This window comes from Hippopotamus amphibius, chromosome 3 (assembly GCF_030028045.1).
Source record: "Hippopotamus amphibius kiboko isolate mHipAmp2 chromosome 3, mHipAmp2.hap2, whole genome shotgun sequence".
In the NCBI taxonomy this organism is placed as follows: domain Eukaryota; kingdom Metazoa; phylum Chordata; class Mammalia; order Artiodactyla; family Hippopotamidae; genus Hippopotamus; species Hippopotamus amphibius.
Genome location: NC_080188.1, coordinates 177,066,180 through 177,210,358, shown reverse-complemented (window position 1 = coordinate 177,210,358; position 144,179 = coordinate 177,066,180). Strand labels below are relative to the sequence as shown.

General features: G+C 37.0%; 1 protein-coding gene and 1 non-coding gene across 4 annotated transcripts; one reads left to right on the top strand and one right to left on the bottom strand.

The window, feature by feature from the left end:
* The first annotated feature begins 38,629 nt into the window (after positions 1-38,629).
* SUCO (SUN domain containing ossification factor) lies at positions 38,630-117,189 on the top strand. Of its 3 annotated transcripts, none has more exons than XM_057727338.1 (24): positions 38,630-38,841; positions 59,464-59,572; positions 61,294-61,404; positions 63,901-64,055; positions 66,122-66,259; positions 66,493-66,643; positions 69,370-69,493; positions 70,204-70,328; positions 71,381-71,448; positions 81,162-81,269; positions 82,815-82,920; positions 85,414-85,434; positions 85,640-85,695; positions 86,173-86,264; positions 87,083-87,148; positions 92,373-92,441; positions 93,396-93,486; positions 96,329-97,489; positions 100,228-100,315; positions 103,085-103,189; positions 104,715-104,869; positions 105,322-105,413; positions 114,065-114,117; positions 115,146-117,189. In XM_057727338.1, exons 1-24 carry the CDS (start codon positions 38,780-38,782, stop codon positions 115,587-115,589), a joined length of 3,750 nt encoding a protein of 1,249 aa, XP_057583321.1. In that variant the 5' UTR covers positions 38,630-38,779; the 3' UTR covers positions 115,590-117,189. The 3 variants fall into 3 exon arrangements, with proteins under 3 accessions (XP_057583321.1, XP_057583322.1, XP_057583323.1); XM_057727339.1 differs by having other exon boundaries at positions 114,062-114,116; positions 115,144-115,319; XM_057727340.1 differs by lacking the exons at positions 38,630-38,841; positions 59,464-59,572 and having other exon boundaries at positions 61,390-61,404; positions 63,953-64,055; positions 114,062-114,117.
* Positions 117,190-118,582: 1,393 nt separating this feature from the next.
* Positions 118,583-118,686, bottom strand: LOC130850586 (U6 spliceosomal RNA). Its single transcript, XR_009052953.1, has one exon. It is a non-coding gene; the product is annotated as a U6 spliceosomal RNA (small nuclear RNA).
* Positions 118,687-144,179: the final 25,493 nt, after the last annotated feature.

The window sequence follows — 144,179 nt, the reverse complement described above, 5'->3', positions numbered from 1 at the left end:
GTGAGCCTGGGAAAGTGACTTGACGTCTTTAAGCCTCAGCTTCCTCATCTGCAAAACCAGGTCACTACACATCCCTACTTTATGAGTGTTGTGAGGCGAAAATGAGGACATACGTGCCAAATTCCCCGCAAGTATCTCGGTGGTAGACACTTAAATATGTTAGCTCTTTTGACATTGCTTCTTCCCTTGTTATCATTGGTGTCCTCAGTAGAAGTGAGGTTACCATGACACAGCTGCCCCAAGTGCCTGAGGGGATGCCCACACTCCATCCCCCAGCCTGCCTTTACCTCCAGAGGTTCCCATGGCCAAGGTCCCTGCGCGAAGTCTTCTTAATGTGAAGAGATGCTTGTGGAACTGATGCCAAACCTACCTTGCAGGGCATGTCCCTTGACATGCCCTGCAAGTTTGTCGTGGATAAGGAAATCCTTAATGACTTTTTGATTTTGCTTGCCATGTGCTTTGTTATTGATGACACAAAGAGTTTAAAAAATATATAAAACAAACAAACAAACAAAACTATGTCTAGGAAACATACGTCTTTTTTAAAAATTTAATTTGACAAACACTGGCTTCTTAGCCTTTAAAATGAATAATGACCATTGTAACAATGTCAGGAATGAAATGGTTTTATTGGTTTTCCCTCTCTAAGAAGCTGAACCAGGGATGGGCAAGATGGCCTCTTACACCTCCTATAATTAAAGATCAGTCTGGAGTCCCGCTTGAAAACCCCACCTTTTTTCACTTCCCTCCATTTATTCTGGGGAAAGAGCCAAGCTCCTGAAATAGGACAGATGCTGCCTGGATTTGTCAGGTCTGGGTGCCCTTGAAACTGCAGCTGAACTCATCCGTCAGGATCAGAGGTTTGAGCTTACCTTCAAGGTCAAAAGTGCCTTTGAATTTTCCAAGATACATGAAAAGAGACTCCATGTGTACAGTCATGTGCTGCCCTGTATGTCAGGGAATGAAACCGTGCTTTCTAGGCACCCTGACAACAGACTTTACAAGCATTTGAGAACTCTGGAGAAGGCAGGAGATGGCCGGGAATAAAGGCAAATGGGAGAACCCGGGGGGCGGGGGTTCCAATGGGCAGGAAAGGTCACTCCTCAGCGTCAGCAGTGTCAGGACGCCCAGCATTTCCTGACGGCACCAAGGCCATTGCATTCCACTCTCCCCAAGGCCTATCTCCACCCTCCTCCCCAACCCCCTTCCTGTGCCTCCTGGCCGCCTCCCCGCCAGCGTGCAGTCCTGCTCTAATCCTCAGCTTCAAAATGGTGGGGGTGGGGGGTACTGCATCTGACAAAAAGTTTCCTGCACGCTTTGCACAGGGGTCTACGTTCCATTTCCCTCAGACAGTGTTTTTGTCACGTACGGGAACCTGGCTGCCGCCATAAGGGCTGCCAGAGCTCATCCGGTACTCCCGCTGTCACGTCGTAAGTCCTCAGCTCTGTCCCTGAGCAGTGAATTTGTGTTTTACAAATTCAAATTCAATTTTCTGAAGAACCTTGAGAATTATGACCTGCAAATCCAAGAGATGGAAGATTGTCAGAGGTCATCTTGCCCAATGCCAGAGGCCACGGCCCATTTACAGTGTTCCTTACAGAGTTGTCTGGCCTTTGATTAAACGCCAGATGACAGAGGTTGCCTCTTCAGAAGGAAAAGGAATGTCTGAGAAGCAGGGGTGGGAAGGGGACTAACTTTTCAAAATGTATTTTTTTGTTCCTTTTAAATTTCATCCTGCTGCATTGATTGCCTATTCAAAAACAGTAAACTGGATATTTTGAAAATGCCTTTAGTGTGAGGAAACCCATTACACCACAAAGCAAATAGATCATTCCATTTCCAATGGTTGGAATTGGTAGACAGTTGTTTCTCCCGCTGAGCTGAAATCAGTCTTTGTGCGGCTTCTGCTTTTCTACCCATCCTTCATAGAACCAGCCAACCCCTTTTCAGCATCAAAGACAAGAAAGTCAAATGTTTGAAGACAATCATTCTACTTTCTTTTAGTCATTTCTTCTTAAAGGACAGAAAGGTCACCCACTTTGCTACATCAGGTCTCTCAGCTAGAAGGACTGGAGGAAAAGAAAACTAATTTTAGTATTTATGGAAAAAAAAAAAAAGAAAGAAAGAAACTGGTCCAGGGATGAGTTTCTCTCCTGCTGTCTTGTTGAATGTGGCCTCCACTGCTCACTGAAGGGTGAGACTTGGTAGAGACAAACTTTACTCCAAAATAAAAAGATAGCTCTGGCCTCAACTTTACAGCCCGAGGGGAGAGAAAGAGAGGCTCCCTTTGACAGTGGACTCTTCCTAGCAGCCTCAGAAAAGTTTCATGAGCTTCTGTAACAGATTACAAAGCATTTGGGGGTGGGGGAATGCCCATTTCCATATCACAGAAGTTTTGCATAGGCTTTCATCCAGAAGTTTATAAAGCCAATAAAATCAGGGGACTAAATTTAAGGGCGCTGTTCTTAGATTGGAAAGACAATGGATAGGCCTGTAGCTTTGTGTCCACTGCCTTTCTTGATTTTTATTATCATTTCCTCTCCTCCCTCCTCCACCCCAAGTCCCCAGAACTGTGCTAAAATACAAAGGAAGCAGCAGGATATGTACCCTGTCCTCCAAGAGCATATATTCATCCTAAGAAGGCTGTATGCACACAAAAGCAATTAAGAATAAGAGACCGATTAGACTTGGCCAGAGAGTAACCAGTCACCAGGGGTAGCATTCAGCCCATGCAGTCCTTCCGCTGCAGGTGCACACAGAGGAACCCTGGGAAGATTATATGCCTTTCCAAACCTGAATGTTGTCTTCATTTCCTCTCTCCTACAGAAAAAGGACCCTACTGACCTATTAGGAAATGGCCTTCTAGGTATCTGTCCAGTTGCAAAAGAGGTACCCCCCTCACTCACCCAAATACCTTTTCATCCTGGTTTCCCTGGTGGCCAAGGGTATGTGTTGGGGACCTACTGACTGGAGTAGAAGAAAAAGTCTGAAATTATGAGGCTTGAGAAGTAGTCACAGAGAGATGTGTCTGCCAGAGGGATATTTAAGGCTCAGATTCAGGCCAGAATAATGCTCACCCCGATGAGATGGCAAATCCCATAGTGCCTTGCTTAGCCCACCTGTGGCACTCCTGGCCCCTCATCAGCACAGCAAGGCCTCTCAGGAAAGCCTCTCCAGAGCCCCGGCTTACCTTATCAGAATCGTAACCACAGGAGGAACTAGGTGTCCAGAAAGGCATGAAAGTGGACAGTGAGTCCTTCTGTTTAAGCCCGTGTCCTTTTGTCTCAGTGCAGGCACACCTCTCATTCATCTGTCTACTCTGGACTGGTTCACACGCTGGCAGGCATCTCTTGTTTGCCCAACTCAATCCGTTCACCCTCGATTTAAGCTGGAGCACATCATGTTCTCACCCCAGTGTTTACCACTAACCAAGCTGTACGACTCAGTGAGGATTTCCTGCCTTTTATTGTTCTCTTTGAGGCCTTCCACTTGTGGAGGGCCCAGGGCACTGAGCCTGGAGAGGAGAAGGTGGGCAACCACAAAACACCACTCAGTAAATATTCAATATTTACCTCCTGTCAGCCTGGTACTGTGCTTGGCACTGGGAGATCAAGGATGAATGAGACGCTTGTGCTTTCACGTTGAGGGAGGGAGGCAGACAAGTCAGCAAGCCGTGGTGCAAAATCATGATAAGAACTGGGGCTGGGAGGGCACTGCCATGGGCACCTAGTCCAGGCTTGGTGAGGGGTGGGGCTGGGAAAGGGACTCAAGGAACCGTCAAGGGGAGTGACATCCCACCGACTGAGTAGACATTAGCTGATCCAAAGACAGGGCCGGGTGTGGGGACAGAGAAGAAGTCCCACAGCCAGTGGAGCCACTGGGAGGTGAGAGAGAGCATGGGTTAGAACTGAATGATGAGTCCTTGTAACTCAGAATAGTTTCTTATAGCTGGAAAGTTCTGAAGGTTTAATCATCAGCTTTTCACTCAGTTTAGTGATGGTGATTGGTGCTAATTTGTATTCCTATTCCACATAGGTTTAACGAAAGCCCTCTGTCCTGATCTGTGAAAAGACAGCTTAAAATGTGTGGAGGTCAGGAAAAGCAAAGGCCTGGTCTCTATCCTCTCCCTCCAGCTCTGGTAGAAAAACAAAGGCCACTAGCAAGTATCTGTCATGCTGGAATGTGCTGGCTCAGCTCAGGGTTTGGGGAGCTCTTTCTCCTCTCTCTTTCTCTCCTCTTTTGGTCTGGTGAGCTTGCACACAGTCTGCATTCTCAGAGCTGCCCCTGTCAGGTCTCATACAGGACTCCCTGTTTAACAGGCATCCTCTTGCGGCCCTCCCACACCCACCTCCCCAACGTGCGTGCCCTAGGGCCCCCAGAACCGTGACAGCTCTCTGGAGACAGAATGTCTGCAAGAGGGGAGACTAATCTCCTCTGGGAGGATCTAAACGTGGGAGAAGATGCGGGACGTGATTTGTAGGTCTTTTCCTTAGGACCCAGGAGGAAGCAGGATGGTTCATCCTCTTAGGCAAATCCTTATAAATCTCAAAAGAAAGGAAAGGAACTTCAGATCTTTGTTTCCACATTAAAAGTAACTAACATTCTTAGATGTTCAAATGAAAGTGTAACATGGATTATCTCACACCGTCCAAATGATAATCTTGCTATTATTATCTCTGTGTGTGCCTCCGTGTCTTCATTAAGGATATACTGGCACCTACCTCATAGTCTTGGAAGGATTTAGCAAACAAATAAATACATTAGAACTGTGCCTTGCACATAGTAAGCTCTCAGAAAATGTATTTATTATTGTGAGGAGTCTGGGACACAGAGGTCAGGATCACGCAGCTGAGGCCAAGATTCAAATTGAGCCAGTCTGATCCCCAAGCCTGACCTCCTAATGGCAGCACTCTCCACCCAGCGGCTCTGCTCCAAAGAAGGATTGAAGATGACAAGGAATGGGTGACTTTGGGTTGCTAGAGAGAAGCTGGAAAACGCCTCTGGGTAAATCAATGGTTCTCAGAACCTGCTCCCCAGGCAGCATCCTCAGCATTTCCTAGGGACCTGTTAGAGATGCATGTTCTCAGGCCCCATCCCAGCTACTGAATCGGAAGCTCTGGGTAAGGCCAGCATGCTCTGTTTTTAGGAGCCCTCCTGGTGATTCTGAGACATGCTAGAACCCCAGAAGCACCAGTAGGGACTCTAAACTCTGTTATCTCCTACATACCATACTCCAGGCTCCACAGATGGACGTGGCTCTCAACCATATTATGATGAACTGTCTCTCACCCAACTCCAGGCAGAGGTTTAGAAAAGGCTTAGCTGAGGACTGGCCACAGAGGGCTTATGGAAGCCTCAACTGCCTTCAGTCTTTTGTCAGAGAGCAGATGGCAGTGGGAATTTCTCACCTTCTCTGATATTCCCTCCAGTAGTTAAAGAAACAGTCCTCTGAAGAAACAGACCTCTAAAAATGTGGATTAATCTGGCCTCATGGTCACAGCATGTGGAGGCCTCAGTTTTGGGAAACGCTAGGTTGCAGTGGAGAAAACAGATTTGGTACCCGGGTTTTGCTAGTGGTCATTGATTTCTCCTCCAAATTAACTGAACACTTTCAGGGCCAGAAAAGCTAAAAAGTGACCAAATGAATTCTGCCCCTTAGGGAGTGTGTCTATAGGGTGTGGGGGTGGGCAGAGGTATAACGGAGGCTCTATAGCTTAAAATCTGGGAGAGATTTCATAAAATTTACCAAAGCAGCATGATTTCCCCAAGGATCAGGGCAGGAGAAGGGTTGGCCCGTGGGAGGGCGTGGGGATCGGGTTCCATCATGTGCTTTAGCAACTTCATAATCTTGAATGCCTTCTACGTGGCTTAGTCTGCAGCAGCAAGTTCTAGAGGGCTGTAGGGAGCATTACTGTGATTACTTAACACTGCACTTTTTGAGCACGTACTCTGTGGCAGGCACTATTCATTTTGTACGCGTTAACTTTTTTTAAAAAATAAATTTATTTATTTATTTATTTTTGACTGTGTTGGATCTTTGTTGCTGCTCAGGCTTTCTCTAGTTGTGGCGAGCAGGGGCTACTCTTCATTGCGGTGTGCAGGCTTCGCATTGCGGTGGCTTCTCTTGTTGTGGAGCAGGGGCTCTAGAGTGCAGCCTCAGTAGTTGTGGTGCACAGGTTTAGTTGCTCCACAACATGTGGGATCTTCCCAGACCAGGGCTCAAACCCATGTCCCCTGCATTGGCAGGTGGATTCTTTTATTTTTTTTCTTTCTAAGAACACTTTATTCAGATATAATTGACATACAATGAACTGCATATATTTAAGGTGTACAATTTGGTATTTCTTATTAGTAATGTATATATGGCAATCCCAATCTCCCAATTCATTTCATCCCAACCCACCCCCCCAGCCCTGCTTTCCCCACTTGGTGTCCATATGTTTGTTCTCTACATCTGTGTCTCTATTTCTGCCTTGTGAACCAGTTGATCTGTACCATCTTTCTATATTCTGCATATATACATTAATATACGATATTTGTTTTTCTCTTTCTGACTTACTTCACTCTGTATGACAGTCTCTAAGTCCATCTATGTCTCTACAAATGTCCCAATTTCGTTCCTTTTTACAGCTGAGTAATATTCCATTGTATATATGTACCACATCTTCTTTATCCATTCATCTGTTGATGGACATGTGGATTGCTTCCACGTTCTGGCTATTGTAAATAGTGCTGAAATGAACATTGGAGTGCATGTGTCTTTCTGAATTATGGTTTTCTCTGGGTATATGCCCAGTAGTGAGGTTGCTGGGTCCTATGGTAATTCTGTTTTTAGTTTTTCAAGGAACCTCCGTACTGTTCTCCATAATGGCTGTATCAATTTACATTCCCACCAACAGTGCAAGAGGGTTCCCTTTTCTCCACACCCTCTCCAGCATTTACTGTTTGTAGATTTTCTGATGATGCCCATTCTCACCGGTGTGAGGTGATACCTCATTGTAGTTTTGACTTGCATTTCTCTAATAATTAGTGATATTGAGCATCTTTTCATGTGTTTGTTGACCATCTGTATGCCTTCTTTGGAGAAATGCCTATTTAGGTCTTCTGGCAGGTGGATTCTTAACCGCTGTGCCACCAGGGAATTCCTGTGTTAACTCTTTTAATTCTCATAAATCTTGAAGTAGGTATCATTTTTTATAGATGGATTTAAAATATTGAAGCTCAGAGATATTAAGATGCTTCATAGTACAGATGGATTTAAAATACTGAAGCACAGAGATATTAAGTAGTTTACCTAGAGACAAACAGCTACCCAGTGGTGGAGCTCGGATTAGAACCCAGGCGTTGTTGGAACAGAGCAGGCCCCATGATATGATTCCTCCTCTTCAGGAGAGTTTGTGGTCATGCCAGGGGAGAAGGAAAAGGGAGAGGGGGAGGAGAGCAGATGGAGAACACAAGGCCCTCTGCAGATTCTGGAGCCAGATTCACTCCCTGACACTGCCTCAGCCACATCAGTCCTCAGGCCACATCAGTCCTCAGGCCACATCAGTCCTCTGGACACATCAGTCCTCAGGCCACATCAGTCCTCAGGCCACATCAGTCCTTTGGACTGGAGTTTGACACCCACAGCCTGTTCATCAGAGTCAGGTGGCAATGACACATGCAGTCCTTTGCCAGGGAGCATCCTGAGAAAGGTATCAAAGTCCAACCTCCACTGTGCTACACCTACCCCGACCAGAGCTCAGGAGGGTGCCCGGCAGAGCTTCCCCGGCCCTGGGGAATTTTGCTCAGGCCCCGCCTGCCTCTCTGCTCAATAGGGAATGGGCTGGCGCAGGACATGCTGGTCCAAGGGCGGGGCCTGTCATTCCATGATGGCTATTTCAGCTGAGGAGGCCGGGTTGACAGGTGTAACCAGGTGTTCTCCAACCTGTCCACCCTTCCTAGCAGACAATTAGAGGTTTCTCACTGGGAGTCTTTCTTCCTGGGCATTTTCATAGGGAGGGAGGACTGCCTTAAGGTTTTCTCTGGGGGAAAGGAATTCAAAGGCAACAGGCCTCTCCCTGGGAGACTGCAGACCCACACTAAGGTTCCCAGAAAATGGCCAGTTCACCCTGTCTGACTAGTGACCTCTCCTGACAAGTGGCCAGTCGAGTTTCTTAACAGCAGTGCCACTGAGTAACAGCAAATTGCCTCTTTTTAAGGAACACAAGGTGTTTCATAGGTGGGAACAGATCTCCTTCGCTCTTCAGATGCAGGAGTACGGGGGGCTCTCGCACCCATTTTACGGAACAGGATAATTGGATCACCCCCTCACAGAGTGGCTAACACATGTATATGACTCTGCTGACACTTGAGGGAATCAGTAGCCTGAGGCAGACGCAGGACCCGGGTACCAATGATGCTCCTGGAACATGGGAATGCCTACCAGGGATCCCCTCCATCACTGGGCGATGACTGCTCAGACCTGTAACTCCTGGCCTCTCAACAGTGTGTGTTTTGTTTCCTTCTTTGAAGCCAATTTTAAACTTAAAGGTATGTAGGCAAAAAAATCATGTTTTTGCTACTGGACAGTCTAAAGAAACTGGCAAGGATATAAGCTACCCTTGTTACCTGGACCAGGATCTGAGGAAACGCTCCTTACCCAGAAGAGGACTCTGGAATAAACTGTTCCTTTCACCAGGGCTGGCACAGCCCCCAGTGAGAACTGAGGGAACAGATGAATAAAACCTGAGGGCCGGAAGAGCCAATGGGGCCTCCCAACATCGTCAAGCCCCACCAGGGCCCTCATCCTCCTATACCTAAACCATTCTGGATCAATTAGCCTAAAATCCATCAGTCCTTAAACATCTTCTCCCACCTCCTCAGGGAAGATGTCTTCCTCAGTCCCCAGTTCCCAGAAGGGTCTGCCTTTCGTTTTTAAGAGCTTGCTTTTCACCTGGTGTTAAAGATCGTCCATTCGAGAAGCAGGCTGGCAGGCTTCCCTCCACAGTCTGGCTGTGATCCCAGGGATCCCTGAGCCTACATTGGAAGCACCCCACGTTAACCCTGAAACTGCTGGTGGACTCACTCACTGAGCAAATCTTTATGGAGCACCTTCTACACACCAGGCTTTATCTAGGCCCTAGAGGTACACCAATGAACCAGACCGTTACCCCTGCTTTCACAGAGCCTACGTTCTAGTAAATATAAATAAGTAAAATACAAATTCTAAATATGGTATGTTAGGAAGTGATGATTGCTATGGAAAAAAGTGCAACAGGGGTGGGAAATAACCAAGGAGACTGATAGAGACACGAGGACCCCAGGGGACCCAAGTCAGGAGTAAGTCACTGGGTGGGGGTGTCTTTTGGCCTGAATGCCACCACTCCCCTCACCCCACCTCCTGCACTTTTACCAAGAGCTCCTTTGAATGCCTGCCTCTCTTCTTTTGATCATTCTATTCCTATCCTTTCCTCTACCACCAAATACTGTGCTTCTTCCTCCATCTTTCAAATTCTCCTGGTTTTCAAGGTCCAGCTCAAGCCCAGCCTTTTCGCAGCTCCTCGAAAGTATACAGCTCTGTCCCTTCTCCAAGCTCCATAAAAACAGTAAGCCATGCAAATGCTACTTGACCTTATCTTGTCTTCTGTTGTTCTGTAAGTGTCTCTTCAATAGTAGTCTCAACTTGTGCAAAGCTGTAAAAGAAGGAGGCTGAGCTCTCAGCATATGGCCTTAAATATAGGATGCTTTTAGTGTCCTATATTTAAGGCCATACTAAGTGTCTTCAGTGCAATTTGCTAGGAAAGGACACCTTACTCCTTTCCGGGAAACTGCAGCTCTTTCTACTTAAGCCCTAACCCCTCCCCCTAGGTCTCGCAGTAGAATCTCCATCTGATATGAACTTTCCCAGTTTTCCCTCTCCTCAAAACGTAATCTGCGGCTTCCTTGGTGGTGCAGTGGTTAAGAATCTGCCTGCCAATGCGGGGGACATGGGTTCAAGCCCTGCTCCAGGAAGATCCCACATGCCGTGGAGCAACTAAGCCCGTGCGCCACAACTACTGAGCCCATGCACCGCAACTACTGAAGCTCACATGCCTAGAGCCTATGCTCTGCAACAAGAGAAGCCACTGCAATAAGAAGCCCAAGCACAGCAATGAAGAGTAGCCCTCACTCTCCACAACTGCAGAAAGCCCACGTGCAGCAACAAAGACCCAATGCAGCCAATAAATAAAAAATAAAAATAAATAAAAACTAATTTCTTAAAAAAAAATGTAATCTGTATTTTCATCATCCCCTTCCTGTTTAAGAAGAATTAGTGCTGACTTTGTCCAAGACTAGCTGCTTCAGCTACACTTCCCGTCTGTGGCTGCTCATGACTCTGGCATCTTGCTTCTTTCATTATCCAGAAATTCTTGTTAATTCTCTTAAATTACTGGCTCCCTCTTCTTAGAATCTCACTGAGTTGATGTCTTTCCCATTGAAAATAAGAAAAAAATCTTGATACTTCTTCTACTACCAAATCATTCCAGAGGGAAAAGTGAGTTAGAACATGGACTCTTGAAGCAGATTGCCTGCAGTTTAAATACCAGTTGTGTTGTTGCTAACTGTGGGTTTGGGCAGCTTACTTAAGCATTCTGTGCCTCAGTCTCCTCATCTGTAAGAATGGGGATTATCCCAGTAACAATTATCTCATCATGTGGAGCTGAGAATGAAATAAATTGCTTGTAAACCGCTTAGAACAGTGTCTGACACATTATAAATGCTGTGTAAGTGCTGGTTAGTTAAAATAAATAACTGTTAAGCATTAGCTAATATTATTTCTTTCACTTCTTTGGTCTTAAATCTTCTTAAAGCTGCTGTCCAATCTCTCTATTGTGTTTCATCACCAAATTTCTCCAAAGGATAGCTTACATTGCAGATTCTCCATTAATTGCCTCCAATTCCTCATGTCTTTCATTCCTTGACCGACAGTAATATTGAAACCACCCTCTTCAGAGATGCCAGTGGCCTCCTAAGCTGTGAATCCAAAATCTCTTTTCCTTTCATTTGCCTCTAGTATCTGACTTAGAATCTCTTACTCCCTTTGGAGAAGCCAATCCAGCCTCCCCTCAGCCATCACCTCTCCATATACTCCATCCCTTAACGCAGGCCTTCCCAAAGGTTCTCCTTAGCCTCTTATGCTCTCCCCTCTCCCGGGTGATGTAATCCCCGCTCCTGTCTTCAGTTACTGCCTACATGCCATTGACTCTCACACATGCCAGGCCTGACATTTTTCCCCTGAGCACCAGCCCAAAAGCCTGATTGGCCAGACAGAGAGATAGCCTATCAAATATTCAATTACAACACATGAGTCTTCTCCCTCTCCTGTGTTGCTGCAAGTCTCTGTTTTGGCATTTAGCCTCAAAAGCTTGAAATCTTAGTCTTTGTTGTTCTCTACCAGTACATGCCTTTGCATTTTACAAATCAGTTGTCACCTCCCTTAGCTCAGTTAGCTCAGTTGCTCCCCAGGAGGACCTTAAGAGCATTATTTGATTAGTGACTTAATGTCTTAATTTAGATGAGGCTTCTTTTCCCAGACTGATAAAATAAGAATATTTGCCAATTCTTTTAAGAAAAGCTGGTATAACTCCTTTTTACAAAGGAAGAAAATGGAGCTCATGAAGGTGAGATAGCTTGTTCAAGGTCTTGGAAGGGTCAAATACAATAGTGTGTCTAATGGAAGCTTCATGGACCATAAAACATCATGTAAATACAAGAGTTTCATAATTACTAATAAAATATTAAATTGTTGCTGGTACAACAAACTTGGTAAATGTCATAAGAGAAGTACGAAGTGTACAGAAATACTGAGGGGAGGGAAATCCATGTAGTTAGGGATGATAAGCAGCTTGGGAAAAGATCTGTCGAAATCCAGGGAAGAACGTATAGGTTAGATTTCAGTGTGATGATCTTATAAATGACTAGAGGCAAAGCCTAGCAGTTGCCAACCTAATTAGGCCTGGATGGGATGTACTCAGAGGCTTTGTCCCTGCCTCCCCAATTTTCCAAGTGCTGCACTGTCACTAATGATATCCTGCCATTATTTGATTAAGTGATTGAGATAGTCTTAATTTGCAATTCTCCTTTCCCCAGACAGGCAAAGTGGACGTATTGCCAATTCTTTTAAAGGACTGTTGTGAGGATTAGTGAGATCATGCTTGTACAGGGCTTGAGTTCCTACTAAGTAGAATGCTGAACAAATACTGAACATAGTCATAATGTAATCCAACTGACATTTCTCTTAATAGTTACTTGTGAATAGTGATATCTTGAGAACTAGGGCTGAAACTGGAACAGCTATGAGCTGTCCAGCCACAAAAATCAGTGGATGCACTTTTACCTAAAAATGTAGTTACAGGATGAGATATTGCCAGTCTGCTCTGACAGTTGTAAATAAGTTATGCCACATTTATGTCCAAATCACTAAGAGGTCCTGCTCCTGGTGAGCTGGGGAGAGGCCACTTTCTCTGCCCGCTTGGTCATCAGATGGTGTTCAGGCAGTGCCCCAGCCTAGGCCGCTTTGTTCCAAGATGAGGGACAAAAAACTAGACAGAATAGAGCCAATCCCAGCTGCCCAGTAACTGAAGATGTAAGAAAGCTCTGTTTCACAAACTGCAGTGTCTGAATTAAAAAGTGAGGAGAGGCCTCTCCTAGGTCCCAAAGTCTGCTCTGTGGGTTGCAGTGGAACTGAGTCACTAACCAGGGAATAATTCATTTAAGTCTCTGGGTTTGGGGCTGTGAAGATCCATCCTCTTTGTGTAGGACTCACTGGTACCAGCAGCTTTTCTCAGGTGTCTCCTGTTATGTCTCCTGTTACCTACTTCCTTGAGCACCCCACCCCTAAGGAATACTAACCTGGAACAACAGGATCAGAAGAAACTCCTGAAGCTTAGTCCATAGCGGGACAGCTAGATGGTGGGAGGGCCAGCTGAAGAGGGCATCATCTCTACAGCCAAAGGGGCTGTGGGGAAAGAATCTACAACAAGGTACAGCTGGAAAGTGACATGCTTACCTAGAATTTTTTACCACTTGCTTCCACTTGAAAAGGAAAACCTAGCCTACGGTATCAAAACTATTGTCACTCACATGATTACGCAGGCAGCATAACTGACTGACAACTTCCCTGCTCCTCTGGATCCCCGCCTCCGCGGTCCTGCTGAGGCCACAGTTCCTACAGGCTGCACCCAGCCACCCACAAAGCACACAAGGCAAAATGAGGCAGGCCCGTTCCTGCAAGACTTGGGACTCTACCAATAGGTGACATTGGCTCAAGGACATCCTATCAGCTTGGCCAAACCTTTCTTGGAACTCTGCTGCAGTCCAAGACTCTTCCTACCCATTTCTCCCGCCTTCCTCCTCTCCTTCGCAGCTGTCAGAGCTATATCACGGTCTGAAAGCTCTTCCCAGCTACTGTTCCCTTCTCCTCTGTCTTTCGCAGGCACCAACCCCGTGAATCTCCTTCCCATCTAATCCTCTTTTGGATCTACTAAGACGACCTGAACTAACACAATCATTAACAGTAATGTATCTATTTCATTCTCTGTGCAGGGTACTATACCAAGACTGAAGGATGGAGGAAGCATACAAAGAGATATAGGCCACAGTCCCTACTCTCAGGGAGCCTTTCACTAAATAGGTAACATGAATCCCATAGATACAATGGTGGACAATGAAAAGAAGTTATGCTCCCAACACAATACTGTAATCACCTGTTTACATGACCATTTCCCTTTCTATGTCTCAGTGAGACCAGTATTTTTTAAACTGTAAGTCAAGACTCATTAGGGGGCTGTAAATCATAACAGTGGGTCACAACCAGCATCATTTATTTATTTATTTTTTATTAATTTATTTTTTTATTTTTGGCTGCGTTGGGTCTTTGTTGCTGCACATGGACTTTCTCTAGTTGTGGTGAACAGGGGCTTCTCTTGTTGCGGAGCATGGGCTCTAGGGGCGCAGGCTTCACTAGTTGTGGCACATGGGCTCAGTAGTTGTGGCTCTCAGGCTCTAGAGCGCAGGCTCAGTAGTTGGGGCCCATGGGTTTAGTTGCTCCGTGGCATGTAGGAGCTTCCCAGAACAGGGATCGAACCCTGTTCTGTGTGTCCCCTGTGTTGGCAGGCAGATTCTTAACCACTGAACCACCAGGGAAGCCCACAACCAGCATCATTTAAAACAAAACAGAAGATATCAGAAGGCAACATACATAATAAATACATTGTGAAACTCTTCTGGCTATACATATATACACACAAATATATGCGTGTAATGGAATGTGATGTAAAATATATTTCTTACTGGAACATCATTAAGAGATTTTGAAAGTGAATAAACTAGATTATAAGCTTCCTGAGGATAAAGACAGTGTCCTTCCTCAGGGCTACAGTCGCAGGGTCCAGGCACTCAATATTATACGTAGACACTCAATAAATGTTTGTTGACTGTGTATGCTCTTGATGGTTAACTTTAGCAGTCACCTTGACTGGCTTAGTGATCCCAGGATAGCTGGTAAAACATTATCTCTGGATGTGTCTGTGAGGGTGTTTCTGGAAGAGATTAGCATTTGAATTGGTAAAGCTGAGTAAAGAAGATCACACTCACCAATGCAAGTGGGCATCATCCCATCCCTTAAGGGTTTGAATGGAACAAAAAGGTAGAGGATGGAGGAATCTGATTTCCCCTAGAGCTAGGATATCCATTTTCTCCTGCCTTCAGACTTCGGTGCTTCTGGTTCTCGGGCCTTTGAACTGGACTTGGAATTATACCACTGGCTCCCCTGGTTCACAGGCCTTTGGTTGTGACTCCACCACTTGCCTTCCTGGGCCTCCTACTGGTAGATGATAGATTGTGGGACTTCGCAGGCTCTATAATTGCATGAGCCAATCCCTTGTAATAAATCACTTTTAAAATATCTATATATTTCCTATTAGTTCTGTTTCTCTGGAGAAGCCTGCCTAACACAGCGCTGAATAAGAAAAAGAGAGTCACTTCACAGAGGAGAGGAAACCTGAGTTAGACCTTGAAAAAAAGGACTGGATTTAGAAAAATGGAGAAGAAAAGGGAGAATAGGCAGGGGGCATGATATGAGCAGAGAATGAAAGGTCAAGATGCTCGTGATATATTAGGGAGACTGAGTAGACCAGTTATTTTGGCTTAATGCCCATCAGTGCGGAAAGAAATAAGGGAGGAAGAAGAAGCTGGCCAGAAATTTCGGTCAAAATGATCGACACACTTCGCTGAGCCTGGTTTTTTGCAATGATAAGGTGATCATGTAATCATGATAATGACAAAATCATACCCAGAACTTACACAAGGCATCTTTCTAAGGTCTTGAAGCATGTTACTATGCTGCATCATTCATCTTGATAATTCTGTGAGACAGGTTCAGGGAAGTGATCAGTCATCTCTATTATACAGGTAGGAAAACCCGGATAGAGGCAGTGAGTGTGTCTTAATTCCACATCCCTATAGTCAGCCGACTGGAGTTCTTTGTCTGAAATGCAGTCGCTCCATTTCAGCTACCTTTTCTGGGGCCAATCTCCATTGTTAATGTGTGTCCCAATTCCCATCTGTATAAGTCTGTAGGTGTTCATCTCTTCCAGGCAACGAACTGGCTTTAAAGCCACTTCTCTACCCTGTCCCTTGGAAAGGTGGACTGGTTACATCTTCTCTTTTAGTGATATGCAGATATTTCTCGCTGACACCTAAAATGAAACCTTTGAGTCCAAATCTAATAGAGCCAAATGACACATGGGTTTTAAAGTGAATTTCCAGTCTAATATACACTCATTCTGTTAGTCTACTGGAGTCTTCTGCATTTGAATTCCATCAATTTCTCTCTCTTTAGGCTGTTCCTTTGCCTCTCTCCTCTCTTTCACCACCAATAAGACATGATACATATCCCCAGATAATGATTACTAAATCTAGTGAAAAAATCGAATGGTCCACAAACCTCCTCCACCTCCAATTACTGCCTTTTATTCTTCACGGCACTCTGTAGCAGATTGGCTCTTCAACCGAAGAGCTCCTTGGAGACTATTTGAGTTACCCTAGAGCAGGTGCAAGAGTCAACTATGGCTTCCACTGGTTTTCCCAGAGCTCAGTTGAATAGCAGCCTACCTTTGACCTCTTCAGGGACACCTGAGCTTGCCAAGAGTTTCCCAGTCATGTTTTACCTTTTCATGCTTTACAAAGCCCATCATTATTCCTCCCATTGATTGAATGTAGACCTCTATTGTGTCAGGCTCATTCAGGTTAAGTCAACAAGATGTGCAACAATATGATCTGCCATGGCTTGTACTTTATTTCCTAGCTGTCCCCAAGCTAAATTGGCCATGCTTAATGCCAAAAGAGCAGCAGAATGTGTCAGGAAGAGCATGAACTCTGGAGTGCTGCTGGGTTTCTAGTTCTGCTGCACATACTGGCTTGTAACCATGAACCTGGCCTTTAGATAACCCTTTGGAGTCTCAGTACACTGCTTTAGTCTTTCTCTTCAGTGCATAGCAGAGTCCTATACACAAAGTAAATACATCCTCCTTTGATTTCTGTTGACTTGATGTAACTGACCTGCCTATAGGACATTGTAGCAAGTTTAAACCTTCTCCTTCTCCCAGGCTGTAGCTAGGTCAAAGGCCTGAAGGAGCGAAAGAGACACTGGCCATAGGAATGGCTTCTGCAGCAGCTGAACACTAGTTGATACTTTCTGTGCTCTTCCAGTTCTCCCAGGACTTCTTGTTACCTAATAGAGCACTTTCTGGTCTGATATTAGAGGGTGGGTCATACTCTCAGGGAAACTCCTGAAGATTATACCAGAGCCCTGCTCCTCCCTTATGACATGAACAGTGATTGGAATAGGAAGAAATGGAAAACTGAAAGAAACACTCCTATCTGTAAAGCTAAGGCCAAGTGAGAAGGCACCTAAGGGACATGGGACCATCTGGTACTTACATGGGGACAGTGATGGAAGAACAGCAAGGATGCTGCAGGATGCTGGCATGGCCCTTCCCTTCCTCACTAGCTTCCCCACATATGTGCCAACATCCAGACATACTGGACTACTTGCAATCTCCTGAAAGTCCTGGTTTTTGTTTTTTTGCCTCTAGGCTTTTTCTTTATGCTATTGTTCTGTCTTCCTAGATGCCCTTCCCATGCCTGACTTCCTGCTATTTATCCTTCTGGGCGCAGCTTGGTATCAATTCTCCTCCTTCTATTAGCCTTCTTCCTCATTACCATCCCAGACTATGCTCTTATAAGACCTTCTCCCTGTCTTCATACCTCACAAGCGATATTGTAATTGTTAATTTACAGCCAGATTGGCCGTTCTCAGAATGATAATGACAGTGAAATCATAGATGCCATCTATTGAACACAGGTACTATATTTTATTCCATTAATTCTCACACCAGCCTTGTGAAGTAGGACTGTTATTCCCACTTTAGAGATGGGGAAAATGGAGTTTAGAAAGGCTTTGTCTGCATTTATACAGTTAGTAAGAGGCAGCGTCTGATGAGAGCACAGGTCTGGTTTTCATCCATTGGACTGTGCACAACCTCAAGGTGGGGCCACATATTTTATCTCTGTATCCTCAGCATCTAGCATAGTGCCTGCAATGAAACAGCTGCTGATAGGTGCCCAATAATGTGTTTGAGAAATCAGTGAATGAAAAGCGATGAATTGTCATCACAGTCAGCCCTGGCTCAGACCTGATAATCGCAATACATATTTCCTGGCCCTGGATATCTGTTTTAGAGAAACAGTGAAGTCTGAAGTAAAAAGATACTTCAAGGACAGCAGCAAGAGAGTATTTTGTAACTTGGCTCTGAGTACATTAGACATGATTGGACTGGGCTGAGTTACTGGGCTAGATTGCTATATAAAGCAGGTCAAGTATCCAATGAGGAAATTGATATACATAAATTATACTTACTCCCAGGAACTCCTACAAAGGGTTTAAGGGAGTCTAACATTCTGCTGAGGCAGGGCTTTGGACAAATAGCTTGGCTTTATTTGCACAATAAACAAGTGGTCCCCTGTATGAACTAAATTTCTCAGCCAGGAAGCCTACTTGGAAAGCAGATCTGGGCTCAGAACAAATTTGAAGCAATTTCTCTTTTGTAGGAAAATGAAAGAACAGGTCATTTTTGGTGGAAATAATAAACCTAACGTGAAGAGGCTTAGAAAGGCTTTGTCCACATTTATATATTCAATAAGAGGCAGGGTCTGATGAGAACACAGGTCTGTCTGACTCCAAGTCCGAGTTTCACCACTATGTCATTCAGTATCCCTGGTTAACCCATCACTGGCCACCAGCTGATTAGTGGCAGAGTGCGGACTAGAATCTGCCAACTCCTCAGAGTCCTTACCTCTCACGTTCTCCTCTGTAGAGAGCAGACCTCAAGGAACCAGTATCTTCTTTAAGCTTCCTTGTGGAGCAGTCAAATACGAGAATGTTTCTTCTTGTTCCTTGGGAAAATTCCTCCTATAAAAAGAAATATACCTTTGGCGATTTTTCCTGGAATTTGAATTTCCCATCGTGGCTGGGTCCCAAGATTCTTTTTTAGCACTGACTCCCATCAAAATGGGTCCTAATACAACTAATGAAAGTGCACTTTTCCCCTCTTGGGCAAAATAAGAGGTGATATACCAACTAAAACTGCCCATTCTTGTCAAGCAGAAAATAAATAGCAATCTCAGAGCATACCAGTTGCCATAATGCTTGTCTTTCCTTTCCAGTCTTCTCTATGGGCAGGCCACCTCTTCTTGATGTTCTGTGGCTTTACAGAAATTACATGTTTTCTAGTCCAAGCTGGGCCCAAGTGTATTTGTGACTATGATCTTTGTTAGAGATTAAACCTTTCTTGGGGTTCTAATCTATTGCCCCCTGAGTTTGCTATTGCAGCTCTTTTTGATTTCCCTTATTGAATTATAATGACCTTGCATTTGGGCTCCACAGTTATAGGCAATCATAAAACCCCAAGCATGGAAATTGTTTAGGTAGTTCATTAGGGGAGTTCATGAGAGTGAACTTCTATGAAAGATGACTAAAATCATTCAGTTATTCATTCAGTGTTTATGGAATATGTAGTGTATGCTAGGCAGAGTGCTAGGCGCTAAGGATATAAATAAGACAGTTTTCTACCCTCAAGGGGTTATAGTCTGTTGGAGACTTCAATGGAATTCCTATTTTGTGATTTACTTTAAAAGTCATTTGGTGGTTACCAGGGGCTGGGGGGTAAGGGAATTTGGAGGATGTTGCTAAAGGGTACAAACTTGTAATTAGTAGATAATTCCTGGAGATTGAATGCACAGCATAGTCATAGACAATACTGCATTTTAAATTTCAAAGTTGCTAAAAGACTAGATCTCAATTGTTCCCACCTCAGAAGAAGTGATAATTATGTGACACACTAGAAGTGTTAACTAATGCTAAGGTGGTGATCATATTGTCGTATATAACTGTATCAAATCAGCACATTGTACACCTTAAATGCTTACAATGTTATATGTCAATCAACAATATGTCAATGTTATATTTCAATTTAAAAAAATCTTTTGGTCTCACTTCAAATTAGAATACAGTCAACCACTGAGTTTGCCTACTTAGAGGATCAAATTGCAGCTATGGGGTTTAGATTCAAATACATTTATTTTAATTTTAAAAATCACCTAAAATTTTAGGAAAATTATAAAGCAATTCCTGAGATGCAGAATGAATACATCAGGCAAGCATGTCTACCTCCTATAAAAATCTATTCCTGACAGGTAGAGCTGGTGGCAAGGAATCTTGATAATTTATTCCAGTATTGACAGCAATAATATATATGAAAGTACCTTTGCATTTGTACAGGGAAAACATAGCTTTTGTTATTGTTACACAGTACTTTAAAAATCTGTGACAGTGGAAATTTCATGTGATTGTTATGAGTCTGGAGACCTGGCCAATCAGCCACCAAGAATAATAATTTGGAATTTTCTTGGCCCTTTTAAGCTTTAGACTTTTTTGCTTATGAAATATGGTCATAGCTAATCTAACCTAGCTCACTGGGTGGAACTGATGAACAAATGAGACCATGAGGATTGAAGATGTAGACGCCACCTTTTCCCCTAATCAACATCTCAAGTCCACTTCCAAGGGAGGGAAGTGAAGTAAAGGGGACTGCTTTCTCCTGGTGAATCCCTATGAAGAGAGGGAGAAGAGGTAGATAATGTGGTTTCTTGGCTCACCAGCCCCCTGAGTATGAGTCTCAGTGAATCACCAGCCTTTGATACAACAGAAGCAGGTTTTTTTGGAAACTCTGTAGCATATTTCCCTGCTTCTTCCTAGAACATCAACCATTTATTGTGTCTACCTCATGAAAGACAATGGGCTTCAAAGATGAAAAAGGCACAGCCCCTGCTCACCAGTAAAATTGCACAGGGGAGGTGACCCCTAGTAGAAATTTCAGAGAGGAATGGTGGGAAGGGAGGTCTTTATGATTTAATTGCATCAGGGTCAAGATTAATTCAGAAACTTTAGAAGACGTGTTTGTTTAAAGCTGAATAATTATTCTTATCATTGGACAAGATGCATCAGACCTCATTTCCTATAGAGAGAAACAACAGGTCACCCAGAATAATGGAGCTTCTTGCTTGCTTTGGAGGTACCTTGAATTTCATTCCCAAATTTTCTCAGATGTGAAGTTTCGAAAATAATCAAGGTTGCATTGAAAAGCAACAAAATGATAGAGAAAACACTGGAAAATAATGGTAGGCAACTTCAGGAGAATTTGTAATGAAAGAGGGGTGGCAGGTCATGGCATGAACTCAACAAATAAACTATGTATTCACTTTGCAGCAATTATGTTACTAATTAGTGTGAAGGTAATCTAAATGAAAGATTTTAATATCTAGATCCATTTCAAGTTTTTGATTGTGTTACTAAGTTTGTTTAAATCTTTTATAGTGTGTAATTATAACCTGGGCCAAGACTAAGTCTGGTAATATTGAATATTGAATGGATGAAGACTTGTCCTTGATCTTCTGAAATCCCTTTAGTCCTTTACTCCCCTGCATCTTTGGGCACCAGACAAAACCTGCCTACCTTGGTGAGAACCCTGTGGTCCAAACCTCTCCCTGCCCTACACACACCATCAGCACCTGGGTTCTGGATCTAATTTCAACATAACCCTGCTCTCCACTGAGGGAGAGAACCAGTGAATCAACAGCAGTAGAGCCTTCACTAAAGGAGAAAATGGAGCTTGTCAAGAGACAGAGATGGATTTAGAGAGCTAGGAAGAGAACCAGGGATGCCATAGGAGGAAAAAAATTAAGAAAGGAGATGGCGAACCTAGGTCAGATGCTGAAGAGAGGTCTTGGACAACTGAGAAGAGTTGGATTTGGTGATTAGAACTGATAAGCTAAGTAGAATGAGAGGAGAAAAGACAGAATGCAATATGTTAAGGAAAAAAAATCAGCCCATGAAGAAATGGAGACAGGGTTTTAAAAATAACGATGATAACCAGTGTTTATGGGGGAGCTTAGCTGGGTGTCTAGTATTCCACTGAACACTTGGCACTGTTATCTCCTTCCAGTAACCCTATTAAGTAGGTACTATTATTATCCCCATTTTATTTTTTTTTTTTATAAATTTATTTATTTTATTGGCTGTGTTGGGTCTTTTTTGCCATGTGCGGGCTTTCTTTTAGTTGCGGTGAGTGGGGGCTACTCTTCATTGTGGTGCGTGCGCTCTTCATTGCCGTGGCTTCTCTTGGTGCAGAATAAGGGCTCTAGGCATGTGGGCTTCGATAGTTGCAGCACATGGGCTCAACAGTTGTGGTGCATGGGCTTTGTTGCTCCGCAGCATGTGGGATCTTCCTGGACCAGGGATTGAACCCATGTCCCCTGCATTGGCAGGCGGATTCTTAACCACTGCGCCACCTAGGAAACCCCTCATTATCCCCATTTTAGATGAGCAAATTGCAACACAGACTGGACAGTAATTCATGCAAGTTAATTTACTACACTACATTACTGATGATCCGGAACTGATGAAGCTCAGATTCAAACTCAGAACTGTTCAACTCTTGACTTGCCAGGGTTAGTGTGCCTTTCAGTCTAGGTTTGTTTGATTCAGAAGGAAGAAATGGTTTTATCTGTAGCTCATGAAGAGAATGTGGTTTGGGGGATCTTTTTGTTAAGACAGGGAAGATGTAAGGACATATGTAAGCAGATGGGAAAGGAACAGTGGAGATGGCGGTTAAAGATACAAAAAGATGAGTCTACTAAATGGAAACTTGCAATTGATACGATAAAATTTCCCAAGGATAGAAAGGGCTCTGATACAAGCACAGCTGGACGAGTTAGCTTAAGACAGGAAAAGGGAGAAAATGCTTACTGGGTTTGGTGATTAGGAAATAATTTTGTTTGAAATAGGTTTAAAACTTAGATTTCACAGAGGAAGTCAGTTGTTAAATATTCAGTTATTTCTCAGATGAGTTATGCACCCTGTCAAGTAGGGTCAACAACAGCATTGCCTGTTATTTCTAATTATTTTCTAGACACTGATTATAATGATGGAAAACAATTTATCAGTACTCGATCATGTAAAATAATTACATTGCTCTGTTCAACTGAGAATTATATTCTTCAGGCAGTCTCTGGATAGGTAGGGCACATCAATTGGAATTCTTTTGATTTCAAGGGTCAAAAACCCAACTCGAACTAGCTTAGGTAAAAGAGGGTTGCCTCGTTTCACACAGCCAGACCCCAGGAAGAACACAGATGTAGCCAGGCTTGGGAGAACTGGAGCACGGGGCTTGAATATCAGCAGGATTCTCTGTTTCTCTGTGCTGCTGACTTCATTCACTCCTACTCCAGGATACAAGCTGTCCCTGGGTTCAATCTCCATCCCTTCCCTACCAGAAAGACAGAAAGTCACTTCTCCCAAACTCCAGTGTGAAGATCCCAGGGAAGGACTCAGAGTGTGCTAACCTGGGTCGTGTGCCCACCCGTGGGGCCAATCACTGACCAGAGGAGTGAGGTCTGCTCCCATCCAGACCACTTGGGGCCAGGTGCAAGGTGGGAAAGTTCAGTTCTTCTAAAATAAGGAAGTGCTGCTTCTAGGAGAAAGAAAGGGTGATGGTCAGAAACAAATAATAAAAATCTACTGCCTAAGTGTACTCAGTTCTTTTACTGACGCGGAAAGTGAAGCACAGAGGCGTTAGAAAATCAATTCAGAGTCTTCTTGAGTCAGAACTGACCATAGATACAGTTCTTTTCACTCATCTTGCTGCTAAATTATTCTAGCTATCATGTTAAAAGTTGGATTTGGTTTTGGTTGTAATGATTGCTGTTCTCCAGTTGTATTCTTTGTAAGCAAAGAGAAGTATGTGACTAGGAGTACGTATTTCTGGATATATCCTCAAGAGTCAGCTTCTCTCTTCTCCACAGAAAGTAGCAGGAAAATATTCATAACAAATTCGCCTTGGGCCAGCAAGACGCTGCTTGTTTTAGGCCTGTCTTCACCTGGGTTATTCATGGTGATCTCAGAGAGAGCCCCACCTGCAGAGTCACAGTGAGTGAGCTAAGAAATGAGAAACCGGCTCCACCTGCTCTGCTGACACAAGCCTTTGAGCTATCATTTCATCTTTCACAGTTCATTTAAAGTGAGGACTTGCTTCCTCCCCGGCCCTGAGATTACAGATCTTTAGGTACTCGAGAATACGGACGTCATGTGTCCAATTTGTATCCCTTAACTTTAAATTCTGTAAAGGAATTGGCATATTGCACACAGCTTAAGGATATTTTTCTCTTTATTAATGAAAGCAATTTGCAAAAGTAATTATTGAATACTTAGAAGTAAAGCAGAATGTAAGGATTATCACTGTAGTCAGAGCTCTTGAAAATATATGTACATGAAAGGACGACAGTGTGGACTTAAAGAATTATGCTTGTGTCTAATTTATTGCATATGGATCTTAGACTAGAATGCTAAAAAGATTCATTGAGAAAAACTCAATTCACTGTTTCATTGTTGAGAAGATAAAAGGGACTTTTCTATTAACCTCCAGATTCCTAAGTACAACACACAAAACATGTTTCTTAACTAGCAGAATGACTTTTAGGACTAAACATAGTCCTAATGGATATTTTTCAAGTATTTTGTGTTCTCTGCCGCCCACTGACTCAGATTCAGATTCAGCTAATGTTCACGACTGACTGCTCTGTTCTGGCATTTTGCTGCATGTTCCTATTACCTCATCTGAGTCTCAGTTCAACTTCAGAGGAGTCTCAGCACTCTCATTTTACAGAGACTTCAGGAAATTAAGAGCCTTAAGTAAGGGCTCATCAGTGTTGAGTGAGGAGCTGGGGTTCTGGCATCAGAATCTGGGTCTTTCCTGATACTATGACCTGTGCTCCTTCCTCCTGCCTTTGTCTCCATTTTATCATAATCAGTAAGTTGCCTCAACATTTAGATCTCAAACAGTAATGAGTGAGAGTGAAAAGAAAAATATCCTTGCTTTGCTAATGTTAATTTTATGAACAAAAAAAAATTAAGCCATTTGTAGAGAAATAACAAAGAATAGAGCAACCATAACTTGAGTAGTCATGAGGCATAATCTAAAACCATCTGTTCTTTCCCATGTCTTTGTGTGTGTGTGTTTGATTTCTGTAGAGTCAACAAGTTCTCTGTGCGGCGGAAAGACGTGAAAGATGAAACACAGCAGGTTTGAATTACAGGGTTGCATGGGTAGGGCTATCCCCCCATTCGTGGAATTTTATTTACTCATTGAAAGGCTTGTGTAGCATGTGTTCAAAGACAGCTGGGTCTTGGAATAAGCGATATCCCACTGGTGATATCAGAGGGTCACGTAGCCATGTGGGACCTTAAGATAAACACTCCTGCACAGTCCGTCCCGATCAATACACAAGTTGCCAACTTCGCATGAAATGTCCTTCAGCAAATAAAAAGGTTCTCTTAGGGAAACATAGGATGGATACATGCTGGTATTTTTACCGAAAATTAAAATAGAGTTATCAACTGGATTATTAAGGAATGAAAACTAATTATTCCTAAACACATTACCCTAATAATAAAACTAATTTCACTTTTTTATACTCTCTTCCTGGGGACATCAGTGTCTTTAGGATGCATCACTTTGGCTCCTGTGATCTCTTTTGAAGAATGACAGTTTGCAAGAGTTGGAGTGCCTGACCTTGTGTTTGATTTTGCAAGAATGTGGCCCTCAGCAGCATGGTTGCATGGTGTTTGTTTGTCCTTTTATGCATTCCCTGGTGGTGTCTAGATGTTCAAATCAACATACTAAGAGCAAAGTAAGTATGCTAAGAAAGAACCATTTCTCTGTAGCCTGGCTCTCCCCAGTCATTTCTGGTATGAGAGGCGGACCCCGGGGAGTGCTTCCTGATCACGCATTTTCAGTTTCTTAAACACCCGCAACAGGAAGGCATGAGACTAGGCTTTACTTCCTGAGATGCATTATTTTTGTCAGCTCATTGCTCTTAGCCCTATTCAGCAGGATTCCTAGAGGAGGAAGAGCTTCAACTGGGTAGAAAAGAGAATCACAGGACAATTCTGATTGTCTAAACTAAACTAAGCAATGGATTAAAAGACTGTGACATGAAAATGTTGTATTGCTAATGTGAGCTCGATGATGTTTTAAAAACCAGATGCTTAGAAAAAGGAAAGGCAAGAAATATGAAAAAATACTAACTGTGGTTGGCTTTGAGCAGTGGGACTATTGTTTGCGTGGTATTTGTCTGTATTTTCCAAATTACCTATCATGAACCTAAAAAAAATCATGTAATAAAACCTTAAAAAAATCATGCATCAGTTTCTGTTAACCTTTTGTTCACAAATCTTCTAGTGACAATACAGGGTTATCTCTCCTAGCTCATGTTTATAACAGGGCATTCAATTATTTTTCTCTCAGAAATGTAGAGGCAATTTCCATGATTAATGTTTTGTTCAAAGTGTTAGGTAACTTTTGTGTTCTCTTCCTTTCAGCGTATTAGCCATTGTTCCAGTTATCTTCTATAATAAAATCATCCCAAAACTTAGTGGAGTAAAACAATGCTTTATTGTGCTTACGGATTCCGTGAATCAGGTATAAGGACAGGGGACACAGGGAGGATTTGTCTTTGCTGCATTATTTCTGGGCTCTTGGCTGGAATAGTAAAAGGTTTGGGGTGACGACAGCTGCAGGCTGGAATTATCTGAAGGCTCGTTCACTCAGACATTTGACAGGGGATGCTGGCTGTGGACTGGAATATAAGCTGAGGCTGTTGGCCAGAACACCTGCATGTGGCCTCTCTGTGTCATCTGGGCTTCCTTATAATGTGGAGGTTGTTTTCTGATAGTGTGTCCAAGTAAGAGAGAGAGCCAGGCAGAATCCATGTCTCCTCTCACGATCTTCTATGACATAGCCTTGGAAATCACATGGCCTCACTTTCGCCATAGTCTATTGGTCGAGGCAGTCACAAAGCCCACCTCCCCGTCTCGTTTCAAGGAGAAGAGAGATAGTCTCTGCCTCTTGATGGAGAAGTAACAAGGTTCCAGGAGAACATGAGGAACTCGACAAATTTCTGTGACAATTTTTAGAAAACATAACCTACGACAGCCATTGTCATGCTTTCTCTTGCAGTTAAGTCAGCTGTACCCAATTATTGCTGAAAAAGCCAGAGGAGCCACAGATTTTCAGGCCCAGAGCTATTTTCAGTGGCAGTGATACCGAGTACCTGCTGCAAGTTGCTTTCCCATTGGAGAAAGAAAGTTCCTGCCTTCATCACTGAGATGGTTGGGTTTATAGTCTGGGAACTGCTGTTTATGTTATTAATATGCTGACCAAGACCAGGAAGTTCTGCTGAAAGAGTTCCTGTCTCATTGAAGTTTACATTCTCTGTCATATTTATAAATACGGATATAAAGTCATTACTTGAGCGTGAAAGGACAAAGCAGACTCAACAGAGGGAGCTTGGAAAAAGAGCAGGGGAAGAAGGAAAGTGAGTACATGAGAGAGAGAAAATTGGTGGAAGGAGCTTCTTTGATAGCTTCCATTCATCGTCAAGTGGGAAATCTTGGTTGATAGCAGTTGGGTCTTGGTGGGCAGAAGATTAGCAGAATGATCTGCATATCATTCTGCTGAGGTCTGTGAGAAGCATAGGCAAAATAAAAAATGAGACTCTAGCCTTAGGAAGTTTATTTATCAGGGTGGGGGTGGGGGTCAGAGGAAAATCATATACATATATATTTCACTTTTTCACTCTACAATAAGAATGTGAGTTGTCAATTAATCAGAGTGGTGGTGCAACCTAAAAACTGAATGAAATTAGAATAGAAATAAAGTTTATCAAGTTTCCCTGCAGCCCACTCTTAGTCCAACACAACGGAGATGTTTTATTTAGTCCTATAAAGATAATGGCTCAAGGAGCCAAGGGAAGAATGTCTCAGAACAGTGTTTCCAAACTTATTTGACAACAAAAGCCACCTATTAGATACAGATTTCAGGGCCAGCCTCCTGGAGATTCTGATTCTTAGGAAACTGTATTTTTTACAGGGTATTGCCTTATAAGGAAAATTTGGAAAATTGAGATCTAGGAGAAGTTGCTACTGAAACAAAAAGGAGTGAAAACCCAAAGAACTGCTTGTGCAAATAAAAAAACAGAAGCACAGTTAATTAAATGTTTTGTGCTGGGATTGCCATATATACATTACTAATAAAAAAAAATCAAATTGTGCACTTTAAATATATGCAGTTTATTGTATGTCAATTGTATCTCAATAAAAGTTCTTAAAGAAAAAAATAAATAAATGCTTTGTGCACCTTTCACAAGTTGACTGAATCTACATCAGCAACATTGTAGGTAAATACAATAAAAATAAATTAAAAATACATCTGTCAAGGTATTTCCAGCAAACAGGAGTCACTGACGAAAAAGTAGATATAGTTACTCACAATTGTGCAAACAAATGCATCAGATTAATTTTTTTAGCCTATAAGTAGGTTCTGAGAAAAGGAAAACTTAAAAACGTAATGTTTAAAATTAATCATTTTAAAGGATTCAAAATTTAAATTCCCCTCATAATGATCAAAAATCCCTTTTGTCTTCATAACTATTCTTCAGTAATAAGCTTTTTTTTCTTTTCAAACGTCTTAGAGTGTAATTTTTCTTTTCAATTGTATCTTGGAAGATGGGATTTTAACTACTGACAGTCCTACTAAAGTCCATTAAAGGCTGAAAAAAAAAAGCCAGACTTGAATGTTCCATCTCACAAGTAATATAATGAGGATTGTATTGCTTGATTGTAGGTTTGGGTTTTATTTTTTAAAAATTGTAGTTGCAGTTTTAAATGAAAGAATGCACATAAAAGCTCTAATTCTGAATATAAAAGATGCCCAATAAATTTAAATATCCCACTTTACAAATCATCACCATCACCACCAGTATCATCCTCACAGACTTGATTGAATGGCTCCTTTGTACAAGAATAATGCTAAGTGCAGTGGGGGATACAGAGGTGAAATAAGATACTTCCCATTTGTCCAGTGAAGGACACACTAACTATAGTGCAAGTCAAAATGTAGTCATCTGTACTATGAAGTTCACAAAGTGGAGGGATTCTGCCAGACTTTTTGGAGAAACTGGCTTTGGAGTCAGCCTGAAAAAAGTTTCTATAAAAATGCAATAGTCTCAACAGTTTCTCAACCTTCCCTAGAAGCATCCTTGGTACTCTTCATTAATTATTTGGTGATGTGAAATGATTAATATTTAATGCTTTCCTATGGAACAGACTTTCCCAATGAGTTCAATTAAACGGTTTGAATTGTTTCAGTGTAACAAATTGAAAGTTGCTTTGTGGAGGGAAACTGCAAAGGCTCTTCAATAGCCCATTATCTCCCTGTGCAAAATAAAGAGGAGAAATTATCTGATCTATATAATGATCTTCACAATTCAGGCCTCAAAGCAGGATAATGACTGAATAACTGAGGCAAAGTAAGCCTGCCTCAATTATCCAGGCAGTTGCTTCACTTAATAGAACCATAAGAAAGATGGTTTAAAAATATAGATAACAGAGGGAAGGAGAAATTTTCAGGCCTGGAAAAAATTACATTTAAAACACTAAATGGTCGTTCTGGAAACAGGGGTAGCAGGGAGAGTTCTAGTAATGCTTTCCTATTCTAAAAGAAAAACATAATCAATAGGAAAATGTTCATTTGCCTCACATCTCCACTTTTTATTATCTTGCATTCGTTTCAGATTTTCAAGTCTAGGGACTGAATAGAACAATTGTGAAATCTATACATCATAGCAAACAGTTTACTTTGTTCCACAGATTCAGTATAGACAAATGGAAAAGGAAAAAACAGTACAACATGAAAAATATGAACTTATTTTGCCACAAATCACAAATATTGTGATAAAATATCTTAATTTTTAAAATTCAAAGTTATACATGCACATAAGAATCAAATAGTTCTAACAAAGTTATGAAGAAAAGCAGTTCCCTACTGCCCTCCTTCTGTTTCTCCCTGTTCGAAAATCAACTGCTTTTACTGCTTATAATCAGTTATTTTGACATTTACCTCCACGTCCTAGATAGCATGGGTTGTTAATACTTTGTTTTTGTTTTTCCAAGTTTTAGGCATTATTGCTTGACTTTCTGCTATGGAAGCTGTGGATTTTGCTTGTTTTCCTTTTTCCTAACCAATCACTCTTACCAGAGACCTGTAATGCTTCCAAACTTCCCATCCTCCTGAAGCAGTTATATCATACTTTTGCTTAGATTTAATTTCATTGTTTGTTATTAAGATCATGTAAATGCTATTCACAGATGAAACTTTCCTGCAGAGCTCTTTTCTAAATTGTTTTATTTCAGTTTTCTAAAAGTGCTTTTCACTAATTCAGCTATCTTTTCACAAGTGTCTAAGTTTCCCCCCAAATGACTCAGAGCAGTAGATGTTCTATGGCTGTCATCTTCTTGAAGAGGTCTCTCTCAGTGCCTTCTGTCCAGCTCCAGACAGCCTGGTACTCAGGTGGTCCTGCTGGGTTTTTCCTTCACTATCATCCTGGGGATCCCCTTCACCTCTTTCCTCTGCACTGGATTTCCTGTTTCCTGTATCAAGTGTCTTCTTCTTTTTTGGTTTCCTACCTTGTTTTGGTAGAGCAAAATCCTTTTCATGAGGAATGCACAGCAGGTAAATTTATCGAGATCTTGCCTGTCTCAAAATGTCTTTATTGCCCCTGACACTTGGGGATTGACTGATGGTTTGGATGAGCACAGAATTCTTGGTTGGAAATAACCTTCCTTCAGTATTTTGAAGATGCTACTCCACTGCCTTTTAGCTTTCCATGTAAATGTAGAGACATCTGAAACTTCTGATTCCCAATTCTGTATGCGTGGTCTATTTTTCTCTCCTATCTTGAAAACTTCTTGATCTTCTCTTTGCCTCCAGTGTCCTCAAATTTCACAACGATGCATCTTAGTGTTGGTCATTTTTATCCAGTGTGCTGGGCACTTAGGCTAGGGAACTTTCAATATGGGAACTCTCAAAAATTGTTTATTACCTCATCTCTGTCTTCTCTCTTTCTCTATTATGGGTATACTGGACCTCCTGGATTGGTCCTTTATCTTTTTGTCTACTTTCTAGATGACTTCTGCAACTTTATCTTCCAATTTTTCTATTGAGTTTTTTATTTCATAGCTTTGCTTTATAAGAGATATTGTTGTTGTTCTTGACAGGTTCCTTTTTTATAATACCCTGCTCCTATTTTATAGTGGTAATATCTGGCAATACTACAATTTTTTAAAAAAATATTTCTACTCACTGCATAGTCTTTTTCTTCTACTCCCAGTTGTTTATTTTTCCCTTTTTGTTTTAGTCTCTATCCATCATGTTAGAGTATTTTTTTTCATGCCTGGTAGTCATTAGTTATCTACTCCTTTGAAAGAATGGGGCACTAAAAAGCTGTTTGGATACTCTGAGCACGTGGTTGGGACTCGACTGCAACCTTTGCCATAGGGCGAACTCGTTGGGAAAACTCAGGTCTCAGTATCTTTTAGGTCTTTCCTCTTTGGATAATCAAATTCCCCAGAGAAGACTCTTCCAGTCTCCCACCTGGAGAATGAGAGACTGCCTGCCAGTGCAGGAAGATGGCTGGGGTCTCAGCATCAAGTATGTGTTCCTACTCCCTCCAAATTGCAATTATAAAATTTTTGAACATAGAACAGTTGAAGGAATAGTACAGTGGCCACCTGAATACCCTCTATCTAAATTTAACAGCAGTTCACAGCTGCCCCTGTTTGTTCCTGCTCTTGCTCTCTCTCTCTCTCTGAATCTTTGAAAGTAAGGTGCTGTCACTATGACATTTTCCTCTTCAGTACTTCAGCATGCATCTCCTTCATGTGAGGACATTTCCTATATAACTACAATGGCATTATCATATCTAAGAAAAAATTATTTATTATTTAATGATCTGTCCTTATTCAAGTTTTCCCAACTGATTGTCACAACAATATTTTTTTTTTTTGCATGATACTTCTGTTTTAAACTATGCTAGGTGTTCCCAAGTCCAAGCTTTACTTTTTTCCTCCCCTGACAATATAGTTTTTTGCTGGAGACTGGGGAAGGGCAGTCGTCTAGCCATGTAGAGTGGTAGAGGATCTCTAACTATTTCTTAATTTGCAACCCCCTCCCACTACCACCACCACCAAACCCATGTACCGTTAACCTCACTTTCTGTGGTACTTTGTGCTGGCATTTCCTGAATGAGCTCTCTGGGGATTTCGTGTCACAAATTGGGTCAGTTTTTGCCGCTTCCTATTGCCAAATTAGGGTTCAGTTTTTCCACGCCTGCTATGTTGAGGATTATTATATTATTTATTGTTCAAACCAGAACATGTTTGAAAGTAAAAGTTGACACTATTATTAATTATGCCAGGACTATTAGTAAGGGTAAACCAGAATTGTCCTTAGAAGACCAGCATATGGTCACTTTAAGAAGTCATTTCCTTACAATATGCTCTCCAGCTGCAAGGTTTTGTTCTTCTGTTTCTCTCACCTGGTCTCCCCATCCTTGTGACTTTATGTACAAACAACAAACAAAACTTTCCTGTTGTTTTATGGGGTTTTGTGAGTAAAGGTAATTGCGTGTCTTCAGCTGCATTATCTTTACCCAGTTGAATGATCTTGAACTCCCTGTGATCACTTCGTACTTGGCACCACATTTTGTTATTTTAATGTCCTTGAATGCCTTGGTTCAAAGAAGATAGCATCTCTAATGCTTAGTCTTTAAAGTCATCATATGACCTAAAGCGAAGTATTTTATGTAAATAAATATTTATTTCTGTTTGATGTTTTGTTTAGAGCTCACCATCACTGTTTATGTCAAACACAGAATACCAAATAAGTGTCAGGCAAACCAAAATTAGAAGGCACATGATAAAAATTTTTAAGGTGGTTTTTAATTAGATTATAGGTTTTACTGTTGCCTATACCTGAATTAGTTTCTCCTCACATCTCTATCTATGAAAATGCTACTCATCTTTCAAAGCTCACCTCAAATCTGCCTCCAATTTTAGGCCTTCCCTGATAATTTTCTCAAAAGAAAAATGGTAATTTCTTTTTCCTCTAAAATCTTGTGACACACATGATTTGTATTATTTGTGGCATTTATTCCATGTCTTATGTATATTTCCCCTAGTGCAATGGCTTTCACTTTATTTTTACTGCAACCCATATTAAAACATCTGTTTTACATTGCAACTCAGTATATGTATACATATATAATAAACACATGCACACGTGCACATACATAACACATATATTGCTAAAATTAGAGAAACTGAGATAATACTACGCCTTACTGAGACACTGATATTTTATATATTATTATCTTTTACTTCTTCAAAAGTGCTGCTAGAGTCCCTGAAAATTGATTTCTTGACTCTCTAATGAATTGTGACTCACAATTTAAAAAATAATGACCTAGTGCAGGGCTTCTTAACTTGGAATCCATATATACAGCTCACTGGTCCATGAACTTGGACAGAAAAGTAATTTTGTCTTTATTTTCATTAACCTTTTACTGAAATTTAGAATTCTCTCTTATTATGAATGTAGGTAACTAAATTTAGTAGTAGAGATGATATCTATAAATTTGTTATTAATAGAAATCTTCATATCATATGATGCATATTGTAGGTATCTTGAAATATCTTTTAAACTCATCACTCTTGGAATTACTGAAGTTACTAGACCTGCTGTTAAGTCTTATTATTTAATGTGTTAATAAAAAAGCACATGTATTGCTAATCATAAATTTGCTTTGTATTATTTTCACAACTGTATTTCAGTTTAATTGGTTTCCTTTGCTATCTATTATTTTATTTTCTACCCTTATAAAGACTCTGAGGGGTCCATGTGTATCACCAGACTGCCAAAGGGGTGCAGCCTGGAAGAAGGTTAAGAAACCTGCTAGGACATTATGAGTTTCCTGAAGGCAAATATCTGCTACAGCACCTTTCATATAAGAAAACTCAGTAAATATTTGTTGAACACATTATTTCTCCAGATTACTCGGGGATAATTTAAACCCAGAAAAATCTAGTCACATACAAGTCAAACAGTGTTATGCTAAAAAGCTAATTTGGATGTTTGTAGTGGAAGAGATAGTTGGCTAGGGGCTCTAGACTAGTCAATTGCTAAAACTTTCCCATTTTAGGGGCTTGCTATTCCTAGGAATTTAAAATGTTGAGCAGATTGTAACTTGGTATGATGAAATAGTTAAGTAAAAAATTATTTATTGGGCCCCTATAATAAAAAAAATTTATGTATATAACACATGACCTCTTTGTGTTATACATTGCTTGGGGAGACAGACATTACAAGAACTAAGAACACAGGTGTTTCAGGACATGGCAAGTAGCATGGTGAGAAGGTTGAGTCATGAAAAGAAATAATGGAGGATGAGTCTTAAACCATCAACTGAGTTGGATCATGGGAAGCTTTGAATGCCAGGCAGGACTTATTCAAAAAATGTTTAAGAGCTATTGGAGATTTCTTTTTTTTTTTTTGCATCAAGGCAAGGACGTGATGAAGGTAATGTTTTAGGAAGCTTCACCTGAGAGCATTATATAGGAGGTACTGAAGGGCACAGCAGTTAGAACTCCTAATACAGCATCATCAGTTGCTTTGCTGCTCTCCCTTTTTGGAAACATGTATTTGTAAATGCTTCCTAGATACTTCCACCAGAACCTCAAGCTCAATACTATGCTTCTAAAACCAAACTAACCTTCCCTACAAACCTGTGACTCCTGACTTTCCTATTTGTGTCATGACCACACACCCTCCTGGAAATCATCTTAGGTTTCTCTCTCCCCATCACCCACTTCCGGAGTAATCCTTTTTCTGGCTGATTTCATTACTAGCCTGCTAAACTCATGTATTTTCTTTCTTTCTTTTTTTAAAATAAATTTATTTATTATTTATTTATTTATTGCGTTGGGTCTTTGTTGCTGCACATGGGCTTTTCTCAAGTTGCAGAGAGTGGGGGCTCCTCTTCATTGTGGTGCGTGGGCTTATTGCAGTGGCTTCTCTTGTTGCGGAGTTCTGGCTCTAGGCATGCGTGCTTCAGTAGTTGTGGTATGTGGGCTCTACAGTGCAGGCTCAGTAGTTGTGGCGCATGGGCTTAGTAGCTTGGTGGCATGTGAAATCTTCCCAGACCAGCTTGAACCTGTGTCTCCTGCATTGGCAGGCAGATTCTTAACCACTGCGCCACCAGGGAAGCCCTAAACTCATGTATTTTCAAAGTAGATATTTGTTAACCAGTGATAGAAGATTAAATTGGCAATCATAAAGTACAAAAATTTTGAGGGGAAATCTTATGTTTTGTTATTTGCAGTATGAAGAGGACTGAACAAACCAATATTGCAGTTTGTGATTCTTCTAAGGGACTGAGTTCTCAAGATGTCCTAGAGAAGGGATTTACTTTCTCATCTCCCTCTGAGTTCCACCTTTACCTCCTCAAGTGGCCACATTATCAGTGCTCTAAGGTAGATCTGGCAAAGTAATTTAGGCTCCCTTTAGGCAAGGAGTGACTAAAAAAACAAGTATGTGCTATTCTATGCACATATCTACACACACTCAAAGAAACAGCAGCAGGTGGAGTGAAGACAAATAGTAAGAAATCTCTGTCTGTACTGTATCTATATGTCGTTAAAATTTTAAGTGACTATCACCACATTCACCCTTCTTCCCGTCTGGTTTAGTCCCTTTCCTTGTCTCTGTATTAGTCTTTTTTCAGTTTTCTGGCCTTTCTTTTACTGATATCCAGGGAACTCTTGTCCTAACTGGCTTTTACTCTGGAAGCATCTAATTTCATTGATCCTCAGCTGTTCCTCTCTAAGACACGTAGTGTCTCAGCATTTTATAATATTGAAAAGGGCAAATAACTTTTCAACAAATTCAAAATATGTCAAATACCACTGACTTAAATTAGACAAATATTTCTTCTCTTGTGCTTTTAAAGTATGACTTATATGAGATAAAGGACAAAGGAGATAGCCAAAGGGGTTGGCTTCTTTTCTAAGATCTGCTTGTTCTTTTTCACCATCAGCAAACAGAGTATCTGATCTTTATCAGGGCAGGGACTTAACCTGTCCAGAGTTTCTGTGCCTTTAACCTTTCAGGAATGGGAGAACTCCTGTTTATCATGCATTTTAGTCCTTGGTGACTTCCTGAATAATCCAAGGACTTGCAAGGCACATGAGTTATCATGTATGTGGTCAGTGCTTTATAGATTTTATTGAATTGAGAGATTCTGCTATAGTATGGTTTCTCAAGCTGGGCACGCTTGGCTTTTCAGGCCAAATAACTTTTTTGCTGTGTAAGGCTGTCTTCTGCATTGTAGGATGTAGCATCCCTGGTCTCTACCCACTAGATGTAGCATTTCCTCAGTTGTGACAACCAAAAATGTTTCCAAACATTGCCAATTTTCCCCCAAGGGAAAAAATTGCCCCTGGTTGAGAATCACTGTAGTATAGTTAAAAGGTGGTAGATGGTGATTACTTAGCATGAGCCTTAAAGATTATATACATATTTGGATTTTTCTATACACTTTCTTTCCATTCTTTGGCATATGTTATAGTTTTGAGTATGGTAGCATTTATCTATACTCTATTTTATATAATTCTTTCTCATTTTCTTATATTTATCTATTTTGTTATAATATAATTTTTTCCATTATTTTTTCTCATTATATTTCACAACCTTGCAGAAAAACGTCTACCAGTTTTTCAAAGGTCACCTCCACGGAACTTCTCTTATTTTCACTAGCCTTAAAGAAGAAACTCAAGTGAAGAAGTTAATTTATGGGGAAACAAGTTCTATTTTATGCAGGTAAAATTTGAAGCGATAGTAGAATAAGTGTTATGTTCAGCAACTACTTGAAGACAGGTTGAGATATAGACCTGAGTCAATGGTGTAGCTGAGAACAGAATTATGAAATATCCAAGAGAAAAATGAAAAGGCTCAGAGGACTGAAATTTAAAACTTAACATGAAGCTATGGAAATGAAACTAGCAAAAACAAAAAAGGGTATTTATTGATTGAAATAGTAAAAGCTAATGATTGATTAATAATTAGGTGAATGGCAACCCTATCACAGGGATCACAATAAAGCCCCAACTGTAGGAAAAAGGAAGAAAGAAAAAAAGAAAGGAAGGAAGGGAGGAAAGAAGGAAGAAAAATTCTATCTACTAGCTTTTATTCCAAAAGATCATTGCAGAGACTTAGTGGAAGAGAATTCTACAAGTCATCCTTTGTAGAATTTTTCTAATATCCAGTTGACTTACAGCAAGAATTTTAGAATGAGTCAAAACATTCAGTTCCCTGGGAATACAATTAACAACCAATTCAACTTAGAAGGTTTACAAGGAAATTACATGGCTCAAAATGAGGTGTTAGATGGTCATTTTACTGTCTTTTTTCTTTCGACCACGTGAGCAATAAGTGGCCCATGCTTTAATAACACCTGTTGTGAACCTTTTTTTTTTTGCACTCAACATTGTGCCATGTTCCACAGCACAGACAATTGGAGTCTCCATTCTCCTATTTGTCTGGCTGCTTCCTGGAGACGATAGTTCTCCGTTTCTGACAGCCAAGACAAAAAAGGGAAACATCATTGAGTTATACTTTTATATTTCTTATTTTATAAAATAAATATCCCTCGGTAGCGACTAACTTCCCTCTCATTGTCAAGAGTCTCAAACAAACGTATCACCAGAGACAGAGGAAGGAACGGAACACGTTAAGGCAGAGGCCAGACGTCTTCTCCTCTGAGCAAAAGCTAGTGCCTCGTCCTTTATATTCTACCAGCTAAGAGAAGAGAGCTACGTCGAGAAGCGCTTGGGAAGAAAAGCCGTTAAGCACTGTGGACTTTTAGGCAGAGGGTCCCTAAACTAGCTTCTAAGAGCTCTTTAGGGGCCTCAGTGACATAAAAATCTCGGGTGGGCACATGCTCTTTTTAAAGACTGAGAAACGGTCACTTTTTTGTCTCAGAACGTCGCAACAGTACACGCGACCACCTTCCCCGCTTTCGGTGAACCCCAGAACTTGGGAGCTCCCCCAGGAAGAGCTGCGGTTTTCCCTTCCGGCCCCACCGCAGCGAACCCAAAGCACGAATCCAAGAGAATGGAGACCGATCGAGCGGATTCCAACAGAGGAATCTGGCGGGCGGCGAAATTCTCCAAGAAGCGGAAAAGATGCGGGAGACTTCTCACTCTATCCAATCAGATGAGAGGAAATCTTGGCACACCCCCTTTCCGCCAACAAATCATCACCTAGCTCGATGGGTCCGGCCCACTGACACCGGGAAAACGCCTTTTAAATTTTATTAGTGTAGCTTTTCCCCCCACCGTCATTCTAGACCTTTCCACAGAATGCGGTCAGAAAAGGAGAACTGGATGTAACAATTCCAAAGCTGGTCAGTATTGCGGTGAGAAGCGAAACCACAGACCTCTTCATCAAAACAGTGATACTGGGAGGGACAGGGAAAGGGAAAGGAAAGAGTTCCGGAGAGAAAACTACAACTCCCAAGGGCCCTTGCGCTGACTCGGCGCACCCTGGGCTAGAGGGCGGGCCGCCGTATGAAGACGGCGGAGGGTCACGAGGCTCCTCTCGGACTTCCTGAAGTGGGCGGGACTTGAGGTGGGCGGGGTGGCGGCCACCCCGGCCCTCGCGCTTTGTGTCCTCCTCCCTCGGGCTCAGCCGCCGGAGACGTTGGAGGGGGCGTGGCCAGCGCGGAGGCTGGTGGGGGCGCGAGCGCCGCGGGACGTGGGTGACGCGGCTCCTTCCAGCTCAGCGGTGTGTGAGGTGTCGCGGCCCCGCCGGCGATTGGTTGTTGAGAGGCGAGTACGCAGCGGCCGTTGGTCGCCGGCAGCACGGAGCGAGAGCCGGGGCGGGCGGGGGGGATATGGGGCGGCAGCGGCGAAGGCGGCTGGAGGAGGCGGGCGCGGACGGGCCGGCGGCCGCGGCAGCAGCGGCAGTCCACCGAGTCCTCCTCTGAAGCGCCCCCGTCGGCGCCGCTGTGGGCCCCTGCGAGGGGGCGGCCGGCGCGCGAGCCGCTCAGGAGCCGCTCCTCCGGCTCCGCAGCCCTTCGGACGCTCGGTCCCATCCTCGCTCTCCTGCTCCGGCTCCTCCATCTTGGCCTCGGCAGTGGCAGCTGCCGGGAGGATGTGCCGCCTTCTGGCAGGGGGAAGAAGGAGGAGAAGATGAAGAAGTACCGGCGGGCCTTGGCCCTGGTCTCCTGCGTCTCTCTGTGTTCCCTGGTCTGGTGAGTAGCCCCGACCACACGGGAGTTTCCCGTGAGGGGAGAGGGGTCAGGGAGCGGCCCGGGTCACACCCCCAGATCTTCCCGGCTTTGGGATGCGGGTCTCCAGGGCCCCTGTGAAGCGACAGACGGGATACTCCGTGACTCTCCCGCGGGCTGGCCTGGCAGCGCTGTGTGCGGAGCTTTTCACGGCGCGTTCGGGAGTTACAGCAACCAAGTGGCAGAGGAAGGCGCCTGGGTGCCTTTGTACCCAGTTGACCCTGGCCCTTGGCGGTGGTGGGGTGCTTGGGTGGTGTTCAGATAGAGGCTGGGTTGAGTTGCTCAGGCTTAGGACCAGCCACTTGTTTTCCCGGTGTGCTGAGGGCATAAAGCGTGTCGGCTGGGAGGTGTTCCCGACGGGCGATTTTACAAACGTGACTTGTCGTGAAGGTGAGTAATGTACAAGCAGTAGTAGTTCTCCTGACCCTTTCCTCTTTAGCCTCCGCTACACTTGGGGTTGCTGTTCTTGGAAACTTTTGGGGGCTTTCTGACGCGCTTTTTCAAGGGGTAGATGATAAGCTGTTTCGTAGAGAGTGTCTTAGGTGTAGTGTGTACAGGGGTTTCTGGTAGTGTGGCTTGGATAATGTCCTTTAGTAATGGAAGGATTTTTAGTCCTGCATTTTGAAGGCGGGAAGAGTGCTTTGTCTACAAGTTTATGGAGTTTCTGTTAATCCTTCGCACATTTGGGGGCTTTTTTTGGAGGAGCAGAGAAAGCTTGTCAGTCAGAGGATCGCTACCATTCTGCCCTCCGAGGGAATTTCTTCAGAGATGTGTGACATTTGCTGACTGAAAAGTTGCTTCTTCAGTCAAAGTAATTTGCTGTTATATTAAAACATCTAGATAAACTGTTTCTTGTTTAGCTTATTTCTGCAAAACACTAACCGTTTTTTCATTTTTGTGGGTGCCTAATGGATTCCAAAGACACCAAAGTTGTAGAGTTGTTGCTCACAGAAAATAATACGTAAATAAGAAGAAAAGAAAACACTCGCCTGGCTGAAGAATTTTGATTGGCAGATTGATAGACGTTTTAGAGAAAAAGAAATTTGGCCTCTTGACATTCACTTCCAACCCTGTAATTAGACCAATGTTATCTCACCTTCTACTTTTTAGTCATCATGTTGGGTACCAAGAAGTGCATGTAGGAGATGAGTCCACTCACCTCATTTTAAATTTAAATTTGTACGTGAGGTACGGAACCTTGTATTCATATCCACTTCTTTCTGGGGGCTGCTTAGTTGTTTGTAGGTTATGTATCTTTTTTTCTTTCCTCTTTCTACTTGATCTTGCCAATCTTTAGACCATGTTATTCCTCATCACTTTCTGAAATGGTTGATAGGGCAAAGAGGTTACACTTTTCAAGTTTAAAACACACCAGGATCCCTGATTTTTTTTAGATGAAATATACTTGAGGTATAACATTGTATAAATTTCAGGTGTACAACATGTTGATTTGATACATTTACATATTGTAATATGATTACCCTTGTAGCAATAGTTAGCACCTCTCTCACGTCACATAATCATTTCTTTTTGTGGTGGGAACAATTAAGATCTAGTCTCTTAGCAGGTTGATAATTATTACACAATAGTGTTGTCTATACTTACTATACGGTGATCTCCAGGACTAACTTATCTACCAGTTTCAAGTTTCTACCCTTAAACATAACTAAAAAAAAATTAATTGGCTGCTGGCAATGAAATCAGGCATTACAGTGTGGCTTTTAAAATCATTTGCCTATTTAAATTAACTGTGCTTCTATTACTGTGTTTAATTTCTGGCTGTCATTTGCTTAAGCTAACCTCTATGATTTTTCAACTTTATTCATTAGAAATAGTGGGGAGATCATGACCTGTTAGGGGGAAAAAAATGGTCAGCCTAGTATTGAAAATAATAGTCATAAAGTTCTGTAAAGTTTGTTGACTTTCACAGTGAAAAATGGATGTTGAGGGTTTAATAGTGCAAAGTTTAAGAAACTATTGGGTTAGTTTGCTTTGAGATTTGTTTGCACTGCTGAATTTAAAGATATTTTAATTGTTCTTTACTGAAGCCATGGAAAGGCATTAAAGTAGGATATTGAGGCTTGAGAATTTTTTGGAAGGGTGACGATGAGATAGAAGAGGAGTGGTGTGTAGTGTGATTGGCAAAGAATATGTTGTGTGTTTTGAGACTCTTCTTCCTTGGGAAATTGGAATAATAAAATTATGTCATTGACTCATCTGGAGATCTAACTCTTGGTACAGTCTGGTCTGTTAGGTCATTTCTCAACATCTCCATTCTCCCTTAGCCTAATGCCATTGTAGGATTCGACAAGTTTTGTAAAAGAGTTATTTTTGTCTTTGTCATTTATAAAGTGTTCCAACATTTTGTGATCCATTTTTTCTGAATTTTGTAATCCCCTTATTTTTACTGTCACATATTTATCGATCCTAATTATGTCTCCCCTCTTCTTTTGTCTTTCGAGCCCGGAGTCCTAACCTTAGATTACTTTCACAGAAGACCCACCCTATCCTTCTTATTATTCATTCTGGTTGCTGTTTTTCCTTTTGCATACTTTCTGTGATTCTTTATCAAATACTCCAGAGTATTTTAGGTACAAATGTACTATAGCTGCATCAAGAATAATTATGATAGCTATTATTTATTGTCAGCTATCTCTTTGTCAAGCCTGTGGTGTACTTTACACATTTTAGCACTTTTAATGTTCACAACAACCCTATGAATATTATTACATTTTATAGTTGAGGAAGTAGAGAAGTAACTTGGCTAAGGTAAAGCAGCTATTAAGTTCTGGAGCTTGGATTTGAACCTAGGCCGCCTGATTCGTAGGATCCTGACTGTTGAAATCCTTTGACTGTAGGTCAGGAAGCCTATATTTTGGATGTGACTCCATCACTTACTAGCCTTGCGTCCTTGGACATGTTTTGTAATTTCTTTGAACTTTATTTCTTATTTCTTAAAAGTGAGAAACATTCCTTCACACAGGGTTGTTAGGAGGAAAACATAAGATAGTATATATAGTAGATCTTTGTAAAATAGTAAGGGTACGTTATCTATATATTTCATCATAAAATCATTCAACAAAGTTTATTCTCATGTTCATTACGTACCAGATGTTGTTACGGGCATTGAAAACCTGAAAATAGGGTGACCAGCTTATCCTGGTTTTAGCGGTGAAAGTCCTAAGTCCCAGGAATCCCCTGTGTTAGTTTCCTATTGCTGCTGTAACAAGTTACCAAAAATTTAGTGGCTTTAAACAATGCACATTTATTTTCTTATAGTTTTGGGGGTCACAAGTCCAAAATAAGTCTTAACTGGGCTAAAATCAAGGTGTCAGCAGGCCTGGTTCTTTCTTGAGACTCTAAGGGGAAGAGTCTGCTTCTTGACCTTTTCAGCTTCTAAGGGCTGCTTGCATTCTGTGGCTCCTTCCTCCGGTCATTCCAACCTCTTGCTTCAGTCCTCACATCTACTAATGACTGATGCTCCTGCCTCCTTTTACAAGGACTCTCGTGATTGCATTGGGCACACCCAGACAATCCAAGATTATCTCCCTGTCTCAGATTCCTTAATTTATCACATCTGCAGAGACCTTTTTACCATGTAAGGCAACATATTTTGAAATTAGGACTCTGACATCTCTGGGGGGCCGTTATGCAGCCTAACATACCCCCCCAACCTTGATCCTGGCAAACTAGGAAGATTGATGACCACCCTAAAGCGGAAAAAAAAAAGTTGATCAGTGCCTTAAGTGGTGGATATTCAAATTTTTTTGTGGCTACCCATCAGAAAAACATTGTGCATGCACCTTTAATGTGTAATTAATTGCTTATAAGATTTTTTTACATGTGCAAATATGGTATTAGTATATTAGTATACTAATAACATTAATGTACATAATAAATTACACAAATTAGATGATTAAGAAAAATGAGAGAGAAACAATCTGATACTTTCTGTTAACAGACCATTTTGTTCTTATTTCAAAAGTGATAATTTGGCAGAGGTGTGTGATTGACTGACTAGATTATTTTACATCATAATGTGAATGAAAAATAGCTTGTACTTAGCCCTGCTATTTTCTTGTTGGCTTGTGCTTGCATTACTGTTATCTTTGCAGTCTTTGCAGGAATTTTTTCAAAGCTACTTCTCCATGTTGTGAGAAGCAGTTTAGTTAAAACTAAATAATATAATTCCTAAATCTGCTTCATTGGGCACATCTAAACTGCAGTGCATCACAGTGTGGTGGAAGGAAAGCCCACTGTCTGTGAAACTTCCATTCTTTCCTCGGGTTTCTGGCTATGTAGTCTCTGCTGTTATGACCAACTGACCTTCAGATCAAGTGTGAATCCTTATACTAATCTTGGTAAAGCTAAATTAATTAAAAAATATACTTTATTTTTTGGATAAAATTTTAGGTTCATAGCAAAATGGAGCATAAGGTACAGAGATTACTTAATACCTGCTCTGCCCCCACACATGCATGGTTTCCTCCATTATCAGCATCCCTCACTAGAGTGGTTTAATCTATTTTTTAAGACAAAAAATCTTTTTTTTCTTCCTGAACCCCAAAGGATCATCTTGGAGAAGCTCATATATAGAGCTAATGAGAAGAGCCTGACATTTAAACAATTCTCATACGTTTGACAAATAGTTACCGAAAATAGCTTAAAAGGTCTTTAGAAACACGAAGGGAAGACTTTGCATTCTAGATATGGTCTATCACTAGCTGTGTCTCCTTGGACAGGTTATTTCTATGAGCCTCAGTTCTCATCCATAAAATGGTTTGCAGAATGGCTAGTTCAAGGTAGGAGAATTTTGTTTCAGGCAGAGGAAAGATTCCTGTTGGTTGGGAGAGATGGGAGTGGAGGTTAGACCCTTCAGATTTTGAAGGGACTTGATTATTGTGCAGGTGAACTCTGATTTTAACATGACAGAAGATGAGCCAGTGAATTAGTTTTAAATAGGAGAAACTAGAGAGTGAGGTCAGATTGATCTTTTAGTTAGATCACTAGGGGGTTAGAGTGGATTGGAAAGGACAGACTTTGGAGGCAGGGAGCGCTAAAGTGGTGGTCACACCAGAAGAGAGTTGATAGGTATCTAATTCAAGGTGGTCTGTTTTGTTGGCCTTTTTGGCCTTAGTAGTAGTTTTTCTGAGTATGTTACCCAGTTTTCATTGACTTAGGAGGTTTATTTCTTGGTTTGTAATTTTATCTGTGTGCTCTTTATTTTGCTTTTTCTCTGACAGTTTTGCTCATTTGTTAATATGCGTAAGTGAGCAGAAAAATAAGAAACCAATTTTTTTTGCTTATATTTTTATAAGCAGTATTTTTTTTTTCCTTTTTAAGATAATGATTAGAAATGTCCTTGAAAATCCCAACTCTGTCTTTCCTCTGGAGATTTTTTTTTCCTGTGTTTTGTTTCTATAACTTTTTAAAGACTCTAAGTCTACTTTTCTGAATCAATTAATAAATATTCAAAATAAGTAAAATAATAAAGTAACCCCTCTTCTCCAAATCATTTGATGACTTTTAAAAAAAAAAGTCTGTCTTGTCCTGGGGGTGTAATTATTCAGCATGATGATTGTAGATAATAATAAAAACTGTATTGTATATTTGAAAGTTGCTAAAAGAGTAGATCTTAAACATTCTCATCACAAGAATAAGATTTGTGCTAGTGATGATGGATGTCAGCTAAACTTTTGTGGTGATCATATCACACTAAATACAAGTATTGAATCATATTGTACACCTGAAACTAATATAATGTTTTATGCTAGTTGTGTCTCAGTAGAAAAAATAAAGTAGTCTTTCTTATGGAACTTTGTGTGAAAAACTTTGGGAAGAAAAGCTTATTTTTGCTCTGGGATATACATTCCAAAGAAAGTGTCTGGTACTTACAAGATATCTTGGTTTGTTAAAAACAGTGTCAGATCCCTTCAGACAAGTTAGATGAAGCCAGATTGCCTAAATAGGAAAAAGTCTGTGAAAGAAGGTGTACGATGTCTTTGTGTAAAAGTTGAACACTTGTGTCCAATAAAAATGTTGAATAATTTATTTATAATATCCTTTGGAATTATTTTTTAAAGAGCTGGATGTGTTTCACAATAACCTCTTAAGGTTATTAAACATTTGAGGATGTATTGGAAAGGATGCAAGAACTAGGGTTGGCAGACAATGAAAAAAACAAAAGATGCCAGCACCTAACTTACCTTTGAACATTGATTATTTCATTTTTCAGCTGTTCATGAACTCCTAAAATATTCTTTCACTTTTCTCAACAATCTTAATAGAGAAATGAGTCTATATATATAGCTAATATATTCTAGTGCTTATTAATGAAAGACAAATTTACTAAAAATTTAAGTGCTTTATTATTCTCTCAAGCCATCTTTAGGAAGAAACATTTATATGTTTGAAATACTTTAGTAAGAAACTACTCTCTGTTGGAAACATGTACATGTTGCAGACTGTATTTTAGTGCCAGGTGTATGTTACCTGTTTTGTTTTCAGGGCCATATTTTAAAGTAGTTTCAAAAATAAAATTGTACCTGTCTCAGGGGACCGGAGATTGCTTTTGAGTATTTGCAGTATAAGAATGTCAGTCCCTTGGGATACACTAGTTTCATAAATGCTGAGTTTTTTGAAAGAAATTTGTTTATATTTTAGGACTTAGTTTTTGTAATGAATCACTAGTTGAAATTAGTATATATTTTCCTTAAAAGTAACACCTAGCTTTTTTAGAAAATGTTTTGTAGTGTTAATATGGCTCATAAGTACTAAGCTTATTTTGTATTTCTTGTTATGGAGTATTTGAAATCGATAATAGAAAATGTGTAAAGTGCTTTGCTCATAGTAAGCCCTATTACATAAGTTCTCATTCACTCATTCTGGCTACTTTGGCAGAAGTAGGATCCTAGGCTGAGGTATCAGTTTAGAAATAGAAACCCATACCTTTGTTCAAAATATCAGTATTATTTGGTTGCCAACAATGTATTTGGTATGGTGCTGAAGAAGCAAGAGACTTGAGCTCTGCCCTCAGGAGTATACAAGCTGGTTGTCAAAATATGGATCGGTAGTGGTGTAGTGGAAAGGGCATGAAACTGAGTTAGAGCTTGATTGTAATCCTTTCTTTTCAGAATTAACAGCGAACATTTATTGGGTACTTATTTCTGTTCTAAGTGCTTTATATACACTAATTAATTTTGTCATTATTAAACTCTTTTCATATAGAGACTAAGAAAGGCACAAAGAAATCAGCCAGTTTGCCTAAATTCTCAGTAAGCAATGAGCAGGAATTTAAGTAGCCTGAGTCTCAGCCTGTGCTCTTAACCACCAACCTATGCTGCCTATATAGGCTGGTAGGTGGCCTTAGGCAAATTTCTCTACCTTTTTTTGCTTTGTCAATTTTTTAATCTACAAAATGGAGCTGACTGGATTGGCTCAACAAGGAATGAATATTAGAATTATTCATGAAGCTTTAAAAAAAGTACGTGTTTACTTTGGTAAGTTTAGGATATTCTTTTGTGCATTCCAGTTGTTACTACTAAATTGAATTCTGAGATTTTCCTTTCGTGCTTTTAACATCCTGAGATACCTGCTTTGAACATTAGTGAGCATAACAAAAAGCTGAATTATTAGATGCTTAAAGAAGGGAAAAACTGGACTGGAGTTGTCAAGGAAGACTTTTTTTTTTAATTAATTAATTTATTGGGTGCGTTGGGTCTTTGTTGCGGCTCTCTCTAGTTGCTGAGAGCGGGGGCTACTCTTCATTGTGGTGCACAGGCTCCTCATTGTAGTAGCTTCTCTTGTTGCAGAGCATAGGCTCTAGGCACGTGGACTTCAATAGTTGCGGCACACAGGCTCGATAGTTGCATGGGCTCTAGAGCACAGGCTCAATAGTTGTGGCGCACGGGCTTAGTTGCTCCGTGGCATGTGGAATCTTCCCAGAGCAGGGCTCGAACCTGTGTCCCCTGCATTGGCAAGCGGATTCTTAACCACTGCGCCACCTAGGAAGTCCAAGACTTGGTTTTAAGAGAAATGACATGTGTGGTTCATAAACTTTGCTTCTGTGGAATATAGGTGCTTCATGAACTGAACTAAGTTATACTGGTGCTGCTAATATGAATAGTGGCCTTTCTCTAGTTTGTGTGTCTGCTTAACTGCCTGCAGTGAGCAGATAGTACCTAATTGTCAGGAGAGATGAGAAAAAATTATGAGTAAAAGAGACGATGTATTTGATATAGGTGGAAGTGATAGTAAGCAGACAAGCTTGAGTGAAAGTAAAAGCTAAAGTCATCCCTTGGTGTCCATTGGGGATTGGTTTTAGGACTCCACCTCAGCTGCTCAAGTCTGTTATGTTAAATGGTGTAGTACACTCAGACCTCTGTATACCCAGATGTGGAACCCATGAATGTGGAGGGCTGAATGTATTCTGGAGATTGTGATGGGTTTTGCAAGTTAAACCAAGGAGGTGGGCAGTAAAGATCCAGCAAGAGAAGTGGTGTTTGGAGAGTGTTATTTTGACATCACTGTGCTAGATATATCTCAGAGGAGAAAGGCTGGAGGGATGAATACTAAATGAAAAGCAATTGGAATAGTTGAAGTGTTTCATAACAAGGACTTAACTTGGCAGTAGAAATGAATAGAGTGCATTGAGCAAAGATTTTGAGGACGTAAATAATCTGGTTTGGTGATAGGTTGGCAAGTTGGCAATGCAGTACAGTAGAAAGAGCATTGGGCTATGATTCAGAAGAGCTGGGTTTTAGTTTGCCTCTAACCAGCTTTTGGTCGTCAACACTGCCTTTCTGTCGTCCATCTCAATGTCAAGAGATGTTTACTGAGGCTTTTCTGTGTGCTGCCTTCTGTGCAGTATTCTGGTGGACAAAACAGACAAAGTAGCTGCTTTCCTGGAGCCACTGTGGTTGAGAGAATAAATTCTAGGGTCTAAAATGATGAATCTGTGAAGTAAAGTTCAAAGAGGGCAGTTATTATTTTTCCTTTTAACTTGGACAGCTAGAGGAATTGGGTGTTAAAATAGAATTGGAAGAGTTGCAAAGAGTTTTAAAGGAGAAGGATCTGTTCGTTGAAGTGAGTAGAATATCCTAGTGGAGATGATAAATAGGCATTTAAATGCAGACTTCAGTGAAGATGAGATTTGGGCTGGAGCTCTCCTCATAGAGGGATCATTTTTGAAACAGAACCTTTGAATATAGAGTTTCTGCAGATACTTAGAACAAACAAAGGTGACAAACAAAGTAAAACTCTGAAAGGAAGGCGGAAACTAGGGAAGGGGGAAAGAGTTAAGGAGGTCATTTGAGTGGTCAGCAATATAAAAGTCTCAGCCTGAAAAGCTTGAAAATTGAGAAAAAGGGCCTTGTTTTCAAAAGACAGAGGTGATTGATAAGCATTTATGAGTGGAAATAGAAGATATTTGGGGAGTGGTAAGTGTTTGGCAGCCAGAAGGGATACAAGAGGCTGGAGTGGCCTCATACTTGTATACTTCAAACCATTCAACCCACTTTGATTTGAGGTCAGTTTAATCCAGGGATACTAAGTGTTTTCTGCAAGGGACTTGAGCGTCTGTGGATTTTGGTATCTGCAGAGGGTCCTGGAACCAAGATACCTAGGCACAACTGTTTACATCACTCTGGAATTTGCTAAATGAAAGAAGGACAGTAGCTGATAACAGCTGCTAACATTTGAGTGCATAGTCTATGCCAGGCTAAGCATTGCACATGCATTATTTCATTTTCCCATTTTACAGTGTTCATATTGAGACATTATTAGGATTGGATTGATCATACTCAGTTTATGCTACATTCTGTATGGGTTCCCTTTTCTTCTCCATTTTACATCATTACTCTTCATTTTCACTCCTATCTCCCCCACGTTAGGCATTTACTCTGGAATATTTGATGTGTTTTTCCAGTCGACCTTCATTTATTTACTTAGATTTGTGTTTTCTTCCAAAATAATATTTTGTTTATATATTTTAAAATTTACATACATGGTATAATGCTACTAATCTCATTCTTTTTCCTACTTTTTTCCACTTAACACTTTTTAAAAAACTTGTGTTAGTTACTAGAATCGTCATGAAGTGAATTCTGAGTAGTTAATGATGTGGCAGATGCCTCAGGAAGACCTGATGTCATTTATTCATTCATTCAACAGATATTTATTGAGCCCTTTGTGTGTAGCCTGCTTCTAAAGAGACTTTATGCCAACAAATGCATTTGGGAGTATTCTGTTCCAGTTGCTTGTCTTTTGCTATCCCAGTACTATAGACTAATTAGAGTGATTTTGTCTTAATTATCTGGCAAGGTGAACTACTTGCCTTGGCTTTTTTTTAAAATATAGTTACTCTTAGACCAGTTTTTCCATATCATATTTAGAACATTAGGATCCTTCAGGTTTTTTTTTGTTGTCGCTGGGTTTTTGTTTGTTTTATCTTTAGGATTTTCTTTTTTTTTAATTTTTATTTTTATTGGAGTATAGTAGATTTACCATGTTGTGTTAATTTCAGGTGTACAGCAAAGTGATTCAGTTATACATATACATATATTTATTCTTTTTCAGATTCTTTTCCCATATAGGTTATTACACGGTATTGAGTAGAGTTCCCTGTGCTATACAGTAAGGATCCTTCAGGTATTTTGATAGGAGTTATATTCGAGTGGTGAATTACTTTGGGGAGAATTGCTGTCTTTACTTTGCTGTCAGCAGCATTCCATCCACGAACATACTAGATCTTCATTTATTTGTCTTTTCATTTTATGGTCATTATTAGAGTTAACAGTTTTTCTCTATAAATGGTTGTGTAATTTTTAAGGTTAATTTCTAAATTATTTTATAATTTTTGTTATTGCTAATAGTTTATTTTCTATTTCGTTATTGCTGGGGAGGAAAATATTGACTTTTTTGCTTCTCATATTTTTAAATTGACATAATTTAGATACAGTGAAATGCACATGTTATCAACTGTATAGTTAAATCAGGTTTGACAAATGCGTACATCTGTGTAACTCACACCCCATGAAGTTACCGAACATTTCTCATGTCTGTGAAGAATTCCCTGAAGCAACCAGTGATTTGATTTCTATCACCATGGATTAGTTTTGCTAATTCTGGAACTTTATGTAAATGGAATTATACAGTATTTATTCTTGTGTCTGGCTTCTTTCACTCAGTGTAATGTTTCCAAGATTTATCTATCTTGATTCATTCATTAGTAATTCATTGCTTTTTATTTTTTTTAACATACAATAAACTGCATATATTTAGAGTGAACAGTTTGGTACCCCAGTCTCCCAGTTCATTCCCCACCAAGGCTTCTTGCTTTCCCCACTTGGTGTCCATATGTTTGTTCTCTACACCTGGGTCTCTATTTCTGCCTTGCAAACTGGTTGATTTGTACCATTTTTCTGTATTCTGCATATATGTGTTAATATATGATATTTGTTTTTCTCTTTCTGACTCACTTTACTCTGTATGACAGTCTCTAGGTCCATCCATGTCTCTACAAATGTCCCAATTTCATTCCTTTTTACAGCCGAGTGATATTCTGTTATATGTATGTACCACATCTTTTTTATCCATTCATCTGTTGATGGACATTTAGGTTGTTTCCATGACCTTGCTACTGTAAATAATGCTGCAATGTGTTCTTCCTTTGTTTTCCTCTAGGAGTTTTATAGTGTCTGGCCTTACGTTTAGGTCTTTAATCCATTTTGAGTTTATTTTTGTGTATGGTGTTAGGGAGTGTTCTGACTTCATTCTTTTACATGTAGCTGTCCAGTTTTCCCAGCACCACTTATTAAAGAGGCTGCCTTTTCTCCATTGTATATCCTTGTCTCTTTTGTCATAGATTAGTTGACCATAGTTTATCTTTGGGCTTTCTATCCAGTTCCATTGATTTATATTTCTGTTTTTGTGCCAGTGCCATACTGTCTTGATCACTGTAGCCTTGTAGTATAGTTTGAAGTCAGGAAGCCTAATTCCACCAACTCTGTCTTTTCTTCTCAAGATTGCTTTGGCTATTCCAGGTCTTTTGCATTTCCATACAAATCGTAAAATTTCTTGTTCTAGTTCTGTGAAAAATGCCATTGGTAATTTGATAGGGATTGCATTGAATCTGTAAATTGCTTCGGGTATCATAGTCATTTTCACAATGTTGATTCTTCCAATCCAAGAACATAGTGTATCTCTCCATCTGTTTGTGTCATCTTTGATTTCTTTCATTAGTGTTTTATAGTTTTCTGAGTACAGGTCTTTTACCTCCTTAGTTAGGTTTATTCCTAGGTATTTTATTCTTTTTGTTGCAATGGTGAATGGGATTGTTTCCTTAATTTCTCTTTCTGATCTTTCATTGTTAGTGTATAGAAATGCAAGAGATTTCTGTGTGTTAATGTTGTATCCTGCAACTTTACCAAATTCATTGATTAGCTCAAGTAGTTTTCTGGTGGCATCTTTAGAGTTTTCTATGTGTAGTATCATGTCATCTGCGAACAGTGACAGTTTTACTACTTCTTTTCCAATTTGGATTCCTTTTCTTTTTCTTCTCTGATTGCTGTGGCGAGGACTTCCAAAACTATGTTGAATAGTAGTGGTGAGAGTGGACATCCTTGTCTTGTTCCTGATCTTAGAGGGAATGCTTGCAGTTTTTCACCATTGAGAATGATGTTTGCTGTGGGTTTGTCATATATGGCCTTTCTTATGTTGAGGTAGGTTCCCTCTATGCCCACCCTCTGGAGAGTTTTTATCATAAATGGGTGTTGAATTTTGTCAAAAGTTTTTTCTGCATCTGTTGAGATGATCATGTGGTTTTTATCCTTCAATTTGTTATGTGGTGTATCATATTGATTGATTTGCATATATTGAAGAATCCTTGCATTCCAGGGATAAACCCCACTTGATCATGGTGTATGATCCTTTTAATGTGTTGTTGGATTCTGTTTGCTGATATTTTGTTGAGGATTTTTGCATCTAAATTCATCAGTGATATTGGTCTGTAATTTTCTTTTTTGTAGTATCTTTGTCTGGTTTTGGTATCAGGGTGATGGTGGCCTCATAGAATGCGTTTGTGAGTGTTCCTTCCTCCGCAATTTTTGGAAGAGTTTGAGAAGGACGGGTGTTAGCGCTTCTCTGAATGTTTGATAGAATTCACCTGTGAATCCATCTGGTCCTGGACTTTTGTTTGTTGGAAGATTTTTAATCACAGTTTCAATTTCATTCCTTGTGATTGGTCTGTTTATATTTTCTATGTCTTCCTGATTCAGTCTTGAAGGTTATACCTTTCTAAGAATCTCTCCATTTCATCCAAGGTTTCCATTTTATTGGCATATAGTTGCTTGTAGTAGTCTGTTATGATCCTTTTTATTTCTGTTGTAACTTCTCCTGTTTCATTTCTAATTTTATTGATTTGAGTCCTCTCCGTCTTTTTCTTGATGAGTCTTGCTAGAGGTTTATCGATTTTATTTATCTTCTCAAAGAACCAGCTTTTGGTTTTATTGATTTTTGCTATTGTTTTGTTTCTATTTCATTTATTTCTGCTCTAATCTTTATGATTTCTCTCCGTCTGCTAACTTTGGGTTTTGTTTGTTCTTCTTTCTCTAGTTTCTTTAGCTGTAAAGTTAGATTGTTTATTTGGGATTTTTCTTGTTTTTTGAGGTAGGATTGTATTGCTATAAACTTCCCTCTTAGAACTGCTTTTGCTGAATCCCATAGGTTTTGGATCATTGTGTTTTCATTGTTATTTGTCTCTAGGTATTTTTGGATTTCCTCTGTGATTTCTTCAGTGATCTCTTGGTTATTTAGTAGCATATTGTTTAGCCTCCTTGTGTTTGTGTTCTTTTACAGTTTTTTTCCTGTAATTGATTTCTAATCTCATAGTGCTGTGGTCAGAAAGGATGCTTGATACAGTTTCAATTTTCTTAAATTTACCAAGGCTTGATTTGTGACCCAAAATATGATCTGTCCTGAAGAATGTTCCATGTGCACTTGAGAAGAACGTGTAATCTGTTGTTTTTGGATGTAATGTCCTATAGATATCTATTAAATCCAGCTGACGTATTGTGTCATTTAAAGCTTGTGTTTCCTTATTAATTTTCTGTGTGGATGATCTGTCCATTGGTGCAAGTGGGGTGTTAAAGTCCCCTACTATTATTGTGTTGCTGTCAGTTTCCTTTTTCATAGTTGTTAGCATTTGCCTTATGTATTGAGGTGCTCCTATATTGGGTGCGTATGTATTTATAATTGTTATCTCCTCTTCTTGGATTGATCCCTTGGTCTTTATGTAGTGTCCTTTCTTGTCTCTTGTAACCTTTTTCATTTTAAAGTCTATTTTATCTGATATGAATATTGCTACTCCAGCTTTCTTTTGATTTCCATTTGCATGGAATATCTTTTTCCATCCCCTCACTTTCAGTCTGTATTTGTCCCTAGGTCTGAATTGGGTCTCAGTAATTCATTACTTTTTATTGTGAGAAGTAGTGCATTGTATGTATATACTACAGTTTGTTTACATTCTCCTGTTGTTGAACATCTGGGCTGCTTCCAGTTTTTGGCATTAAGAGTAAAAGCTACTGGGGACATTTTTGTGCACACAGTTTTCATTTCTCTTAAGAAGTACCTAAAAGTGGAATTGCAAGTGCTGAAACAAATGGGTATTGTATGCTTCTGAATATAATACTCTGAGAAAGACACAACATCACTTATGAAGGATTCCAGCCAGGAATATATAACCTGAATCTAGTCATGACGAACCATCAGACAGACTTCAAAAAGGGATCATATTATTTAAAAATAAAAGGACTGTGTCCTTCAAAAGTGTTAGTGCCATATAAGATAAAGGCCAAAAACGATTCCAGGTTAAAGGAGGCTGAAGACACATAAAAAATGCAGGACATGATCTCAGACTCAATTCTGTACTTGAGGTGGGGAGAGGGGGAATGCTGTAAGGACACTACTGGGGACATAGAGTATTGTGTCGATGTAACACTTACTGAGGTTGATAATAGTAACATGGTTGTGTAAGAGAATATTCTTATTCTGAAGAAATACGTACAGAAGATATTTAGAGATAAACTACACGGAGTGAGGAGAGAGGGAGGGCTATGTGTGTGCCATGAGCAAATGGCAGATGATGGAACCAATGGATCAAAGTGTTAACAGTAGGTTGATATGGGTATAAGGGTTTGTGGATGTTCTTTGTTCTATGTTGGCATTTCTTCTGGAAGTTTGAAATTATTTCCAAATAGAAAGTGGGAAAAAAAAAAAGAGTGGGATTTCCTTTTTCTCTGTGTAAGGTGTTGATTAATCCACTCAAATTTCTTTAATTATCATCAATTAACTCCAATTTTTGTATACTTTGTGCTAATTGTGCTATTTTTCTAGAAACATCCATCTCTCCTGAGTTTTCAAATATATTAGTTTATATAGCTGGTAATATTTTATAATTTTAAAAAATCTGTTTTGTCTGTGTTATTTCATGCATTTAGAACATAATTTGTTAACTCACATCACCAGCTCTTATTTATCAGTTTTTCCAGAGGTTTGTCTTTTTAATATTTTCTTCAAAGAACCAACCTTGGTTTCTTTAATCTTCTTTGCTTTTTTTGTTTTTTTTTAATTTCAGAGACTTCTGTCCTTATAGTCTTCCTTTTTTCTTTAGGTTTACAGTCCTTTATCTCCTTGAGTTGAAAGATTAACTCTTTTGTATTCATTGTTTGTCTCCATATGTGCTAAGAAGCATAGTTTTCCTGCTGCTGTCTTATCTGCATCCCACCAATTTTGACCTGTAGTCTTCTGCTGTAATGTTTTGTAATGTTACTTATTGTTTTCTCTTTAATCAAAGGATTATTTTGCTGCATAATTTTGTTTCTGGGCTTTAGAATGTTGTTAGCTGTTGGTATCCTAAATGACACTCAAACATGAATTTTACAAGACTTTTAATTACATTTACTCTGAAAGTTAATACCTTTCTAGGTAAATTGTGAATCCCTGCCACATTAGTGGGGAGGAATTGGCAAAAAGGGATAAATGTCCTTTTAGTTTCCAGATTCTATTTTTTGCATTTGTGTGTGTGTGAGGGGGTGGTGGGGTGGGTGGGTGACTTGGGGAGTGGTAGTGGTAGAGGTGATGGGGCTGATGGGAAGAGGAATGAAAAGTGACTGAATTTCCTTTCTGCTGCTTTCTACAAAACAGTTCCCCTCAGAGCCCTCATCATTTAATAAATATTTATTAAGCACGTAATGTTTGCAGGTTTTGGCTTTAGAGGGAGGAGCCAAAGTTAGGAATATGGAATTGATTCTGAAAGAGTTTAAGTGTAAAAGAGGATACACATGGCACAGAATCAACTTACAAATAGTAGATATCGGAGTACTCATTTTGAACTGGGGGAGAGTGTAAGGGACTCACAGATTGCCTTTTATCTTGATGTGATTTCTGGTGCTGAACTTCTTAACAGTTTTGAAACTCATTTCATGAGTACAGTTTTTCATAGTACAGGTTTTGAAAGTTGCTTTATGTATTATGGAATCAGACCCATTTAGTCATGCAATAAAGTGCCCTCAGCCATTATAACGTGACCCACTTGATTCTTAATGAGATGGCACGCGTATCTATGAGGGTGAGTCAAAAATTATCCACACTCCAGTTATATTAAAACTTCTATAAATTCTACAGCCCGAGTGCGGATAATTTTTGACTCACCCTCGTAATTCACCTGGGGGACCTTGTTGAAAGTAAAGACCCCATTATAGAGATTCATTCTTCTTCAGTAGAGTTGGAGTGGGATGGGGGTATTTCATTTTACTTTGGTGATTTAAAATTTCTTGACAGTTATTAGTTGATAATAAATTTTATCTATTTTAGGCTTTTGTTGTACACAAAATAAAGTTTATCTTTACAAGTCTGCCCTTAATTAACATCTGTCCTTAAATAGGGACCGATATTTTAGAGGTATTTAGGTGATACTATTGATAAAGCTGTAATTAAGAGGAGGAATAGGGTAGATAGGTAAAGAATGTATTCTATATTAATGTCAGATGTATTAGGGTTCTTCAGGGAAATAGAACCAACTATATATATATATATATATACACACACACACATATATATAAATAATGAGGTGTTGAGTCACAGGATTATGGGAGCTGAGAAGTCTCACAGTCTACAGTCTGAAAGCTGGAGACTGAGGAAAGCCAGTGGTTAATTCAGGTCAAGTCCAAAGGCCTGTTAACCAGTAGAGCTGAAGATGTAAATCCCAGTCAAAGGTCGTGAGAAGATGAGATGCCCCAGCTCAAATAGTGAGGCAGGGGCGAACAAGGGCAAATTCTTCTGATTTTTGTTCAGTTCAGGTCCTCAAAGGATTGGATGATACCCACTCACGTTGGGGAGGGCAGTCTACTGAGTCCACTGATTCAAATGCTAATCTCACCCAAAAAACTCCTAAGTTTGGATAATGGGATTTAATTATATGATAGTAAAAATAAGGATCATGAAAATTAATGTCTTTTGGCCATCTTCACATTAACCATGCATATTAGGATTTATACACACAGATACACATACGCGTGCAGAATTCTTGATGATGAAACTAGTATGTGCACAGACTTCCTAGGTGGCACAGTGGTTAAGAATCCACCTGTCAGTGCAGGGGACATGGGTTTGAGCCCTGCTCTGGGAAGATTCCACATGCCACGGAGCAACTAAGCCCATGCGCCACAACGGTAGAGCCTATGCTCTAGAGCCTGTGAGCCACAGCTGTTGAGCCCGTGTGCTGCAGCTGTTGAAGCCCATGTGCCTACAGCCCGTGCTTCACAACAAGAGAAGCCACTGCAATGAGGAGCCTGCGCACCACAATGAAAAGTAGCCACTGCTCGCAGCAACTAGAGAAAGCCTGTGTGCAGCAACAAAGACCCAACGCAGCCAATAAATAAAATAAATAAATAAACAAAGAAATGAATTTATAAAAACAAAAAAAAGGAAAAAAAAACTAGTATGTGCTTATGGTAGAAATTTAGGAAGTATAGAAAGAATAAAGAAAATAAGGGGGCATAATCACCCAAATTCTAACACCCACAGTTTTGACTATCTGAAACGTTTTGCTGTCCTAAATATGTGTATATATACACTCACAAATGCACTTACAAACAAACATTCATACACACACACAGCTGAGAAACAATGAAACAGTAATAAATAAAGAAATATAAATAATGATATATCTGTATGAAATTTTGAATAAGTAATATGTTCTTATGGTTCAAAATTCAAAAGACATAGAGTATTATAGAGTGAAGAATATCCATCTATTGTCTTGTCACCCAAGTCACTCAGTTTTCTACCCTGGAGGCAACCAAGGTGGTGCTTTTTTTTTTTTTTTTTCTTTTTAATTCTTCCTGAGAAATGTATGCACATACAAGTGCTTTTAGTACACATGTGCACACATGGTAGCATGCTATATGTATATATTATTATGTACTTTGCTTTTTTTAAAATTTTTATCAAAATGATGTATTCATATCAAAAAGTCAGCTCCAAAAGGATTTTGTTTGTTTGCTTTTGCAAAGAAGCCTCATCCCTCTTTCCCCATTTTTCCTTTTCTAGAAAACCACTTTCATCTCTTAGCTGATGAATTTTACTTACCTCTTTGTCTATAAAATAATTGCTTTAATGTCAGTTTTAGGTGTTTTACTGCAGATAATCAGATTCTCTTAAGTACATGCTGGTAATACAGTTCAGTCATAATTGGGTTTAGATCAGTGTTCAGTGTTTATATTATGACTATAAATGATACAACTGAGCCATGTAGTAAAACCTGATTACTTTTCCCCTTTTCTCTTCTACTTTTCGTTTTTCGTGGTACTAATATTTGACTTATGTTTGCATATTTTTCTATTTAATTACAAATAATCTACCAGTTATGTAAATCTGTTCTTGAGATTTTCAAAGACTCATCAGTTGTGCTGTTAATTTCATCCTCCTAAAGAAGACTCTTCCAGAGCTTCTGCTGACCTCCAATTTAGTATGTTTGCCCTCTGTTCTTTGAGTACGTACAGCTGTCATCCTAGGAATTCTCTTTCCAGTCACCCTGGGGATTCCCTTTTCCTCTCTCATCCCACTACCATATTGCAGTAATTATTGTGGTTTCTTAAATGTCTAGTTTCCCCGCATTAAAATCTTCATGACTATTCTATTTATATGAAGTTTAGAGTCAAGTCTATCTAATTTTTCAAAAGTTTCCTTTTTTGCCACTTCAGTGTATGGTTTTCAGATCTTCCATATATATTACCTTGAATTGTGTAAAATTGACTTTTTTTTCAGCTTAAAAAATTGTCAATAATGGCAATTTCAAACATTTCTACTATTAAGAACGTAGAATATGTACTTGTATACGTATAGAACATTTCTCCTTAAGTTTATATTATACTGTTTTATTGTTTCTATTATAAATAGGGACTTCTGTTAAATCTTATAACTGGTGGTGATGATTTGAGTAGAGTCCGTTGATTTCTTTCTTAATTTTATACCTAGGAATATAATTTTATACCCAGAACTTCTTTTATTTTAATAGATGTTTCTTTCTAGTTTTCCATCTATATAAACTCATTATCTGCAATTAATGATAGTTTTAGTCTCCTTTCCCCTTTTTACACTGCTTTTGTCCTCATATTATGTAATACTAGTGATCATGGACGTTCTTGTCTTGTTTCACATCTAAATATGGGTATTTTTTGGTTTCTTCACTGAGTATGATACTGGCTTTTAGGCTTATGTTTTATGCATATGTTTCCCACGTTAAATGTCTGCTTATTACTATTTTATTGACTTTAAAAATCTTGATGGATGTGTAAATTTATCGGATGTCTTTTGGTGATGATAATCATGAGATGTTTTTCCTTGATATTTTTGTATGGCAAACTATATAGATTTTATTATATTGAACCATTTTTGAATATCAGATCTAAACTCTGCTTGACCATAACAGTGGTATTTTATATCTTTGGTATGTTACTGGAGACTTTCTTTTTTATTTTGTTTAGAAGTTTTGTGTCTGATTTCATATTATTAATCTATAGTATTTATATTTATATGCTCTTTCTGTTAATTTTTGATATCACGGTTATGTTCCCTATATAAAAATAATTTGGAAGCTTTACTTCTATGCTTTGAAATATCAATAGTTTAGGTAGCTTTAGAGTTATCTGTTCTTAAATATTTGGTAGAATTTAGAATATCACTGGCATCTGGTGCTTTCTGAGGAGGTTAGCTCTTTGACAGCTTTCTCTGTTCCTTCTGTGATAATTATCAGATCCTCTTTTTGTAAAGTTTTTCCTGTTTTACCTTCATGAGATTAATGATGCCTTACTTGGAATGCTGATAAAACTGTTTTTCTTAGGGCATTAAATAAAAAACTTTTGCCTTATGTACATTTGTCTTCATCATTAAATTGTTAAGTTCTCAAGGGCATTAGGATAAGAGCCATCTGTTTATTGCCTCTAGTCCAGGTATGGAATATGTTGCCTTAATAACTTTCTTCTTGATTTCTTTTTTTTTTTGGTGGTGGTGATGATGGATGTTTTATAGGCTTCCCAGTTGGCATGTATGTTGTAAAGAGAGTTCTTCAGCTTCATCATATTACTCTCAAGATGACAATTGTGCACTAGAAAATGAAGATGTACAATTCCAGAAAAAGGTACCTTAAATAAAGTTGAAGTTGTAATTTGTGTATTAGCTTTATAAGACTGCCTTAAAACGTTTGGAATAAAAGTATTTCAAAAATACTATGACATAATTTTTGGTCGAGATTTGTAATTTTCTTTGCTGTAATCTGAGGAGTTACTCGAGTAATTCTGAAATTAACCTAACTCTGAGATATTTATATATTTATTTTTATTGCTTATATTTGGAATGTTGTAATAATATCCTTAGTCTTACAGTAAGGAGAAAAATAGAGAAAACTGTTCAGAGAGAAAACTAGAGTTCTCTTTTTAATGCTTTAACTAGTTAAAGGGTTTCTAAAGAAACCTCAGTCTTATAAGTTAAAAACTACTAGAAGTGAGGATTATAGGGAGAGTCTGCAGTTAGTTACTATGAACTGTGTTTTATTTGAGGGAGTGAATAGACAGAGTCCAAAAAATCTGACAGTGTCTAAGTAATTTATTATTTTATCATTTTAAGTGATAAAAGGTGAGTATTGACTTTAGCTAAATTTGGCTATCCCCTCCCCCAAAATCAATGTACTTATTTTAAATTATAGAAGTAATTTGTACCCACTATAAAATATTCATATTTGTATCCCATTCTCCTCCTCAAAGGAACCACAGTTTACTGTTTGTTGTGAAAACATTCAGACCATTTTCTGTGGTTATAGATATCTCATTTTATAGCACACAAATTAATGATTTAATTTTTATTAAAATGTCTTAAATATGTTACAAATTGATTTCCCCTCTTCCCCAGTAGTAACTCAAGGACACCTTTGCATGTTGTTATATATTTCTGAAATAGTTACATTTTTATTCCATCATATGGATATATCACAATTTATTAAGCATTTCTTTATTGACAGACTTTTGCGTTGTTTCCAAGTGGTGTGTGTGCATGCGTGTTCGTACGTACGTTTATGTGTGTATCATTGTACAAACTTATAATGCTTGTGTGGTTTGTTTGTTTCTTTTGGCATGATACTGTATTTAGAGTGGATTATTTAAATTTCTGAGTTACACAGGATATATTTCTGGGATGGAACAGTTAAAATTTTGAATGCTATTGTTGGATATCTCTCCAAAAAGAGTATAATTGTATGCTTCTATCCATAGTCTGTAAGATTTAGAGCTCACCTCTTCTTTGATGAGAAATATAAAGACTTAAATGTTGTAAGAATGAATTTAAGCAAAGCATTAAGGAAGAGGGAACCTTCTTTCAGTAAACATTTAGGTACCTAGGATGTGCTATACAGGCTTAGATAATGATGAATATGAGCTTTGCTTTTATGAAGCTTATATGCTGGGAGATACATTTAAAGATAGTATATCTGAAATTCTAACTCAAAAGTGAGCATCAAGAGAGATGACACAAAGAGCTATGAGTACATTCATTTATCAAGTATTTACTGACACATAATGCTGGGTGGTAGGACTAAAGTGCTTATTAAGAAATCAAATTAGTATATATTTGGAAGGCAGCTACTCTCATCACTGTACCACCAGCACACACATGTAGTATACATTTGAAGTGAAGCAGTAAGGAGGTTAATGCAGGAAGGTTGACAATAAGCATGGGAACAAATAGAAGTCATTAAAGTCACACTAAAGCGTTTTGGTTGTAAAGTATAGAAAGATGGTCTTTAATCTTGCTTCAGGACTGTTTTGTGAAACAATGTTATCAGTTGGCCTTTTCCTTGTTCCAATATAGGATGAAAGAGAGGGACCTATCAGTGCCGAATTATCGGGAAAAGTGGGTTCAAGCTTACCTGTTCCTCCAGAAGAACACAAGTTAAAAGATGACTACATTGTGAATATACAAGTAAGCTTTGTTGCTTTGATTTTTAATGATATGTCTTTTCTTTTTTTAAATTAATTTATTGGCTGCATTGGGTCTTCGTTGCTATGTGCGGGCTTTCTCTAGTTGTGGCGAGCGGGGGCTACTCTTTGTTGCCGTGTGCAGGCTTCTCATTGAGGAGGCTTTTCTTGGTGCAGAGCATAGACTAGGCACGCGGGCTTCAGTAGTTGTGGCACTCAGGCTCAGTAGTTGTGGCTCACAGGCTTAGTTGCTCCAAGGCATGTGGGATCTTCCCAAACCAGGGCTCAAACCCATGTCCCCTGCATAGACAGGCGGATTCTTAGCCACTGTGCCACCAGTGGTTTAAGTCCTGATATGCCTTTTCAAACCACTTTACAGAATAGAAAGCCTCTGTTTGGTCAGCATATTGTATATTGTTATTTTTTTTTCTTTTTGTAGTACCATGCAACTGGTTTTAAAACTAGTCATCTGCTAAGAGTACTGCTTTTGAGAAAATTCGGAATTACAGATTTAATAGTAAATGTGACTGTTTTCTTTGTAGTAAAGGTTTGATTGCAAATATTCCTTTCTTCTAGGTTCCATTTTGGCTCACTATAATTTTCTTGTCTCTTCAAATTTTCAGATGTCAGAGAAAATTTTTTTCTGACAGTGTATTTATATGTAGAACAGACTATTTTGATACCAAAATTTTATCACTTAGTGTGGAATATGGATTAATAAATAATAGGTTGAGTATGTTTTTTCCCTTTTTCTCTCATATTACATCCTAAATATTATTTTCCATTTGTATACCAGATTTTATGAAAGATAAAAAAAACTAGACTAGAATGTAAGCTGATCAGAATGTCGAAGCATCTGGAAACCATTTACTCTCAGGAATGACTGAAGGAACTGGGGATTTTTGAACTGGAGGGAAGTAGGACTAAGGAAAAACTAAATATCTCAAATACTAGCAAAAACAAATTTCAGCTTAAAAGGAGGGAGAATTCTCTTAAAAAAATACAGCCAGAGTTATTTTATGACTTAATTGGGTTATCTAAGGAGATATAGTAAGTTTCATTTTATTGGATTCTGGAGGACATTTGGAAAAGATTTGTGCACAGGAGTAAGAGAAAAGTGATCTCTCTAGTCCTTCAATTATATGAGTGTCCTGAACAGTCCTGCCATTGTTCTTTTTCCCAAATTTTTATTATGGTATTCTCTTGTTCAAATATTTTGAAGTGCTTACTGCATCTTAGAGACCTGTGCTGTTCATTGTAGTAGCCACTTGCTACTTGTGGCTGTTGAGCATTGGGAATGTGGATAGTCCAAGTTGAGATTTGCTGTAAGTATAAGATACATATCTATTTTGGAGACTTAGTAAAAGAAAAAAAAAAGAAAAGTAAAATATCTTATAATTTTTTATATTGAGTGCACGTTGAATGATAATGCAGTATTTGATAATATTGTAATGGTTCTTTTCTCAAAGCCTCCATTATAAAATGCAAACTGTATTCTTTTGTGAATTTTTTGTTCCAGTGTAAGTAATTCCCCAAATGATCACATTGGATCACATTTTATTTTGTATTCTTCTGACTCTGCTTCATGTTTTCTTTCTGCTGCTGTACTGGCTGTCCTTTTCTTCAGAGTCCTACTTCTTCTAGTCCATAGTAGTCCTTAGTTTCTCTTTACATTGAACTGAGCATGAGTACTTCTCACTTGATATTCATTTAGTAAGTATTAGATGTCTCCTGTGTGCTAGATACTGTGCTAGGCACTAGGAACATGAAGATCAAGAGAACATAGTCCTTACTCAAGACATTTATAGTGTAGTTGAAGACAAGAAATACGTAAGGGCAGTTGAGGTGTTATGGATGCTGTGATTAAGGTCTGTACAGAGAACAGTGGAGGCATAGAGAAAGGGGAATGGCTAAATCTATTTGGGGTTAGTTGTGGGGGAGGAGGTACTTACAAGCAGGTTTTCAAACATGGGTAGGTATTAAGTATATTTCAGATTGTATTTTAGAGGAGTAAATGGCCCAGAGCACACAAGCCTTGAAGGAGCAGCAAGAATCACGTGTTGCTTTGTAATGTTATTTATATATGCCATGTGTTATATTTGTTGATACATATTATCTTCTAAACTGCTTAGGGGCAAAAACTATGTGTTGTACTATTTTATATATTTATACGGGACTTCTGTGTTGCTACTAGCTTTATTACAGTAAGAGGGAAATTTTGTGGGTCCTGATACAAAGTAGGAAATAGGAAAGAAGAAAGGCAAGCTGCTTTGTTCTAGTTTATGAAATGCCATGAAAAATGTGTAGAGCCTGTATTTTGAAATATATTCCATAGGGTGGTAATGTTGGAAGAAAGGATTTTTTATAAAAGTACTTTTTTAGTGAACATTATTTATTTATATTATTACTTTTGAGACATACTTTGTATAACATCCTCTTCAGCTAAAGGAGATAATTTATTAATACCAACATTAAATATAACTGACTTTTTTAAAAACAGAATACGGAGTCAAAAAAGTTAAGTCCATCTGTGATTGAAACACTCCCTACAGTTGATCTACATGAAGATTCTTCCAGTGTAGTTGTGGGCAGTGAAAACGTTGAAAATATTTCCAGCTCATCTACCTCAGAGATCACTCCAGTCTCAAAGCTTGAGTAAGTCATTACAAAGACAAAAAAGAATATCATTAGATAATGACAGAAAATTTTCTTTGATACTCAAATTTGACATCTAGGCTGTATAGCAGAGCTAAGTAATAATGCCTGTGTTTTGTGTTTTTATTATTTTTTTAATGTAATGATCTTATAATATTTATTCTGCTGCCTAACTTGGTGAAGTTGATTGTATTCCAGCCATGAAATAGCTACATCATATAGGTAAAGTGAGGTTCTTGTTTAAGAAACACAGTACTTATTTGAATAATCGTCCCTATAATTATCAAAAATTCCAATGTCAGATTATTCATTTCCATTAAGTATTACGGTGGCATTCCATTCACAGTTACGTCTTTGTATGATAGACTTTCAAACTTGATAATAAATATTCAGAATATTTAGGCTTAAGGTTTCTTTTTCTCTCGTTTAAAATGTTTTATTTTTATATAATTTTTAAAGTTTACTTTCCATTTACAGTTATTACAAAAAATTGGTTATATTCCCCATGTTGTACAATACATCCTTGAGCCTATCTTATACCCAGTACTTTGTGCCTCCCACTCCGCCACCCCTACATTGTCCCTTGCCACCCTCCCCATTGGTAAACTAGTCTGGTCTGTATATCTGTGTCTGCTTCTTTTGTTATATTCACTAGTTGTATTTTTTAGATTCCACATATAAGCCATATCACACAGTATTTATCTTTCTCTGTTGACGGACACTTAGATTGTTTCCATGTCTTGGAAATTGTAAATATGCTGCTATGAACATTGGGTACATGTATCTTTTCAAATTAGTGATTTTTTTTTTTTTTTCAAGTATATACCCAAGAGAGGAATTGCTGGGTCATATTTTTAGTTTTTTGAGAAACCTCCATAGTTTTCCAGTATACAGTCCCACCAATAGTATACAAGGGTTCCCTTTTCTCCACATCCTTGTCAATATTTGCTATTTGTAATTTTTGATAATTGGCATTCTGACAGGTGTGAGATGGTATCTCATTGTGGTTTTGATTTGCATTTCCCTGATGATTAGTGGTGTTGAAGATTGTACTCCTCCTAGCTCCAGCAGCACTACAAAGAGCAAAATGACATTCCCTTCTCTTAATACTATATTAAACATATCCTTTACCAAATGAGTTAATTTATATAAAACATATAGGACAATATCTGGCACACAGTAAGAATATCTGTATCAGTTAATATCATCATTTTTTTTCATCACTACTATTTTTCTTACCACAAGCACTTTTTTTTTTTTTTAAATTTTTTTATTTTTTTTGGGGGGGGTACACCAGGTTCAATCATCTGTTTCCAATACCACAAGCACTTTTTAGACATCTGTTCTTTTCAAGAATGTAAGGGACTGAGTTGAAGGAGTTGTACAGAGTTGTTATAAGTTACCATTTAGAAGTTTGTCCTGGTAAGGGACAAGGGAACAGAAGATGTGCTTAGAAATAATGGTAGTATTTAAAATTTTTAAATATTAAATGCTTGTAAAGAATTTAAAGCTGGATACTATATATCTGGACAGCACATCTTATTTTCTCATTATACTGGACATGACTGTCTAGTGAAATGAAAGTGAGGTAAAGAAAAATATTAAGGTAAACATTTTTTAAATGAAATTTTAAAAATGCTTTAAGAATTTTAGTGAAGCACTTTGAGATATAATAGATTTCTTGATACTATAGGCAACAACTCTAATATTGGTAGAATGTACTAATAGAAATGAAACATTAGAAGATGCATTTTGAATAAATAATTTAAAAATCTTATTTTTGGCAAGATCAAATATTAACCTCTAATGTTTTGTTTTGAAATTTGGTAATCAGCTATAATATTTAGAGGCCAAGCAAGGACACTAACAGATCAAAAGTCAACATTTTACATGATTTAAATCTTTAAACTGTTTAAAATATGTGAATTCTTGAAAATCGTCTGCAGAACTGTAAAGCATAATCTTTTCTGGCTTAGATTTATTTTGGAAATCACTAATATCTCTTTTAATTTATGCTTCATTATATCCATTAAATTGTCAGATTGTCTTTTTTGTTTCTATTTTAGTGAAATAGAAAAATCTGGTACTATTCCTATAGCCAAGCCGAGTGAAACTGAGCAGTCTGAAACTGATTGTGATGTTGGTGAGGCGCTTGATGCAAATGCTCCAGTTGACCAGCCTTCCTTTGTCAGTCCACCTGAAAGGTGAGTGTGAGCAGTTGTTTGCGCTTTGTATGATTCTGTAATAAACAGCAGTGTCACATTTGAGTAGACTTTGGTGCATGCTTAATTCCACTTTATGATTGAGAGAAAACTGATCCCTTGTACCCCTTTCTTGGTTTACTTTTTACTCACGTACACTTATAATGGTTTAGGTTGCATATGCTTGTTATTCAGCTAAAAGTTGTTTATTTAATATGCCTTTTGGTTTCAAATAGCCTTGTTGGCCAGCATATAGAAAATGTGTCATCTTCACATGGCAAAGGAAAGATAACAAAATCGGAATATGAATCAAAAGTTTCATCAAGTGATCAGGGTGGTGGTGATCCAAAATCTGCATTGAATGCTTCAGATAATTTAAAAAATGAGGTAGGTAAATAACTTGCACTAACTCCTACTTTATTATACAGTGCATTTTTGTTATTAGCTAATCTTGTAATTTGCTAACCGTATTTGCCATAAAGTTAAGGGGATCAGTAGTTGGTGATGAACGTGGAACTGAGGTGAACTGTGCTCCTAGAGAGCAGGTGGTTTCTTCATGGAACTATTGCCAGTATACTGTTTATACATAATGTTTTAAGTATGAATTCTCTTTGGTTATATTTAATTATAAATTTTTTTGCCACCATTGATTATTTGATAGTAGATACATAAAGTTCTTATTTAAGCAATTTTTTGAGAGCTATATAGAAGTTATGATTGTTAAATTTAAATATCTTCAGAACAAAAGTTTAACTCAGTAATACAAGATTAAATTTAGACTCTTCAACCAGAATTATTTTAAAGGGATATTTAATCCCTTGTTATTTGTGTGCAAAATACAACTAGACCAGCTTACATTAAAAAAATATGATTCTCAAAGACAGGGTTCGTTCCTGTGTAGCAGTTTTACTTTCTTTTCTTCTTTTGAGTTCTACTTTGACTTCATGTTAGAGGCCAGTACAGAATTTCCTGAAGAAATGTTGACGGAGAAGTCTGCTCCCTTCAGCTAAAAAATAGCTGAATAAAAGAGATGAAGGCCACTCTGTGCACTTCAAAACACGTGAAATCAGAGTATTTTGAAGTACTGAGTACCACATTCACATTTGTTTCTTTATAATTTGTATCTTCTGTTCTCCATCTTTTCTTTCACATATTTTCTGTGAATCTGCACTCACAACTAACTAAACTTCATTCTGGAGACTTTACTGTCATTGGGCCAGCTGTTTCTGTGATGCTTCTTATAAATATAGGAGGTCAGCATTTCATAGTCCAACATCTTGAAGGAACTAATTTTCCCAGTGAAACCAAATCAAGCATATGTTACAGTTCAGTTGTCAAATACCACAGGCATAAATAAAATTAGAAAAACATTACAAAAGCGTCTTCTTTGAGCTATTTAAGTATCAAATGTAAAATCCAAGTATAGTACCAGCTTTGTCCAAGATTTGCTTGTTCTCTGTAACCATTTGCAGTAGTGTCTTGTAGATCCTTGAGATAACAGGGATAAACTCTCCCACTCAGACTTAAACTGGGCAGAATTATCCTGAACTATTGGATTGTATACAAAACTACTGGACACTTTATAATATACTCATTATCTGACAGTTTTTCTGGAATATTAAATTATTTAGGAGGTAATTAATACAATTAAAAATTCCACCTTTTTTGCCTGTTATAATACTTTACAAAGTAATTTTATTGTATTGTTTAGTTCTCTTATTTGTTGCTAAGAGGTGATAGTGATTGCTCTGCCTGGGTCTAAAAGAATGTATGTTCTTACTTTTTATGTATTTCTTTTACAAGGGTGAGTCAAAAATTATCCGCACTCTGGCTGTAGAATTTTTTTAAATTAACTTTTAGAAAAGACAGATGCATCATTTTTCAACATGATCTCCTTGCTTTTCCATACACTTTGTTCATCTGTCAACAATGCTACAATAAGTATCCTTATGCATATTTTCTTAGGCACATGTGTGTTTTCACTGATATTTATACATGGAAGTGGAATTATTGGGTCATAGGGTATGCAGAGTTTTATTTAATATTGCTAAATGTGAAACTCACTTTAGCAGTCTAATAGGTGTCCCATGGCGCAGCAAGCTGTCATACTTTAACCTCCATCAGATTGGTATAATTTATTTAGTATCGTTAGTTTTCTTTTGCCTTCCCTGATTATATGGAGAGTGAGCGTTTTGTATATTCTCTTTGCTCAGTTTATTGTTCCTTCTCCACTTCCCCCCATTACTGATTCATAGGCAGTCTTTATAGTTGGTAATAATCTTTTGTTGGCTGAGTGTGTTGCAGATATTTCTGTCTGTGGCTATTTGAACCATGTGGTTTATGGTCTTTTGATAATTTTAATCTAGCCAAATGTATCAGCCTTTTTTTAAATGATTTCTTTCTTCATCTTTTGTAGCCTGAACCGTGAAGATGTTTTTCTATACTTTCTTTAAAGCTTTGCTTTTCACATTTAGGTTTTAACGTCTACCTTAAAATGTTTATATAAATGGTACTTCCTTTTTCTAAAAAATTTTTCCTGGGGTATAATTGATTTACAATGTTGTTACTTTCTGCTGTGCAGCAAAGTGAATCAGTTATACATATACATATTTCAACTCTTCTTTAGGCTCTTTTCCCATATAGGTCATTACAGAGTATTTAGAGTTCATTCTGCTATACACTTGGTCTTTATTAGTTATATAAATGGTTCTTATAGTTAAGGATTTTCTAGAAACAATATACTACATCTAAAATTAGCTTCCTTTAATTTAGATTTTAAGGTGGATGCACTACAATTATAGTATTTATTTGTACAGTTTTTGTATGGGTAATTGTTGACTTATGATATTATATAGGGTTTTTTACAACCTATACTAATATTGCTAAGGTGTGAAGGGATTCATCTTGTGGTGCTTAGGTAGAAGATTTTAATTCTTCAAAGAGAAACTCAGTTTTTAAACCACAGCTTTTCTTTTTACACATTTTGTTTTTTCAAAATACTATCATTCATTATAAAATTGGACTTTAACTTGACAGAGACATTTGTATTTACTATTATATTAATGTTTTCTCTGTATACTTTGAAATCTGTTTATTTTTGACATTTCTTTCAGAGTTCTGATTATACAAAACCAGGAGAAATTGACCCTGCATCTGTAACAAGTCCCAAAGACCCAGAAGATATACCAACATTTGATGAATGGAAGAAGAAAGTTATGGAAGTAGAAAAAGAAAAAAGTAAGGAAGCACTGTGATTCTTTTTTCTTTTTTTTTTTAAGGGACTGGTTTAAATATGTATTTCTCCTTTTAATTAGTAAAATAAAGTAAAACTTTTGAAAACTTTTTAAAGGTGAAACTTATCAAGATGCTTTTGATTACCTACATGCAATTTAACTGTGTATGGCTTAATTACATTATTGTAAATTATTAAATGAGGCTAAAGTAAGATAAAGTAGGCAGAGCAGTGATTTTTCATTTCAGTTTACAAGAGGAAAGTCAATGCCTGGAAGTTTCTCAGTTATAATACTTTAAACTGTGAACAGAATTGTAAAGTATTACACTATCTTTTTGTTGTAAAATAAATCTCAGAGTTAGAAATTATTATTATTGGGGTTAAAGATAGGAAGATAGCATTCATCCTTAATAGAATGAAATATATGCAAAAGTTTTGATTTTTCATGGATAAGCTTCATTTTGTGTATTGTACTAGGCATAAATCAAGTAATGTGGATTTTTGTAGTTAATTTGTTTATTAGGGATATTTTAAAGTTATAAGCTGAAGCATTTTGATTTTCATATGGGTTTTTAAAATATTCTCTTAAGCATTAAAACCTGTTCTCTAGATGGCAGCCTGTTGCTCTTGAGATTGTTTGCTGTGGGTATTTTCAATCATAATCACCATATATATATATATATATATATATGTTCATAATAAGATTTGTCTGCAGGTCAGTCAATGCACCCATCTTCTAATGGAGGTCTACATGCCACAAAAAAGGTCCAGAAAAATCGAAATAATTATGCTTCAGTAGAATGTGGTGCCAAAATTTTGGCAGCTAACCCAGAAGCCAAGGTACTTAACTGTAAAATTCTTCTATACATATAAGAAACTAGTGACTTTATTAAATATAAGCAGTGGTTTCCTGGGAACTGTATTTTAACAGAGCTATTTTCCTAATCCACTAATAAATGCAAGATTATGCTTTTAAAGACATTTTCTTGCATGAATTCTTAGTATATTGGTTGATACATTGCACCCCATTATTGTTTTTTCTTTTTAAAGACAGTTTTTTTTTAGAGCAGTTAGAGGTTCACAGCAAAATTGAGAGGAAGGTACAGAGATTTCTCATATACCCCCTATTACCACACATTAGCCTCCATCATCAGCATCTCCCACCAGAGTGGTAAGTTTGTTACAGTTGATGAACTTATACTGACACATTGTTATCACCTGAAGTCCATAGTTTACATTAGAGTTCACTCTTACACATTCTGTGGTTTGGACAAATGTTTAATGACATGAATCTACCATTATAGTATCATGCAGAGTATTTTTACTGCTCTAAAAATCCTCTGTGCTCTACCTATTCACTTGTACCTTCCCCCAACTTTTGGCAACTACTGATCTTTTTACCATCTCCCTAGTTTTATCTTTTCCAGAATGTCATATACCTCAACTCATACCATATGTATAGCTTCTTTGATTTAGTAATATGCAGTTAAGTTTCATCCATATCTTTTCATGGCTTGATAGCTCATTTCTTTTTAGTGTTGAATAGTATCCCATTGTCTGGATGTACCACAGTCTATCCATTCACCTACTGAAGGGCATATACTCTGTTTTTAAACTTTTAAAACTTCTGTGAAATTTGCAGAAGGAAATATTTAATAGAAAAACCATTTTTCCTCTATACTAACATTTAATTTTAAATATTTTGTTATAAGGCTAACTTAGCACAGTATAGACAAAACTTGTAAATTTTAGCCACTTTTATGCTTTCTTCCCAAATGAATATTTCAGAGTTTTTGATGTATTTTAAGATCTAAAAATATAGAAAACCTGGAAAGCTTAAGAGTTGAAATATTTTTCTTTAATTTATTCCCTTCCCCCCTTTTTAAAAATAGAGCACATCTGCTATTCTTATAGAAAATATGGATCTTTATATGTTGAATCCTTGCAGCACTAAAATTTGGTAAGTAATATAAAATTTAATAATGTGTTCTATATATGTATTATATTAAGCTTTATATTAGGATTAGGTTGATTTATTCATATAGTCACTTAATAAGCATTTATGATTGGTTGGTGCTGTTACTGTACTTACCTTTAGCTCCTGAGGTACAAAATTGAAGACAAAATGCCTTTCCTTTTAAGGATGTCACGCAAAAAAATTGACAGATCTAGTTAAACAATTATCAAATAGTATAAAACGACTGCTGCAAAGGTATTATAGGAACAGAGATGATACATAACTGCAGAAGAGGATGAGCTTGCTAGAAGAGGTAATTCCTGAGCTGAATCAAGAAGGATGAATTCCTTTAATTCATAGGAAGTCATAGATAAGGGAGGCAGAGGTATTAATGAACTTTGAGAATAAGGGGACAGTGCGAAAAGGAGCACATTTCTTCTGGGCAACTATAAGTAGAAGCAACCTGAAAAAGTTATTTTAGTGATTATAAGAATAGAGGTACAATTAGAGTAATCATGGAAGATGAGACAGGAGAGTCAGTTTAGCATTAACCAGGCCATCCTATGCTATGTATACCCAGCATAAAAGTTTCTGAAGTTTTTCCTACAATGGAGAGTAGTGTTTGTTTTAAGTAAGGAAATGACATGACCTAACTGGTGTTTTAGTAGGGATTGTCCTCAAAAGATGGCCTATAGCATAATGCAGTTGGAAGCAGGGAAACCGGTTAGGATCCTGTTGTCATAGCTCAGCTGAGAAATGAGGGCTTTAATTAAGGCATTGACAATTTGGATAAAGAAGAGAGAAGATAAAATTGACAGCTCTTGGTTAGTAATTGGATGTGAAGAAGAGAGGCATCTGGTAAATCTCCCTGGATTTTGGGTTCACTGCTTGGATCTGTGATTCTGCCATTAAGAATATAGGCAAAGGAATGGATTTATGGGGGAAATAATGTTTGATATACCAACAATTTTATGAGATTACTCGATTTCATTGATTAAAAGCAGCTGTTTTAAAAAAGAATTGAGGTAAATCACCACCATCATATTGATTGACTGTATATATAATATAATAAATATATATACTTTTTCTAAGTTAAAAAGAAACTCTTTAAACTTTAAAGATAACGCTTATTCTTTTCTACTTTTGGTTTTCACTCCTTCTGTTAACATACATATTTAAGTTCAATTTGAAAAAAGTTCAATTTGAAAATTAACACCAGACTATTTAAGAGTATTAAGGGATAATATTTAAAAACTTAATTTTTCTATATGCCATTTGGTCTGTAAATTGAATTTGAGGAAATTGGTTTTGGGTTTTTGTTTTTGGGGTTTTGGGTTTTTGTTTTGTGTGTAGAAGCCCCTGTAGTCAGTAACAACTCAATTTTTACACTCTAAAATTTTGTGTTGGGTTGGCTAAAAAGTTCCTTTGGTTTTTAAGTAAAAATAAATTTTTTATTTTCACCGAGAACTTTTTTGTACAATATATTCACTGTTTTATTCCACGACCTTCTGCCATTTTTCAGGCAACTGCATAATTCCGTCTTTCCAAAATTTTTTATCTTTTTGAGCAAAGAACTGTTCCAGGTGCCTTTTACAGTCTTCCAGAGAATGGAAATTTTTTCTGTTAAGAGAATTTTGTAAAGACCAAAATAAATGGAAATCCAAAGGTGCAATGTCTGGTGAATACGGCGGGTGAATCAGAACTTCCCAGACAAACTGTAACAGTTTTGCCTGGTCATCAAAGAAACCTGCGGTCTTGCGTTATCCTCATGGAAAGTTATGCATTTTCTGTTGACTAACTCCAGACACTTTTTGTTGAGTGCTGTTTTCAATTGGTCTAATTGGGAGCAGTACTTGTTGGAATTAATCGTTTGGTTTTCTGGAAGGAACTCATAATAGAGGACTCCCTTCCAGTCCCACCATATACACAGCATCACCTTCTTTGGATGAAGCTGGCCTTTGGTGAGGTTGCTGGTGGTTCATTTCGCTTGCCCCACAGTCTCTTCTGCTCCACATTATTGTACAGTATCCACTTTTCATCGCCTGTCACAATTTGTTGTAAAAACAGAATGTTTTCCTTACATTTCAGTAGAGGACTGCATGCAAAAGTACGTTCAAGAAGTTTTTTTTAGCTTAATTTACATGGGACCCAAACATCAAAGCGATTCACATAACCAAGCTGGTGTGATTTTCAGTGCTTGATTTGGAAACTGAGTATGTTGGCTGTCTCTTGCGTGGTATAATATTGACTGTTCTTAATTAATGTCTCAATTTGATTGCTATCAACTTCAACTGGTCTACTCAACCATGGAGCATCTTCCAGTGAGAAATCTCCAGCACGAAACTTCGCCTACCGCTTTTGACATGTTCAATCAGTCACAGCACCTTCTCCATACACTGCACAAATCTTTTCTTGCATTTTGGTTGTGTTTTTACCTTTCTTGAAATAATAAAGCATAATATGCTGAAAGTGTGGCTTTTTTTCTTCCATCTTCAGTATTAAAATGGCTACACAAAAATTCACCAGTTTTGATAAGTTTTTTAAAAAATGTACACTGATATGACAGCTGTCACAGTACAATCTAACAAAATTGTTTCGAATGAAGTTAAAGACAATTAAGTGCCATCTTACGGAAAAAAATGAATGAACTTTTTTGGCCAACGCAATATTTTAAGCAAAGACATGCTGGGGTGAAGTTATGTGAAGCAATCATTTTGTTTTATTCTGGTTTACAGAATAAGTGATCATAGCTACCTGTTTATACAGACAGCATGTATTCGTGTATATGTGTTTACTGTGTATTTTACTTTTTGCTCATCCATTTATGTGTCTTTTCATTGTATAATTAAAGAACCTCATAACACCTTTAACTTATTTTACCTGATTTGAGTGGGTTGACCCACCTAAGGTATATTAAGACCACACAGTCTCTCTTTATAAATCTTAATATCTGGTAGAATAAGTTTATACTTCAGAAGTATCTTGACTATCTTGTCCCTTTGTTTTTTTTCTTTTAAATTTTAGAATCATCTTGTTGAATTCTAAAAAAATTATGCTGGCATTTTTATTGAAATTGTATTAAATCTCTAGGTGAATTTCAGGATAATTGACATTTTAGGGTTTTGAGCCTTCTTGTTCGTTTGTTAGTTTGTCCATTCATTCATTCATTTGTTCGTTTGTTCCTTTCATTCTTTCCATGTTTCTTGAGCACCTGTTATGTGAGGTTGCTGGTACTAGAAATAATGTTGATTCACAGGTTAGGCTGAAATCGTAGAAAGGTGTCAATCCCTAATAGCTAATGAGATTGAACATATTTTCACGCACCAGCTTTTGTTTTCCTCTGAATGTTTGTCTTCTCCTCAATTTTCTGTTGATAAATTTGTTTATTTTTCTTACTGTCTAATAGAAGTCATATGACATAGCAGTATATTTTATAGCATGAATACAATGTAACAGTTTTAAATCTGAATAGGACATACAAATTATATATGTTGCACGTTTCTCCAGTTTGCGAATTGTCCTTTCAATTTCTTGAGTGTCTTTTGCTGGATACAAACTTTTAATTTTAATGGGGTTGAATTTATCTGTCTTATAGGTTTGGATTTTTTAGTGTCAGATCTCTCTAACGTTAAAAAAAAGTATTACATTTCTCTAGAAATTAAAAATTGTGCATTTCACATTTAATTTCTTAATCCTAGTGGAATAGTTTTTTTAATATGGTGTGTATTCGTCCTCTCCTCCCTGTTTTTCTGTTTAGATAATTCTTTATTCAGTAGTTCACACTTTTCCCTCTGATTTACAATGCTACCTTTATCATAAAGTTCCCTTATATATGTGGATTTGTTTTTGTACTCTTTGCTCTGTTTCATTGGTCAGTTTATCATTACCTGCAGTAACACCACACTTTCTTTAGGTTTATAAATCTTAATACCTGGGAGAGCAAGTTTTTGTACCATATTCTTCAAGACTGACTTGGCTATTCTTTTGCTTCTCTTTTTTCTTATAAATGTTAGATGTATTCTGTTGAATTTCCCAAATATCCCGTTGGATTTTGTTTGGAATTGTATTGAATCTTTAGGTGACTTTTAGATATTGAGTTTTCTTAACCATAAATAGGGCATATCTTTCTTCAAGTTGTTTTTAATGTCTTTCAATTATGTTATCTTTTAAACTTTTCATGAAAGTATTGTATATTTTTTAATACATTCATTTGTGGGTATCTATTTTTTGTTACAATTCTAAATATCTTTTAAAAAAATTTTGTTATGTTTAGATATCCAGTTATTTTTTATGTGTGAATCTTATATCCAACTACCTTCTTATATTCTCTTATTTTAATAGTTTATATGTAGAATCTTCGGGGATTTCCACATAGAAAATTATAGCTTCCCTACATATTTTTTTTCCTTTTTAAAAATTTCTAATCCTTTTCATTGTATTTTACTTTCTTATTGTCATCACATGCTGGCTAGATCATTGAGAAACTTGTGAGTAGTGATAGTAGGCGATTTCTTTCTTTCTTTTTTTTTTAATTTATTTATTTGGTTGCACCGGGTCTTAGTTATGGCTTGTCAGCCTTTTAGTTGCAGCACACGAACTCCTTAGTTGTGGCATGCATGTGGGATCTAGTTCCCTGACCAGGGATCAAACCAGAGCCCCCTGCATTGGGAGCGCAGAGTCTTAGGCAGTTTCGTCTTATTCCTTGTTTTGAAAGCAGTGCATCTAACCTAGTACTTATTAGATATGTCCTGCTTTTTTTTTTAAACTGAATATAATTGATTTACAAAACTATATTAGTTTCGGGTGTAGAACATAGTGCTTCAGTATTTTTCTTGATTATACTCCATTTAAAGTTATTACAAAATAATGACTATATTTCCCCATGCTATACAGTATATCTTTGTTTCTTATATATTCTATACATAGTAGTTTGTGTCTCTGAATTCTGTACCCATATGTTGCCCCTCACCTTCCCTCTCCCTGCTGTTAACCATGAGTTGATTCTCTATATCTGTGAATCTGTTTCTTTTTTGTTATATTCATTAGTGTGTTTTATTTTTTAGATTCTACATTTAAGTGATAATATAGAGTATTTGTCTTTATTCTGTCTGACTTATTTTACTAAGCATAGTACTCTCTAGGTCCATCCACATTGTTGCTAATGGCATTATTTCATCCTTTGTTATGGCTGAGTAGTATTCCATTGTATATGTAGACCACATCATCTTTATCCATCTGTTGGTGGACATTTAGGTTGCTTCCATATCTTGGCAATTGTAAATAATGCTGCCGTGAACATTAGGGTGCATGTATCTTTTCAAATTAATGTTTTTGTTTTCTTCAGATGCGTACGCAGCAGTGGAATTGCTGGATTGTATGGTAGTTTTATTCTTAGTGTTTTGAGGAACCTCCATACCCTGTTACACAGTGGCTGCACCAATTTATAATCCCACTAACAGTATGCTAGGGTTCTCTTTTTCTCCACATCCTTGCCAGTATTTGTTATTTGTAGACTTTTCAGTCATGGCCATTCTGATATGTGTGAGGTGAATAACTCATTGTGGTTTTAATTTGCACATTTGATTAGCCATGTTGAGCATTTTTCATGTGCCTGTTGGCCATATCTTCTTGGAAAAATGTCTATTCAGGTCTTCTGCCCTTTTTTAAATTGGGTTCTTTGTTTTTTTTTTTTTAATATCAAGCTGTATGAGTTGTTTATAAATTTTGGATATTAACCCCTTATCAGTCATATCATTTGCAAATATTTTCTCTCATTCAGTAGGTTGTCTTTTTGTTTTGTCGATGGTTTCCTTTGCTAAAGCTTTTGTTTACTTTTGCTTTTATTTCTTTTACCTTAGGAGACAGATTCAAAAGAGTAGTGCTATGATTTATGTCAGAGTATTCTGCCTATGTTCTTTTTTAGGAGGTCTATGGTTTCAGGCCTTACATTTAGGTCTTTAATCCATTTTGAGTTGATTTTTGTGTATGGTGTGAGGAAATGTTCTAATCTCATTGTTTTACATTTAGCTGTCCAGTTTTTCTAGCACCACTTATAGAAGAGACTGTCTTTTCTCCATTATATATTCTTGTCCTCTTTGTCATGGATTAATTGACCATAAGTACATGGGTTTACTTTTGGGCTCTCTGTACTGTTCCATTGATATATGTGTCTGTTTTTGTGTTAGTACCATGCTCTTGTGATTATTGTTGGTTTGTAGTACAGTCTGAAGTTGGGGAGCGTGGTATCTCCAGCTTTGTCTTTTTTCTCAAGATTCAGTATGTTCTAAGTTTGAAATTCAGCTGTAAAACCTTCCAGGCCTCTGGGAAGATGTTAATTTTAAATTAGGTATGTGATATCAAAAATAAATATTTAGTACATTCACATGGCTCAAACCCAAAAAGGTATTTAAAAGAAGTAGGGGAGTTACAGTAAGAAATATACTTCCAGTCTGTCATCTGTCTTCCTATTCAGTGTTAAATTTTTGGATATCTTTTCAGTTTCTTTATGCAAAAAAGTAGAGATTTTTATTTATCTCTCACTTTTCATAGTAGCATATTATACATACTATGTCACCTTGAACTAAGTTTTAACTTAAAAATATCTGGTCATGTTTCTGTTTCACTCATATAAAATTTTCTCATATTTCTTTTTATAGCTGCATAAAATTCCATTATATGATTTTCCCAGGATTTAACTAGTCTTCTGTTGATGGTATTTGGGTTGTTTATGATCTTTTGCCAGTTATAAATAAGCTTGTGCATGCACTATTTTATACTTGTGTGAACAGATGGCAAGGTTTAAAAACTACCTTTAAAATAAATAATTATGAGATATATAGGTTTTCTGTGTCTTCTCGAGTTAGTTTTGGTAAATTATTTACATTTTTCTAGGAATTTGTCTTTAATCCATTTTGAAAGTTTTTGTAATAAAGCTGTTTATGGTATTCTCTTATTTTTAAATATCTTTTCTTTGTAGCTTTGCAGTATAGTCTGAAGTCAGGGAATGTGATTCTGCCAGCTCTGTTCTTTCTCAAGATTGTTTTGGCTATTTGGGGTATTTTGTGTTTTCACATAAATTTTAAAGTTACGTGTTCTAGTTTTGTGAAAAATGCCATTGGTATTTTGATAGGGATTGCATTGAATTTGTAGATGCCTTATGTTCATGTCATCTAAATTTTGACACATGGTATTTTATCAAACTACTCCTATGTTTAGATCTGCTACTTTACTGATCTTTTAAAATTCCTGACCTATAAATAAGGAGTATGTTGAAATTAGATTTGTCAACTTTTATATGTAATTCTATTAATTTACATAGTGTTATCTGCCTCTAAGAAAATATAAAAGATGAGGCAGTAAGATAAGAAAGCATTTTAAAATCAACTTTCATGAGGAATAAGTGCATGTGTACTAATGTTTTATATATTATGAGTCTGTTAGTTTCATACAGGTTTTAGAATTGTTAAATCTTTCTGGTGAATTGACTCTTTACACCTGATAACACATTTGTCCAGAAGTTTATTTTAACTGATAGTAATATAGCTCCTATCTTCTTAGAAATCAAGAACATTGTATCCAAAAAAAAGGAGGTGGGGAGAATTTGCTTTTTTCTTCTTAGTGCTCTTCTGGATTTATTTGCACCATTGTAGATAAAAAGCAAAGTCCTGAGTCTGATTTTCTTCAGTTTCCTCTCCGCAGGGTATTGTGGTGGTATGGACAGTGTTTAGGCTTTGGAGCCAGGTAGATGTGTGTTTTGACTTTTAGCTTTACTGCTTATAGGCTAAATGACATTTAGGGCTCTTGATTCTGCTGCTTTAACAGAAACCAAATAACTGGTTTAAAAAAGATATTTTATTTTCTCTGACATTAAAAACCTCAAGCTTGGTAGGGTATAACAGAGAACAATGAAAGGACCCACACACCTTCTGTCATGTTTTTCTGTCACCCCTGAGATATTGTCCCTGCCTGCATTGCTGAGATGATTTCTTCCTACCACATCCTCATTTTAGCCTCTAAGGTAGGAGAAAGCAAATGGAGAAGTAGCAGCTTCCTTTTAAAGGCTTGACCTGGAAGTTGCACTGCATACTTCTGCTCACATCCCATCATCCATAACTAAGTAACATTGCAAAGACTGATAAGAACAGTCTTTGATGGGTGGCCCTATGCTTGGCTACATCTTTTGGAGTTGGGGACATGTTCTGTTACTAAAAAGGCAGAAGGGGAAAATGTCAAGGAACCAGTTAGTGATTATTGAATGATTCTATAAAATGGAGATAGTGTCCTTTGCAATTTCGTTGTAAGAATTAAATCAAAGGATGGATATAAATCATCTAACATGGTATCTGACCAAGAGTAAGCATTCAGCTAATGTTAGTTTACTTTTCTTCGTGAGCTTTTCTCTGAATCGTAGCAGTTCTTACCATCTCCTGGAACTCAGTTCTGTTGTTCTCCAAGACTAACACAATATGTTAATTTTAAAGCTTTTAATTTATTTAACATTTAACTGTCAGTATATATAATCTAATTTGATATAATAGTTTATTAAAGTATTGATTAGACTGCTGAATGTCATGAGTATTTCTTTTCCCCAAATGCCATGTAGAACCATACTTCTAATTTTTTCCTAAACAGCAGTGTTTTGTGGCATCTTTTCCATATCCATAAATATATATCTCGTGGCATTTTTTTCAAAAGTTTCATACACATGATTTCATATAATCCCATAATAACCCTTTTTTTCCCTCTTCCATACCCCTATTTCCCCTCTCCCCTTCCTTCTCCCCACTGGTAACCACTAGTTTGTTCCCTGTAACTGTGAGTCTGCTTCTTTTTTGTTTTATTCACTAGTTTGTTGTATTTTTTAAAACAGCTTTCTTGAGGCATGATGAACATATAAAAAACGTGTAAAATAAATTTCTAAGTGTTAAAGTGTACAATTTGATAAGTTTTAACATTTATACATCTATGAAACCATCACCACAATGAAGATAATAAGCATATCTATCTTCCCCAAAAGTCCTCATGCCCCTTTATAATTTTTTCCTCCCAGCCCTTACCCCCATAGCAATTACAGATCTGTTTTCTATCACTATATATTAGTTTATATTTTTTAGACTTTTATATAAATGGAATGTATAGTTTCTTGTACCATTTTTAATAGCTGGTATTTCATTGTCTGGATGGGGCCATAATTTGTTCATCAATCCTCTGTGGTAAACATTTAGGTTGACTTTTCCCACCTGCTTTTATAAACTGTGCTTTGTTATATTTATTAAGATGTATATAAAAGAGTGATCATTTGGAGTCATGTGTCCATAGATTAAATTTCTAAAAGTATATTGCTGAATCAAAGGCTATGGTACATTTTGAGACAATATGGCCAAACCACCCCCTAGACTAGTCAGGTTACACTCTTACTAGCTGTTCTTAGTCAAGTCATTCCTTCTCCAAGAATGAGCTTTGTCATTAGAAAAGAATCTTCTAAAAAAATATTTTAGGACAAAATCAGTATCTTTTTTTTTCCCGCTAATGATATGCTTGGAAAATGCTTAAGGGTGTTCTTTATTTATAACCAAGGTTTCAAATCCTTTTCCTTCCTTACATTTTTTTAATAACTTAATGGACATCTAGTTTATGTAAGCTATTAATGTCATGTTTAATATGAACTGTTATTTTGGTTGTTTTATCTAAATAATTGTCTTGTGTTCTTTTTAAAGGTTTGTTATTGAACTCTGTGAGCCAATTCAAGTGAAACAGCTTGATATTGCAAATTATGAATTATTTTCTTCTACTCCTAAAGACTTTCTGGTTTCTATCAGTGACAGGTAAACTCTTAAGCTGGTTTCTGAAGAGTTTATGTTGGATCTCCAAATGAAAATTTTTTAAATGGGTCATGTTTTAAAACTTTATTTTTTATTTTAATCAACTTGTATCGGTTTTTAAGGACAGTAGTAATACTGTTGTAGGATAGGCACTTGTTAGTTTACTTCCAGTAACTTACACAGTGCTTATAACAGCGCTCTGATATTATTCCCTTATGAGATGAGGAAACACATAAGGAGAGATTAAGTAGCTTGCCTAGGTCACATGACTTGTGACTTGGACAACCGAGATTCAAACATAGATCTGTGACTTTAAAGTCCTTACTTTTAGTTATTATGCTCTATTGCTTCCAAACATTTCTTAAAAAGTTACTAAAAACATACGTGAGTACTTCATTTTATATCATGAGGTATATTTTTGTTAAAGTATATTTTAAAAGCTTTGGTGTATATGAGTGATATTAAGATAAATAAACATACATTGTAAGGAATTTGGTATAGAACCCCAATCCTATCAACCAAAGGTAACTGTATTAGCATTTTAATACATTCCTTCCAGTCTTTTCTACACATTTATATATTTATAATTCTACCAAAAAATCAGATTTTAATGCTTACGTCTTGAAATATCCTTTTGTGTTTTAAACACATCATTTTTAATGAATACTTGATATTTTCTTCCCAATGAGGTGTTTATTCATTCCATAAAATACTTTTTGAGGCCCATAGTATACCATGTAGGATGCTGTTTTTTTTATTTAACCATTCTTTTGTCATTGATCATTAAGGGTTTTCTGTGGTGTTTCTTACCCCACCCCACACTTAGCATTGCCTATATACAGTTTTTGAAATGAATTCTCAAGATTACTAACCTTGCTCAGATCACTTCCTTTTCTCTAAGCTGTAATTTTCTTATATGTCAGATGAACATGTTCAGCTTTGACAAGTAAAGTGTATTTTTTTTTTATGTGATAAGAGAACACTCATTACTTTGAGGGATTCTTTAAATGTTGTAGTAAACAAAAATAATAGTTTGGGGCTTTTACGTAAGATTTCCTCTGAAAGGGGGAAGAGCTATGTAAGAGCTGTGAAATTCATATATGATAGTAAAGGATTCTTTTCTTTTTCCCTTTCCACCAGTACTTATACTTTATGTCATCACACACTTATTGATACGTGAAGAGTAGTACCTCATTTTTCCAAAACAATCTCTTAACTGCTTTCTGTTTTAAAACCTCCAGTTTATTTGGATGCGTTCCCAAACCCCAAGAAACAGTCCTGGTCCTGCTTTTGTCTTCCCCTGTCTTCTATTTTTGATAATGGTGTAATTTTTCAAGACAGTCTTTCCTCAAAAGGAGGAATCTGTCAGAGGAAAAGAAAATGTGTTTATTCAACTCGATGCTTAACTCATATTTAAACTGTGTTAAGTGAGAGTGTTTACCTAGAGAGGGAAAAAAATGTACAGAATCTCTTCTGAAAATGTGTTGGAACTTCTCAATGTGATTTATGATTTTCTAAAAAGGAATATTTTTATCTTATATTTTCTAGGTACCCCACAAATAAATGGATTAAGCTGGGTACTTTCCATGGTAGAGATGAGAGGAATGTCCAGAGTTTCCCTTTAGATGAACAGATGTATGCAAAATATGTGAAGGTAATGTTTATATTTACAGAACTGTGTTCTATAATGATTCACATCTATTATTCATACTTTGTACCTCACCTGTTTAGAAATAAGAAAAATTAAGAGGAAATTTACTGCAGTATTCTTTTTAATAAAACAATTCTTATTTGGATATATAATTTTATGTGACAAAAACTAATACATTCCCTTTTGTATAACCGGAAACCTAGGCTAGTTTTTTGATATATGTGGCTCTGATGAAATTCCAAATTATAACTCTTAATATTTTTGGAGGCCTGAAATAAAATGTCATCTTCATAGTATTATATTACTTTATACACTAAAACCCAAACCAGTTAGTCACTGCAGTCTTTAAAGCAGGTCTGATTTCTTATTAGAATCTGATTCTAAGATCATTTCCATTTTAATATCTAGTTATTTATCATTATAGGTTTTTGCTTTTGTATATTCAAGTGAAATATTATTTGCCTAAATAACAATTTCAAATAAAGTTTTAACCATTTAAATTCCTGCTGCAACCTAAATGTCTGTCAACAGAGGAACGGATAAAGAAGTTGTGGTACATATATACAGTGGAATGTTACTCAACCATAAAAAAGAACAAAATAATGCCATTTGCAGCAATATGGATAGACCTAGAGATTGTCATACTAAGTGAAATAAGTCAGATAGAGAAAGATGAATATCATATGATATCACTTATAGGTGGAATCTTGAAAAAAAAATTAACTTGTGTATAAAAGGTAAATAGTGTCACAGATGTATAAAACAAACTTATGGTTGCCCATGGGGGAAAGTGGAGGGTGGGGTTGACAGATACACACTACTGTATGTAAAGTAGATAACCAATAAGGACCTAGTGTATAGCACAAGGAACTCTTCTCAATACTCTGTAATGACCTATATGGAAAAAGAATCTAAAAAGGAGTGGATATATGTATATGTACAGCTGATACACTTTGCTGTACATGAGAAGCTACTGCAGCATTGTAAATCAACTATACTCTAGTAAAAATCAAAAATAAATAAGTTCCTGCTGCTTCCTCCACCAGTGTAGAGGTGGAATTATCTACAATAGTAGAATTATCACTCTTAAATTGAATTTAGACAAAATATGGGAATTTCTTTCTCTTCTTATTTCCTCCTTTTTTTCATTAAAATAATACAACCATACCTTAAAGTACAACTGCGTTAATAATAAGACCTTTTGGAATGACAGCAGCTCTAATTTTCTTTCTAATTTTTTCTTCTTTAAATGTGGAAACTTACAGCTACCTACTTGTCGTTTGGGATTTTACTGTCTGTGTCTTTTTTTAAGCATGTATTCAATTGGCTTCTATAAATGGGTAAACTTGTAGTATTCCTAGTCTCCGTATAAAAATGCTTTTATAAAGATGCTGTTTTTAAAGTAAAGCTGATATTCTCAATTAATGATTCAACAGTGTTCAGAAAAATGAAGGTACATTTTTAGTTTTTTTTAAAGTGAATACTGAAACAGTTTAATGCCTTCTTATATAGCACAGTTTCTACACTGTGATGAGGAAAAAACATTTTTTAAGTAATTTGGCAGGTGATAAAATTGTGCCTAATTTTACAATTGACAACTCACATGTTATGAAATAGTTCCAAGAATCATTCTTTATACCATCTACTTTGTTAATAATGGAAGAGCATTTTATTGGTGATACAAAAAATCCCATATAAAACACCTTACTTTGTCCTCTTTATGATGGGAGATGATAGAGCATTTTGATGGCTGGTTTTCTTAAAAGTCCTTTTTGGTAGAATTAAGTCTAAAAGCAAAAAACATTTACTTCTGATTCTCATTTTATACTGATATATGTTATATAAGTTTACCTAGGTTTTCCTCATCCCAAAAGAACTAAACCCAAATTTACAAAATACTTTTTAATAATTTATATTTTAAAAATAGATTGATAAATATCTTCTAGTTCTATAAGTTATACTTGAAATAGCATAGCATATCGAAAGTTCATGCTTTCCCTAAAACAGTTCGTATACAGTATTGTGCAAGAATAAATATCATTTCATATTATGTTAATCTTTTTATCAATATGTTGTTCATAGATATCTGTAGCCACATATGTATCAATATACAAATTCATATGTAGGTATGTACATGGTAACATATCTATAATATTTAAAGTAATATAAGACAGGTTATTTCTAGGTACTCTTTACTAATTACTTTTAGAATGCTTTCATATCTAATGGATAAATAAAACAGCAGCAATGAATTTTAGGTTAAAGTTAATTTATTTCATTACAGTTAGACTATACTTTCTAGTTGTGATGGTAAAAATTTAAATCATTGCTTTGTTTTCTGCAAAGAAATATAAGAGTACTACAATGTTATCCATCATAGTACATTGCTTTCTGTACCTTAATTATACAATAATTTACAAATATTAAATGTTGCTTATGGCATGTTATCCAGCCTTTGGAACTGATTTCTTTTTCTTTTCCTTTCTCTTGCTTCAGATGTTCATCAAGTACATAAAGGTTAGCAACCTTCTCTTTTGCAATATTAAATAACAGGGCATGGCATATTATTGCATGGCAAAAAGCAGAAATTTACAAGTATTGATTTCTTTGGGGAAATGAGTACTTTATTTTTAGAAATGTTATAATGAAAAAACTGAATATATTGTTAGATAATCTCACGTGCACTGTGCTGGCTCCCATTTCATGTGCTTTTATTCTTTAGGTGGAGTTGGTATCACATTTTGGATCAGAGCACTTTTGTCCATTAAGCCTTATAAGGTAACAGAACAAAAGAATTTACTGAGTGGTTTAAAAAGAAAAAGAGGGATATATAAAAATCCCACTATATTTAAAGTGAAGAAATAGTGTTCTACTATGTGAAGATAACATCATAGAACTATAAGCTGCTAAACCTTTCTTGGTGTTGAATACAGTTTAGAAAGATGTAAAAATTTCCTTCGTTAAGAAGAAAGAACCTTCATTTTATGTGTTCAATTTAGCTTGCCTGATATGATGATAATGTATGGAAACATTTTAGACCAGTACAAAACTTGGTCATTATATTTTTAAGTGCCTTAAATAGATTAACATTTTAATGGAAACAGTGGATTGAGAAATGGTCATTATTTTTGAGTACAGAAGTTAATGGCCCTCAGAACATAACCAAAGTTAATATATTTTGTTCATTTACTATGAAGGGATGAGTCTTAACAACTGTTTAGTTTTGAAAGACTTTAATGAAATTGTTGTTAATAGGGTATTTGGCACTAGCATGGTGGAAGAATATGAAGAGATTGCTGATTCCCAGTACCAGTCAGAACGTCAAGAACTATTTGATGAGGACTATGGTAAGTGACTTTAAAAGTGACTATGTATATTTTTTTGCTTTTTAAAATCTAATGGTAATGGGTAAATGTAGGTTATTTAAAAATATCAATATGATGGTTGTCTTTAGTCTCTAGTTTTTTACTTGTTTTTAACCCTAGTAACTAATTTTTTCTTAAACCTATTTTCTAAAATAATTTTCTGCTTTGTAAATTGAGCTATTTGCCAAGCTTATCAGTCAGTCATTTGTGACTGGAACTCCCTTCCATAACATCAGTGCTATAAATTATGGTTATATCCCTATGCCAGGCCCCAAAATCCGTTACTCATAAGGCAACTGAAATAGTAAAATTGAGAATTAATTTCTTTGATTTGTCTTTAGCCTAAGAGCAAGCATATTGAGGCCTGAGTTTTTGAGAAACTCCCATGAGCCTGCAGAGGTTGAAGGTTTTATGACACCCTCCATTTTTACTTTATCAAGTTCTTGTTCTAAGATGTCTTAACTGTAGTCTGAAAAATCTAATTTTCCCCTTCCCTAGTTTTTGCATAAGTGAAATGAGGACATTTACTAGGGTTTGGTAAAACTACATTGAAAGCTTGAATAAAAGTCTTAAAATGTGATTAAAATTTTGGTAAGCAGTAGAAATATTTTCCTTGGTTTACATCTGTTTGATAAATGGCTTGTGAATTTCATTTTCTCTTTGTGAATGTGTTTTAGATGTGTAATGAGAATTATAAAATTGTTTTAAATATCAGCTGACTTTGACAGGATATAATTAGAGCTTTTAAATATATTGGAGATAGTTCTCATCATAATTACCTTCATTTTCTCTTTAAACAGATTACCCATTGGATTATAATACTGGGGAGGATAAATCCTCAAAAAATCTTCTTGGTTCTGCTACAAGTGAGTATTTTGGGGTTTTGCTAGTCACTATTATTAAAGTATTTCTCAACTTTTTTTTCCTGGCATTTATGAACATTTTGTTGCGGTATAGTTAAGGAGGCTTCTACTCTCCCAGTGTTGAACTTTGAGTTGAAATCAAAGAAAATACTTTTGAAACGTATTTCTATGGGAGTAAAATAGGAAGAGTATATGAAAACAAAGGAGAGGAAAAAATGCAAGCACAGGTTGGTCCTTCTACTAAAATTAAGCAGTTATATTTTTAGGCAAATTCCTTGCAGTAAAGAAGGGCTATGAATTTACTTGGGGAAAGAATTATTAAAGAGGTCCTAGATCATATAAGTATGAGCATCTGGGTAATCATATGGGATGGGAAAGGAATTAGTTTTAGAGGTGATACTCATCAGTGAAATCCTACCAAATGAGGATTGTTAATGTATGGATATGGTTAATTTCCTATCTAATTGTAAAACATAAAGGCTGTTCTTATTTATAATAATGATTCCCAAGGAGTAGCAATAATAGTAATAATAATATACTCTTTGTAAACTAAAAAAAAAAAAAAAAAACAGTGACTAAGATAGTTGTTTAGTTTGTCATGCCAACCTGTTATCTGAACTTAGTGGTAGGCTAGCTAAGTAGACTCCTGGAAAGACCAGTACCAGCTGACACTTTATTTTTACTGTTAGAATGCAGGTAGGTACTACATTTTATATTTGTTATTTTTGGTTATTCCTGAAGAAAATGGAACTTCCTGGAGTTTTCTTTTTATTTGGAGATTAATAATTGAATTTAATGAAAGTAAATCTTAGTAAAATAGAAGACTGTGCATTTCTTTTACTCTTAGTGAGTTGAATTGCTTGAATCCCAGTCTCACTGTGTACATTGTCCTTACAGCTTTTTAAGATACTCAACCAGGAGTACACATACTTAGCTAGATATTTGGGTGGCTGCATGATATGGAGTTGAGTCACTTTTCTTTCTTTTCATCTTTTATTTTTTTCCCCTTCCCTTCTTGTCCTCTTCCTCACCATAGAAGACTATAGATTTCAGTAGACTTTTTAGGAAATACTAAGAAGGATGTTAAAAATACCTGTATAAAGGGAATGCTTTTATGCAATATTTAACTTTGTAACAGATTAGCTCAATATATTTTGTTTTACACTGTTGCTAGTTAACTGACTTTTTAGATATTATTGACTACTTTTAAGTAGAATTCTTAGCTATATCTAGCTGATGATAGCATTAAAAACAGGTGCCTCATTCACTGCTATGGGGTATAGTTCTTTAGGAGTGAGAAAATGATGCTGTTTTATTTATCTGGATATTAATATTGTTTGTGTCCTTAAATTTGTAATAATAAACTCTGTTATATAATAGTCATGATATCATAGCTCAATAATGCTGACTTAACTGTGAGGAGGCATTATTATTTTATGGGTCAAAAAAATAGCCCCAGACTAAAAGTTCTCTAGTTTCCAGTGGTTACTGGAAAGGAAGGGGAACCTCCCAGAAGTAATGACTTACTATAGTTTTAGATACAGGAAAACTCTGTTGATATTCTTGCTTTCTTTTTCTACCTTCCTATGGAACGAACTCCAAGACACCATTAAAACGTTTTCAGTGGAGGACATTTCCCTATTTGTAATCACTTCTCTGACAAATGTATTAATTAATGAGACATAGAATTTTTTAGATCCTACTTTTTGGATCTTTTTCCTTGAAGGTGTGTTTCTTGTTTCATTTCTTTTTGTGGCTTTCTGGAAGGGCAGTCCGTTTACCTTCCAGCGTTCTATATGTTGAAAGATTTTGTGTAGTGAGACAGTTTGGGTGGGAGGATGTCAGCTGAGCCTAAGCATGAAAAAATGGGGTTTAAAAAGATCTCTGTTTCTTGAAGTTTTAGAACAAGAGAGGCAGTAGTAGCTGAGTGATAAGACTTTGCAGTCATAAAGTTTATAGGCATGACCTAACACTGCTGCCTTCTATATCTGTATCCTTCTGGTTTTCTCTGAAGAGTCTAGGACTGGTTTTGAGGCTGACCTAGTTACTGCCTCTAATGTAATATAACTTAAAGGAGAAAATAACAAAGTGGAATCAGGCCAAAGAGCTAGTCTCTGGCACTAGAATGTCTGAATTTGACTATAATCATCACCACTTTCTAAATTAGCTTGAAATCGGCCAATTTTGCACCTAATTTATTTTTAACATTTACATAATGTCTCCAAAACAGAATTCTGTGGCTTTAATCTAAAGAGAAATCCTTTTTTCCTTCTGCTATAGAGCAATTAGTAGTCATAGGAAATATATGTCACCAGAGTATGTTGCTTCTGATGGGAATTGGTTGTCAAAGAGCATGCATGCTGCATATTTAGGCATTTTTGATATTATATAATTTACTAAACTGCCAGAAAGGGAGAAAGTGCTATCTTAAAGTAGCATTCTTGGCTTTTACGTATGCCAGTTCTGGCAACTCTTCTGCCAGAATCTTTTGTTTATATTCTTGAAACAGAACGTTTAAATATTTTACATCAACAGAAATTCTCTGTAGCACTCTACTCTACTTGTGCTTGGTCATGTGGATCTTCCAGACCACTCTCTATTTTGATATTCTTGCAAGTCTGCCTTTACTCCTAAATATGGTTTGCATTTTATTAGAATCATCAGATTTGCTAAAGGCCAGGTTTCTGTTTCTGTTTCGGTATATGTTTAAGACAAAGTATAGTTTTTGTTTTAAGTTAGAGTACTTTTTATGAATGTATATATTTTAAGGTCCTAGAAGGAAAAGAGAATGAAGGTAGGCATGCTGCAGAGGTAGCTCTGCACACATGGGAGGAAGTAGTTTTTGCATTGGTTTGTCTTGTATTGTAACATAGGCAGTTTTGTTTTCTGTATCAAAAAGAGCCATTGGTGTGCTGAAGACTGAGTATAACATGTTGATATTTGGTCCCTAGGAGAATTTAATCCCTAAAGGAATGGGATGGGATGAATAGTTGCCCAACTCAAAGAGAAAGGAGTTGGCTAATCCATGAGAAATTAAGGCCAGGTATCTAGTTTGGCACTACATTCCAAATTACTACTTTTACCCTTCAGCCTTTCTGAAGGCATTTTAGTGGCCAGATTACCATCATGACAAGCAGTCAGTCATGTTTGAATGCAGTGAAAATGGTAAGAAAATTCACAGAGCTGCTTTCTCTCAAAAGATAAAAGAAAAAGACTATATTTGGCAGTGTTCTATGAACATAGCAAGGTTATTTCTTACAGGTTAGATGGTCTGAGAAAGAAGAAATTTGACAGATTTTGCTTTTGTTACCAAGTGATCCCCTGAAATGGTGACAATAAATAATATTTTTAAATGATGGGTAGTATAAATCTTCTTTACTGTAGGTACTAGTATTAAAATTTAGGTTAAAAAGTAATATTCTAAAGCTTCTTTCTTTACACAGATTAATAGATACAGATTTTTTTAAAAAAAATTTAAGAATACCACCAAAAAATTTAAATGCAAAAAATTTGAAATCTGAGGTAAGATTGCCCTTTGAAGCACAAGGGATTTAGAGTATAGACTTGATTCCAAATTTGGGTTCTGTGAAGTAGTCAGTTTTGACTGAACTTCAGGCGTCAGGCTAAGTAGAGGATCAGATAGTACTATTGCAATATTGGTTGACATTAAAATTGGATTTATGAAAAAATAGCAGAGTTTCCATTGCTACTTTATTTTGGTTTGTAAGAAAATAAGAGTTTCCATTCCTGTTTTTATCTCGTGCTGAGCACATCTCTTTAGCCTAAGATCCAAGACTTTTTCTCTGTTTAACAATTTGCCAGGTCAAAGGGCAAGGTTGACCTATAATCCTAGGTATTGAAAAAGCAAATATAAAGCTTTTGTATGTTAAACTAATGATTGGAAACAAAATACCACTGCTTGTCCTTCAGATTATAGAATCATAGTTATGTAAAGATTAAAATTAATAACTTTATTAGTTATCACTTTTAAAAGTCTAAAATCTCTTACTATTTTTATCTACCATAAAGCAGATGTTTACAGTATCAGCGCAAGGTGACAGTACTTGATTTGTTCCCAACCTTCTTGATGTGCTAGCTTTTCCTTCTTTAGATCCTTTCCTACTTCTCAACGTCTGTGGTTTTCATGAAATTGTGATGAAAACTCTATGGATCTCTTTTAGGAAAGGAAACTTTTTAAAATGGAAAAAACTGATGAGGCTTAGTATGTAGCCCCTGCCAGATCTTAGTATTTTAATAGGAGAAATACCTGGTGAATTAACTTCTAGTAGAATTTCAGAGATGAGATTGGAGTTGGAAGTTAATTTCCCTTGAAATTACATTATATTACTAGAAGGAAGTCTTCTGTTCTCAACCAGCTTTTTATGGAATTCTGTCATTTTGTGGTCCTCACATACCTGCAGCCATCTGTATAGGTATTGAGGTTTGTAGCATTGTACTCATCACTGACATATCCTCTTTGGAAAGAGGGGAAGAATTAGCAAGTGTGCAAATTGCTTTACCTACAAAACTTAAGTTTTATGACTTTGACTTTTAATTCATCTGCCCATGCCCATACTTACCCTGTTCACAAAAGAATTTGTCATTTATTGTCCACAAAACATTGTTAAAGTCATCAAAGACATGATTCTATGCAGTGTCAATTTGGGATTTAACCGTATTAGGTAGATATTTTATGTTCATAGTTGAAAATAAAGTCTTTCTGCTGTCCTTTGGATGATAATCTTCCCATTTTATTTATTTTTACCTATGATAGTCACATGTTTAGGAAAAACTTTTATTTCTTCAGGCTTTTTTGTTTTTGCTTTAAACGGTAGAACCTGTCTAAAGGAAAAAAGGCCTTTCTGTAAAATACGAATTTTGGTGGTCACATTTCTTTCATGTCTCAGCGCAAGCTATATGTCGTATTATACTTGAATTTTATAATATGCTGAAGGTAGTGTTTGCTAAAAAGGTTTGGGGAGGTTTTACAAAAAAGTATGATTAAATTTTAAAATCCTTCTGAATGTAAAAATTCAGATTTATGCTTAATACTTTTTGCCTGAAATTTGTGTCCTATACTGGACTTACATAGTAAGGTGAGCAAAAAGGTAATTAGTCCAAATAATGCAAAAAGACCATTACAAATGGTTTTTTACTATCTGATATTAAGTTACATCAAAATATTTAGGTGTATTGGTATTTTTTTTCTGATTGAATTTTGTTTTAGATGCCATTCTAAATATGGTGAATATTGCCGCTAATATTCTGGGAGCAAAAACTGAAGACCTGACAGAAGGTACCTAATCATTTTATGGGTCTTTTAAATATATGATACTCCAGGGGTCTTCCTAGTGAGTAAAATTAATTAATAAGGAAAGCAATTTGATTTTTCATTTAGAAATATAGAAACTATTGAAAGGAACTTACCAGTCTTCTGTTATTCATTGTTTATTTGAATTTCACAAATTCTCTTTAATAAATAGGATCCTGTCTATATAAAATCATAAATTTGTTTTTTGACTCTTCCCTGCTATAGAAGTAATGATTTTATCCCTTATCTCTCTCCTGAGATTCTGATGCTGTAATGGTACTTCAAGTATGCTTTTATTTATCAAATAGCAATTCAATTTAGAAAGCAATTATTTCCTTAAAGAATGTCAAATAAGAATATTATTAGCAAGGAGAAACAATCTTCCCTTTTTTGTTTTCAAAAATACTTCATTCTGGTTATAAAATAAGTAAGTCGTGGGGTTGTAATATACAACATGGGGAATACAGTATGGTGACAGATGGTAACTAGATTTATTGTGGTGATCATTTTGCAGTGTATACAAATGTCAAATCACTATGTTGTACACATAAAATGAATGTAATATTGTATGTCAAATACACTTCAATAAAAAAAATTTTGTTCCAAATGCGAACTTAAAATGACCCATTTATTTCTTCTCATTCTCTTTAGTAACTCAGTCTTATTGATCATGTAAGATTACACAAAATTCATAGTCATCTTACTTGCTTTAATTATCTGAGAAGTTGAGAAAGAATAAGAACTACTTGTAGACTTTCTACAATTATTTCTTTCTAAAAGAACTTTGATGGAAAAAACCCACAAAGTCTGCAGTAGTAAACGTATTTGACTTTTTTCTTCTTCCATGAGAAACTAAAGTTCTTTATTTGTTACAGTGAAATATTTTTATGGTATAGCTTTTTAAAATTAAACTCAATATGGGCATCTTTCTTAAAATAGGAAATAAAACTATATCTGAGAATGCCACTGCCACAGCTGCACCTAAAATGCCTGAATCAGCTCCTGTTTCAACTCCTGTTCCATCACATGAGTAAGTTATATTATATTAGAGTTTTATTAAGATGGAGAGCTAAGTATACTCATACATAAAAAGGTACTTATGATTTATGGGAAGTGATGCTCTGGATCATGGGACAGACATTCCACTGCCACTTAAAACATCTTTGAGTTGCTTTTTGGGTACTAGGAATTCACTTCACTCCAGACCAAATGTTTGTTGTTTTGATACTATGTGTTACTTCTTTTATTTATAGTACTTAATCTTTTCCTTATTGCAAATAATTAACTCTGCAGGTATAAGTTTGAGGACAAATTTTAAAGGTCTGTTTTTATTAAGTTCAAATTTAGAAGTCTTGATTAAGTGTATATCTGTGCTGCCCCTAGAAAGCTATAAAGGGCACCTGAAACACTTAGAGCAGTGATTTTTAAATGATGTGTTTGTCACACAGCAGCATACTCTTACAGTGTTCAGTTTCTGAAATTGAATGACATAGGTCTTTCCCCAGGTGGCAGTGGGCACTACGGGCAGGGATGTAGATGCATAGGTAACATAAAATAACCTCATTTGGTCCTTTTTACCAGAGGTGATTAAGGTTTGTTGGTGCCTCAACTTCTGATCTATAATAGATAGGTTCATTAATGATTTGGGTTATTGGGACAATAATTGGGATAATTTGGGTATAGTTATTATATATTTAACTTATGTATATTTCATTAGCTATACTCCCTGTAAACTTTGACAGCCCTTTTTCTCAGAGGAACTCTACATAATGGGATAAGATATTTGAACATGAAACAGTTAGTTCAAGGTAATAAGTAATGAAACCTGCAGTGCTTTGAGCTATAATTCCTAAGTACTATATTAATAAAAAATGAGATTTTTGTGCTTTGAAGCACACAGTGTCAAATTTGTATTTTCCTGTATTAATCCTAAAAGTGACTACACATTGGGTGGTTAGAGCAAAATATAGCATTATGTGTTATTGATTCCTAGAAGGTCCTAAGAAATCTCTTTGGTATAGAGATTCTTGGTGCTTCTAATTATGTGGAGCTGTCCCAGTTTTGCAACTAAGTTCTTTAGTTAACACATAGTATGGCTTATTTTCAAAACTAAATGAAATTAACTTCATTTTACACATATATACACACACATATACATATAGATATTCACTCATATATATATATATGAACATTTGTTGAAAGATATCAGGCTAATGTAGCAGTTTTTACTTTTCTATATTAGAGTTTGTTTTTTAGTAAGTATTCTTGTATAATTGTTTCGCAATGTTTCTTCATGTATGTTTGTCTTAAATTCTTTTTGATGATTGTATGGTAATCCTCTAAAGAAAATAATCAAAAGAATCCATAATAGGGTATCACTTTTAAAATTATTATGAAAAGATGACTTATTTTCTTTTCCCAGATTTGAACTTTTTAAACTGTAACTCTGATTAGGGTGCATATATAGATGATATATAACTTAATTTTTACCAGATTAATTCAGTTTAGTTTTTTTTTCTCTCCCCTTCTTCAGACATTCCTCCTTTTTACTGTCATAATTTATTTGGTAGATAATAAGCAATATGCCACCTGAATGTGTAAGAAATGCTGTATAGAGACTATATATCTCTATCTGTATCTGTATCATCTATTTAGGGAAGCATAGCCTAATTATGTTTTACTTTAGTCCATTTACTATTTTTTTTGTCAACAAGATGAAAGTCCAGCTTTTAGATATTACCTTTTTTATTCCTGTTTTTGCTGTTGTGATATTAGGCTTTGTTTGAAGACATTTCCTGGCATTCTTAATAGTGTTTCACAGTAGGAGAATTTGCATATGAAGATTTCTTTTTGGTATTCAATTTACTTTGTTTTTTTCAAATTATACCTTTGGTGCTGCAAAGGCTGCACCCAAAGGGACCACAGATATTATAATTTACAACACTGTTCCCACCAGCTGCATTCCCCACTCTCCCCTACCCTACACACATATTCCAGAGCCCAAAGATAGGACTGAGTTAGTGGCACTACTAGTTTATTATTAGCCAGGATTGTCATTAAAATTGTTTATGTATTTAGCTTTCAATGATTGAAAATTAGCCCAGGTGATACTGAGATTATTTTGGGGAGTAGGGATATGTTTCTTCTCTGTAAAGCAGATTATCGTGTGTGTGTGTGTGTGTGTAATGCCATGTTGAAATTCCTCAAATCATCCATAGAGAAATGATCTTTGAGAAATGTGCAGTTGACCCTTGAATAACAAGGGTTTGAACTGCACAAGTCCACTTATACATGGATTTTTTTCATTAGTAAATCTACATTACAGATGATCTAGGTTGGTTGAATATGTGGATGTGATACAGAGGAACTGTGGGTGTGGAGGGCTGGCCACCCTGAGTCGCCACATATAGTTCAAGGGTCAACTGTAGTTGCCTTTTGAAAGTGGGATATTTAAGCACAGAGTGCATATGTAATAAAGAGTCTTGCCTTCTAGTTCTAGCCCTGGGTAGCTCAGTTTCTGATATAAGGGGTGATGAGGCTTGTAATATTGGTGAATATTTATGGGAGGAAGAGTTACATGATAAATTCAGTAATGGAATGTATAAGAATTCACATACGAACAGTTCTTAAACAGAGATTAAAGAAAAATTTGACTTGATAAATATGGTGATTTGAATCATGTGGCTCATCACTTGATAAATTATCTTTCTATTGCTATTTCTGAATAATACTGTTTTTATAATGAAAGTGATTTGAAAGGAAACAATTCATCCAAAGTAAACTTGACTGTTTTCTGTATTTCCAGCCTTCCTTTTATCTTATGTATGATACATTTATTTTCCTTAAACATAAATATGGATATGTTTTTCTAGGTTTGTGAACACCGAAGGATACGTACATGACACAGAGCCATCATCACCAGATACTACAAAAGAGAGTCCCATTGTACAACTAGTTCAAGAAGAAGAAGAGGAGGCAAGTCCTTCTACTGTGACCCTTCTGGGTAGTGGTGAACAAGAGGATGAAACGTCACCCTGGTTTGAGTCAGAGACACAAATATTTTGCAGTGAACTGACCACGATTTGTTGTGTTTCTAGCTTTTCGGAATACATATATAAATGGTGTTCAGCTAGAGTTGCTCATTATCGGCAACGCAGCAGAACTGCTGTGAGTAAAGAAAAAGACTATCTTGTGTCAGCTCAACCACCATTAGTACTTCCTGAAGAATCAGTAGATGTTTCAGTATTGCAGCCTCCAGGTGGAGAACTGGACAGTAAGAGTAAGGAAAAGGAAGCAGAAACCATTGTTCTAGGTGACTTAAGTAGTATGCATCAGGGAGATTTGATTAATCACACTTCAGATGCAATTGAACTTGAACCGAGCCATCCTCAAACTCTTTCTCAGTCTATTCCCTTAGATGTTACTCCAGAAATCAATTCATTATCTAAAATAGAAGTGTCTGAGGCTATTAAATATGAGGCAGGGCATACACCATCACAGGTAATTCCCCGAGAGAGTTCCATTGAGGTTGATAATGAAACAGAAAAAAAGTCTGAGAGTTTTACTTCTATAGAGAAACCAACTGTGATCTATGAAACCAAAAAACTTGATGAAGTAATGGATAATATTGTAAAAGAAGACATAAACTCCATGCAAATTATCACAAAGCTATCTGAAACAATAGTGCCACCTATAAACACAGCTACTGTGCCAGACAGTGAAGATGGGGAAGCCAAAATGAACATAGCTGACACACCAAAGCAGATTTTGACTCCTGTCATGGATTCTTCATTACCCGAAGTAAAAGAGGAAGAACAGTCTCCAGAAGATGCCCTTTTAAGAGGGTTACAGAGGACAGCTACAGACTTTTACGCTGAATTGCAAAATTCTTCAGATTTAGGATATGCTAATGGAAATCTTGTACATGGATCAAACCAAAAGGAGTCAGTATTTATGAGACTTAATAACCGTATTAAAGCCTTAGAAGTTAACATGTCTCTCAGTGGTCGCTATCTGGAGGAACTTAGCCAAAGGTAAGCTTTATTATGAATTAGCACAATCCACTTTGCACAGTGAGTTAAGTATCAGAGTATAATCTGTGACTAGAGGAGAGGATTTAATTATCTTGTGGTATAATAGTAATAAGTACCACTTTAGCTGGAATGGAGCGAGAACGTTGTTTGGATGTTAATCAATGATTTTAAGAATTGATTTTCTTTTTTAGAAGTACTAAGTTACTGTTACTAGGCTGGTAACAAGTTTGCATTATCTATAATCAGTTTCTCCTTTCTTTCTGTTGCTTAACTTTAGCCACTTTTGCTGTTTGATTTCCAGAGCACTCATGGGAAAAATTGTAGTCTATAGACTTTAAAGCTCTTTGTGGAACTTGACCAGGTATTATTTAAGAGTTTAAATAAGTGAAGACTAGAATAGACTAAACTAGATGATTAGGCAACATCTGAACTCTTTCAACAAGTCCCAGAATCCTAGTTCTAGTTGTGATAATTTATGCTCTTGTGCTCATAAATGCCAGAGGTAGTGCCAGTTTGCTTTTGCAGTGATGAAGACCCTAGGCACAGTTCTCCACTTTTTAAGCCTTTTTACTTTTTTTTTTTTTTTTAATTCCTTAAGTGTCAAGTGTCCTTAGGGCTTTTCCAGCATTTTGTAATCATCTAGACACTCAGTGCCGAGAATTTCTGAAACGTTACCTTTTTCTCCTCTTAAATTAAAATGCTACTAATGAAATGTCACTAAGGTCATCAGTATATCCTAAAAGGGATTTCTTCTTAATTCATTAAGTATAATTTATTGGCAGATTTTATGTGGGTGTGTGTGCTGCCTATATCATACCTGCTCTTGCCTCTCCCCACCCCCACCCTATTTGCCCCACTAAAGTAACCACAGAAATCACTAATAAAACTTTTTATTTTTTTTTTTTATTTTTTTTTATGTGGCACACGGGCTTAGTTGCTCCGAGGCATGTGGGATCTTCCTTGAGCAGGGATCAAACCTATGTCCCCTGCATTGGCAGGCGAATTCTTAACCACTGCGCCACCTAGGAAGCCCACTAATAAAACTTTTAATTGAGATGTATTTGACATATAACATTAAATTAGTTTCAGGTGTATAACATAATGATTTGATATTTGTATATATTGCTAAATGATTAACATAAGTCTGGGTAACATCATCACCACATAGAAATTTGTTTGTTTTTTTCTTGTGATAAGAAGTTTTAAGATCTGTTAACAACTTTCAAATATACAATCCAATATTATCAACTGTAATCAACATGCTGTACATTATATTCCTGTTACTCATTTAAAGTTTTACCTTTTGACCTCCTTCCTCAATTTTGCCCACCCCCCACACCCTACCTTTGGCACTCACCAGTCTGTTCTCAGTATCTGTGAGTTCAAGATTTTTTTTTCTTTTATATAGATTCCACATGTAAGTGAGATCATATAATAGTCGTCCTTCTCTAACGTATGTCACTTACCATAATGCCCTCATGGTCCATCCATGTTGTTGAAAATGGCAAGACTTCCTTTTTTCTTATGGCTGAATAATATTCCATGGTATACACATACCACATTTTCTTTAACTATTCTTCTATTGATAGACAGTTTGCTTCCATGTCATGGCTGTTGTACATTATGCTGCAGTGGGCATGGGGGTGCAGATATCTTTTCAGAAAGTTAGTGTGTTTTGTTTTCCTCAGATAAATACTCAAAAGGGGAATTGCTAAATCATATGGTAGTTCTGTTTTTAATTTTTTGAGAAACCTCCATACTGTTTTCCATAGTGACTGCACCGATTTAACATTCCCGCCAACAGCGCACAAGGGTTCTCTTTACATCCTCGCCAACATGTTGTCTTTTTTGATAATATCTATTTTAACAGATGTGAGGTAACTCATTATAATTTTGATTTGCATGTCCCTGCTGATTAATGATGTTGACCATCTTTTCATCTTTTACCTGTTGGCCATTTTTCTGTTTTCTTTGGAAAAATATCTATTCAGGTTCTCTGCCAATTTTTAAACTGGTTTGTTTTTATGCTATTAAGTTGTATGAATTCTTTATGTATTCAGTATATTTGATATTAACCCCTTATAGGATTAATGACTTGCAGTTATTTTCTTCCATTTGGTGGGTAGCCTTTTCATTTTGTTGATGGTTTCTTTTGCTGTGTAGAAGCTTTTCAGTTTGATGTAGTCCCACTTTTTGTTGTTGTTGTTGTTGGGGTTTTTTGTTTTTTTTTTTTTGCTTTTATTGCCTTTGCTTTTGGTGTTAAATCCAAAAAACATTTCCAAGACTGATGTCAAGGAGCTTACTGCCTGTGTTTTCTCCTAGGAGTTCTACTGTTTCAGGTTTTACATTCAAGTCTTTAATACATTTGAGTTAATTTTTTCGTGTGCTATAAAATAGGGGTCCAGTTTCATTCTGTTGCATGTGCCTGTTCAGTTTTCCTGGCACCATTTATTGAAGTGACTATCCTTTCCTCATTGTATGTTCATGGATCCTTTGTCATTAATTGACTATATATTTGACTAGTAAACCTTTTATAGCAGTAAGGAGCATAGAATTGATGTTGAGGTAAAGGGACCTCTTTATTTTACCTTTGTAAGTTTTCCTGTATGGCACAGGCCTCAATAAGTCATTTTTAGAAATATGGATTTGTCTCATATATTGAAATCAGAATTGTGTTTCCAGTAACAAATTAATAAATAAGAAAATAAAACCGATTTAAATCAATTCTTACTCCATAGGTACCGAAAACAAATGGAAGAAATGCAAAAGGCTTTCAATAAAACAATAGTAAAACTTCAGAATACTTCAAGAATAGCAGAGGAGCAGGTTGGTTATCTTCATGTCTTATTTACTTTTTATTTAAATTTCCATTGAATTTTGTAGGATCTCTCTGGTAAGAAGGATAAGTGATGTTGGTTCACTTTTTCCCTGATAACTGATGATTAAGCTGTAATATGTTTTCTAGCTCTTAGCATCAGTATCTCCCCAAGAGAAAATTTTCTTGAGCATTACTCATATTACATTTCAAGATTTGTATGTTATGTACAATATGTGTGTTTAGAAGTGCAGTAGACTTTTTTGCAACTTTGTTACACTCTAAAATTATTTGTGGTTTTCTTTGTAGACAGTTTTATTGGTTGTAGATGAGAACAGCTCTATTTCTTTTTAATCCTTGTACCTTTTTATTTCTTCTTTTTTCCTCTTAACTCTTGCCTAGAGTTGTAGAATGATGCAATAGGGCTGATGATTGTGGCCATTTCCCTATCTTGTTGATTTTAAGGGATTGATGTTAGTATTGTACCATTAAATGTGATGTTCATTGATAAGTTTTTATAGTGTGTTACCATGATGAAGAAATTTTATACTTAACTTTTCTAATAGGTTATTTGGGACCAGGGGATGGTGAGGTGAGGTGAGGAGGCCTTAGGTTGCAGAATTTAGTTGCATGCTACTCTCAGTTTGTGACACATTGTAACTGTGGTTCCACACAAAGACCCCCCATCTTTTTTTTTCAGTTGAAGTTTGAAAGTTGTTTACATATTCTAAGTATAAGTCCTTTATCAGAGACATGCTTTGCAAATATTTTCTCCCAGTCCACTACTTGTTTTCTCATTCTCTTAAACATCTGTTGAAGAGCAGAATTTAATTTGCTAAAGCCCAGTTTACCTATTTTCTCTTTGCTTTATAGAACCTTTGCCTAACCCAGAGTTGCAAAGATTGTTTTCCTGTGTTTTCTTCACGAATTTGTATGGTTTTAGTTTTACATTTGGTTTATGATCACGTTTAATTATTATGTGTTACAAAGTATGGATCCAAGTGCTTTTTGGTGAAGGAATGGATTGAGAAACCTGAATATTCCTTTCTTCCAGTGTCATTTGTTGGAAAGACTGTCTTTCATCCACTGAATTTTCTTTGCATTTTTAATAAAAATCATTGCACCATATGCATGTGGATTTGTTTCTGGGCTTCTCTTCTGTTTTGTTCATCTGTTTGTCTGTCTTTTTGCTTATACTTCACTGTTGTGATTACTACTGTAGCTTTATAGGAACTCTTGAAATCAGGTATTGTGAATCCTCCACCTTTGTACTTCTTTTCCAGAATTATTTTGGCCAGTCTAGATTTGGCTAATACAGATTTTAGAATCAGCTTGTCAGTTGCTACCAAAAACAAACAAACAAACAAAAACTTGTTTGGATCTTGACTGGAATTGTGTTGAATTTATAGATCAATTTGGAGAATTGACATCTTTATAGTATTAAATCCTCTGGCCCATGAACATGATATTTATTTAGTTTGTCATTAATTTTAATATATTCCCTCTGTATTTTCTCTTTGCTTTAATATGTAACATCTATGCTTTATGAAAGACTTAAGTACTTTTAAATAATCTTGTGTATCATTAACACTGTTGGAAGTAAATCTTGATTAGAAGTGTTAACCCACTTAATAAATGGAATAACTTGTCCTTCAAAACTGTCTAGAAATTATCAGTGTTTGTCCAATGTGAGTCAAAAGAAACAGTTTAATGAATCACATTCAGCATTTTAAAAAGATGAAGTAGGATAGAAAGTACCACAGTGGATCACAGTGAGGGAAGTAAGTGAACTTTTTGTTACAGTTTTATACATTCACCTACTTTCCACCCCCATCCCCACATACACAGTTGAGACTTAAAACTTATTTAAATCTAAATTTGAAAAACTTATTTAAATCTAAATTTGAAAAACTTAGGTTTAGAACAATAAATGGTTATGTAGCTATTTCATACAGGGTCCTAAATTAGAGTGTTAGATTTCCTTGACTTCTTCCTGCCCTCTTTTCCATCTTCCCAAATTCACTAGTAAGTTGAAATTTTCAGTACAGTTTACATAATGTAGGTTCATGACCATGAGTATATTGCATAAGTCTCTAAAATATGCATGCAAGTGATATTTTAAAGACATGTTTGTTGATTTATAAAAGTTTCTAAAATTCAGAGCTGGAAAGATGGGTGTTCTTGATGAATTTCGTTTCACTGGTGATAACCTAGCATTGACTAGATGATCCATTGTAATTTTTTTGACTGTGTGACATCCTAAGTTCCATCCTAATACGCTGTAAAATAAAACTTTTAAAAGCTTCTTGGTATGAGCCTGCTTTATATCCAGAAATATCCTTCAAAAAATTTTCAACATGTCTTTGTATTGACTGCTTTGGTTTAAAAAAAAAACAAAACACACTTGACAAAGTGACTGTTTTGCATATACTGTTGTATACTGGTTTATACATATGGAGCCTATATTAACTTGAAAAATAGTTTATTAACATCTATTAGACAATATTCTACATAGTAGCAGTGAATGACAAAGGGTTTTTTGTTTTTTGTTTTCTCAGGGCAGGGGAGGAAGGTTGACTAGTCTTAGATTCTTGAAGAGTTTTATGTTTTTTTAAAATTTCTGGTCCACGTTTACAATATTCATTCATCAAGAGCTTCCTATTAATATGTTCCCCCACCCTGAGGAATTTAACATTTTTTTCCAGATTATTTTATTTGAATTTATAATGTAGTTAATGTACACACGAAACGGAAAATATTTATTTCTTCCTTTGTTATAGGATCAGCGACAAACTGAAGCCATCCAGTTGCTACAAGCACAACTGACCAACATGACACAGCTTGTTTCAAATTTATCAACAACAGTAGCAGAATTAAAACATGAGGTAATTGTTTTTGATGGTACTTTAGGAAACAGTGTCATAAAGACAGACTTCATATCTAAGAACTTTAAACGAAGGAGATTGTCATTTATAGAGAACTTTTTCAGAACACCAGAATGTGGCATTTTAAAGTTTTGGGAATGTATTATCATAATCTTTTGGAAAACATGGCTTTCATAGTTTAGGTCTTACCTAAAATAGAGTTATAAAGCAATTCCATTAGGCCTTTTGTAAACCATTGGTAGTTGCAATATATACTTCATTTTCAGTTCAGAAAGGCTTATTAGGTTGCTTAACGTTTGCTTAAAATTTTCATTGATTTAAGAAGTATTTATTGAGCCACCAGTGTGTGAGGTATGAGCTGTCCAATCCTAGGTTGAGGCATACAGCTCTGAATAGTCCCTGGCCTCACAGGGCCTCTCACCTGGGGGAGAGAGGGAATACATACAGTAAATATATATGAAGGACAGTGGGGTAGAGAATGAAACGTGTGTGTGGACTGGTGGTGCTTTAAAATGTTGCTGCTTCAGATAGGGTGATGTTGGAAAGCTTACCTGAGGAGGTGGCATTAGAAGTGAGTGCTCAAGAGGAGTTAGCATCCACACAGAGCCTAGGGTCAGAACAAGCCTGTTATTAACAGAAGTAGTGCAGAGGGCCTGTGATTAGAAACAGTGTAATGTGTTTGGGGTCAGAAAGAAAGCTGGTGTGGATGGAGCACAGTGAATGAGCGAAGTGAGGGTAAGAAATGAGTTCAGGAAAATGGCAGAGACCTGGTCATGTAGAACTTTGTAAGCAATTTAGAGTTTGAATTTTATGTAATTATTGCAAATCATTGGAAAGCATTAAGAAACATGAATCATCTCACTGACAACACTTTGAGAAACTCCCTATTTGTTGCTCTGTGGAGAATTGCCTCTTAGAGACCAGGGAGAGTGGAAGTGGGGAGAAAACCAATTAAGGAAGCAACTGCAGTAGCCTGGGTGATGTTGGGTTGGACTACGATTTTAGAAGTGGAGGACAGTGTGAAATTGCTGAATTCAGGATATATTTAAGAGGTAGAAAGACAAGCCTTGCTGAAAGATTGGATGTGACGCATGAGGAATTAAAGGGTGATCCCCAGGCTTAAATCACTGGGAAATTGGTGGTTTAGTTTTGTAAAATGGGAAAGATAGGTAAGAGCATGATTTTTTTTTTCTCCCCAAGGAGGAAATAGTACAAATGAAATAATGAAAAGAATGTGGCAAAATGTTAACGTTTGGAGAACTTAGGTGAAAGGCATGCATATGTTCATTGTACTATTTTTAAAACTTTTCCTTAGGTTTGAAAATTTTTAAAGAATTGTAGGGGGGAGGTAGTAAAACATTGCCTTTGTAGTACATTTTCAAAGAGCATGCCCTGCATTTATGATTTTGAAGCACTTTGAAAAAATGTTAAAATTTTTGTCCTTTGAACTTTAGATCCCATTGTATTTTTTCTAATATGATTTTCAAATTATTATTATTATTATTAAGCCTTCTTCTCATCTCAGGTTTCAGATCGACAAAGCTATCTTGTCATATCTTTGATTCTCTGTGTTGTCTTGGGACTGATGCTTTGTATGCAGCGTTGTCGAAACACTTCTCAATTTGACGGAGATTATATCTCAAAAATTCCAAAAAGTAATCAGTATCCAAGCCCTAAAAGGTAAGTCAGCATTGTATTTCACAGTTTTCCTCTTGAGAAATTTGAGCAAATAAAAGATACTGAGATCATTTCTTTCCCCATATGATTATCTTGAAACCCAAATGTTAAAAACATCATTGGAACTAGTGAGATGTTCCTATGGTTCTGGAAGGTTCTGTAGACTGTAATAGAGAAAACACTAATAAGTACATAAAAACCCTTGAAATGGTGTGAAAGATGCTTGAATGTGGAATTCAAAGGGGGAGGAGGAGAATAGGTATTTTAATACAGCACCTTTTAGAGAATGATCCTTAATTATTTTTTTAAAATGTATTATCAATAACTGGAGTGCCACCTTAGAGATTAGTCCTGTGTGGCATGTATAGTTCTCTAGTGTCCATCTAACCCCAACTGTAGAATAAAGTATGTGTATTTTACTCATTGTGCCCAATGTTGATTTTTCTTAATGTTAGGTGTTTTTCTTCCTATGATGATATGAGTTTGAAAAGGAGAACTTCATTCCCACTCATCAGATCCAAGTCTCTACAGTTAACTGGGAAAGAAGGTAGATTTTTGTGGATGTGTAATATGTATATAGAAACATGAATCTAGCTTCCTTCTAGCATGAATATAATGTCAATGTTGTGTTCTCGACCATCTGCAACAGAACAGTGGGTATAAGTAGCCTTTGTTTGTGCAGTGTCAAAGCTACCTTACCATTTCCACACTTTAAATCTGTTTTTGTTCCTAAAAGCTCAGAGGGTGGGGTGGGGGGTTTAGTTTAATTAGCCATTGGTAGCCTTGTTTGCACATGCTCCTGTTTAGAAGTATTTCTTTTTAGAAAGGGGTGTTTGAGAAAGTTCAGCAGATATGGAAAACCTGAATGTGCTCCCATAGTATCCTGTGCTTAATCTGCCTCCTCTTCCTGTACAGGTAGGACCCCTTTTGTCTCTAGTTTAGGCCTGTGAGGCAGTTTCTGAAAAATAAATTGGGTCTTTCTCTGTTTTATAGCCCAGGGTCTATAATAGTATTCCATTGTCTAACACTTAATGAATAAATTTAAATGAATGGATCTGTACTGATTGGCTGTTTTCCTGTATCAGTACTTTTTATAATTAGTGCTTATTGAGAGACTTATCTTCATAGCAGTATATTTTAAACCAAATTAATTATATATTTCAGCTAGTGCTTTCTTAATAATAATTGGATTCTGTTTCTTTAAGATTTAGTAACGGAGCAGCATGTTTCAATTGATTAAGTCAGGCACTCATTCCTAAGCCTCTCTCATTTACTGTCATCACAAAACTTTACAGACTTAATCCATTACATGTGTGTTTACTTAAGGCTAGTAAATTTCTTCCTACTTCGTGCTTTTTTCTTTCTTTTTTCCTTCTTTTTGCTATGTCTTTTTATAACTGAATTTTTTAAATGAAGTATACTTTGTACAGGAAAGTATATCATATGTAAAGCTTGGTGGATTTTCACAAACCAAACATACCTGTGTGACCAACACCCAGATTAAGAAGCAGAACGTTATCCAGCACCCCAGAAACTTCCTTGTGCTCTTTTAGTCACTATCTGTCACCTCTCAGTATAGCCGCTACGTATTTTGATAGTGTGAGATTCACCATGTCATTGAGTATAGTTATAGTTTGCTTACTCTCATTCCTGTATAGTATTCTATTACACAGACATACTACACAGTCATTTACATTGGACTGTTTTCAGTTTGAGCCTATTACATATCTTTCATCAAACACATGAACACACACCTGTTGGGTATATACCTAGAAATGGGATTGCTGGATCATAAGATTGTGTATATTCCACTTTAGTAAACACTGCCACACAGTTTTGCAGAGTGTAGTATGAATTTGCCCTCCTATCAGCTGTTTTGGAGAGTTCCATTTGTTCCACATCCCTGTTAACATTTAGTATTGTTGATCTTTTAGCTGTTCTGATTGGGTGTATATGCATTACTTATTTGAGCTGTATTCATGTGATTAGGAAATATGTTGAGATGTTTTTCCTTCTCAGCATTTTTAGTCTTATTTTAAATTAGTTGAAATCCTATTTTACTGTTTCTCTTCCGTTTATTTAACTCTTTAAGACCAGATAGAGTAGGCTTTTGTACCTGATAATAGAATTACTTCTATTTTAAACAACTACGTCATCTTGGTTCATCTCTACAATTAAAAAAGTTGAGTACAGTAAGGAGGAAACCAGCTTTAATTCTGACTCTGCTGTTCATTAGTTTATTTCTTCTGTTTGAATTAAATCTCTTCTTATGGCATTTATTATAGTCTACTTTGATTTTAGCCATCCTGTACTTGCCTTATTTTTAATCCTAAGATCTATGAGAAAGGTCCATGTCTTGTTTTCTTGTTGTGGTAAAAGATATATAACATAAAATTTACCATCTTGAAATTTTTCTCTTAAAAATTTAATTTTTAAGTGTATTGTTCAGTAATGTTAAGTATATTCACACTGATGTGAAACAGATCTCCAGAACTTTTTCATTTTGTAAATCTGAAACTCTGTATCCTTTAAACAGCTGCCTTTTTTTTCCCCTCCTCATCATTGTGTTTTCTTTTTTTGTGAATTTGAACACTTTAGATAACTCATACAAGTAGAATCATATACTATTTGTCTTTCTCTGACTGGCATATTTCACTTAGCATAACGTCCTCAAGTTTCATCCATGTTGTAGCACGTGACAGGATTTTCTTTTTTAAGACTGAATAATATTCTGTTGTACAGATATACATCATGTTTTGTTTATTCATCTGTTGGTGGGCATTTGGGTTGCTTCTACCTCTTGGCTGTCGTGAAATAATGCTGCTGTGAACGTGAGTGTGCAAATGTCTCTTTAAGACCTTGCTTTCAGTTCTTCTGGATATATAGTTGACCCTCGAAGAGTGCTGGAGCTAGAGGTGCCAAGACTCTCTGCAGTTGAAAATCCATATATAATTTATAGTTGGCCCTCCACATCCCTGGTTCTTCCATATCTGAGTTTCTGTATCTGCAGATTCAGTCAACCACATGTTGTGTAGTACTATAGTATTTACTATTGAAAAAATCTGTGTATAAGTGGACTCACACCATTCAAACCCATGCTGTTCAAGGGTCAACTGTGTACTCAAGTGGAATTGCTGGATCATACGGTAGTTCTATTTTTTGAAGAACCTTTACAGTGTTTTTCATAGTGGTTGTACCATTTTACAGCTCCACCGATAGTACACAGTGGTTCTAGATTTCTTCATATCCTCACCAATACTTGTTTCCTATTTTGATAGTAGCTATCCTAATGGGTGTGAGGGGATACCTCATTTTGCTTTTGATTTGCATTTCTATGATGATTAGTGATATTGAGCATCTTTTCATGTGGTTGTTGGCCATTTGTAAATTATCTTTGAAGAAACATCTATTCAAGTCCTTTGCTCATTTTAAGATCAGGTTACATTTTTTATTGTTTAATTGTAAGAGTTCTATATATTCTGGATATTAATCCCTTATCAGATATGATTTGCAGATATATTCTCCTATTTTGTAGGTTGCGTTTTCACTCTTGTTGTGTCCTTTGATGCACAAAAGCTTTTTAAGTTTGATGTAGTCCATTTGTCTATTTTTGCTTTTGTTGCTTGTACTTTAAATGTCACATCCAAGAAATTATTGCCAATGCCAATGTCATGAAGTTTTTCATGTTTTCTTCTCAGAATTTTATAGTTTTAGGTTTTATGTTTAGGTTCTTAATCCATTTTGAGTTAATTTTTGTATATGATATAAGGTAAAGATTCAACTTCATTCTTTTGCATGTGGATATCCATTTTCCCAGCACTTTGTTGAAGAGACTGTTCATTCCCCACTGAGTGGTTGAAGATTATTTTGTTGAAGACTATTTGACTATTTGTGTGAGGGTTTATTTCTGGGATCTTTTTTTATTCCCTTGGTCTGTATGTCTGTCTTTATACCAGTACCACACTGTTTTGATTAGTGTAGGTTTGTGATATGCTTTGGAATCAGGCAGTGTGAGTCCTCTATTTTTCTTTTTCAAAATTTTTTTGCGTATGTAATATCACTTGGGATTTGATACGAATTTTAGAGTGCATTTCAGCAAAAAAATGCTACTGGGATTTTGATAGGGATTATGCTTAATCTGTAGATCATTTTGGTAGTATGGATATCTTGACAATATTAAGTCTTCCAGTCATAAACATGAGATGTCTTTCCATTCGTTTGTACCTTCTTTAATTTCTTCCATCAGTGTTTTGTAGCTTATACTTTGATTTGCATCTCTCACTTTTGTTGACTAGCCAGGTGGGCCAAAATTATTTTAATTTTTGTAACACATTTTTATTGTGAAATATAAGTGAAATCCAAAAAGTGCATAAAACTGAAATGTACAACATGCAAAGTAATTATAAAGTGAACACCTGTGTAACTAACACCCAGATCAAGAACTAGAACAAGGCCGGCACTTTCGGTATTGCTCCTTGTAGAGGTGGCTGTCCTGACTTTTGAAATAGTCATCGTCTTCATTTTGTTAATAGTTTTACCATCAGTGTTTGGAGTCCTCAACAATATAATTTCATTTTTCCCTGGTTTTGAGCTTTTGGTAAATGGAATCATACCATACATACTCTTTCTTTTGTCTTCTTTCCTTCAGCATTCTATTTGTAAGGTACATATACATGACTGTACTCCATTTTCAATATCGTATAGTATTCAGTAACTGACTAGATCATAATGTAGTTATCCATTCTACTGTGTTGTTTACAGCAGGGGCTATTACAGATAATGCTGCTGTAAACATTCCCTTTGTTTGTATACCGGCACATAGTTGCATGAGTTTCTCTAGGAATATTACCTAGATGTAAAATTGCTGGGTTGTAGGGTATGCTTATCTACAAGTTATAAGATAATGGCAGACTTTTCCAAAGTCGTCATATCAGTTTATCCTTCCACCAGTACCATGAGAATTCCCGTTATTCTACATTTTTGCCAACACACACTTAGAATTGTCAAGTTTTAAAGTGTTTGTTAACCTTATTGCAGTTGTAATTTGCATTTAACTGATTACTAGTGAGGTTGAGCATGTTTATTTAGGCCATTTAATCATTTGACTTTCTTGGCCATTAAAGGTTTTTGCCTATTCTTTTACTGGGTTATCTCTTTCATACCAGTTTATAGTTATTTTTAAGATTTGGATTCTGTTAGTTGGTTAAATGTTGCAGATATCTTATTTTACTCTTGAGACATTGTGTTTTACTCTCTTTACATGTAGTCTTTCAAATAAGAGAAGCAGCTCTTAACTTTAATATAATCAAATTTATAAAATTTTTCCTCATGTGTTTAGTGCTTTTTCTCTCTTGTTTAAACCGAATTTTTTTTACTCCAAGTTTATGGATGGTATTCTCACATTTTAAACGTTTATTTTGGCTTTTATTTTTAGGTTTTTAAACTACCTGGAATTGATTTTTTTGTATATGATGTTAGGTAGGGGTTCCATTATAAAATTTTGTATGATTCACTTGTTTCAGGTTTCTTGGCCATTATTGGTTCTGTTTCCATATAAATTTAGAATCATTTATTAAATGTTTCACCAAAAAATTACTAGGCTTTTGATTAAGATTACATTGACTCTACAGATCAATTTGGGAAGAACATAGCATCTCTCTGCTCCAAAAAGGTCAAACTTTTGGGAGTTTTGTTACTAGAATATTTTTTGATGCTGTTGAAGATGCATTTTATGTGTGTGTGTGTTTATTGCTGGTATGTAGAAATGCAGTGGATTTGGTGCTAGTGAGGTTGCCATGTGCTTACTGGTTCTCTGCTTGTTGGATCTGTCCACTTCTGATAGAGGAGTATTAAAGTCTCCACCTATAATAGTAGATTCATCTGTTTCTTCTTGTCGTTCTACCAGTTTTTGCCCCAAGTATTTTGACACTCTGAGAGATACCTACACATTAAGCATTGTTAGGTCTTCTTAGAGAATTGACCCCCTTATCATCATGTAGTGGCTCTCTTTATTTTCAGTAAATTTCCTTGCTCTGAAGTCTGCTCTGTCTGAAATCAATATACCACTCCTGCTTTCTTTTGATTTGTGTTAGCATGGTATGTCTTTTTTTATCCCTATACCTTTAATCTATAATATGTGTATCTTTATATTTAAAGCAGGGTTCTTGTGAGCAACATCTAGTTGAGTCTTGTTTTTTGATCAACTTTTACAGTCTTTTAAATTGGTATGTTTAGACTATTGATGTTTAAAGTGATTATTGATATTAATCCAACTGTATTTGCCATATTTGTTATGTTTTATACTTGTTACCCTTGTTCTATGTTCCTATTATTGTCTTCCACATTTTTTTTCTGCCTTTTGTGGTTTTAGTTGAGCGTATTATATGGTTTCATTTTTTTCCTTTCATAACATGTTTAAAAAAATTGCAACTTTTTTAGTGGTTCTATACACTTAACTAATACAAGTCTATTTTCAAATAACACTATACTACTTTACAGGTAGTAAAATAGTTTATAATAACAAAATATTCCTAATTTCTCCCTTCCATCTCTTATATCATTACTGTCATTCTTTTTACTTCTATAGAAGCATGTATATTTACATAAGCATACTCAAACACATTGTTGCTATTATTGTTTTGAACAAATTGTTATATTGTGGATTAAGAATAAGAAAAGTAGATAAAAGTTTTTATCTTACTTTCACTTCCTCCTTCTCTGATGCTCTTCCTTTCTTTATGCAGATCTGAGTTCTGACCTATATTATTTTCCTTTCTGAAGAACTACTCTTAACATTTCTTGCAAAAGCAGGTCTATTGGCCACAGTTCCTCAATTTTAGCTTGTATCTTTGATTTTTTTTTAATTTTTAAAATAAATGTATTTATTTATTGGCTGCATTGGGTCTTTGTTGCTGCATGTGGGCTTTCTCTAGTTGCTGTAAGCAGGGGCTACTCTTTGTTGCAGTGCGTGGGCTTCTCATTGTGGTGGCTTCTCGTGTTGCAGAGTGCGGGCTCTAGGTGCATGGGCTTCAATAGTTGCAGCACATGGGCTCAATAGTTGTGACTCACAGGCTCTAGAGCACAGGCTCAGTAGTTGTGGTGCACGGGCTTAGTTACTCCGTGGCATGTGGGATCTTCCCAGAGCAGGGCTCAACCTGTGACCCCTGCATTGGCAGGCGGATTCTTAACCACTGCGCCACCAGGGAAGTCCTATGTTTGATTTTTTGAAGTTTGTATATGATAGACCTGAGTGTAGTATTTTTGGCATTTGTCCTTGGTGTTCTGAGTTTCCTGGATCTGTGGTTGCTGTCAGACATTGATGTGGGGAAATTCTGTCATTATTACTTAAAATATTGCTTCTGTTCCTTTCTCCCATTCTTATCCTTCTATATTCTCATTACTTGTATGTTACACCTTTTGTAGTTGTCCTGCAGTTTTTAGATATTCTGTTTTGTTTTTTTTTTTTTTAATTCTTTTTTCTCTTTACATTTTAGTTTTGGAAGTTTCAACCTCAGTTATTCTTTGCTAAGCTGTGTCCAGTCTACAGTGAACCCATCAGAGGCATTCTTCATTTCTGTTACTGTGTTTGATTGCTAGTATTTCTTTTTAATTACTTTTTAGAATTTTTCTGCTTATATTATCCATCTGTTCTTGCATGTCATCTCCTTTTTTTCCATTTAAGTCCTTAGTGTATTAATCATGGTTTTTAAAAATTCCTCGCCTAATAATTTCAGCATTCCTGCCGTATCTGACTCTGGTTCTGATGCTTGTTTAGTTTTTTCAGACTGTTTGCCCTTTTTTAACTGCCTTATAATTTTTTGTTGAAAGGGGAATATAATGTACAGGTGGTCCCCAACTTATGATGGTTTGACAACGATGTTTCAACTTTACGATGGTGTGAAAGTAATATGCATTCAGTAGAAACTGTACTTCAAATTTTGACCTTTCCTAGGCTAGTAATATTCAGTATGGACTCTCATGATGCTGGGCAAGCGGCAGCAAGCTCTCAGGACAAAAATGACTTCTGTGTTCCACCTGACTGTCTGGATTCCTACTTTTCCTTCAGTTGTGTCCTGGGATTACTTATGTAGTCTTGATAGCCTTTCTGTGCTGTTAGTAATTTTAAAAAAAATTCATATTTAATTGCTTTCAGTGGAGAGGTTGATCTGAAAACCATTAACAACCATTCCTAGAAGTAGACATCATATTTTTTAAAAAAGCAATTTGAATGAGATTAGTAATCTGATAGAAATGACTATTTAAAGGAATTTTTGGATATTTTTATATATTTGATGACTTTCTCAACAAATTTCCAAGACATAATGTAAAAAATAATTCATTGAATCGTTATTAGTAAATTCCTGATATATGAAGTTTTATAGTGAATTTGCTATTTATAAACTTCTGCCTGCATAAATTGTTTACTTTTAGTGGGTTGAATAGGACTAAAGTCTCATAGCCCCTCTTTTATATGTATGTTTATCTTGTCAGTGTGGGGCTGTCATGAATGTGCTTAAAGTAATGAAATCTTAGAAACCTAAAACCAGTATTTCTAAATTACTCACCATGCCAGTGAGTAAATTAGTACTTATTCATTATTGCTTGATCACTGATACTGCATATTCAAGCTATTTTAAGATTTTGGAGTTCATAATTTTGATCACAATAAATCATAGTTTTGATAACACTAAATCATAGTAATAAACAGAAAACACTTTCTTAGACCTCTTTTTGTGTGTATGTTCCTTTAACTGGCTTTCATACACAGTCACTGCTTGTTGCACATAGTTAACCCATATTTGCAGTGTAGAGTTCAGTCTTTCAGAAAAATACTCAGATGATCTAGAGGTTTGGTATTAGCTCACCTGGTGAAGTTATTTTTCTTATCACATAAGAGGGTAGAGCTGGCGCAAACAAGGATCCTTACTGTGTTGGCCGATAGCTGATAGCCCACACAGTAAGTTAAAAACTTAAGTTATTTGATAATGACCCATCAAGCCCAAAATAAGAATGGTGCCCTCTCCTAACTTGTTGCTTTTGGCTTACTAATTTCAAATGCATAAATATATGATTAACGTGTTATAAATTCATTGGTTCTGTTAAGAAAATAATTAGAAAGTGGTAATATTTATAGTATTTAATCATAGTATAATCTACTTTACATTTTACATCTGCTTTTCTTTTTCTTACTTTTAGTAGACCCAAATGATTTGTACATTGTAGAACCCCTCAAGTTCTCTCCAGAAAAAAAGGTAATGTTTTATTCCCTTTTAAGTGTATTGGTGTGTGATGTGGGTGTAGGTGAAGAAATAGGTTGAAAGTTTTAATAAAACCTTTAGGTGTTCCTTAAACTTACTGTTTATTTTCAATCATGATAATAACATAGATGTTTATAGGAGTCAGCGAACTATGACCCACAGGCCATATATAGCGGGAGGCCTATTTTGTATGGGTCCGGAGCCATTTTTAAAGGGTTGTAAAATATGCAAGAGAGTATGTGGCCTGAAAAACCTAAAATATTTACTATCTGGCTTTTACAGAAGAAACCTGCTGACCCCTGGCAGATAGTCATTCTTTATTATCAGTGCGTCTCAGGCACAGTTTGTGTACTATTCCTGTAATCCTCACATCAACCTGAAGTTGATACTCTCTCCATTTTTTAAGTGAGAAAACTGAAACTCAGTTTTGTATCATCTTTAAATGACCCATTAAATAGGTAGCAAAAACCAGAACACACTTAGGCTTTTTTTGGTTACAAAATGTGTGCTTTTTCCATTTTGCCTCTCAAAGTAAGTTGTATTCATTTTGATTAGAGGTAATTGTCTCTAGGTGAAGGAACTTGGCCATTAGAACCAAATAGCCTAGGATTCAATCCTCACTTGGCCACTTACGACCTTGTAACTTGGGCAGGGAATCAAACCTCTGAACCTTGGTTTTCTCAGTTGGTAGCCAGGGACAAAATACTCACCTAGTAAGTAAAATACACATGAAAGCAACTAGAATAATACCTGGCACATAATAGGCACTTAGATGTTAGTTATCACCCCCTGAACTATATTCAGAGGTGGCAGATAAGTAAAGGGTTTGATTGTGTAGTACTTAACAAGATGGAAAGGTAATTATGGTATCTGACAGAACATTAAATAGTATGTTTTGCTGTTTATAATACTCTTACTTTCCACCAGGAGGTGGCACTTTACTCCAGTAGCTCAGCTCTCTGAATGTTTGATTAGGTAGCTATTGGAGATCTAATTCCTACCCTTTTTTACTTGTGTTATAGAAGAAACGCTGCAAGTACAAAACTGAAAAAATTGAGACCATAAAGCCAGCAGAACCATTGCACCCTATAGCCAATGGAGACATAAAAGGAAGAAAGCCTTTTACGAACCAGAGAGATTTTTCAAATATGGGAGAAGTTTATCACTCTTCTTACAAGGGTCCTCCATCTGAAGGAAGCTCAGAAACTTCATCACAGTCAGAAGAGTCTTATTTTTGTGGCATTTCAGCTTGCACAAGTCTGTGCAATGGACAGTCCCAAAAGACAAAAACTGAGAAGAGGGCTTTGAAACGAAGGCGATCCAAAGTCCAAGACCAAGGAAAATTGATAAAAACTCTAATACAGACTAAGTCAGGATCATTGCCAAGCCTGCATGACATAATCAAAGGAAACAAAGAGCTCACCGTGGGAACATTTGGTGTTACAGCAGTCTCGGGACATATCTAAAATTAATCGAACTTTTCATACTGGAGACTTTTGTTGCTGTTGTTCTTTGAAGAACAGTCTGTGGTATTTGAAGGGTTTGGGGGAGGGAGAAAATATTAATGGGAAAAGTATTCAGAAATTACGGTTTCTGCCTTTATAAAAAGTAGGTGGGATTGTGTCAATCTTCGTTAATGAGCTGCAGTTTTACAAGGCTGATCACTTCCTACAACGACAATGGTAGACATTTTATAAAAATGTTTTTTCATAGATTAATTATTGGGAAAAAGTAATTTGGAAGCCCAGTTCCTTGGGTGGGATAGGAATTGAAAGTCTAAACCTCTTTCTTTAGCTTTGTTCCTATTTCTTGCACCTTCCCATATTTATGTGCCTTTTGTCTATTTATAATGCCACTGGAAGAGGAGGGAGAACTTTTTCTGTCATTTGATTTCTTTATAACTTTGTTAGTTTTTTGAAGCTGCAAACACTACAAGGCTTTAAGGTGATCTGCACCTGGAGTTCAGTAAAGATCAGTGGAGACCGTGTAAAGATCCTAAAGACTTGGCCAACTAGACCTCTGTTTAGACCTCTGTTTAGCAGACTCACTTGAAACAGACACTTGATGGAATTTTTAGGTCTATTTTTTTAGGTAAGTGGTGATACTTTTAATGTTATTTTCATTTAACTTATTCACACTAGTTTTCTTTGGTTACTAATTCAATGAGAGAAAAAAAACCTACACAGTCTTTTCTTGCAAATGACTGGTATTTGCAAATATTTTTGTAAATTCACCCTTTAAACACATTTAGCCACTTTTAAGGGTTTTCTTTAACTACATTACATTTTAAACTTTTACAGTAAGCACTAATCTTCCCAAGTTTCAGATCATTGTTTTCTCTTACAAATGGAAAATATGAAGGTTTGTCAAATGAATCCCGGTCTCATAATCACTGCCTGTGTACATATGCACGGAACCAGCGATTGAGTTTGTCAAGCCTTGTCTAATTGGTCGAGTCTAAAGGGATTATTATTCCTTGATGTTTGCTTTGTATTGGCTACAAATGTGCAGAGATATACATGTGTGATGTCACTGTGTTGTCTTCATTTTGTCTTTTTTCTTTAAAAATAATTGGCAGTGACTGTATTTGAATCAAATGATTTCTAAGTATGTGTTTGTACAGTAATGAATGAAAGTGGAAAGTTTTTGAAAGGGAGAGAATTGACAGATTTGTGTTGTTAAGATTTAAGTTATAAGTTATTGAGCACTTTTAGTAATAACTGTTTTTAAACTTGTCTAATACCTTTCTGGGGGTATTGTTTGTAATGTGACTTATTTAAAGCCTCTTTTGTTTGTTTAAGTTGCTGCTTTAGGTTAACAGTATGTTTAGATGATTTAAAATTTTTTCCAGTCTGTACAATTAGCCATTCAGAGCAAGAGGGCCTGATTGTATAGAAACCCATTGAAAAGAGGTCCAGATGAGAGCAGAGGTAGAGCAGGAAGTTACACCGTCTGTGTGCAGCATCCAGGGTTGTGGAAAGAAGACTTTCAATATGTAACTACGGAGCTGTAGTGCCATTAGAAACTGTGAATTTCCAAATAAATCTGAACACTTGTCTTTACTAATTACTGGCTCCTCTGTTTTTTGAAGGAGAACTTAACAAAATTGTTATTCTAAACATAGATTGGTTTTTGCCACTTTTAAAATTCAATACAGCAGCATCTCGTTAAATCATTGAACACATTTCAGCCCACTACAAACTGATTGAACTTTCACATAAACATTTTGTTCCCTATACAGTCAGAATTTCACCATTTCAAACACTGAGGCGAGTTCTGAATATTTAGTAGACTACACATATGTGCTTTTCTCTTATTAGGTGCCATCTTTAAGACGACTAATTTTTAATATTTTCCATATATAGATACAGCGTAACATTTTACAATTTGAGGTTTATTTTTCTTCTCTGAGATTATACTTATGTGAGGGAAAAAAATGAAAATTATTGCCAGTAATAGATTTGTGCCTGGTGAGAAACAAAGATGTGTGTGTGTGTGTGTGTGTGTGTGTGTGTGTGTGTAGTGGTAGTCAACTTCATTTTATTTCCTCTAATATTAAGTAAAGCATTAAAACAGTAGGAAATAAGAAACTGAGGGATCCGTAAGAGCAAGAACACAAGGTAAAGCAATTCTTTTAATTGGATTTTTAAAAATGTTACATAAATTAAGGAATGGAATAATTTTATAAGGTAAGGCTGCGCAGAAAGACAGCAGTTCTGTATTCTTTGCCACTTGCCACTAAGCTCCACCCTCCCCCCACACCCCGACCTTTACCCAGTCAAGGATTTCTTGCTCCCCAGCAGCAACCATTTTCAACTCTGTATCTACAGTTACTGTGCTTATTTTGCCACTTACTGATTTGCCAGTTTTTGATGTGTCCCCAATTTGAATATATAAACTTGTCAGCATGACTATAACTAGATATGTTAACTTATATTTGTTAACCTAGTTGAACAAATTTAAGATCACAGTATAATAAATATGTTCATTTGAAATATGTTTTAACTCTCCATTTCATACAGCAAAGTTACTTAAAAACCTCATACTTTTCCCCAACTTTTTAACTTGAAAAATTTCAAATCCATAGAAAAGTTTAATACCCATGCACGATTACCCAGGCTCAACAGTTAACATTTGTAGTTTTCTTTTTATAGATACATACCCATGTATTAAACACGTTTTGGGGGTGAGCCCTTTGAAAGTTAATAAAGATATCATGCCCTTAACCCCCTAAATACTTAAGCATGTGTTTTCTAAGAATAAGAACGCTCATCTACATGACCGTAATACTAGTATCACACCTTAGAAAGTCAATAATTCCCTAATATCTAATACACACTCCATGATCAGATTTCTCCAGGTGTCCTCATGCATTCTCTTCTGTCCTTCCCTTCCCTTTCCTTTCCTTCTTTCTTTACCAAGGGCCAGTCAGGTTTCATTGTCTACCTAGTTTCTTTTAAAATACACAGATTGCTTTATGATTTTGCATGTCTTCCTTGTGTAAGGACCACACTTATTTTCTCTGAATCATTCCAGTTTTAGTGTCTGGGCTACCAAAGTAGCTATTAAGAGCTTTTCTAGTGATGTAACAAGGCTGTCAGTATAAATTTTATCCCAACCCACAAGTATTCATTTATACAACATTAAGACATTTTTAAAAATCCTATTGGAGTATGTATTCATGACCTCTGCATTGTATTCCACTTCGAATATCACCTTCAAAATTAATCTTTAGAATATTTGTTTACAACAGAGTTCATCACTTGAATTTGTAAGGTTATATAACCTAGATTACCAACTTTGCATTCCATTTTTTTTGATAAATCAGATATTGAAAACCCAAATACCTTCAGTTATAAAAATTGTAAAATAAGTCTATTTGAGCAAATAGAAGCATTTGTGATTTTTAAGTTTATAAGGGATAAAAAAACAAGTTTTACACCCAGAATGGTTTAAAATAATTCCCCATGTATGCCATGCACCATACCACTTATGGGCAGGTGTTTAAGTCAGACTGCCTAGTTTCATATTTGTTCTGTTATCTCTGAGTTTGGCTTTAGACAAAATCACAGTCACAATCTCATTAAGCATCAGATTTCACACCTGTAAATATGTGTAACAGCACCCACTTCAAGTGATTGTTCTGAGGATCAGCTGTGCTTATACATGTGAAACTATCATGTGCCTAGCATGTAGTACACACATAATGTTAAGTATTAATGTTTTGATGCTCAGAGTGAGATCTCATCCCTGGTCTCTGAGCATCAATCAGCAGGTATAAGACTTGTCATCTCCAGCCTCAGTCTACAACCATCATCCATTAGCAAAGTCAGCAGGGAGCTTTGAGCCAGGTGTGCTCTGAGTAAGATTCCATCCTCAGTGCTTCCATCACAAGGGTAAATAAGTCACTCCAGAACTCTGCAGGGGTCCCAGAAAGACGTGGCTACCACTTGATATAAGGCCTTGCCACAACTTTATGCCTCAAAACCATTAAGGCAAATTTCATATGCCTTTGGTTCCTATTAATTTTATCACCACAAGAAACCTCATATGGCTCTTCACATCCCCCTTTCTGGACCCATATTCCTTCACCAACTCCTAAAAACACTTCCCCTGTGCCCTCTGGAACTCAAAAATCAATCATGAGTAAAATTTCCTAAATCTTTAACTTGTTTCAACCTTCCTCTTCAGGACATTATTCCAGTTGAAACTACTTCCCTTGAATCCTTTCCAGGAGGTCACTTTTTTACTTCTGAATGCCTCACACCACTTGACCTGGAGATAGACTAGATGGTCTCCTTAAGCTTCAATGCCTAAAATGCCTCACTTTGTATCTTGTGTCAACAAACTAGAGCATCTACTCTTTCTCCTTGTTGCAAATGAACCTCTTTTCTCTCACCTTCTCTCATCTTCATTCTTAGGGTCAACTCATTCTAATATTGCTTCTGTCATAATTTTTGATGACTTCAATGTGTACATTATTTTTTCTAGTTTCTCAGTTCTTTGCCTTCTTTCCCCAAAGGTCTTGTTCTCCAGCCTGTATCAGCCACTTAATCCCATGATTAAATCCTAGTTTTCATCATTGCCAATATCCATAATCCTTAATACCAATTTCAAGCATCCAGCTCTGACCACCACCTCCTATTTTTCTAGCTCACTCTCCCTCACACCCTAACAATTCTTTGATCTCACCAAATCCTACAAATCCTATAATCCATTGGTTATACTGATAAGAACAGAGTGAAGGGAGAAAGTAGGTGATTAAATAGTTAATCCTACTAAGGGATCATAGGTAAAGAAAAAAGGATGGGAGACCCCTGTAAGTTCATGATCACCCAAGAAAGCGGGTTTGCTGAACCACAAAACCAAGCAGGCTTGCTTAACAACAAAACCATGCAACAGAAGCATGAGACGTGTCTCAAAACAATAAAACAATGATGACTTTCTTGTTCCACTCCCAAATCACTTTTCTTTCACTCAAAGGAAAGCTCTCTTTCCTATAAGGGAGGGGAAAAAAATGACACTCTGCATATATAATTTTCAAATGAACCTTATTCTTAGGGCAAAAGCAATGCTTCCTGTCTTTGTCCTTGATTTGCAAGAGTGGCTGAAAGGTGGACTTTGCTTTTATTGCTTCAACACAACACCCTTAAAAGTCAACAGCTATGGGAGAGGAATAAAGATGGTGGAGTAGGATGTGGAGCTTATATCCTCCCACAAATACAGCAAAAACACATCTACATGTGGAACGATTTACAGAGATCATATACTGAACTCTGGCAGAAGACCTCAGACTACCAAAAGGGCAAGAAGATCTCCATGTTACTGGGTAGGACGAAAGAAAAGAGAGAGCGAGAGAGAAAGGAATCGGGACAGGACCTACACCTAGGGAGGCACATGTGAAGGAAGAAAGTTTCCCTCACCCTGGAAAGTCCCCTCACTGGTGGGAGGAGCTTCAGAGCCTTGGAGGGGGAGCTTCAGAGCCTTGGAGGAGAGTGCAGCAACCGGTTTGTGGAAGGACCTGCACAGATGGTCAGTACCTCTGCCCTGTGCTCCCCAGCCTGAGATGTTTGTCCACTGGTGGGGCAGGGCTGGGTGCTAAAACTCAGGCTTCAGAAGTAGGACACAGGGAGAGGACTGGGTTTGGCTGCATGAACACAGCCTGAAGACACTGGAGAGTGGCAACTGAGCATGCACTCAGAAGAGGCCCAGGCCTGCCAAAGAGGCAAAGCACCATTGTTGCAGGGTATGCAAGAAGAGGGGCAGGACCACCACAGGACCTTCTTTTCCTACACATGGGCTCTCAAGCAACAGGACAGCACTTACATGCTCTCCAGGGGCAGGTGTAAGCTGCTGCCACCATCATGGGCTCTAGAGATGGGCATGGGCCACAGCCAAAGCTAGGGGAACTGCAAGCAGCCACCAATTGCTGTCCCTCCTATCGTGGGAGCAGAGGGCATGCAGCCTGCTGCCTCCACTGTGAGACCGTGGGTGGGCACTGATTGCTGCCCCCACCATACAGGAAGCACACACAGGCTGCAAGCAGGAACCAATTGCTCTCTTTGCCATCCTGGGACTGCATGGGCCACTGCTGCCACTGGGAGACAGAAGTGGGTGCCAACTGCTGCCCCCTCCATACCAGGATTCTGCATGGGCCACCACACCTGCACACCCCATATCAAGGGGATAACAACCAGCACATGCTGTGGAAAGAGGCATCAGACATCCAAACTATAAGCAGCCCCTCGATTCCAGGCAAGATGGTGGGGGTAGAAGGACTTGAACTCACCTTCTCTCATAAAAATACCAAAATCACAACTAACTACTTAATAACCATTGACGAAAGACTAGAATCTACCAAAAAAGATACTTTACATCCAAAGACAAAGAAGAAGCACAATGAGATGGTAAGAGGGGCACTTTCGTGATATAAATCAAATCCCATACCTACCAGGTGGGCAACCCACAAACTAGAAAATAACAGCACAGAGGTTCTCCCACAGGAGTGAGTTCTGAGCCCCAGGTCAGGCTCCCCCACCTGAGGGCCTGGCAACAGGAGGAGGAGCATTTGGCTTTGGAGGCCAGCAGGGCAGGAGCTCCACAGGACTTGGGGAAACAGAGATGCCACCCTAGGAGACTGCATACAAGATTTCATGTTCACTGGGACCCAGCAAAAAGTAGTGACTCCATAAGAGCTTGGGCTAGACCTACCTTGGGTTTTGGAGGGTCTCCTGGTGAGGTATGGGGTGGCTGTGGCTCACTGGGGGCGAGGACACTGGTGGTGGAAGTCCCAGGGAATATTGATTGGTGTGAGCTCTCCTGGAGGTCGCCATTTTGGCACTGAGACCTGGCCACACCCAGTAGCCTGCAGGTGCCAGTGCTGAAACACCTACAGGCTAAACAACCAGCAAGGGAGAACACAGCACCACCCATTGGAAGACAGACTGCCTAAAGTTGTACTGAGCTCACAACCACCTCTAAACACACCCCTTGATATGACCCTTCCCACCAGAGGGACAAGACTCAGCACCATGAACCAATGGGCAAGCACAAGTCCCTTCCACCAGGAAGCCTGCACAAGCCTCTGGACCAACCTCACCCACCAGGGGCAGACACTGGAAAAAAGAGGAACTACAATCCTGCAGCCTGCAGAAAGGAGACCACAAACACAGAAAGTTAGACAAAATGAGATGGCAGAGAAATATGTTCCAGACAAATGAACAAGATAAAACTCAAGAAGAACAACTAAGTGAAGAGGAGATAGGCAATCTACCTGAAAAAGTATTCAGTGTAGTGATGGTAAAGATGATCCAAAATCTTGGGAAAAGAATGGAGGTACAGACCGAGAAGATATAAGAAATGTTTAACAAAGACCTACCTAGAAGATTTAAAGAATAAACAAAGAGAGATGAATAAAACAATAACTGAAATGAAAAACACACTAGAAGGAATCAGTAGCAGAATAAATGAGGCAGAAGAATGAATAAATGGGCTGAAAGATAGAGTGGTGGAAATCACTGCTGTGGAACAGAATAAAGAGAATACAATGGAAAGAAATGAGGATGGTCATAGAGACCACTGGGACAACATTAAGCACACCAACATTCTCATTATAGGGATTCCAGAAGGAGAAGAGAGAGAGAGAAAGGGCCTAAGAATATTTGAAGAGATTATAGCCAGAAACTTCCCTAGTATGAGAAAGGAAATGCTCAAGTCCAGGAAGTGCAGAGAGTCCCATACAGGATAAACCCAAGGAGGAACATGCCAACACACATATTAATCAAAATGACAAAAAATTAAAGACAAAGAGAAAATATTAAAAACAACTAAGGAAAAGCAAAAAATAACATACAAGGGAATAACCATAAGGTTATCAGCTGATGCTTCAGCAAAAACTCTGCAGGCCAGAAGGGAGAGACATGATATATTTAAAGTAATGAAAGGGAAAAACCTACAAACAAGAATACTCTACCCAGCAAGGCTTTTATTCTGATTTGATGGAGAAATCAAAAGCTTTACAGACAAGCAAAAGCTAAGAGAATTCAGCACCACCAAACCAGCTTTACAACAAATGCTAAAGGAACTTCTCTAGGCAGAAAAGAAAATGCCACAATCAGAAACAAGAAAATTATGAATGGGAAAGCTCACTGGTAAAGGCGAATATACAGTAAAGGTAGGAAATCATCCACACACAAATATGATATCAAAACCAGCAATCATGAGAAGTGCAGGGTACAAACACAGGATATTGGAAATGCATTTGAAATTAAGAGATCAGCAACTTAAAACTATCTTGTATTTATATAGACTGTTATATCAAAACCTCTTGGGAACTGCAAACCAAAAATCTAAAACAGATACACACACAAAAAGAAAAAGCCATCCAAACACAACACTAAAGATAGTCATTAAATCAAAAGAGAACAAAAGAGGAAGAGAAGAAAAAAGACCTACAAAGACCTCACATCTGGGCTACAAATCAAGGCTCGGTAAATTTAAGAAAATTGAAATCATATCAGGCACAACACTATGAGAGGAGGAATCAATCAGAAGAAAAAAATAACTAAAAAACACAAACACATGGAGGCTAAACAATATGTTACTAAACAACAAATGGATCATTGAAGAAATCAGAGAGAAACCAAAAAATACCTAGAGACAAATGATAATGAAAACACAATAAACTATGGGATGCAGCAAATGCAGTTCTAAGAGGGAAGTTTATAGCAATACAATGTTACCTCAGGAAACAAGAAAAATCTCAAACAACCTAACCTTACACCTAAACCTACTAGAGAAAGAACAAACAAAACCCAAAGTTAGTAGAAGGAAAGAAATCATAAATATCAGAGCAGAAATAAATGAAATAGAGACAAAGAAAACAATAGAAAATATCAATGAAACTAAAAGCTGGTTCTTTGAAAAGATAAACAAAATTGATAAACCTAAGCCAGACTTATCAAGAAAAAAACAAATGGAGAAAACTCAAATGAACAAAATTAGAAATGAAAAAGAAGTTACAACTGACACATCAGAAATACCAAGGATTATAAGAGACTTTTACAAGGAATTATATACCAACAAAATGGACAGCATAGAAGAAATGGACAAATTCTTAGAAAGGTACAACCTTCCAAGACTGAACCAGGAAGAAATAGAAAATATGAAAAGACCAGTCACAAGCACTGAAATTGAAACTGTGATTTAAGAACTTCAAAAAGAAAAGAAAAAAGAAAAAAAAGAAAAAAATCCAGGACCAGATGGCTTCACAGGTGAGCTCTATCACAATTTAGAGAAGAGGTAACACCTATTCTTCTGAAACTTTTCCAAAAAATTGTAGAGGAAGGAATGCTCACAAACACATTCTATTAGGCTATCATCATCCCAATACCAAAAGCAGACAAAGATATCAGAAAAAGGAAATTACAGGCCAATATCACTGATGAATGTAGATGCAAAAATCCTCAACAAAATACTAGGAAACCAAATCCAATAGTACATTAAAAGGATCATACATGAGGATGAAGTGGGATTTATCCCATGGATGCAAGGATTTTTCAATATCTGCAAATAAAACTGTGTAATGAACCACATTTTCAAATTGAAGAATAAAAACCATGTGATCATTGCAATAGATGCAGAAAAAGCTTTTGACAAAATCCAACACCCATTTATGATAAAAATTCTCCAGAAAGTGGACATTGATGGAACCTATATCAACATAGTAAAGGCCATATATGACAAACCCACAGCAAACATCATTCTCAATGGATAAAACCTGAAAGCATTTCCTCTAAGATCAGGAATGAGACAAGGAGGTCCACTCTCACCACCATTATTCAACATAGTTTTGGAAGTCCTAGCCACAGCAATTAAAGAAGAAAAACAAATAACAGTAATCCAAATTGGAAAAGAAGTAAAAGTGTCACTGCAGATGATATGATACTATACATAGAAAATCCTAAAGACACCACCAAATAAACTATGAGAGCTCATCTATGAATTTGGTAAAGTTGCAGGATATAAAATTAATACACAGAATTCTCTTGCATTCCTATAAAATAACAATGAAAGATCAGAAAGAGAAATTAATGAAACAATCCCACTTACCATCACATAAAAAGAATAAAATACCTAGGAATAAACCTATCTAACGAGGCAAAATATCTGTACTCCAAAAACTCTAAGATGCTGATGAAAGAAATCAAAGATGACATAGGACATAGACAGAAAAATACAACACCATCTTCTTGGATTGGAAGAATTAATATTGTCAAAATAACTATACTACCCAAGGCAATTTAAAGATTCAATGTAATTCCTATGAAATTACCAACGGCATTTTTCACAGAACTAGAACAAAAAAATCTCAAATTTGTAAAAGACCCTGAATAGACAAACAATCCTAAGAAAGGAAAACAGCAGGAGGAATCAGACTCCCTGACTTTTGATTGCTATACTACAAAACTGCAGTAAAGAAAACAGTATGGTACTGGCACAAGAACAGAAATGTAGATCAGCAGAACAGGATAGAAAGCACAGAAAATAAACCCATGCACCTATGGTCAATTAACCTATGACAAAGGATGGAAGAATATACAATGGAGAAAAGAGTCTTCAGTAAGTTGTGCTGGGAAAACTGGACAGCTACATGTGAAAAATGAAATTAGAACATTCTCTAACACCACACACAAAAATAAACTCAAAATGGACTAAAGACCTAAATATAAGGCTGGATAATATAAAACTCTTAGAGGAAAACATAGCTAGAACACTCTTTGACATAAATTGCAGCAATGTCTTTTAGAACCCACCTCCTAGAGTAATGAAAATAAAAACAAAAATAAGCAAATGGGACCTAATTAAACTTAAAAGTTTTTGCACAGTAAACGAAACCATAAACAAAGTGAAAAGACAACTCACAGAATGGGAGAAAATATTTGCAAACAAATTAACTGACAAGGGATTACTCTTCAAAAGATACAAAACCTCATGCAGCTCTATATCAACAACAACAACAAAAAAGCAAAACAAAAAACACCACAACTGAATCAAAAAATGGGAATATCTAAACAGATATTTCTCCAAAGACGACATACAGATGGCCAGAAAGCACATGAAAAGATGCTCCGCATTATTAATTATTAGAGAAACAAAAATCAAAACTGCAATGAGGTATCGCCACAAATCAGTCAGGATGGTCATCTTCATAATGTCTACAAACAATATATGATGGAGAGGGTGTGGAGAAAAGTGAACCCTGCTACACTGTTGGTGGGGATGTAGATTGATACAGCCACTATGGAGAACAGTATGGATGTTCCTTAAAAAACTAAAAATAAAACTACCATATGATCTGGCAATCCCACTCCTGGGTATATATCCAGAGAAAACCATAATTCAAAAAGATACATTGGGCTTCCCTGGTGGTACAGTGGTTAAGAATCTGCCTCCCAATGCAGGGGACATGGGTTCGAGCCCTGGTCTGGGAAAATCCTACATGCTGCAGAGCAACTAAACCTGTGTGCCACAACTACTGATGCTTGTGCTCTAGAGCCCGTGAGCCACAACTATCAAGCCCATGTACCAGAACTACTGAAGCTCGCATGCCTAGAGCCCATGCTCTGCAACAAGAGAAGCCACCACAATGAGAAGCCCATGCACTGCAATGAAGAGTAGCCCCGACTCGCCACAACTAGAGGAAGCCTGTGCACAACAACAAAGACCCAATGCAGGTAATAAATAATAAATAAATAAATTAAAAAAGAAGATACATGCACTCCGTGTTCATTGCAGCACTATAATAGCCAAGACATGGAAACAACCTAAATGTCCATTGAGAGAGGAATGGATAAATAAGATGTTGCACATATATACAATGGAATATTACTCAGCCATAAAAAGGAATGTAATAATGCCATTTGCAGCAACATGGATGGACCTAGAGATTGTCATAACAAGTGAAGTAAGTCAAAGAAAAACATCATGTGACATCACTTACACATGGAATCTAAAAAAATGATACAAATGAACTTATTTGTGAAACAGACTCAGACTGAAAACAGACTTGTGGTTGCTGGGATGGAGGGGAATGTGGGGGGGGGATAAATTAGGATTTGGGGATTAACATATACACACTACTATATATAAAATAGATAATCAACAGGGACCTACTGTATAGCATAGGGAACTCTACTCAATATTCTGTAATAACCTATATGGGAAAAGAATCTGAAAAAGAATGATATAAAAGAAGAAAACAATGATGGAATAAGACCCACATTCTGCCTAAAAAGCTCAGTAAGTTAGTAATTCCTAGATATACTCCTCTGTGTGCACTAAAAGCTAAAATATAAGGAAAGGTTGATATTATACTGAAACCGAGATGATTTACCACATTTTATTGTAGGTTACTGCATTTTTGCTCATTTCTATTGAGCCATGACAGTTCTGATTTGACCATGTGGTGATAAGAAAACTCCCCTTCCTGACATGGAGGAGAAGCCGACGATGGAAGTCTGACATCTACTCAAGAATGAGGAATAAGGTTGTCTTCTCCCCCTCCCCACTTTTCCTTTGATTATAAAATTGTAGCCCACTAAGTTCTTGGGGTAGCACCCCCTTACCTGCCCACTCATAAGCCTCACAAGCATCCTATTCTAATAAATAATTTCTTATCAATTTGCCTTTCACCAAACTCTTTCTGAGACATAAAGAACCAGAGCACCTCAGAGCCCCCAAGATGCATTTCTGTAGTTTCAATACCACTTTTGCACTACCCCTTATTGCCTTGAATTCTCTACTCCTCTTCTTACCCAGCTTCAATTCCATGGTCAACCTTTGTCAACAAAAAAATTAGTCCATCTAAGAAAGAAATGGAAAATTTTATTCAAGCCAAAATGAGAATTAGTCTCTCAGAAAGCTCTGAGAACTCTTCCTCCCATCAGAGGTCAAAGCACAGTTATATAAGTTTTTTGAGACAGAGGGCTATACATTAAATGACATATTATTGACAGTTTACACAATCCAGATCTTTAAGTACAAAGTGGTAGGTCATCATGGCCTCTTAGAAGATCAAGAAGGAATATTATCTTTTAAGGAGTTGTCTTGTTGATGCTAGGAGAATGTTGCTCTTTAGGTTTGAGCTGATAGTTCTGTCCATGGGGAAGATTTGGTCAATATATAATACAGATACACAATGCACAGTAAGGGGAAGAGAGGAGGCCAAAGGATAGAGGAAATTTAAATTTAAATTTTCCTTGACTTGCCTTAGAATATGAATTTTTATTTCATCACCTTAAGGTTGCTACTTTGCATATACCTTCAAATTCTTGCTCCTCTTGCTTTGATGTACCAGCTAGGCAAAAGCACATGCCTAGGTAAACCCAACTTTCTGCCTACTGCACCCCTACATCCACAAGCTGCAGCAGGCTAGGGAGAATCAACCAGGACTATTCTCACTCCCATTCATGATTACTGATTTCAAGTTGACCCCGTGACACCACAGGATATTTTCCTAGTCCATTTATTGATTATCCCAATCTATTTCAAACTTGCTCCACAAAATGCCATCTCATGTCCTTACTCTTAGCTGATATCCTTCCTATTGCACTGAGAATATATAGACATAATCAGAGACCTTCTCATGACCCCCCACCTAAAGGTGTCAGTCAGTGTGCATATGATCTACCCTTCCTCCTGCTACTTTGGATGAAGTATCTGTTCCTTAAAGCCAATGCTCTACTGATGAACTGGATTCCATGCCTAATTTAACCTTTCTGAAGACATGCTTCATTTTTTTCTCTCCTGTACCATTTTTCCACTCTCAAGATGCTAATATGCTGTTCCTGCCTCCTATTGTAAACTCACTTCTCCCTCCTGCTACTGCCTATTTCTCTGCTCCACTTTACAGCAAAACTCCTTGAAAGAGGTATTTCCCCTCATCAATTTCTCACTGTTCTTTCTTGAACTCACTCCAATCAGACCTTACCGCTCTAATGAAACTGCCCCTGTCGTGAGCATCAATGATGACACGTTGCTAAAACCAATGAACAATTCTCAGTTCTCATCTTACTTAACCATCAGCAGCATTTAACTCAGTTGGTCACTCCCTTGCTGCTACTATTTACCTGGCTTCCAAAGCACCACACTTTCCTTCTGCAACCATAGCAACTCCTTTTGGTCTGTTGTTCACCTTATCTCTTCAATGTTTGAGTGCCCTAAGGCTCAAATCTGTGACCTACTCCACATTCACTTACATCCTGTGCTGACTACTCCCATTTTTTTTTAATAACTGAGTTTCAGGATTTTCTCTTCTGTTCCATTCATCTATCTTTTGCTGACCCAATGCTTACTGTTTTCATTATTACATTTAATTATCTCTTTTGTAATGTTCACAGTGGTCTTCTATATCTAAATGAATGTTAAGAATTACTTTGTCAAATTCCTCAAACTTCTCTTTGAGCTTCTGTTTATAATTTTATTAAATATATGAATTTGTGGAGAAATGTTGGTCAAACTTCTCTTTGAGCTTTTGTTTATGATTTTTATTAAATACATAAATTTGTAGAGAAATGTTGGTATTACAATATTTAATTTCCCTACTCAGAAATATAGTATGTCTCTACTTATTCAAGTCTTTCTTGAAGTTTTGTAATTCTCTTAAATATCCTGTAATTTGTGTTAAGTTTACTGCTTGTATTTTTGTTACTGTTGCTGTTATGAATGGGGTTTCCCCACCCTCAATATATTTTACAATGAGTTTTTGAAAGCATGAAGAAAAAATAGAGGTTTTAGTTAAATTTTTTTTAACAGTCCACCTTACAAATTCATAATTACCTCACAAAATTCCATTCATTTTTTTCTGTTTATTCTTAGTTTTCTCATGTAAATAGTCTGTCTGTGAGGTTACATTTATCTTATCCTATAAGTATACCTTTAGTTCCTTTCGCTTCTCTTTTTACATTTTCATAGGCTTCCATAACAATGTTAAGTAACTGGTGCCAACAGGCATCCTTTTCTTGTTTGTAACTATAAATATAGAAAAGCTTACATTGATTCATTGTTAAGAGTGATGGCTATTAGTTTAGGATATATATATTTTAATGATTTTACAAATATTTTTCTCTTCATTTGGAATAGAATTTGGATTTTTACCAAATGCTTTTGAACACCTATCAAGTTAGCAATTTTCCCATTATCTTATTTAACAAAGTATATTCATAGTGTCTAATACTAAACCATTCTTGCTTGTACTCCTTGGATAAATCAACATGATTTAAAAACCCATTGCTGTGTTTGGGGTTCTGTGATCATCTTGGATTAGGTCAGGCTTCAATAATAAATAAACTCTTTAATTTCATTGGATGAGCACAGTGAAATGTATTTCTCATTTATGTAAAGTTCAGTGCAGGCTGGGTGGCCCTTCTCTATCTTAAACCTATGACATCTGGAACATATAGTCTCATCAGTTGATGCAAAAAGGGAAGAGAGCATGGAGAAGGCACACCTGTTCTTAACTGCTTCAGAATGACATTATTCACATTCATATTCCAGGTTGTAATGTGTCCCAATCCACTGCAAGGGAAGCTGGGAAATACAGTTCTCTACATACCCAGGAAAAGGAGGGAGTGTAGGGAACCTATGCCATTGTCTCTACCTTTGAAATCTTCCTATTATTCACCTGCCTTTTTAGGTTAGTCTGCTATTTTTGTGTAGATATCAGTATTTCACCTTTTCCTAAAGCATTGTTTCAGTCATAATTTTCCAAGACATTTTGTGTCTGCATCTTCAGGATGCTTTTTCTTTCTCTTTCTCTGTAGAGTATTAGACACTTCTCTTAACTCAGTACTCTTGTAAGAGAAAAGATATTTAGAATCAGCACTTTTAACAGTTTAGGTGTTTATATTGCTTTGGGTCCTTCTTTTTGTCTATGAATGTGGTGAACTGATTCTCTTTCTAAGATTATAATGTGGCTTAGCTCTTTGGCCTGTATCTTTTCCCCAGTAATCTCATACCTAGTATTTTCCTCTGAACTAGCTATCTTTTCTTATCCCATTGCCTAAGTCAACTGATTAGTCTGAACCAATAGATTTTTTATTTCATTCTCTTCTTCAATTAGGGTTATCCTGCCTCTGCTCTTACCTACATTAATTTTATGGGCTATATCTCCCAGAATGCAACATATCATCATTTCATATTGCTTCATATCCAGCTATTTTATAGGAACTGCTCTATCTAATGGATGTAGAAACATGTCTGGAAATCTCAAAAAAATTGCCTGAATTAAAAAATTACCTGTCCTATTTCCTGATCAGTGGGTTCTTTCTGAGTCCTAGGGCATAAAATGGATGAGTTATAGAGTATACTATATCCCCCTCCTTTCTTTTTAGGTATTCTGTTTAAAGACATAATTTATAAAATGGCACAATTTACATAAAATGTACATATATATTTACCTTTCCTATAGCTTTATAGGCATTTTAGTGAAAAATTTGGAGATGCTGTACCTGCCAATAACAGTTGAAGGCCACTTACCTCAATATCTCCTAAAGAGTTAAATCTTAACCCTCATAAAATTATATCTTGGAGTATTTCTAGGAATAATGGTAAACTGGCCTTTTCAAGGGATCTAAGGAAAATTTGAGCCTATATAGAAGTTTTGAGCTGCACTTTATTATGAAAATTGTGAATTGTTAAGTTTAAGTAGTATATGTAACAAGCAGAACTAAAGGTGTAATCATAAAAGCAAAAATTTTGTTTACCTGCTCAGTAGGACTAACTCTAACCTTGCTCCTAGATAAAAAATGAGACAGATCTCATTATTGTTCTGGGTACTTTAAGTTACAAAACAGCCTCAAATTACTATTTAAAATACCCAATGCCATGTAACAGGCAAAGCTCTCAATTTCATTCAAATTTAGAGCTACTCTCCTGCTCTCAGGTAAGACATGAAGCAGGTGAGAAGCCTGTGTGAGGGGGAACATGACTGGCATCTTATTTCTTTTTCTACCCTTTCTCCCCCAACTTGATAATTGAAGTTTCAGGCACCAGTAAGGTTGAAATGGAAAGAAGAGGTGGAGCGAGCAACAAACTTCCTGCTGGACTAGTGCTGTTGTTGGCTTCAGACTCTCTGGGCCTGACAGGCATTTAAAGATGACTTTTTCCCTCATGGACACTCTTGAGGGGGTTTTGGAGGAATCCTTTGTTGGGGTTTTCTCACTTGTGTTCTTTTAATATGGATGATACATTAGTCTCTGGCTTATCACTTATTCCTTTCCAAACTCCTAGGAATCCAGCAATACTTCTGGCTTTCTTTTGCTGAAGTCTTATGCTCCTTCAGGCCACCTCTTTTGGAGACCACCCAGTCCAACCTCTATCAAATGGCTCTCAGGTGTGGCCCATAGTTGTCCCCAGAAAACATATATCTTTGGCCACAAACTCTGGGAATACTGCCCAATCCCAACATGGGAGTAAACTCTTTGCTCACACCAGAGTAGTTAGCAAGCCAGTTTCTCAACTTTTTAATTTTCTAGGGGGGATTTAGATACCAGTCCATTGTGCTCCTTCTCCCTGCAACTGCAGGGGGCACATACTCCTGGGGGATGGTGATCTTGTTACTAGACCAGGAATAAATATTTGTTGGTTTAAATCAATCAAGGTAAATCCATTCTCCTTACCAGTGATTGGTTTAGGCATGGATATGTGGTAGAATTCTGGCCAGTGGCAAATGAAGGGAAATCTGCTGAGATAGGGGTTTCTGAGATGTTTCTTTGCTATTAAAAATGAATTGTAGGAGACGTCCCTGGTGGTGCAGTGGTTAAGAATCTCCCTGCCAATGCAGGGGACATGAGTTCAATTCCTGGTCTGGGAAGATCCCACATGCCATGAGCAACTAAGCCCATGTGCCACAACTACTGAGCCTGTGTGCTGCAACTACTGAAACCCATAGATCTAGAGCCCATGTTCTACAATAGAGAGGCCACTGCAATGAGAAGCCCACACACCACAATGAAGGGTAGCCCCTGCTTTCCACAACTGGAGAAAACCCGTACACAGCAATGAAGACCCAACACAGCCAAAAATAAATAAAATAAATAAATATTTCAAAAACAAAAACCCCACAACAAAAAAAGTGAATTGTAGTGAGAGATGGACTTTCTTTCCTCTGGAGATTTTCTTGTCCAGATGACATATGTAAATCTCTAACACATGATGAGTGTCCCCATGAGGAAAAGCTGACATGGTAAAGATGGCAGAGTGATAAAGGAAGTTGCTTGTGGTATCACTCTAAGTCACGGAACCAACAATCTTGGAGCCACCCCATCCTGGGATTCTTTGTTAAATAATAAATCCTTCTATGTTTAAGTCATTCACAGTTGGTTTTGTGTTAATAATTGCCAAAAGCCTTCCATCTGATAGAAGCACCTGGTATGTACCAAGACCATGCTAAAGCACTATGCAGCGTATCCTCTTAGTAATCTGGAGAGCAGCCAAGATGGCGGAGTAGAAAGACCCTCAGCTCACCTCCTCTCACGAGTATACCAAAATCATCATAAGAACACAAAAATCACAACTATCTCCACAACAACCATCAATGAAAAAGACTGGAACCTACCAGAAAAGATCTTCTACAATTAAAGACATAAAGAAGGAACCGCAGTGAGACAGGTAGGAGGGGTGGACTTGCAGAATAATCAAATTCCATACCTCCTGGGTGGGTGACTCACAAACTGGATGATTCTCTCACAGGAGTGAGAGTTCTGAGCCCCACATCAGGCTCCCCAGCATGGGAAGAGCCCCTATGGCATTTGGCTTTGAAGACCATCAGGCCTTAATTGCAGAAGCCTCCCAGGACTGGTGGAAATAGAGATTTTACATGTAAAAGGGTGCACACAAAATCACACACACTGGGAACCAGAGCAAAAGCAGCAATTTGATAGGAGCCTGGGCCAGACCTGTCTGCCAGAGCGTCTCCTGGATAGGTGTGGGGTGGCTGCAGCTCACTCTAGAGACAGAGACAGACTTATTGGGGAACATTCAGCCACATGAACACTCCTGGTGGCTGACATCTAGGACCATTAGTGCCAAGACCTGCCCTCACCCCATAGCCTATAGGCTCCAGTGCTGAGATGCCTCAGGCCAAACAACTCTGCCTACTAGTAATCCAGCACTAGCCCAGGATCTGGCTTTATGTGCCAGTGGGTGGGCAGAGCCCAAGAGTCTTTGGGACCTGGACTCCACCCACTAGTGATCCAGCACTAGCCCTGGGGCCCCTGAGGATCCCATAGCCAGGCACATGTGACCAGATTCTGCTAAAGAGCAGCATCAGCACAAGGCAGGGCCTGGCAACCGACCACACTAGGGGCCAACAAAGCCTACCAGACCACTCATATAGTCAGCGCTCCACAACAGAAGGACACACACAGCCCTCTTAGGGGGAACCCTGAGAGCATATAGCTTGGATGATGAGGGGTGAATGGACTGCAGGGATGTATAGGATGCCTCCTACAGAGGGCCACTTCTCCAAGGTTGAGAAACATAACTAACCTACCACATACATAACATTATAAATAGCAACTTAGCCAAAATGAGGTGGCAGAGGAATATGTTCCAGACAAAGGAACAAGATAAAACTCCAGAAGCACTATGTGAAGTGGAAATAGGCAATCAACCCAAGAAAGCATTCAGAGTAACGATCATAAAGATGATCAAAGAACTTGGGAGAACAGATGCACAGGGTGAGAAGGTAGAAGTTTTTAAAGAAAGAGTTAGAAAACAAACAACCAAACAGATGAAGAATACAATAACTGAAATGAAAAATACACTAGAAGGAATAGATAGTAGAATAAATGATTTGTAAGAGCAGATCAGTGAGCTGGAAGACAGTAATGGAAATCCCTCTGGGACAACATTAAGTGTATTAATATTTGCATTATAGGGATACCAGAAGGAGAAGAGAAAGAGATACAGAGCCCGAGTAAATATTTGAAGAGATAATAGCTAAAAACCTCCCTAAACTGGGAAAGGAAACAGTCACCCAAGTCCAGAAAGTGTATACAGGATTAAGCTAAAGAGGAATATATCAAAACACATTGTAATCAAAATGGCAAAAATTAAAGATAAAGAGAGGATACTAAAAGCAGGAAAAGTAAAACAACATAGAACCTTAAGGGAATTCCTATAAGGCTATCAGCTGACTTTTCAGCAGAAACTCTGCACACCAGAAGGGAGTAGCACACTATATTTGAAGTGATGAAAGAGAAAAACCTACAACCAAGAATTCTCTGTCCAGCAAAGCTCTCATTCATATTTGACGGAGAAATCAAAAGCTTTACAGACAAGCAAAAGCTAAAAGAATGCAGTACCACCAAACCAGCTTTACAACAAAAGTTAAAGGAACTTCTCTAGGTGAAAAAAGAAAAGGCCACAACTAGAAACAAGAAAATTATGGAAGGAAAGCACTCTCCAGTAAAGACAGACATGAAGTAAAACTAGGAACTCACCCACACACAAACCTAGTAGGGAGGTCAAAAGACAAAGGTAGTAAAATCATCTGTATCCACAATAAGCAGTTAACCATATTTTACATTAAATTGTTTGTATCAAAACTGTAATTGTGAGAGGAGTAGAGCACAAACACAGGGTCTTTAAAATGCATTTGAAATTAAGAGATCAGCAACTTAATTATGTATGTATATAAACTGCTATTAAAAAAACCTCATGGGAACTACAAACCAAAAATCTATAATAGATATAGACACAAAAAGAAAAGAATCCAAACATAACACTTAACATAGCCATTGCAAGAGAAGAAAACAAAAGGAGAAAGGGATAAAAATCTACAAAACAAACCCAAGACAACTGACAAAATGGCAATGAGAATATACATATTAATAATTACCTCAAATGTAAAAGGACTAAATGCTCCAATCAAAAGACATAGACTAGCTGAATGGATATAAAAATAAGACCCGTATATGTGCTGCCTAAAAGAGACTCACTTCAGATCTAAAGACACATGTAGACTGAAAATGAGGGGATGGAAAAAGATATTACATGCAAATGGAAATCAAAAGAAAGCTGGAATAGCAATACTTCTATCAGACAAAAAAATTTTTTTAAAAAAGATTGTTACAGGAGACAAAAAAAGACACTATATAATTATCAATGGAGCAATCCAAGAAGAAGATATAACAATTGTAAATTTACATGCACCCAACACCAGAGCACCTCAATATATAAGGCAAATATTAACAGACATAAAAAGAAAAATCAACAGTAACAGAATATTAGTAGGGCACTTTAACACCTTATTTACATCAATGGACAGATCATCCAGACCAAATAAATCAATCAATCAGTAAGGAAACACAGGCCTTAAATAACACATTAGACCAAACGAAATTAATTGATATTTGTAGAGCATTCCATCCAAAAGCAGCTGATCACACATTCTTTTCAAGTGCACATGGAACATTCTGCAGGATAGAGCACACACCAGGCCATATAATAAGCCTCAGTAAATTTAAGATAATTGAAATCATATCAAGCATCTTTTCTACCACAGCGTTATGAGACTAAAAATCAACTACAAGTAAAAACAAACAAAAAAACTAAAAAAAACACAAACATGTGGAGGCTAAACAATATACTATTAAACAACCAATGGATCATTGAAGAAATCAAAGAGGAAGTAAAAAAACACCTAGAGACAAATGAAATTGAAAACATGGTGATACAAAACCTATGGGATGCATCAAAAGCAGTTCTAAGAGGGAAGTTTATAGTGATAAAATCTTACTTCAGGAAATGAGAAAAACCTCAAATAAATAGCCTCAGCTTACACCCAAAGCAACTAGAGAAAGAAGAACAAATAAAACCCAAAGTTAGTAGAAGGAAAGATATCATAAATATCAGAACAGAAATAAATGAAGTAGAGACAAAGAAAACAAGAGAAAAGGTCAATGAAACTAAAAGTTGGTTCTTTAAAAAGATAAACAAAATTAATAAAAGTTTAGCCAGACTCATCAAGAAAAAAAGGGAGCGGGCTCAAATCAATAAAATTAGAAATGAAAAAGGAGAAGTTACAACTGACACCACAGAAATACAAAGGATCATAAGAGACTACTACCAGCAACTATATGCCAATAAAATGGACAACCTAGAATAAATGGACAAATTCTCAGAAAAGTACAACCTCACAAGACTGAACCCAGAAGAAATAGAAAATATGAACAGACCAATCACAAGTACTGAAATTGAAACTGATTAAAAAACTCCCAACAAACAAAAATCCAGGACCAGATGGCTTCACAGGTGAATTCTACCAAACATTCAGAGAAGAGTGAACACTTATCCTTTTGAAATTCTTGCAAAAAAATTGCAGAGGAAAGAACACTCCCAAACTCATTCTGTGAGGTCACAATCACCCTGATACAGACAAGGATACCACACCCAAAACCAGACAAAGACACCACAAAAAGAAAAGAAAATTAAAAAAAAGAAAATTACAGGCCATTGTCATCAATGAACATAGACACAAAAATCCTTAACAAAATACCAGCAATCCAAATCCAACATTTCATTAAAAGGGTCATACATCATGATTAAGTGGGATTTATCCCAGGGATGCAAGGATTTTTCACTATCTGTGAATCAATCAGTGTGATACACCACATCAATGAATTGAAGAATAAAAACTACATGATCATATCAATAGATGCAGAAAAAGCTTTTGACAAAATTCTACATCCATTTATGATAAAAACTCCCTAGAAAGTGGGCATAGAGAGAACCTACCTCAACATAATAAAGGCCATATATGACAAACCCATAGCTTACATCATTCTCAATGGTGAAGAGCTGAAAGTATTTTCTCTAAGATCAGGAACAAGACAAGGATGTCCACTCTCACCGCTTTTATTCAACATAGTTTTGGAATTTCTTGCTATGACAATCAGAGAAGACAAAGATATAAAAGGAATCTAAACTGGAAAACAAGTGAAACTATCACTGTTTTGTGGTTGACATGATACTATACACAGAAAATCCTAAAGATGCTACCAGAAAACTATTAGAGCTCATCAATAAATTCAGTAAGTTGCAGGATACAAAATTAATACACAGAAATATCTTGCATTCCCATACACTAACAATGAAATATCAGAAAGACCAATTAAGGAAACAATCCCATTTACCACCACATCAAAAAGAATAAAATGCCTAGTAACAAACCTACCTAAGGAGGCAAAAGACCTGTAGTTTGAAAACTATAAGACACTAAGGAAAGAAATTGAAGATGACACAAAAAGATTGAAATATATACTGTGTTCTTGGATTGGAAGAATCATATTGTTAAAATGACCAAACTACCAAAAGCAATCTACAGATTCAATGCAATCTCTATCAAGTTACCAACAGCATTTTTTTATTTCTGTAGGTCCTTTTCTCATGTGTCCTGCTTAGAGAAATTCCTTTAGCATTTGTTGTAGGGCTGGTTTGATGGTGCTGAATTCTCTTAGCTGTTGCTTGTCTATAAAGCTTTTGATTTCTCTGTCAAATCTGAATGAAATCCTTGCTGGGTAGAGTATTCTTGGTTGTAGGTTCTTCCCTTTCACCATTTGAAATATATCATGCCACTCCCTTCTGGCTTGCAGCGTTTCTGCTGAGAAATCAGCTGCTAACCTGATGGGAGTTCCCTTGTATGTTATTTGTCATTTTTCTCTTGTTGCTTTTAATGACTTTTCTCTGTCTTTAATTTTTGTCAGTTTGACTACTATACGTCTTGGCATGTTTCTCCTTGGGTTTATCCTACCTGGGACTTTCTGCACTTCCTGGACTTGGGTAGCTATTTCCTTTCCCATGTTAGGGAAGTTTTCAACTATAATCTCTTCCAGTATTTTCTCAGGTCCTTTCTCTCTCTCTTCTCCTTCTGGGACCCCTATAATGCGAATGTTGGTACATTTAACTTTGTCCCAGAGGTCTCTTAGGCTGTCTTTGGTTCTTTTCATTCTTTTTTCTTTATTCTTTTCTGCATCAGTGATTATCACCATTCTGTCTTCCAGCTCACTTATTTGTCCTTCTGCCTCAGTTAATCTGCTATTAGTTCCTTCTACGGTATTTTTCATTTCAGTTGTGTTGCATATCTCTGTTTGTTCTTTAATTCTTCTAGGTCTTTGGTAAACTTTTCTTGCATCTTTTCAATCTTTGTATCCAATCTTTTTTCAAAGTCCTGGGTCATCTTCACCATCATTATTCTGAATTCTTTTTCTGGAAGGGTGCCTATCTCCTCTTCATTTAGTTGTTTTTCTGATGTTTTATCTTGTCCCTTCATCTGGTACAAAGTCTTTTGCCTTTTCATTTTCTCTGTCTTTCTGTGGCTGGGATTTTCAGTTCCACAAGATGAAATACTGCTGATAACTGCTTGATTCTGCTGTCTGTCCTCTTGTGGAGGAAGCTGTCTAGGAGGCTTGTGGGTGCTTCCTGATGGGAGGGACTGATGGTGGGTAGGGCTGGGTGGGTGGAGCTCAGCAAAACTTGAATCTGATTTGGTGGGTGGAGCTCAGTGACACTTTAATCTGCTTGTCTGCCAATGGGTGGGGCTGTGTTCCCACCCTGGTGGTCGTTTGGCCTGAGGTGACCCAGCACTGGAGCTTACAGGCTCTTTGGTGGAGCTAATGGTGGACTCTGGAAGGGCTCACACCAATGAGCACTTCTCAGAACCCATGCTACCAGTGCCCCTGTCTCCTCAGTGAGCCACAGCTGCCCCCCACCTCTGCAGGCAACCCTCCAACACCAGCAGGTAGGTCTGGTTCAGTCTCCTATGGGGTCACTGCTCCTTCCCCTTGGGTCCTGGTGAGCACACTTTTTTGTGTGCCCTCCAAGAGTGGAGTCTCCATTTCCCCCAGTTCTGTGGAGGTCCTGCAATCAAATCCCGCTGGCTTTCAAAGTCTGATTCTCTGGGGATTCCTCCTCCTGTTGCTGGACCCCCAGATTAGGAAGCCTGACGTGGGGCTCAGAACCCTCAGGACTTCTGCAGTATAACTGTTCTCCAGCTTGTGAGTCACCCACCCAGCATTTATGGAATTTGATTTTAACATGATTGCACCCCTCTTATCACCTCATTGAGGCTCTTCCTTTGTCTCTGGATGTGGGGTGGTTTTTTCTGGTGAGTTCCAGTGTCTTTCTGTCGATGGTTGTTCAGCAGTTAGTTGTAATTCTGGTGCTCTTGCAAGAGGGAGTGAGTGCACGTCCTCCTACTCTGCCATCTTGATTCTTCCTCCCCTAACAGCATTTTTTAGAAAACTAAAATTATCTTAAAATTTGCATGGAAATACAGAGGACCCCAAATAGCAAGTCAATCTTAAACAAAATGGAGCTGGAGGAATCACCCTGACTTCATGCTATACTACAAATCTACAGTCATCAAAACGGTATGGTACTGCCCCAAAACAGACACATAGATTAATGGAACAGGATAGAAAGCTCAGAAATATTACCTCCCACATTTATGGTCAAGCAACAACAAGGAGACAAGAATATACAATGGAGAAAAGACAGTCTCTTCAATAAGTGGTGCTGGGAAAACTGGACAGCTATGTATAAAAGTATGATGTTAGAAAATTCTCTAACACCATACACAAAAATAAACTCAAAATAGATTGAAGACATAAATGCAAGACCAGATACTATGAAAGTTTTTAGAGGAAAGCATAGGCAAAACACTCTTTGACATAAATCACAGCAATATTTTTTTGGATCCGTCTCCTAGGGTAGTGAAAACAAATGCAAATATAGGCAGATGGGAGCTAATTAAACCTAGGAGTGTTTGCACAGCAAAGGAAACCATAAACAAAAAGACAGTCTACAGAATGGGAGAAAGTGTTTGCAAATGATGCCACCAACAAGTTATTAATTTCCAAAATATACAAATAGCTCATACAGCTCAATATCAAAAAACAAACAACCTAATCAAAAAATGGGCAGAAGCATCAACAAATGAATGGATACAGAAGATGTGGCATATATATACAATGGAATATTACTCAGCTATAAAAAGGGATGAGATGGAGCTATATGTAATGAGGTGGATAGAACTACAATCTGTCATACAGAGTGAAGTAAGTCAGAAAGAGAAAGACAAATATTGTATGCTAACTCACATATACGGAATCTAAAAATGGTACTGATGAACTCAGTGACAAGAACAGGGAAGCAGATACAGAGAATGGACTGGAGAACTCGAGGTATGGGAGGGGGCGGGGGGTGAAGGGGAAACTGAGAAGAAGCGAGAGAGTAGCACAGACATATATATACTACCAAGTGTAAAATAGTCAGTGGGAAGTTGCTGTATAACAAAGGGAGTCCAACTCGAGGATGGAAGATGCCTTAGAGCACTGGGGCAGGGAGGGTGGGGGGGATTCGAGGGGGGGGGCGTCAAGGAAGGGAGGGAATATGGGGATATGTGTATAAAAACAGTTGATTGAACCTGGTGTACCCCCCAAAAAAAATAAAATAAAATAATTAAAAAAAAAAAAAAAAATGGGCAGAAGACCTAAATATTAATTTCTCCAAAGACATACAGATGGCCGACAGGCACATGAAGATATTTAACATTACTAATTATTCAAGAAATGTAAATCAAAACCACAATGAAGTACTACCTCACAGTGGTCAGAATGGCCATCATTAAACAGTCTATAAATAATCAGTGCTGGAAAGGTTGTGGAGAAATAGGAACCCTCCTACACTTTTGGTGGGAATGTAAATTGGTACAGTCACTATGGAGAACAGTATGGAGGGTTCTGAAAAAACTAGAGTTACCATATGATCCTGCAATCCCACCCCGGGTATATCTGGAAAAACGACAATGCTAATTCGAAAACATATTGATAATGCACCCCAATGGTCATAGCAGCACTATTTTCAATAGCCAATTCATGGAAGCAACCCAAACATCCACTAACAAGTGAATGGATAAAGATAATGTGTTTTATATATACATTATATATATATATATAATATTCATATATATATTACTCAGCCATAAAAAAAGAATGAAATGATGCTATTTGTAGCAACATGGATGGATCTAGAGATTATACTAAGCGAGGAAAGTCAGAAAGACAAATATCATGATATCACTTAAATGTGGAATCTAAACAAAACACAGTGTTAAACTATAAATAGACTCACAGACATAGAAAATCACTTTATGGCTTGCAAAGGGGAAAGTAGGGAGAGGGATAAATTCTGAATCTGAGATTAGGTGATATGCACTACTATATGTAAAACAGATAAATAAGGCCCTACTTATAGCACAGGGAACTATATTCAATATCTTGTAACAATCTATAATGGAAAAGAGTCTGAAAAGAATGTGTGTGTGTCTGTGTGTAACTGAATCACTGGGCTGTACACCTGAAACTAACATTGTATATCAACTGTACTTCAATAAACAACATTGTATATCAACTGTAACTCAATAAAAAGAGAAAAAAGGATATACAAGTCCTTCTTTCACAGAGGTATTTTATTCAAGGAAGTGAAGACGTATTCTGTGATCATTATCTAATAGGGATGAACTGCCACAACCCTTAACCTTAAGGGGTAAGGAAGTTTACACAGTCCAGTTCTAAGAACCAGGCAGCATTGAGGAGAAATGAACAGTATTTTTATCACTGGTAAAGAAAAGTCTGCTTTCCCCAGGAGCAGGCAATCAGAATTCTTGTTTATTGGGGTTTATGGAACTTTAAAAGAGCAAGTACAAAAATGACTCAAAATCCCCACATGAAAAAGAATATTGATTTGAGGGAGCATGAAATGCTAATGGGTATCACATCAAAGAGGCTCTGCTTAAAAATAACAACTAGTAGCGCAGCAGAGAACGGAAATTGTGGCTCTCCTTTTCTCCCCCAAGAGTCTCTGATCTCCCCCTGCAGCCTCGAGCACCCTTCACATGTACTGTATGAGCCCCACTAGGGTTTTGTTAGCTCTGATCTGCACATTTCTATGAATCCCAGAGTGACCAATTTATTAAGTCACTCAGAAATACCTTAAATATTTACCACAGGGCCATATTGTCTGTGTCAGGATAGCTCTGACCATCGTTTACCTAATTATAGTTCTAACAAATAAGTAACCCTGGGCATTTTAGAGTGTTTACTTTTTTTTTTTTTTTTTTTTACTATAGTATAGATCAGTTTAGAACTATCTCTGACAGCTATTTGATTGTAAAAATAGGTAAGCCTCTTTGTGTGTTATCAGAAGTGACAGTCTGAACCTGGTACTAATGAGATCACCTTTTGTCAATTCTATGCTGACTCTGTAAACTGATTGAGGGACTATTATTTACAGTAAAGAAATGATCAATTTATCTGTTTTCTAAAAATGGCTAAGGATTTATATGTCCATTCTGCAATATTCATGAAAGAGTCACATAACTCAGACAATTAAAGGAAATGATTTGCCCTCAAGATTTCCACTGAGGAATATTAACTGCTAATATATTTCATACTTCCTACAAGAGGAATTACAGATACACAAACTTCCACTGG

What these genes read in the sequence shown, in the direction of transcription:
- SUCO (XM_057727338.1), top strand. Translation starts at nt 38,780, where the DNA reads ATGAAGAAGTACCGGCGGGCCTTGGCCCTGGTCTCCTGCGTCTCTCTG. An exon ending in ACTCCAGTCTCAAAGCTTGA is followed by an intron (nt 64,056 to 66,121) that starts GTAAGTCATTAC and finishes TTTCTATTTTAG; the next exon opens with TGAAATAGAAAAATCTGGTA. An exon ending in CAGTATCCAAGCCCTAAAAG is followed by an intron (nt 104,870 to 105,321) that starts GTAAGTCAGCAT and finishes TCTTAATGTTAG; the next exon opens with GTGTTTTTCTTCCTATGATG.